Source organism: Anser cygnoides, chromosome 2 (assembly GCF_040182565.1).
Source record: "Anser cygnoides isolate HZ-2024a breed goose chromosome 2, Taihu_goose_T2T_genome, whole genome shotgun sequence".
Taxonomy (NCBI): Eukaryota; Metazoa; Chordata; class Aves; order Anseriformes; family Anatidae; genus Anser; species Anser cygnoides.
In genome coordinates, this window is record NC_089874.1 from 117,553,673 (window position 1) to 117,673,185 (window position 119,513).

The 119,513-nt window shown below is 38.7% G+C and overlaps 3 protein-coding genes and 1 long non-coding RNA gene across 11 annotated transcripts; 3 read left to right on the forward strand and 1 right to left on the reverse strand.

The window, feature by feature from the left end:
* The first annotated feature begins 15,073 nt into the window (after window positions 1-15,073).
* On the forward strand, window positions 15,074-18,006 carry LOC106038391 (cation channel sperm-associated auxiliary subunit delta). Its single transcript, XM_066991258.1, is given in 4 exon segments — window positions 15,074-15,944; window positions 17,008-17,252; window positions 17,255-17,462; window positions 17,501-18,006. Coding segments are annotated over 4 exon segments (1,041 nt in total). The 5' UTR covers window positions 15,074-15,686; the 3' UTR covers window positions 17,831-18,006.
* A 4,801-nt stretch (window positions 18,007-22,807) lies between these two features.
* On the reverse strand, window positions 22,808-73,061 carry TRAPPC8 (trafficking protein particle complex subunit 8). 5 transcript variants are annotated; one of them, XM_048049350.2, is made up of 31 exons: window positions 72,666-73,058; window positions 67,699-67,893; window positions 64,788-64,871; window positions 61,919-62,008; window positions 60,500-60,674; window positions 59,945-60,098; window positions 58,744-58,831; window positions 57,365-57,612; window positions 55,739-55,854; window positions 54,767-54,917; window positions 53,343-53,443; window positions 52,733-52,838; window positions 51,132-51,263; window positions 48,899-49,123; window positions 48,056-48,164; window positions 46,825-47,019; window positions 46,520-46,647; window positions 45,376-45,450; window positions 44,603-44,729; window positions 43,388-43,545; window positions 42,476-42,918; window positions 40,538-40,685; window positions 39,171-39,267; window positions 38,302-38,370; window positions 38,145-38,185; window positions 36,600-36,785; window positions 35,939-36,040; window positions 28,503-28,550; window positions 27,003-27,148; window positions 25,700-25,789; window positions 22,808-23,847 (listed from the first exon to the last, which is right to left on the reverse strand). In XM_048049350.2, exons 1-31 carry the CDS (start codon window positions 72,820-72,822, stop codon window positions 23,613-23,615), a joined length of 4,419 nt encoding a protein of 1,472 aa, XP_047905307.2. In that variant the 5' UTR covers window positions 72,823-73,058; the 3' UTR covers window positions 22,808-23,612. The 5 variants fall into 5 exon arrangements, with proteins under 5 accessions (XP_047905307.2, XP_047905308.2, XP_047905309.2 ...); XM_048049351.2 differs by lacking the exon at window positions 28,503-28,550; XM_048049352.2 differs by lacking the exon at window positions 64,788-64,871 and having other exon boundaries at window positions 72,666-73,057.
* Window positions 73,062-76,371: 3,310 nt separating this feature from the next.
* LOC106038389 (uncharacterized) lies at window positions 76,372-82,385 on the forward strand. Of its 2 annotated transcripts, XR_010829661.1 has the most exons (4): window positions 76,372-76,617; window positions 76,814-76,924; window positions 78,066-78,139; window positions 80,316-82,385. It is a non-coding gene; the product is annotated as an uncharacterized lncRNA (long non-coding RNA). The 2 variants fall into 2 exon arrangements; XR_010829660.1 differs by lacking the exon at window positions 80,316-82,385 and having other exon boundaries at window positions 78,066-78,830.
* A 20,179-nt stretch (window positions 82,386-102,564) lies between these two features.
* RNF138 (ring finger protein 138) lies at window positions 102,565-113,293 on the forward strand. 3 transcript variants are annotated; one of them, XM_048049362.2, is made up of 7 exons: window positions 102,565-103,154; window positions 104,102-104,267; window positions 105,798-105,913; window positions 107,419-107,484; window positions 107,976-108,081; window positions 108,925-109,032; window positions 110,010-110,419. In XM_048049362.2, exons 1-7 carry the CDS (start codon window positions 103,048-103,050, stop codon window positions 110,088-110,090), a joined length of 750 nt encoding a protein of 249 aa, XP_047905319.2. In that variant the 5' UTR covers window positions 102,565-103,047; the 3' UTR covers window positions 110,091-110,419. The 3 variants fall into 3 exon arrangements, with proteins under 3 accessions (XP_047905319.2, XP_066848999.1, XP_013040405.3); XM_066992898.1 differs by having other exon boundaries at window positions 102,574-103,154; window positions 107,416-107,484; window positions 110,010-110,414; XM_013184951.3 differs by lacking the exon at window positions 110,010-110,419 and adding an exon at window positions 110,436-113,293 and having other exon boundaries at window positions 102,583-103,154; window positions 107,416-107,484.
* Window positions 113,294-119,513: the final 6,220 nt, after the last annotated feature.

Consider the following 119,513-nt stretch of genomic DNA (forward strand, 5'->3'; position numbering starts at 1 on the left):
GAAGTGAGGAACCGCCTATGCGCTGCCATCACCTGGCTGCTAGCAACACCTACCCTAGCCTTTTTTGTTCTCTACATTAATCTGCATGCTGTTTTCAGACAGTTAAAGTGTACTAAGACCACAGTCCATAATGATGTCTCTCTAAATCAACCTTGAAAACTTATAACAAACACTCATTGGTTCAACCCTAACAAAGCCTTTATTTAAAACCATCCTTTCTTGCCCTGCTAAGTAAGTTTTCTCCAGAGAATATCTGCTTTATCCTTGTGATTTTTCTTCATTTCTTTGGAGCCTAAAGCTGTTTTCTTAGAAAAGGCTTTCTTCATGCACACTTTTACATTTGTCTGTGGCGAGGACATATCCTTCCTTATCGGTAGCTGAGTCACAGCTGCTCTCACACCTTTATTCCACCATCCCTTTAAAAGACTTTTGTTCACACCAAAGGCTTAAGATATTCAATTTTCTTCAATATTCAAAGTTCTTTACTTAAATAATTAAGGCTTTCTGTTGTCTCTCATTTACCTTGTGCAAATTCTTAATGGGACAGGCACAATTCTTTTATCTAACTACATCATTTCTGTGCCTGTCATTGTCCTCAACTGTTTCTCTTAGCTGTCTCTTATTCTTCTCTTGATATATTTTGATTTTTTTTTTCCCAATGACACCTTTTCATGTTTTAAAGCTACGTATGAAGATCACATATCTTTCCTGCCTTCTTCCTCTCTTTGCTTTGTTCAAACTTTTATTGGCTGTAGTACCTTGACACTACAAAACTCACATCAAGTCCCTGGAAAACAGTGTAAAGAACTCTCCTTCCATGAGCTTCCTCAGGGGCAGCTCTAAGAGAGCTCTCGGATTTCCTTCATGGCATCAGGCTTAGAGGCATTTGCTCTGAAGTATGGAGTAAGGAGTCTAATTGTGTGTGACTCAAAGGAGCAGTTCTTATGTCTCACGACATTTTTGTTAGTCCTGAGGTCTTGTGGGATGTTTGGAAAGCTGTCTCAAGGTTTTTCTCAGTTTCTGGAGCTTAGAGGCTCTTGAGACTTCAGTGATTCCTGGCCTGGTGCCATGGGGAGACACTACAGGGTGCTAAAGGGAACCTGCTGCAGTTATTGCAGGGTTTAATGTAGCAGGAAAGCTACAAGTAAACATACATTAAACCCTGCAATATGTTTTCAGCAAAATTAATCCCATCTGGGTATATCTCCTCCCAGGTATTTCCTCAGTTCTGGGGAACAGGAGGATGGTGAGACAAAGCGGGGAAAAACTTAACATTGGGTTTGGTCCTGTCAACAGATGTCTTTAGCCACCTCAGGTAATTCTCCTTTATGGAGAAGTTTCTTTCCACTCTCTGTCTTACAAACTGGTTTCTCTCCCAGAGTGAATCACTTGCAGTTCCCCACCCTAACAGAGAAAATATCTCACATGACATCGTTGCTGCAGCCTGAACCTGAGGCCATGTGCATCCTACTCGCAAAGGCATGCACCCCACTGCCTAGTGGCTACACACTTGGAAAGGATTCCCTCTCTACAAACCTTTTCTAGAGCTCCGGGAAAGTCTGCCCAAATGCTCAAAGCAGTTCTGCACAACTGCCTCATTTCTCACTATTAAACAACAGAGATCTTGCTTCTCTGCAGAAAAAGTTTAGAACAAATTGCTGCAAAAAAAAAAAAGTAGCATTACCCCTTTCCTGTATGACAAGTTGTAGCAAAAATTAGGGCAGGCACAGTTGCTAGCACTCACATTTTGCTGGACTTTAGCAGATAATTTGAAAATATATATTACTCTTCTATATTACTTTGCCCTACAGATCTTGCCTTGTTCCCAGGATGCAAACACCGTAACACCAACCTTAGTCAACAAAAATATTGGCCTTGCCAATAATTTCCACAGGATACGGTAATCAAACTAGCTCAGAAACACTTAGCAGCATCACTGTTAAATAGTCTTGGCGTAAAGTGCATATCTGAATCCTTCTGGTTGTTAACTGGGCTGCAAACACTTGCTCCAATGCAAAGACAACGGATACCTCTGTAAGCCACTAGGACCCACAAAGGCTGCATCGCACAGTGCTACACCGTGCCCTTCTTTAAAAGTCTTTCATTTCCTCACTACCAGTGAAAAAGTGAAGCTGACCCGCAGACAAATATCAAAACCAGTAATCTATTTCTGTAAGAAAATAAAACTACGCTTCCTGATATTCAACTTTCTTTTGATTGGAAGCCATCTGAACTGAATTTAGAGTTGCTGTTCACAAAAAACAAGTTGGAAATTCACAGCTGAGATTTGTTTCATATCTAAGAAAAATTTTTTGTTTCAGGTCCAGCTATAACCAGTATTTGAGGGGCTGCAGAAATGACAAACAAATCTGTGTCCCGTACCTTCACTAATAAGAGCTCGACTTTGCTAACAAGTGCTCGGAGACTCAGAGAAACAATTTTCTAAGCTGCCACAAGCAGCAATACGTTTGAAAACAAAATACTCAAAGCCACTACAAAATGAATAAATTAAATCAGCCGTCCTACCAACCTCAGGAGTATTCAATCCATGCAGTTCAGCCCTTAGCTATCAATTATTTTTTATAGATCATGGGATTTTTAGAGAGTAAGTTCCAGATTTGCATTCTTTGCCTAATGTTTTGAGAGACTAAGAAACAACGTGTTCAGGCTTTTGGCATAAGCTGAATGGATAGCAGCCCACTTGAAATCAATATAAGATTTTCCTGTAACTCCCCGAATCCTGGGACTGGTGGCACAAAGACATCGATATGGCAGGATGGAAAAAAGCAATCAAAGCTTGGAGAAGACACACAACGTGAAACAGCTGGGTTAAAAGTTCCTCCACTTCCACGCAACGTGCGGTGGAGGCGATGCCTCCCAGGGCTGGCACAGCTCCCCCGACACCTGCACGAGGGAGCACCACGGCGCTGCGCTCGGTAAGCGCTCCCCAGAGAAGAGTCCCTCCCGAAGTATTTATCAGTATTTATCACAAGTCCCTCCAAAAAGCCAAGCATCAGACAGGCTGCTTGAGCCCAAGGCCCGGCATTCGCGGGTTTGCAAAGCTCGAATACGCCAAGAGGAGGAGGATGAAGAGGAGGAGGAGGAGGAGGGGGATGTACTCACGCACAGCCGCTCCCCACACGATCACCTGAGAGCCTCGGGCGCCGGCTCCCCACACAAGTTCCCCACAGCCCCTGCAGGCTCCGGGCGCCCCCACAGCCCCCCGGCCCCAGCCCCGCTGCCGCCCCCCTGCCGCCGACCTCGGAGCCGGTCTGCGGCGCTGCTGCCGAGCCGGGGGCAGGCCCAGCCCTCCGGGGGGCTCCGCGGCGAGGGGGAGCCGAGCCCGGCCGCCGCACACCGGGCTGGGGCCGGCCAGGTGCCCCCGGGCCCTCCGGGGGATGCTTTGCCCCAAATCCGCCGGGCGCGACTCAGGCAGGAGGGAGCCGTGGCCGCGCCGATCTCGCTGGAAGAGCGGCGGGAATAAAGCTCGGCACCGGGGTGAAACAAAGCAAAATAAAACCAGCCCCCTTATCTTCGCCATAAAAACTGGTATGTTCCCAGCGCCTCGTGAAAGCCCGTCCCTCAACATCATCTTCCGCGCACCGAGGGGAAGAGGCAGCCCGTCTGCTGTGACAGCCGAGGCAGATCTGAAGAGCACTGGGTTCGGACTTCGATTCCCCGTGTTGAGGACGGGGGCCTGGGGCTCCCCACCCCGCAAGCCCAAATACTCCACGCTTGGCTGCAGTGGAACCAGGGGTGCTGCACAGCCTCAACACGGAGCTGGGTCTCCACAAGCACCTGAGCACAAGTACCCTGGGGTCTGGTGGAGACAACCTCTTCTACTTCGCCCGGGCTCTATAGGAAATCAAATATGGCAAAACTATGAAAGTAACTATTTTGTTTATAGTTCACATTTGTTCCTGTAAAACTCTGATACTGAAACAGAGGATGATGCCAGTCAAAACCTTATCTCTCCTCTTTATTTTCCCTCCATCAGGATATTAATATAAATTATATTGATTCATTTTCAAAGCAAGAAGTCACGTAGGCTGTTAATGTTACAAACACAACTATGGGATAGTATACAATTCCCAGATACAAGCACATCTCCCAGAACACTTAAATCTTTTTTAAAAACTAATACACACCTGGAAACTGCTCTGAGTTTGCCAACTCTATCAGCTGGCCACCAAAATATCACCACGCTCTGAACTTCGCCTTGCAGATATCCAAGCACTCTCTAGCAGCTGTTCACAGGACACCAGCATGCTAACCAGTTCCTTTCTATGCCTCCACGCCTGTTGTTACCAGAGCCTTTCCACATCCCCCAGTCTCCAAGACCACTGCTCCTTAGCTTAGAAACCCTTAGAACTTAAGAGAGCATCTTCCTCAGCCTCTGCAGCTGCAGTGGTCACTACTTGATCAACTTCCATCAACAACTAGATCATCTTCCTGAAACAGCTTGTTGAGAGCAGGGACGCATGAGCCTTGACTTGACTCTGCTTGGGCTGCTGTGCAACCCCGTGCTTTCTGGTGAAACTGGTTCGGGTGTACAACAGAAGAAGGTAGAGTCTTCTTAACCCTGCTTAATTAATGCTGTGATTTATCACACAGATCCCAAATGGTTATATTAGTACAACCAGCAAAGGAAGCCAAAGACAGGAGTGTATAGATGGTGTAAGTCAGCCATACGCTGTGGAAGAACATTTGTGGAATGACAGCAAGAAGGGCAGGCAGGCCTCTGACTTCGGATAGCCTTTGCCCTTCACACCCCTCCAAGAGCTGCTCAGAGCAATCTTAAATTTGGTACTTGAGATGTGCTGCGCATCTCAGTTTTGCTCTTTCAGGCACAAAGATTTGCTATTTCACAAACAGAGGCTGATGCTGTACCCATTGAAATAACATCTACCACTGGCTTCATTAAATGCAGAATCATGAGGTTACTACACTCTGGTTTGTATCAGGAGCAATTCAATCCAAGTAAATGGCAATTCATGAGAATAAAACAGATGTAAGGCTCAAATTAAATGTGTAGCATTCAATGGCTGTTTGCGACTTCTTAATCAGCTTGGCACAGTTTTACCTCTTCAAATGTAATTTGGAGGGACATATATGTTTTAGGTCATTTCCTTGACAGTAAAATACTTAACATTAGCCTATGTGAGAACAACTCTTTTTACTGCAATGTTGCCAAAATTCTGGGATTGAAATCTAGAGAAAAAGAAGTTAAATGTTGTTTTTTGTTTCCCACAAAAAAAAAAAAAATCCTTTGGGTAGGAGAAGAAGGAGACTATAACTGCTTAGTAAGTTTTAACCAGTTAACAAATCACTGTTATAGAACATAAAACAGATCTTATAATCCACTGCATTGCTTTGAGAGGCATAATAATATATATACTTCTTAAAGACTTTGTAATAGAATTGTCATCATATTTCTACTTTGCAGACCGTGAATTTATCACAGACCCAGCACAGTTAACTATCCAGGAGCTGTGTATCTTGTAGTTCCATTAAATTGAGTGTAACTTTGGCCTCATACTTATCAGTCCAGGTATATTTGTCAGTTTGTCTTTCCCCTTTTTAATTAAGATTTGTTAGCTTTTTCTGTGGGAGGATATCCACAAACAAAGCCATTGCTCATCTCTCAAGAGCACTTCACTTTTGGCTTTTAAAATCCATGAGAGTGAGGATCCTTTTATTCACTGGTGTTGTAGACACCTGATGAGCAAGCTGGCAAAAACTATTTAAAATATTTTACAGTCAAATCAGATTAATTTTTAATCTATTTATGTTTATGAAATTGGGATGCACTCCACAGTTTTTAAAATGTGGGAAGTGAAAGACAGGTAGTTTCTGTAGCCTCGAGATGTCTCAGTCACTACCTTCAGGGTGGCTGTGGTGGTTGCTGCTGCACTGATGGACAATGAAATTAGAGTTTGGGGATGCTTGCTCTGCACCTGACAAAAACTGGCTCAAGGCCAAAAGCTACTGTGAACTTCAGTCAGCTGAGAATAAAGTCTGCTGTACTCCTCACATTAAATCTCCTCTGGATCTAAAATAACTTCAAAAATAATTTGCTAGAAGTTCTGTAACCACATTCTAGACAGATGTGCACAGCTGGAGAGTTATTTTCTGCATAGGAGGAAAAAGAAAAATTGTGATGTGCTCCAAAGAGTCAGGCCATGAACCCACACTAGATCCCTCAGAGTGGCCCATGTCACCAGACAGCTACACCATATTCTGACGGACAGGAGCTGGGTATGTTTGAAGAACAAGGCTATATTTATTAATGGTCTTTAGGTAATATGGGACCAAAAATGCCACAGGCAGATCTAGGGGCAGGACTAACCTTGTTTTCCAGTTAGCCATGGATGACCTTAGTTCCTTGTAAAAAGAAAGGGTATTTTTCCTGTGTTTGTAGACAATTACTTATGTAACTGACTTTCCCATTGGCATAACTCGAGGTTTTGTTTTCTTGCTGATCTCCACTCATGCAATGTTAATAGGATCAAAGTCTCCCATCCATGTGTTCTGTAGCCTTCAAGAATAAGATGGTATACACCATGAAAAATTTTGTGGTTTAGAGTCTTGTATTATCTTTCTCATTTAGTACATTTGCATTTTTCTAATGCTAAAAAGAGCTTTTAAAGAGAAATCAAAACAACGAGAGATATCCACTTTGCTCCTACTGCTAAGCTGTACTGATGTAACTGTCACTTTATTCTCATCATCCACCTCCGTTGGATGCATCGATGTTCAGTGAGGACATTAATGGGACGGTCTTTCATTTACTTGAATGATTTTGCCATAGCTTTCGCCAGCTGAGGATCCGTGTCTGCCAAATGCAAAAAATGATGAGACATCTGGCATCTGAAGTAACGATTTTCAGATGTGAATAAGTAGACTGTAATAAATGACAACCCATTACTCAAGACAAAGAAAAAAACATACTGAATACTCTTTCCTTTAAGGCATTTCAATGATCTTAAAGACATGGATCTGAGCTATTAATTCTAGATTTCCCTCCCGTGCCCAAACGACACATATGAAATGAAAGATAGCAGCATCAGGCAAGGATGGGAACAATCCCCCAGGGAATAAATGCTGAATATATTGTTAAATATTTTAGCAACTGCCTAGGTAAATATTTTGAATTATTTAGGTGGCCAATTAAAGGTAGATGACATACAAGCAAACAGAAGCCTACATTGTTATAGAGAAATATACATTCCTTGTGCAGAATAGATATAGTAAAACCACTTTTCCAGATTAGTTGTCAGATTCTGCAAAATTCTGGAATAAAAACAATAGTTGCTGGTCTATTTTTTAGTAAATATAAGTAATTTTGTGGAGTTTTTTGATTTATTATGCGGACAAAATTAAAGCTTTCTCTTGATCTCTAACATTAGGTTCCATAACTTTCAAATTCTTTTTCTAGCAAACTCAAATGACTCAAATAGGTCCCTGACCATACAGTTCCCAGGCCTGAGAATCAGTTTTCTCTGATACCCTTATTGGGTTTGAAATCGGTATGTCATCAAATTTAAGGTACCACCTCCTCTCAGGAGACACTTCTGGGGTTTCAGAAATCACTACAATTATATGGTGCTACTAGCAACGGTGTATATTGATTATTTAAATATTCAGTGGTTATTTAAGTTACTAGGCCCTAGATTTCATCCTTCAGATTAAGATTTTTTTTTTTTGACTTGCACATAAGAACACAATATGAAATGAGCCCTATTGGTTCCTTGGACATAAGTGGTTATATGCATCCATATGCATGTGTTCTTCACACCCAGAAACAAAATCGGCATCATTGTTACAGGCAGACATTCAAAATGTGTTAATGCTAAGCTCAAAATTTATTTGTATACAGAGATGTTATTGTTTAGAGGATATAATACAGCGTTGTTAAAATGGTGGAATTGAAGGACCCATAAGTAATTACTGATCCACTCTGACTATTAAATATCTTTCCCAGTGGAACAAAATATCTTATCACAGAAGAGGTTTTTATGTATTACAATAAATTGTGCAGTGAGTCATTTACCATGAACCATTCAACAGTGCTCATTATTTTTTTCTTGATTGGACTAATATGAAAAGCTGCTGAAATATGCAGTTTAGAAACTGAAGATTTTGGGGTACTACAAATAAATTTAGAAAGATAGATTTTCAAAGCCCTGTTTAAGTATCTAAAGATGAAACAAGGATCCTGAAAGATTTTTATTTTTATTTTTATTAAAAAAAAAAAAAAAGTAAAGAAAGAAAGAAAGAAACTGAAGAGAAAGCACTAAGTGCTAGTCACATTGTTCACAAGAAATGGAATATGGGTGCCTACAAAAGGTACTTTTTAAAACAACTCTTCTCTATCAGCATGCAGCAACATCCTTTTGGAAATATGACCGCATTCAGCAATAACTTAAATAACATATCTGAGAAGGGCATTTGTGCAAAAATGGATTATGCCCTCAGAAACACTTTCTGTAGTGTTTTGTAAGGCCAAATATTTTGCCTATATAAAATATTGCAATAAATTTTCTTTGGGCTCTTAGTCAAAATTTTCCCCTGTTATAGCTTAATCTAATAATAAATAATAATAACATTAATAATAAACTAATAATAATAAAAATTATAGCTTAATCTAATAATGGATTTGTCTATTTTATAATTTATGCTCAAAATATGTTCTATTTTTTGTTTGTTATACTCTGCACTCTACAACAAATGACTTTTCCCCAACAATCTTCTGAGTACTATAGCTAATTCTTGAGAGACCCTCTTCTCTTTATGAAGCTGCGCCCCACACGCAACGTGAAGAAAAACAGCATATGTTAATGAAAGATTTAAAAAACGTTTTTATTCTTGGCTTCTTTCTTGTACCTTGACTAGAAAAAGTGTTGATAACATTGCTGTATCATTTAATGCATGGGTTGGAATCCATGAAAAAATAAGGAATTGTACCAAAAATGAAGAATTATAAGCATAAAATTTTGAAAATGTTAGAGAAAGAGAAATAAAATTGCTGGAAGGAGGCAAATGATCACATCTGTACGTTACTCCAAATCCTGAATACTTTGCTCACTTTTTATTTAGACAAATCTCACTTGAACTTTTAGAAAATTTGAACCAAAAAATGACTTTGGGATTTTCCACCTTGTTGCTTCAAGAAATACAGCAAATTTCAAATTCATTTTATAGACACAGAGATTCTATCAGTCAGTGGTATCCAGTGCCAAAGACTTATTTTTGCATGCTTCATGCCTAAAAGCAGTATCTTGAAATGAAGACTTTATTCTCCTGAGCCAGAAGTCAGTGTCCACTGTGTGGCTGCCAAGGTTGGATCTATTTCTCATTTCAGTGTCTTTGGAAATGCTACATTGGTCAATGCATCTATCATGCAGATACTGTATAAGTAACATTATGCTGAAATATTATCATCATTCCTAGGAAGCCATACCTGACTAAACCCTCGTGACAAGAATAATTACCTGTTTAACAAACTTAACTGTCTACTGCAGCATAGAAGACTTTTATTAAGAGTTGCTGCACAGCATTCATAATGAGCAGAGCAATATATTTTTTCAGGAGACAGTTCTACTTGGTAAACTGTTCAAACTAGTTAAGATTATTGAGAGTACAGCCATTTACCACCAGACAGTGCAGCAACATAAGCTCTTCTAGCAAGCATGGATTTCTGGACTGCTGTCCCATCTGCTCCTGAGGATGCTAATGCTGGTGCATTGGTTGGTACAGCTGGCTTGGTGGTAATTTCAATATATGATCAGTGTAAGAGCAGGAGCTTGAGCTCTTATTTCCATACTCTTCTTCCAAAGCTGCTTGGCACTGCAGTGCTTCTGCAAAGCTGGCACTTTCCCGTCACTCAGTGTCCTCACTTACACTGAGATACAGAGCACTGACAGCTCAGGCAGAACATTCACTCGGATAAAGTCTCTTAGTTTTAAACCTTTACACTTAAATTTATGGATTTTCATTGTAAAGATTCTGTTCAAGACAAAAGAAAACATGCAGCAGTGCTGCTTTTTCAAAGAAAACTTCCCATTTCTGTCAATAATTATCAGCCAAAGTAATGAGGAAGACAGCAGCATAGTGAAGAAAGTTTCCATTACATACCTGCCCTTCCACTGTCACCCTAACGCATACATTCTCATTCCTCTTGTGTAGCATAGGCATATAAGCATGCAAATCTTCAATGAAAGGAGTTTAAACAACCTGTTTTTAATGGTAAGTTATCAATACTGAGAAAATGAAAGATTTGTCATGGCAATCTTCATCAACATCAAGTTTCACACCCTCAGAAAGATATTATAGAATAGTAAAAATAGGTACAGAGTCTTCAGAAAAGTTACAGCCAGTAGCCAGCTTCATAAAATACTGAACAATACTATAGCAATATCTTGGGCAGAAGAATATATAATTTTTCTGAAGAGTAAGTTCAGCACCCATTTATTTTCTCTGAACCCTAGCATGTACAGAAGAAATTCTTTGCCTGGTACAAAAAAAAAAAAAGTGACAAACAATAAAATATTCCTTTTTTCCTTATAACCTTTTAAGGTCCTGTTATGTACAAGTTCTACATATTATTCTAAAAATACAAATATTTCTAAATGGGATTTCAGTAAGTTAAAGACAAGTTCTGCTGTAATATACAACTATAAAAATAATACAGGAATTTAATAGTATTTTTTGTGTAGCTGAGAATACAGTTCATTCAGAATGCTTAAGGCTCTTTTGACCTATAGATAACCAGAGAGGATCTGAAAAGCAGCCAGAAACAGAACATGAACCTCTAAGGCATCTCTCCTCTGCAGTCTGGAGAATAAAACTGTGATCTTTAAGGACAGACGTTAAGATGAAAAATGGTATTAGTTGTGATTCCTGAGCCACATCCCCTGAACTCAAGTGATGCATTCAATCAGTTCTGTCACAACAGGAAACCGTTCTGGAGTATTCTTTCCTCCTACTCTTTCTCCCGAGCAGCGCTACAAGTGCTTTGAGCCACCACTGCCCTTTCCCTCCTACAGCAGCTCCCTTTGGTAGCCCATGGCAGCACAATAGGGAGGGATGTAATGTTTTGCCTGTTTGTTTGTTTTTAATTTGTCTTGTGGCTGCAGAGCTTTTTGGTACACTCAGGTCATGTTTTCAAGTGTAAGTATTTATTTTCTTGGTCAGAAGTAATTGTTACTTTCTCTGCAACCTCCTCAACATACAAAAATATATTCTGCAGCCTAGGGCATCGAAGTACCCAGGGCTCAGGAGACACTTGTTTAAGGACTATCATTAAGTTATTTCCTTCAGTAAGTAAAAATCTAAAGTTATCATCTTTTTTTTTTGAGCAGGATTTCCATTTTCCTGGAGGAAATCGGGTAAGGAACTATGCCGCAGTCATCAGGAGGAGAACACCACATCTATTCTAACTTAAAAAGAGAAAAACCCAAGAGACTAACATTCACAAGCACCAGCTGAATTGATTTATACACTGCTATAGTCCATAAGCAACATTTTAAAAACATTAATTTTTCACTTTTTCAGCTACTACTAAGGCAATTAGCAGAACTCATTAGCCAAGTGACATTTTACAAATTGGTGATTTACTCTTGTAAACTGATAGAAATGCATAGTAAATAAATCTTGATTTAAATGGGATCAGGAAATCACTCAGTCCTGGAATACATTTAATCAGCATTCATGGTTTCAAAAACAGAAGTGTTGAGAAAATGATTATCCTCTGCACCAGCCTAGTTTTTACTCTCGCGATTTTTTTGTCTTTTCCATGAAATTATTCAGGGGTAATAAGTTTGAAAAGACAGCAAACATTAAGTGACTGAAATAATGGCAATATGCATACGAAGAAAGGTTGAAGTTCCTTCGGTGGATTTCCACTACTGCAAATATATTTTACAATACTCAGAAATAATCTCTTACCTCACTGGAGTGACAGTAGAATAAGCAAAAAAGATCCAGGAGTCATTGCTATATCCACTGCAATTCAGAGACCTGATTTCTGTTGTCTGTGCTAGATGACACTTCTGCGTAGACATCTGCATCACAGTAAACACTGAATTAGAAGAACTTTAACACTAAATCTTTTGAGTAAAGTTGGAAGCCTGGTTTCATATATTTCGTAAATATCTCTGGGAATAATTTTGAAGAGAAATTCCATCCCCATTAATCTGATCATAGCCATGATTTTACCGCATACGATTCCATCCTCCTTCGAGCAGTCTCACTGACGGGATGACTGCTGTCAGTAAAGCAGCCATACTTGCATTTTCCAAAAGAAGAATATTAGGAATCTTGATTTTACGGTTTCATCAGTGGAGTGAAAAGAAAATCAGTCAGGAGGCTTTGGTTTATTACTGAGCTTCCTCAAAATGTGCAGCTACTGTGACCTCAGGTTTAAACAATGAAAGCCATCCAAAACCAGTATTTTTTTATTATCATTTTCATCATACTACTTACAATACAACCTACCTCAGCAAAGTATAGGTATTTTCCCCTCAATCTACCACTTTTACAGAGTGTTCCTTACAACTTAAAACAATTTAATTGACTTGTCTTTTTATCTAAAGGAATTTGCTATACATAAATGGCAATGGAAAAGAGAATCCTTTTGGTAACAGCTCAAAACACAAACTGCACTGGGACCCACAAAGGTCGCAGGTATTGAGCATTATTTTCACTGCACAGGAATTCTGTCAATAAACAAGCACTAGATGTGAAAAATCTTCTGTTTTTATTTTGACACCTTTTGTGTTTGTTCTGGAGCAATACACAATATAAGCAAGTGTCAAAGAACAATTACTCTAAACCTCTATATTCTGCTGCTGACCTTAGCAAAAGCCAATTTCAAAAGTGAAATCAAAGTGTAGCTGAATATGTTTCAAGAAATGCAATCACTTCCAAATACTAAGAATTTTGCCCAAAGGTCAAGAAATTACACTAATAAACAGGGTTTAGGTATATTTTGATGTAGTTTATCCTGAGAGACATCTAATTTCAGGACTCCCAAGCTACTTAGTAAACAAAGCTAGAACAAAAGTTTTTAAACACGTGTGAATCAAGGAATACATAATCCTCATTATGGAAAAGATGATGTTTAAAGGCACAAGTCACTAGAAAATTTGTATCTTGGATTTGACTGACAAGGATTTACTCAAAGTAAATCAGTACTCATTCTCTGTTATCTTTAAGTCTTGAATCCTGACAGTAGGTAACATTTATCTATGACCTACGACACCATGAAGAATGTAGACTATTATTTTGCTCTCTACATAAGGTCTCAGTGGGAGAGAAATAATTCTTCAAAATCTCTCTCTTGATAAATTTCTAATTGCTGAATCAAGCATTTTATTTTTTTTTCCTTCTTTTAGCTGAAGCTCTGAACAATATCAAAGTGATGTCAGGAGTTGCAAATACATGCAGAATAGAGAATCCCCTCACCTAGGAAAATAGTTAGAAATTTATTTAAATAAGAATGCAGGACAGGCCGTGATAGTCAGGCACTGGGCATGGCTGGACATGCACCATGACCAGTAGCTTGCTTACACCAGACTGATCCCTTTTGTCCTTTTTTCCCCATGTTTGTCTCTCCACAAATCATTGTGATCTCTTTTCTTTTCCCACCTTGGGTTCCCCTCTCCAAATATACTGTCATGAGTTTTGTACAATCCCAAGAGGATCTTTCCCTGCATCCAACAGAGATTTCCACAGCTCTAGGCAGAAACCCCTCTCAGTCTGTCAGGGGATTTGGTGAACCTGCCCCATTATCTCAGTGGGCATCACACACAGACCATGGGGCTGTTGGCTCTCCTTGGACTGCTCTGGGAGAAGCCAAGTCACAGTACCTCATTTCTCTTAGTTAGTTTATTGGTTAGTTTAGTTAGATTATTGGTCCCCTCATTGGTCCTCTCTGCTCCTCTGTTTTTGTGGAGAAGAGTCTTTTATCACATAACCTAACAAATAATACTTTTTCTGAAAAGGAATAAAAGTCATGTCCACCTACTGAGACAGAACACGTTTAGAAGCAGAAAGCACTAGATGGCAGCAGTGCTTAACTCATATAATTTGGATACAAAAGTAAGAGAGCAGCCACCCATACTCAGCAATACAATGGTTTTTTTTTTATGTATTTCCCATGGCACCCGAGGCAGGAATTTAAAACTAAAGACAACATAGATAAATCTCACAAAGCAGTTGATAAAATGCCAGTGAATATAGTATGCAATAGCAGAATCAAGAGATTTTCCAACTTCCTGCCACTGTAAGACACATGTAGTAATATGACATGGCATAATAATTTAGTAGTAACTACTGAACGCATTTTTCAATGTCAGAGAAAAAAAAAATTGCAAAACTGGAAAGCTATACAGTGCTCCTAAAGTAAACCCTGTATACAGACAGGAAAAAATATAGAGTGCCTAGACTCAAAGAATCCCATGAAATACTGGTACTAGGGCTCCAATTCTTGGGACATGGCCCTCTCTACCCTCCTTCATACTTCGATAAATACACATTTCCACTCTCTTTACATGCCTGTTTCCACATTCATCATCCTTTTTTTCAACATTTTTGCTTCACCGTATTCTCCTGCGATCCCTTTCAAGGCCTTCTCACATTTCATGTTAACTTGGCCTCATCTGTCTCCAGTTCTTTGCATTTCCCTGTATTTTAGCTTGCCTTGCGCACCCCGCACTCCCTGACCTACCAGATGCTTCTTTGTGGTTACCCTCTGCTTCTCATGACACCTCCTTATTGTCTTCACCTTGCTTGCCTGGATAGACAGAAGCTTTATTTCAGAATGGTTGTCCTAGTTCTGACCTTGTTTGACAGAAGTACTGCTTGCCCTAAAAGTTGAAAGCTCCCAAGTTTCACTTCTTTTTTATTCCCTTCTGAGATTTATGTCACTTATAGCATCTGTATAATTCTGTCTCTGTATAATTCTACCTCCCACTTCCATTTGGTTGGGCAATGCCACCCCTCTCCCCTCTGCCTGCCTACCCTGGCAGTGCCAGCACTACCCTGAAGCTGCTGAAGAGAGGGAGGAAGAAACATGAGAAACCCCACCGTGCCAAGGACTGCCAACATCTCCTATGTAATTAATGGCAACATCTAGTGGTTAATTTGGATAAGTCTTAAACTCCAGATGGTTGGAGCAGAGTTGAAATCTCATATAAGACCCACTGAAAAAGTGTGAGGCTTGTGGAGCGTTTTACTCAGGCAATGATAAAGTCCATGAGGAAACCTTGCGGCTGATGAAAAAACTGATGAAAGCAGCTCCTCTTCATATCCCCACCCCAATCCAGCCAGGCTCTGTCCCTGCCCGGGGTCCCCTGGGAAGCACACCTCTCAGCAGCAGCCGCCTCTGCCACACGCGGCTACTGACAGAGGAACCTCACAGGGAGGGGAGGAGCCAGCTGCCGCCATGTTCTGTGCTCTGTCCCAGCTGCCGCCCCAGACCCCACTGCCACTTGTCCCAGCTCTTCAACGCGGCCCTCAGCCCTCCAGGAGCCAGGAAGATGGCATTTTGGCCTTGGTGGGCACTAGTGGCCAGGCCGTGGCTCTGCTCGTGGGGCAGCAGGGACGCCTTGGATTGCAGCCACTAGCAGCTGGTACACGCAATATTTTTTGGCCTCAAGGTGACATGGATGAGAGGAATCTACATGAGCTACTCCAGTGCTGGCCCCACCATCCTGCAGCACCCCTGTGAAGGGTTTGGCTCTAAAGGGCAGCCAAAGGTATCCACGTACCTAGGGAAGGATGTTTTCATCAGCATGGATGCTTCTGAGAGCAGCCTCTCCCCACTCCCCATCCCAGAAGAACTTAAGGCCAAAGAAGTTGTTGTCAGCACCATCACCTTTGTGCACAGTCATGACAGTGATCAATGGCCGGGTTTACCTGTACTTCGAGAGCCTTGGCAGGTGGGTCCCATCAGCAGGAGTCACCTCCCATGTGTTTGAACTCTCAAATGCCCATTGAGGCTACCTGGGGACAGACTCCCAGTGCAAGGAGCTCAGCTGGACCCTTTTTGCTTACAGCACCAGACGCTCAGTCTCCAACAGTCATATCTTTGTTTCAGAGGATGGGAGTTACACATTTACATCTATCAAGAGGAATATAAGAAAGCAAAGAGTGTTGTTTGAAGTCTGCAACTTCACCTCCCTTGCCATGACTGGCTTGCTTATCAGCAGAACTGGAGAGGATGAGGCAGGGAAGGTGGTGGCAGGGACCTATTTCAGATACAATGACACCACGAACAGCCACATGTCCAACCACAGTTCTACCATCTTTCACCTGCTGCCCAAAGGCACCAGTAAGCTTTGGAGCATACAGAATCTTGTCCTAAGGGGTTTAATCATTCTCTGGACAACAGATACTTTATCCTCTAACAACTACTTGATGATGGAAGAACTGACTGTCCTGCCTTAAAAGCGGTTTCAAGGCACTACTTTCCCTGACAGTGGTTTCCTCCTTGTGACTACAGGTGCCTCCCAGATTGTAGTCTTGACCCAGAATGGATGTCTCTTATGGCAGCATCAGGCTGGTCACTAGCATGGTGCCATGGATGAGAGCATAGATTTGAAGGAAAAAAAAAAAAAGAAAAAAAAGATCTTATTTGAAGAAGTGGGATGGTTGACCATACTCAGCCCTGTGACCAGCAATTTTTCTCAGCTGTGTGACCAAGAAATGCAAACTCAGCTTGCAGTTAGCAGTCCAGAAATCTCAGCAGTCCCGCACTGTGGAGATTCTCACAGGAAACTTCCAGAACAATATCTACTATATTAACATACATGAAAATGTCTTCGAAAACTATATTTGTGCCCAAGCCTGACAAAAATGTTCATTCACTTGATGACAGTCAGCAATCCCCATGTGCTGGCTTTCAGTGCAAATGTAATAGAAATGGGATTTACATATGATGGAAACATCCAATACTTCTTGCATATAATTCTGGAGCAGCAGAATGTCTCTTCATTTGCATAGGCTGACTTCTATGATGGTATATGTGATGGAGAGATGTCTACTGCCACTGTGGACATCCCTGACAATGTCATCAGCTGTATTGATGTGGCTCCCGTAACTGCACATATTGCAGTGTCCTGCCCACCTACAAAGCATATCAGAATTTTTAAAAATGTAGCAGCATGCAGAAAAAGCTTCATTCAGGAAAGGGCGCTGAGAAGTAAATTCAGTTATACAATCAGCCATAACATATATGACCCACAGTTTCTCGCTGGAGCAAATACACAGCGGACACTCTACGGATCAAAGCTAACTTTACAAATCTGGGATGTCCTTTCCGTCCTCTCCTGATATATTGCAAAAATCCTCAGGTGCCAGTTCTTGAGTTATGGGAAGATAATAAATATCAGAAGCGTGTCTCTGCTGACTTTATGTTTGAAATACATGGAATGCATAACTGTGATTATCTTTTGACTGCATATTATGCCAAGTGCTTCTCTCTACCTCAAATTAGATTTCTTTGCTGAAAGAACAGGAGTTGTCAGATCCACATACTGCATGGACCAAAAGTAACTATGTAAGAAGCTGTAAGAATAGGAGTGAATCTGAGTTAAAGTGGCCTTCCATCAAGCATCTGATTCTTCATAAAGATGGAAATAAGATCACTTTCCCTTCATATAACGGTCTATACATTTTTAAAGCTAGTGTAGTGGGTAAATTTTACAGTTATTGTGATTTATCTGTAACCTTCTCAGTATATATGCATGGTGCTTTTCCCATGAGCTATCTAAGCTTTTGGACAGCACTGTCAGGCATTCTGAATTTATTTTTGATTTTGACATGATGTTTCCTACCTTATTTATCGCTAAAAACTGAATGCCAAAAAAAATGCCAAGAGTCAAAGTGTTTTGACTGCAATTTTTGAAGGTCTCTGTGAGATCTAATTGCAGAAGTTCTCTTTTGTTTGGGAAAGTTTTCTTGTTATTACAAAGATCTGATAGGGAAACTAGCCCAACGTCCTTTTCCTAATTAGAAAGTTAAACTTTTTTGGAAGTTGCAAAAAAAGAGTTCATTTCACAATGGTTTTAACTTGTTAACCAGCTTTCCCCATTTTTTTCCCCTAATTTATCATTCTAAACTTGTCACTGACCCTGTGTGGTTACAGACAGCATATATATATTTTTTTTTTTTCCAATACAAGCATATGATTTCAGAAACATGACAGTATTTAAATTTAATTTTAGGAAATAACTTTTAAATCAAGTGGACTGGAGAGAATTTCTTATTAGTAAGAATGAAGGCTGTGTGACTAAGCCCTATTCTATCCAAATTTCCAAATTTGAAGTTGTAAACAACTCACACAAAGAGCGCAGCTTTTCACTCATGCTGAGTAGCAGAACATTATCTGTCTAATAACTGTACTGTGAAAGACCAACATTCTCCAGAATTTCTAAATCCATTATACAGATGGACTTGTGTATTTAAAGTAAATTGGTAGACAGTTTCCTAGTAATACACTAATAGTCTGCACTCAATACCATGATAGTAAAAAAAAAAAAAAAATTAGTTTGTATATAGATTAGACAACAATTATTACTGTGAATCCTGTGAATTTGCAGTATATGGCTTACTTTTTGGTATTTATTGGTAGTTAAAGCCTTACTCTATTATACTGAATGTTTAAACAAGATTAAAAAAATGCAATTTAAGACAGAGACATTATAGATGTGTTTCCATCACAAGTAATTTAGATTTTAATTTAAAGCTAAGATTATTTTTCTTGTTCTGACGTATACGAGTTTAGTTAAAAAGTTAAGATGAGGCAACCAGTTCTGAATCTCCATACCTATATACCCACAAATGCAGTACACAATTTCAGGGGAATACTATATTTTGTGCAATTTCTACCATTTCTGAGAAGGTAGACGGGAACTTATGGCTGACAGCAGAAAAGGCACAAGGCATTGCTATAACATCAGTCATCTCCTATAATAGTAAGAAGAATCAAGGAAATCTCCCATCAGTTAAATATTATAACCGAAGCACAGAACGGAGCCTTTTTGCAAAGTTCTATAGGAGATTCCGGACATTCCTTCCACTATACTAGCAGCCAACCTAGTTGCGTATGAGTCATTAAAGCAGTCTTTGCTTGCTCACAAAATAGCTGAAGGTTCCACCTTTCAGTAACCACCAACTGCAATGACTCCCGAATTTGTGGCTGACAGCCTGAACAACAAATTAAACAGAGCTTCAATATGAAATACAGACTTTTAAACTTTTTCTTTTTTTTTTTTTCTCTTTAAGAACAAGCATTGCATGTTTTCTCCTTCAGCTTGCCCTGTGCTGCTCAGTTTCTTCATTTTTATCTGGTTTTAAACTGTGATCCCATCCTTCTCCTTTCCAAAGTTTCTCTCAAAGCTGCCCCTTCCTTTTCAATCCTGCTGTGCTTGCACACTTTCACAAGTTTTGCCTGAGTGACAGCAGTCACCTTCTACTATCTCTTTGGTAATCACTCTGCCTACAGGCGCCATCTGAACAGCATTCTCATTTTTCATTACCATGAAGTCCTCAGTTTTCACTTTGCAACTGTCCTTTCTTCCTTCTTCCCCTCCCAGTAGCTGAGTTTCCTACCGCTTGTTCATGACTTTACCCATTCTGTTCTCTGCCTACCTTCCCCTCCCTCCCCATTCAAGGACTGCACACTCTCTACATTCCCTTTAACTCACGGCATGCAGTTTACCTGCTTTCTCTTCCAACATTCTTAAGCATCTTGACAAGCTATTCAGAGACGTGACAGTTCAATACAAGAGAACTAGATACTGCCTCAGTTAACCATACTAATGAATGTATGCAAGTTTTGTAAGCAAATTCTAGAATACACATCAGCCAGCTACAACTTGTACATTAAAACAAAACGATTATTTTCACTGCTTTACAGGAGAGTTAGGAACACGGATCAGGCTGCCTGAATTACTAGGAAAAGTGAAGAGCACAAATAATTTATCTGCGATACTATGAATGCCATTTATTCATATACACAATGGATTCAAATATTGGAATTCCTTCTCAAGCTTAAGGAAGTGATATAAAGCATAAAATCCACCAACTGCATGGTCTTGTTTTCCCTCCATTCTAAAATCATGCTTTCAGAAGTGTTATGTGCTTTCTATGTCATATTCAGGGCCTATTGAAGACATCAGCAAACTGTATTTTTACAGATATGCATTGCACAAAATTGTAACCTGCCAATGCAGCATTTCAACAAATCTTGGCAAAACTACCTGAATTCTCACATCACTTGCTTCCTCGTACCATAGGATGCAGAAGCACATGCTTGTAAATATGAAATAGATGCCACAACTCACCCACCTCATTCCAGGACCATGCTAGTTGGTGATGCAGCTCAAATAAAAATCCTAATTTTTAAGTACTCTAAGGTATGGAACTACTTCTGTGTTTTACTTGATGCAAATCTAATTTACTCGCAAATTCTCTATCATGCAAAATGAAACTGGACATTTTACTAAATTCAGAGATTTTGATCTCTACTGTGGCCAGCTTTACACATTAGAAGGGCAATGAAGCTGGTGAGGGGTCTGGAGAACAAGTCTTAGGAGGAGCAGCTGAGGGAGCTGGGGTTGTTTAGCCCAGAGAAGAGGCTCAAGGGCAACGTTATTTCTCTCTACAGGTACCTTAAAGGAGGCTGTAGCAAGGTGGGGTTGGTCTATTCTCCCACATGCCCAGTGATAGGACAAGGGGGAAGTTGTGCCAGGGGAGGTTTAAGTTGGATATTAGAAAGATCTTATTTATGGAAAGGGTTGTTAGATATTGGAATGGGCTGCCCAGGGAAGTGGTTGAGTCACCGTCCCTGGAGGTCTTGAAAAGACATTTAGATGTAGAGCTTAGTGATAGGGTTTAGTGGAGGACTTGGTAGTGTTTGGTAGTGTTAGGTCAGAGGTTGGACTTGGTGATCTTGGAGGTCTCTTCCAACCTAAACGATTTTGTGATCCTGTGATAATCTACACAACTGACAATGCAGCATGAAGGAACTGATGTTGATTTGGAAATAAAGCACTTTGGCTTATGGTTTAACATTTACAAGTCATTCCTCAGACATATCATAACAGCAGTCTTTTCTAACATTATACTAAGCTTTAAAAAGTTAAACTCAAATACTGCTCTTCCGTTGTTGTCTTAGAATATGACAAGTTGAAAATCTCAGTATTTTTTTTTAACGAGCATGCTGGGGAAGAGAACAAAAAGATTTCACTGAAGGGTGAAGAGAAAGTAAATACTTTGTTGTTTCTTTTTTTTTTTAAAGCTACATATTATATCTACAGTATAATCGAAGCCTGGTTTATTTATAGGGTTGAAACAGCTTAGACTGCTGAGCTTTGCTTAGTTGAGAACTTTGGGGAACAGTTGGTCCGCACAGAAAGAAATCTCATGTCTACATAAACAGACTTAGAAAAGCATCTCATATGTATATGCTGAAGAGGCTGCTAATTTTACCCATTACTCCAGCTCCTTTAGCCTCCTGCCACATCAGTAGCTCACCCTACTCCTATAAGCATTGAGACACATGAAGGGTTGATCTATATATGGTAGTTGCTTCAAGCCAAGCTACATAATCTTATCAGTGTTTTTGTTTTTTAAAAAAACTAGATATACACCAATAGAAACATCAAGGACTGGTTTACTTAATCTAAAAGTTAGGATCACTGACAAACACTACACAAGGCAGCAGTTAATTAAGCCAGCAGTAAGGCTACTCTTTACAACAGTGAAACTTCCAAATCACGAGGTATTTCTTAGCAGTTTCTTCTGACAGGCTGAAAGTTGGTTAAATTATGACTCATATGTCACAAAACTCATGTGGAAACATCCTCTGTCTGATTAATGTGATTTCTGCCACTCAAGTATTCAAAGAAGTGCTGAAAACACATCAGATATGACTTAGTACTTAGTGGCCTACAGCATGATAGCTGACTGGAATAAATAATGTTTTCTTTCCTAAAAAGAGTGCCAAGACAGAGCACTCATGACATAGTATAAGGCTACAATGCAGTGCCAAGAAAAATTTAGGAAGTGTAGCCTTCAAATCTGCCCGATAGCAGAAAAGAACTCCATCCCAGAAGCAGCACATTTGTTATGTAATATTCAACTATTCCGTTGATAAATCAGCACAGCTCACAGTCATTAAGTATGACTACGAAAGGCCACATGCTGTGAATGAATTCAAAGACTTTTCAGGAATTTAAGTCCTGGAAACAGTCATACAGTAGTGCTGATAAAAGGTGTCAAAAAAAGAAAAAAGCTTCTGAATGCAGATTGACTGTTTCATAAGTCAGTGCTGTCCTGTGATGGAATTTCCTTCAGCCACATGATACAGCAGACAGACAGAAGTCTTGGGTTTCCTTAGGTACGTCAGTTTTTCCTTGTTCACAGGTAATCCATCATAAACCACATCTCCTAACTCTACGCTGGTTTTGCTGCACTTGATTACTTCACAGCCTTCTCTATGTTCAGCAGCTACTACTCAAATTAAAAATCCTCATCACATATTAACTGATATTCCCCATATAGCTGAATTCTGAGACTTGCTCACAGAAATACCATGTGAGAACTCAAAAGACAACTACAGCAACCTCTGCAATTTTCCATGTATACCACCACTACCGCAACAAGATGGAAACTTCAGAGCAAAAAGGACTAGAATGAACATATTCTAGTGTACACAACCGAATTTATATACAAAATCAGCACTAGTAGGTTGCCAAAGCTGTATACAAAGGAAGGAAAAAATTTAAAGGCAGCAGTCCATACAGTGAATATGGTGTATGTTTTATTCTATTTACAGTACATTTGTTATAAATATAATACATTTCTTGAAAATCTTGAGTAGATTTTTTTTTTAAAACAGATCAATTGTTATAGTTACATAATAAAGCAAGTGACAATTTAAATGACAATCTCATGGTTGTGAAATAGTGCATTCTGTGCTGAGATGAATGAGAAAAAATACTCAAACTGGTTGAAGAAATTATTTTTGAAACACCATAGGTGGGGCTTGTATGTAAACCTTGGAAGGTCATCAGCTTTCATAAACATGGAAACTCAAAGTTTTATACTAAAGAACTGAGGAACAGATTGGAGATACCCTATTGAACTTCACAGTAAGGTTGGGATTTATCATGACTAATGGCTTTAGACAGGAAAAAGCCAGTGATGGCTTCTTCCTGAACCATATCCTAATACAGCCACAAATATTAAACACACCATGCTGGAAGTTGGAACAGCAGTCAAGCTGCGTTTTTGACAGGGCATAGGACATACAAATATGTTCAGATTTGGAGTTAAAGATTTTGTGTTATGAACATCTTAATTACCGGAGAAGAAATACATTATAAAAGGATAAACGAATTTTTCAGTCCAACGTGCGTTGCATCGAGAAACAAACTGACAAGTAGTCTGAATATTTTGCTATTCTCTTTCCTACACAATTTCTAGTAACAAGTTAGATGTTTGAGGTGCTATTTCAAAAAACTGCAGCAAAATGTCAACCAGCAATATAAGAAAAGAATCCCATTTATTTTTGTCTTTTAGTATGATTTTTCAGAAAGTGGTCAGATATTATTAATAATAATCAGTGCAGGCATGGAGTTCTGCTGACTCGTTTCAAACAAAGTAACTTGGTCCGCTAGCTTGGCAAATACTCTGGGGGTTCCAAGATTATAGACACCTGTATGAACAAAGCAAGCTTTTAGCTGCAAGCTATAGACTTCCTGGCTTTTCAGTTGAAGCTTGTACTGTGTTTGCCCAAGCCACGTAAAAGATCCATGGATTTCTAGTGCTTCTGGGCTGAAAAAGAAGGTAAGAGAAGTTATTCCTCTGTCTTTGAAATATTAGCAATTTATATGAACCCCTCAATTTGATGTTTTCCCAAAACTTCAGAATATACTGTGTGCTCATAATCAGCCCCTTACAAATATGCTTGTTCTGAATATGCTTTCTGAAAACCAACCAAAAGCCAGGAATTGGAAAACTAAGTTCCTACTCTGGCAGTCTTCAGATGCTAGAGTGCCAACTGTCAGTCTTCTTTGGAATCTTAGAAGTTGCTGGGTCTTTTTCATTGCTTGCCTATAATAATTAAATCACTGCCTTCCCCAAATACATTGTGCTTTGTTGTTTCATCCCCCCCACCTTATCATTAAGATATTACAATTTTCCTAGCAAGACAAACCTAGATTTTGAAAGATAACAGCAATCAAAGATATAGACAGAAGTGTGCTTAACATTTAACCAAGATGCTAAACATAGTTTCAACAAAGCAGCATGTTTATGTCCTCTTTCCCAGCATGCATACCATGAGGCAGGGAACCTAAGGTCACCTTAGGGATCTGTAAAGATACTCATTGTCCACTTATGAGGTCCATTTAACCGAGTCCTCTTTACTTCTTACCAAGTACTTTTTACTATTCTGCGACTCTCACAAACTTTTATAACTACTCTTCCTTTGGCTCAGATGGATCAGTACAGGCTTGAGTTCAGTACACACTTGATCAGTACAGACTTTAAAAGACTTGAATATATTTTTAATATATTCTGGATATATTCTTAATATATTACGTTCTTAATATATTGTACACCACACAAACTTTACACATTTATTTGCAACTATAAATTCCAGTGTACTCCCAGCTTTTATAGAACCATGACAAAACAATAGACTAGATACAGATTGTCAAGATTTAAAAATTACTGCATAAGGCATTCTTAAGGTCTGTCCCATGAACCAGAGACAGACCATGTCATGTCAACAGAAATAGTTGTGTATTAGGCTCTGGGTCTTTAATTTCTTGTTTACCACCTAGACAGCCTGTTGGCAACATGCAAGCATTCCCCATAAAGAAGTCCTTGATGTCTCTCAATCTGTCATGTCATCTCCCTCCCCTCCCGTCCCCCCAGATCATTCAAACCAGGAATCCCACAAGTTTATTTTGTGGTAAATCAGGTTGCATTGTATCTAGGATTAGGGTTCACATGAATTTTACATGAGTTAAACTGCCTTGTTTTAACAGAAATGAAAATTAGCAGTACCTCATGATACTGAATTCCATCTATCCCACAGAAATACCTGTAAAACTTTTAGAAACAATTCATAAAATGTTTTCCCAGTGGTAGTATTTTCACAGTACTCCAATTCTAGGTCAAAAGCCGGTCACAAGAATAAGCTGGTAAAATACTAGGGGAAAATCTTAGAACCTTAGGTATTTTTATGACCGTTTATACTAAATCACGTTACAGCAGGAAGTATTCAAGTTTATACTTCAAAAGTTGTTTTCTACAAATTACTTGATACTTTAAAAATGAAAAAAAGCAACACATGTTCAGTAATAGAAGTTTGCTAAAGCTGATATTCTGCAAGTTCAAAAATGTTTCCACTTTTTTTCAGAAAAAAAAGGTCTGCAAAGTTTAACTGTTTAACTGGAGTTCAAGGTCTTCTCTTAGATATAGCCAGAAGCAAAACAAAAATTGAGAAGTGACCGAAGACTCCCATTTGACTGTATGAGGCCTTGATCACCTTGCATTCTTTCATTGAAGCCACTATTATAAAGATCTTATTCTAGATATTCTGTGCAGTTAAACTGCAAAACTTCCTAAAACTAGGAAGCAGTCTCAGGATATGTTTTGATTAACATACATGCATTACCTTGTTGTTTTATGCCGCAAATCAATCATCACATCTACAACAGCCTGGGAACAATTGGAAAGTAGGAGAGTGACAGGTACCAGACAGAGGCTGCAAAGAGAAATAGTTCCACAGCAATGAAAAAAGTATAATTAAAGACTATCCAGAATAAGACTTAAGTAATCCAAAGAAATTTCAGGTCATGCAAAATTAACATGTAGTCATCTATTATACAACAGTGTGAGACACTGTACATAATACAATCGCTTAGTGTCAGTAACTCTAGTCCATGTAAAAAACTACTGAGCCAATTAAGCCAATGCTGAAGTTACTGCCTTCCTTTGTTCAGCTGAGGAAAATTAGCAGAAGCATAAACCTCCACCTTAGTTCACTAGAAATAGCCATTGAAATAGCTCTATTCACATGAGAAGTGATTTGTGTCACTGGAACTCCTTGCCATTGCTTAACAGTTTAAATATTCTAAGTTAGACAAACAAGAAAAGAACTACTAGAAACTATAATGAAGATATGAACTTGTTTCCGGAAACATGCACACTTCATAATTGTCATTAAAATATGACACCTTATAAAGTGTTAGATTTTGTAAGGAAAGGAATCCTTCTCTGTTGGCAAATTACATTACCTTAAAGTAAATGCAAGTATAACACAGCAAAGCTCTCGAGGAAAAAAAAACCCAGACCCAATAGCTATTTTAATGTTACATGTACAATTTATTTCATGTCTACAAATTAATTTGGGGACAGTTGTTCAGATCACTTTCATTCTGGAAGAGTCAAACATTTTTGCAGGCTCCAACTAATTCACCCTAGTAGTCTGCTTTCTGACAGGTTAATTTTGAGATTCTTCCAGGAGAGAAGCCCAAGCAATCTAAACCATTATCATCTTTATTTTTGATGTAAGTCAGAACCATGGCTGATCTTGACAAGTCATATACTGTAGACATAGCAGTTCTTTAATTTAAGAGTACTGTTTACTGTCTGCCTAGCTCCTCAGAGTAGTTATGCTGCTTCTTCCTTTGACACCCACCAAAATGCACACAAAGGCACCAGGGTATTTATTTTGTTTTCAGTAAGTTTGGTAACATTCCCAATTAACATTAAAACTGCAAACTGTGATATTACAGCCTGCTTTTCTACATTGAACTTCCATTTTACTTATGTATTACCTAAGCAGCAAGTTTAGGAATTCCGCAAGATTTCATGCTGTTTTGTCTTCTGTACTATAATCCACATTGGATCTCTCAACAGGATTTATGTCAAATTAACAATATTTCAAAAGGTTACGAAGAAAATATTCCACTAACCTTTTTTGATGAAAAGAGTGACTGAAAGATTCTGGGTAATGAAGACTCGTCTTGATAAGATTGGAAAGCTGCTCTGGTGTTGGTCTTGCAGGTCCTGGTGTACTTTCTGGTCGAAAAAACTTTAAGAGAGCCATTTCTGGTAACTCCTGAAACAAATTCAGAATGACATTTAAAACATTGGCATGAAGCACCGTGCAACACAATAAATCCAGTCACAGAAGTTACAAGTTTTTATTATGAGCTCTAATTCCAGGGACATGTCTACAGCTTAATTATTCCAATTTTTGTATTTAAGCATGCTAAGTAAGGAAATGATATGGCTATCAGTTACCTTCTTTTAAGAGAGATTTCACAGTTGATTGTGAAAACACTACCTGTGCAAGCTTCACAAAAGCAGGCTAGCGTTGTGGTAATTTGTTGCGTTTTGGTTTTGTTTTCTTTTTAAGAAAGAGGGACAGCATTTAGTTCCCTAATTAAGAAGCTGTTAACTAGAAAATACCCATCACCTACCCTGGGAAGTTCACAACAGAAAAGCCAATAACCAAGTTTCCCAGAACAGATCCAAAGTAAAGCGAACAAATTCATGGAAACATGCTAACAATGACAGAAGGATTTAAAAAGGCAGAGTATGTCAAGAATTGTATAGCAAGCTCTTGTAGACATTGAAGTTGCCTTTCCTTGTCCCCAGCTGAAAGCCCAAGTAAAGCACTGACGTTATGTGGGATTCATCCTAACCTTACAAGCAGAATCAATTTCTGAAGCAGAAGAAATCAGATGACAAAGATGCAACACCAAATGAGGCAACTGGGCTACATTTGGTCCAGCATTACAGTACTATTCTGTTGAACTCTGTTCAACATTTAAATCTGTTTTGCAAGCAGGATTTATTGAGGAAAGGGCTACCTTCTTTATTGCCTTATGAATCTATTCTACAAAAAGTCCACCTTTAGAAAAAAATAGAATTTGCAGCAATAAATGTGACTACTTCAAGTGAAGGAAGATTTAAACACACAAATAAGACAGTACACTGCACAAAGTAATCCTTTTCATTTAAGGATGGGGAGTTGTACCTTCTAAGTTGAACAGATATACTATAGGAACAAAACCTGACTCAAACACAGGGGGCCCAGTGAAATCTGCAAGCATTCTGCAATCTGTAAACATCTCTCTGCTGATATACCAGACAAGCCAAATGTGGTTTTTTTGGTGTTTTTTGTTTGTTTTTCTTTCTTCTTGAAAGGAAGAATAGCTTTCTTAAGATATATTTCATTGTTACTGTGTAGTATCTCTCCCCCCAAATTACTTTAAGCTCTGAATGAATTTGTTAGTTCCACCCTAACCTTATATGTACCTAATTTGATGGAACTTCAGAGCATGAAAAACACCAGCCTTCAAGAGTTCAAATTATAGTTTTTCATTTGAATTTATCTCAAATTATAACAACCTCTTTGATCATACACCAATATCCTACATACTGTAGTTTGCCCTAGAGTTAATTACCTGTTCCAAGTCCTCCCAATCAGAACTCCCGAGTATTTTTTTAAAACCCTACAAAAGACAAATACGAAGATTTATCTCTACAAATAGACAAAAACATCATGAAATGCAGCAGGAACATTTACTGGTGAAAGTGCAGTATACTAGTAATATTTCAAATCTCTATTTCTAATACTACACCATCACAGGGCTAAATTTTAATTCCAGTCACCCTCTAGGTGTCAGATTCAACAAAGATGTCCATTTCTTCAAGTTCAGCTGCTCAAAGTTTTTTTTTTGTTTGTTTGGTTTGTTTTGTTTTTTTTCTTCAATTTATCTAGAACAAAGGCTGTATAACATTTAGCACATGATTCTCTTACCTAATGCTTCAGGAGGGAATTAAACACTTCCAAATGGTAACCAAGAAGATCTGCATGCAGATCATGGAGCTACCTACAGATATCTAATAAGAAATGCTAAGTTTAAAGATGCATTAAACTCCTTCCCTACTCTGGAGCTTCAGAAATTGAATCAAAACTACTAAAAAAAAAAGATGCCCATACTCACTTGGGCACCTGTACCCTCCCATTCAAGAATATGCACCAAACAGATAATAGCCTCAAGTCACACTTAAAGTAAAACAAAACTAAAAATTAAATGAGTGGTATTTTGTTGCTCAAATCCTAGAACATCAGCCTAACTGGAGTTTTGCCTTTGTTTTTTGCCTTTTGATAGTTCTGAGACCTAAAGTCAGCTTGTTGACCCATTATAGTTCTTTGCAAAACCTCTGTGGGCCACAGTACACAGCAAGCACCATATGTCCCATACAAGAAGGCCACAATGACATTCAGGATACTCCCTTTAAATAATAGTTTAGGCGCAATTTAAAGATCTCAACCATATGTAACATTAGCGGTACAGATAAGCTTGATTGGAATGGATTTCATCATAGAGTTTGGAAGAACTGAATTTGACAGTTGCAGCAGAACCTTTTTTCCCTGTCAAGTTCTTTAGCTGCATTTAAGTTTGTCTTTTTTTTTTAAATGGAAACATTCAATAGAGAGCAGCAACAGAACTGCACCACCCCCACAGTTGCCTTCCAATAGCTACAAACTGTATGACTGGTACTAGAAAAGCTGTTTCTATTATTAGAAACCTTTTTGCTGTCCAAAGTCATATACAAAGCTCAGCTTCAAATGTACACCTATAAAAACACACAAGCTTACTGTTACAACTAGAATAATCTTCACAATTTCACTATTTATTCAGTATTTTTTAAAAAAGTAAGGACCATTAGAGTGAGGTTTTTTGCTTCTTTGAAAGAAAGAAGTGTATTACCCCTAGTTACGCTTCTGAAATCATGTACTATTCACAGCAGTTTTTGATTTCTCCTGAAACTGTACTAATTAACTAATTAAAGCTAGAAAAGTCAAAATTTACACCCTGATCAATATATCTTTTGCATTATATGATAGATGTAATAGATAGGTCTGCCCATAATAAGTCCTTTAACTTTAGAAGGCACTTTCAAAGTAAGAAGTCCTTCCTTTCCATCAGATGGGCAGAAATGATGTTATCTTTACATGCAACTATTTTTTTTTTCTTTTAAGGAGTATTGGACAACTTAAAGTTTTCAACTTCAGAGACAATCTTCTCAGTGATTGGGTCAATGTGCTCTTAAAGATATCAGGGAAAAAAACAAAACCAGAGTACCATTTTTAAATCTCAGTTTTAAACTCGTTTTCTTCACTACGTGATTTGTCTATATTCACTCTAACTCCCAAGTTACACCTACATTAAGAAGTAGTGTTACCAAAAGCAATCATCTCTGAAGTGAAACTCTGCTAATCTGCTAAAAAGTCAGCATCCATTCCATAAGGATTTCATGGATTTTCCTTTGGGCTCGCACCAGTCTGATCCACAGAACTGAAATAGCAGCCCAGAAGCACATCTTGTGCAGCCCTGGGGCATACACAGATTAATCCTGTCTGGAAGGAATCTCTAAGTTTGTGCAATACGGGACCCCTCCACAATGAAAGGAGAGAGCCATACATGGGAACAGAATCATTTAAAAAATATGCTCGAATTAATGCACTCATACTTACTTAACCTCATATAAACAAGTTAAAACTAAATCACGCTCATGTGCTAACATGTTTCACAAGTACGGGTGCTGGTAGTATAAGAACACGATGAAATTCCAAAGTGGTAAGTCCCTACCTGGTAAGTCCCTACCAGACTCCTCATCTTTGGTCAGTGTCAAGTCTTTGTCAATCAAAATTATGGCAAATGCCCCAGCCCACAATACTACTTCAACCCCACTATACAGAATACATGGTGCTTTTGCTTCAGAACCTTTCTGCTTGAATTGACTGGATTAGGAAAAAAAATGGGAGAAAAAGTAGAAAGAAACAGTACTGAAGAACAGCCCTAGGTGAGAATGGATGTTTGAAGAAATCTGAAGTTACTCTGTCCTTTAAGTTATGGTATGGAGGTAAATAACTCAAGTGACAGAATAGCTGTATTTTGGATGCAGTCATATTTTGACCTTCATTTAATACAGTTGAATTTCTGAAAACAAACTTCAGAAGAGAAACATTCTCCCTAGCAGTATTGTTGTCAAAAATATATATATATTAACTACAAGTACCAGTTAGGTTTTATTAGTGAGGTTTTTACTTTGACTAGGCCACACACCCCGGTGTGGCACCTTTGAGCTTCTGATTCAGCAAAAAGCTATATTTAGCAGGTTTTTTCCTACCTTTTACAAAAGAACGTTTTTTCCCAAAGTACATGTGAGGGAAAGGATAGACAGGTAGATGTTTTCTGTACTGTTCAGAGAGCTTTCTGTATGACATATAAAAATGGTTTAACAGAGTCAATATTTGTTAAATGTTCTGTCAGTATTCTGTGTTCCAATTCCAAAATTCTAGAATATTCAAGTAGCTCCTCACATCACCCGAGATATCTACTGTGTACAGCAACCTATGCTCGAAAACATTTAATTACCTACTTAATTTTGCAGATAAAAACCCTGTAGTGTAAAAAAAAAGCCTGTCTACAATGACAGAAAAGCAGTAAGCTTCAAAGACAGTTATCATAGCCTTGATTATAATGAAAAGTTTAACGTTTATGATTATATATTGATCACACATGGGAATAAAGTAAAGCATGTGCATTTGAGCTTTCAAATAAAGTTCATAGAGAATTTCTCTTTTTAATGCAGGTATAAAGAAATTTTAGCCAGAAACATTTTAAGCATTCCCTCAACCCCACTATCTTGTATTTTATGGAAACCGTACTTTTTTTTTTTTTTTAAAATCAAATGCTCTGCCAAGTTATGCTGCTGTGGTACAGGAATAATCACATCCTGTTGTCTGTTCCACAGTGAACCAAATGGAAGTAACCTGCCCTTGCATTTCAGTCAGACTTAACGTTTTAGCTGAGAAACCTTAAGATGACTATATATCAGCACACACAATTACCAATCTATCAGCAACTGCCTAAGGAACTTGAGAAACATGTCAGTGAATACAGATCTAGTGCTTCTCTAATGCAGGCCTTTACTGAAGCTTTGTTTCTCTGACAGGTTGTTTAAGTTTGAATAAATCCAAACAAAACCCTTAAAGGCTAGCAAAAAATTAAGAATCAATAACTGACAAAGCAGAGGTCAGCAAGCACACAGAGGTTAATTCCCCCTCCCCCCCAAAAAAGTAAGCTATCCAGATTTACTTAATGCAATTATTTGAAGAATTCCATTAAGATGGGAATCACTTGGAGTTTACTTTGACATAAATTAATAGAACAAAACAAAGGGGGGGGGGGGTACAGTTTTATTCATGTTTTCTCAAAGTCTACTGTGAAATTGTTCTTGGTTGGGAGTTGCTGTATTGCCAAAAGCAACAGTTCTGTCGGTGGTTACAACACCATGAAAAAGAAGCAGTTCAAGTAAAGAGGAAAAAAAGCCACCCAAAAAGCAGCAAGTAAAAACACAGCAAGAAACACAGGGAGTGAAGCAGGCTCTTGCATCCTCAGTGACCACTGTTCAGAATCTGCAAATACATTTATTTTCCGGAACCAAGCAGCTCTTCATAGCTTAACTGTATAAAGTTATGGTAAAAAGCATGCATCTCCATCTCCCTCTGCTGTCTAGTCCACAGAAAACAGCTAAATGCTATACTGCCAGACCAAGACACTCGGAAACAGTCTGGTTTCCAACCCTGTTGATGACTTAATCAAAATAAACACAGACTTAGAAAGAAACTATTTGACTGTTACAGTTCTGGAAAGTATGTACTGAAATTGTAATGGCAGAAGTACTGTTTGACTTTGGGATTTCCTCCACCCCATTTCACTGCTTGTGTAACTTTAACTAAAGAGCAAGATATTTTAAAGAGAATATGCAAGCCTTAACTAACAGATGAAGTATACTATTTTCCCTGCATAGCCTCTTTTAGTCCTATTTTGGCGATTCTTTAAACTCGTTACTTCATTCACTCCACATATTTAACTGCTGCAAAGTCTCTGATCATTTAACTTGTTACAGAGGACAATCAGCTGATCAGAAGCAGCCAGCACAGGTTTATAAAGGGCAGGTCCTGCGTGATTAACCTGATCTCCTTCTGTGACAAGATACCACGCTTAGCAGATAAGGACAAGACTGTGGCTGTTATCTGGATTTTAGTAAAGCATTTGACATTGTTTCCTACAGTTTCTCCAGGAGAACATGGTTGCTCATGGTTTGGACAGGTGTACAGTTCGCTAGGTGAAGAACTGGCTGAAGAGTCACAGTGCGCAGAATTCAGTGTGGTCGGTGGCCAGTCATCAGTAGTGTCCTTCAGGGCTCAGTCTCAGGGCCAGTTTTGTTTAACATTTTCATCAAAAATCTGGATGAGGGGATTGAAGGCACCCTCAGTAAGTTTTCAGATGATATCAAGTTAGGCAGGCCTGTTGATCTGCTTGAATGTAAGGAAGGCTTTGCAGAGGGTTCTCAATAGGCTAAATCGACATGCATTCCAGTCATGACATTCAACAAGGCTCAGTGCTGGGTCCTGCACTCGGGTCATAAGAACCCCAGGCACTGGTACAGGCTTGGGAAAGAGTGGCTGGAGTTGCCTGGCAAAAAAAGGACCTGAGGGGTGCTTGTCAAGCTGAACATGAGCCAGCAGCATCCCCGGCTGGCCAAGAAGGCCAAAGGCATCCTGACCCACATGAAAAATAGCATGGCCAGCAGGACTAGGGAAGTAATTGGACCCCTGCACAGGGCACTGATGAGACCACACCTCAAATACTGTGTTTGGTTTAGGGCCCCTCACTACAATAAGGGTGTTGACTTGCTCCAGCGTATGCAGAGAAGAGCACCAAAGCTGGTGAAGGGAGCGGAAAACAAGGCTTACGAGGAGCAACCAGGGGAACTGGGGTTGTTTAGTGGGGACAACAGCAGGCTGAGAGGAGACCTCATTCCTCTCTACAACTACCTTGAGAGAGGCTGTAATAAGGAGGGTGTCCATCTCTTTTCTCAGGTGACTGCACCAGAGGAAACAGTCTCAAGTTGCACAAGGGGAGGCTTATATTTCTTCATGAACAGGGTCGTCAAGCATTGGAACAGGCTGCCCAGAGTGGTGGTGGAGGTATTCAAGAGACATACAGACACCCAAGGACATGGTAGGGACTCCGTAGGTCAGGCTGATGGTTGGACTTGATCTTGAAGGTCTTTACAAACCTTTGAACTCAGAGGAGTTTGTCTTCTCATGATAAAAAATGCCAATTTAAAGTATGTGAGCATACAAAGTCTCTCCCTCTTCTGCCATCCTAAGATTACAGGCTCTCGAAGTCCAATTTCAACCTGAGCTTTGGTTACCACGAAGGCAGATGAGTTAAGCATTTATTAAAAACAACCACCCTACTCAAACTAGATTTCAACATCATTACAGTACAGATGGATTTCTGCTTCTAAAGATACAGAATGGTTCAAAACGAAGTTCTGAAAATTTGTTCATTAAGAAAGTGTATATAATCAGTGTAGCATCTATTTGTAGTTGTAATAACAATATTGATGAGAATGCAGCCTCTAATCTTTAAGACAGTAGCATGCATTCCTCAACAAGTTGTGATCATTTTTGTTTAGCTTAAAACAACTAAACTCAATGCAGACATCTAGTATTCTGATACAGTCAACAAAAAATGAAAATCCCTATACCTAGCATGTCTAATGTTTGGTGATATGTTTATTTTAGGATGCAGATGCAATTCATTCGTACTTCTCTCCCCATCCATTTGCTAGAACAAGACCTCAACAGGATCAAGGAGCAGAATTCAACAGCATTTTCTCTTGTAACTTCAGATGTTTACAGTATGATCTACTGTTCTACATACAACTTAAAATCCAGGAAAGAATATTAGAATGGGAAGTAATCATCAGACCAATACAGTATAATATTGTTAGCATAGCTTGAGTCCACACATGCAGAGGCTTCTGTTGTTTTTGCAAGAGAAACCTCTTCAGAAGTTAGGATTTAGATTTTCTGATTCTTCAGTGGGAATGAACAGCAGCCAGTTTAGATCAAACTAATGTCCCTTCTGATCTATTTCAATTTCATAGCACAAAAGGACTAAACAGAAAAGTCTTTGTGATGTAAATTACTTACAGGCTTATGAACCAAAGCTAAATGCATAGCTTCAGATATCTGAGTAATTCGTTATTTGTGTTATAACAATTTCTATAAGTCATATTTGTCTTAGTGTTTTCTTACCAGAAAAGAGTAAGAGGGCTCACTAAAAGCTGTATAGGTAATGCAATTCTGGTAAAAACAAAGAAACCAGGACCAAAACAAGAAGAAGGAGCAGCATTGTACTGGCCAACAGAAAACTAAATAAGTATGTTTTTATTTTACACATTAGCCACCTTCATACAAAACTGAATCTTTCATACACATGTTTTTATGCAAACCTATCTATAACTTTCATAGTTGTTACTGTTTCATGTACCAAGAGATACATACAAATTTCTTGCAGATGTTATTTTCTTTGTATAACCAAACAGGCTATAAAGTTTGAAAATGAAATTATGTATTACTAGTTTATATATTCTAATAAATCTTTCAATGTCTTACTAATTTCCCCAGAGTTTCTGCTTTTCTGTTTTTAAAAATTTTACAAAGGCCTTCACTTAGAAGTTGTATGTAGTAGAATTTACGAAATTTTTATCCTGTTAAAAACTTAAAAATAATTACATCATTTTAACTTTGACTTAATCTATTAATAAGCTTCTAGATGTAGTCTGAAATACCAAAAAACAGTTTACAAAAACAACGACATAGCTGTACCTTACTGATGTAAGTCTTACATCAGATTTTACAAAAGCACCCAGAATGATTCCACTTACTTCCATTTACAAGAAAATGCATCAAACGCATTTTGGGAAAGAAGCGATTGCAAAGGAAAGTTTCATAGTACATTACCTGCTTCTGAGGAAATGAAAAAGCCTCCTTCCCAACTGTGTTAAGGGCAATATGATGCTGGCCTTCCAAAATAAGCTGCTTATTGTCTTCCACAACATATGCCTACAAAATACAGAACAGAGACCACAGACATTAGCAGACCAAAACCAATAAGCTTTATAGTCAACATTCTCTCCTAAACTGGAAGATGTTTTGTCCAAAACCTAAATGCTAACTTGACTTACATATTTATGTTTATGCTTTAAACTTTGCAAGCACAAACAACTGTGGTTCAGACTGCTAATTGCCACTACTTAAGGTTTGCATTCTGGTAAATTGGGTCGTCTTCTTCAAAGCAGACGGGGTCACTCTTACAGATCTATGATAAAAGCAAGCATTATGAAAACTTAAAATGTATTTTTTTGTTAATTTTCTCTTTAAAAAAAAGAGCTTACAAGAACTGGATGCATCTAGGACAGCATAAAACCATTTAAGTGGTTTATTACAAGTATCAGGACTGTCTTGGCTTCTTACCACTTTTTTAGTTCATTAGTCTGGTTTTAAAAAGTTACATCTGTACGTTTTGTACAAGTATGCTTGAAAGTTCAGGATGCGACATTATAGTTGTAAGCTCTCTGAAATTTGGCTATGAGTTTTGACATGTAGAAAATAATATACTTACCTTCCACAGTACAACAACGTTCAAGTCCACTTCACTGCATCTTTGTATCAACCTGACTGCCTCATCAAATGATTGTTTCACAGCCCTCTGAGATCCATGAGTATGAGATTGCACATGTGTTTTTTTTAATTCAGAGGATAAGCTTTGAAAAAGAAAGTCTGCACAAGGACTAGCTGAACTTATTATCTGCAAGAAAAAGAAAGCGCTCTCAGGAAAAGATGCAAACTGGTACAACTTTCTCTAACAGAACTCATCATTGTAGTATTTCAGTTCCATTCTCAAACAATCTTTTGCAAATATGCCTAATTTTGGTTACAATGCTTGCTCTTTTTACAGCCATCAGCACTACATAGTGAAGCCTCCAAAGCAACATACGGGAACAGAACTACAGATCACTGATCTAAAATCACAAGTACTGAACTTAGAAATAAGGTATTTGATTATTACCAGACAGCCTACTGAGATATAATCAAGTGTGGTAGAGAGAGCTGGAGCGTCTCCTCTGAACTAATCTACATGCAAATCACTACTGTTTTATTAATAGTGGTTAGTATTTTAACTAATTATTAGGTTAATAATAAATTCTTCTAGTTAATTACCCTATAATTGCCAGTTCGGAATGTACACTTAACTAGCAAAGATTAGAGATCCCACCTGTTTTACAGGTACAGAAGTACTGTGCTGTTTGTCAAGTTTGGAAAAGCTTAGCATAAGCAGTGACAAACATCAAAAGCTTATTAAGGAAGTGGTGGTTAAGACCGACATCAGTGATGCCTGGACAAACATGATAAATAAGATTTTAGTTTCCTCCATTTAAAAGAATGTTAGACATTCCAGAATATGTTGTTGCAGAGGTGCTATTTTTTTCCCCATCAGCAGAATACTTGTATCCAAGGAGAATAACTGCTTTTTGAAGTAACTGTCTAGAAGGGAAGGAACCCTTCCCACAGCCCAAGTGGAGAATATTTCCTTACAAGGAAGCTGAAGTTCGTGAAGCCTATCCAGATTTTCAGTCCTAAACTCAATTTATATGTCTATAAAAGAAATGGCATTGAGTAGCTTTTCTTTGGCTTTAAAAAGCCAGATGCATACACGGAAAACATACCCTCAACATAAAACAAGCGATCTAGTACTGACATCCAACTAACCAAATTCATTATCTTAGTGTAGATTTCTGATCCAATAAAGTGTCTAGTTTTCTCAGGTTTTGGAAAAACATTCTATGTACCAAGATCATTTTCTAGACTGATTCTTCTTCAGACATTTGTACGCTTAAACAGATTAATAGGGTGTGGTAGCCTGTAATTTTAACCATCTTTCAAGAAATTAGAGAAACAGACTCCTTGAACTGATTGCAACCTAAATTAGTGACTTTGAAATTCTAGTACCTACATTCATTAGAGGTTTTCAATGTTTACAATAATCTGGAGTTAGAATTTTTAACTTATCTTAGTGAAGAGATAAAAAAAAGATAGAATAAGTAAAAAAGGATTTCACTAGGCTACTTGCACAAGACATAATATGCAGTTGTACCAGTTAACTTACCTGCTCATTTCCAAAGACAATATCTGCAAATGTGTAGTTTTCTAAGGGATAAAAAGAGAAGGCATCATTTCAGCATCACAAAAAGTCAACTGCAGTAGACAACATCCCAACTGTACTCCCCTTCAAAAAATGTTACCTCAATCAAAAGAGAACCTACCTTCTGAGTTTTTGCATCTTACTGCTTTAAAGCACAACTTTGCTTTCTCTCTGCTAGCAAGTTTAGTATCTGAAAGAAAAAAAATCACAAGATTTTTTCCCCCTTCAACATAATCACATAGCATTCCATACTAGCCAGAAGTCAGCCTTTGAACTTCACAAATAAAACCACACTAACACTTAAATAGCATGTCTGAACAAGCAGAACAACTGCATTATAGTAGAGATGACTTTCTGCTAACCCATTCCATCTACTTCTATAGCAGAAAACAAGCTGCACTATGTGAAGCAGATACAGGGAAAGAAAGAAGGAACAGAAGACAAAATCATATCCGACTGGTTCACCTTCAATACTAACGCAAGAGGAAAATTTGTCTAGATTCACTTTAAATATATAAAGCATCAGCATACATGTAAAGATAGCATGTTGGATACAATAATAGATGTCTGTTTTCTTGGGTTGCCTTTTCAAAAATTAGGAAGGTATATTAGCTAAGGCAGGATACACAGCACTAGCAATTCTGGTATATTTCTAATAACTGAATAGAGCATTTGTCAAATATTCTGTTGATCAGTCAAATGTTACACTGATATAAACAAACAAACAAAAGAATGCCATGAGACATTTTTCTTGCAAGGCGAGTTATCAGCCAACCCAGACATGGATTTCTCCACAACACTTAAATAATTTACCTGTAAATTAAGACCATTTTTTAATTTAATGAAAGTTGAAAGGCACTTTGCTTGAAAGGAACACAAAAACATCTTCAACTGAGTTATTCTGAAAGGCAAGTTCAACTTCTTACAATATTAACTTTCTCATCAGGCAGAAGCTGGACTTGCTATCCTTTTGGTATTAAGGATACACACCTTTGTCTTCAGAGATGTTAACAGATTTTTGAAGCTTCCAGTGTTTGCTATTACTTGAAACTTGAACTATATGAAACTCTTTAACACCAGCCTCACTCTAAGAAAGAAACAAAAATGATGTCAAATAAGACCAGTCATACTTGTAGTGTTCTTCATTGCACAGTACGTGTTCATCACAAAGTGGTACTGTTGGAATCTTCATTTAACTCTTCATTCACGCCACCTGCAATACAGTACTAAGGAGACAAGAACAGATTGAAGACCCACTGTAATATAAAACAGTCCCGGCTCCCAGCAACTTTGAATTCCAGTAAGCAAAGATATAAGAAAATGAAAAAGATCCTATGGAAAAACTCCCACAAGGTGGCATTTTAGATTAACATGACTATAATGAAACCTAGACTTTTTAAACTCCAATGCAGACCACTGTCCATAAGGGCACTTAGTTTCTAAGACTACTTCAGGATCCTTGCAAAAACATAAATCCCAGAAATTCAACAACTCTTAAAATTACGTATATATACGCAATGGAAAGTAGCTTTTGGGATGGTTTTCTTTATTGGAAAGAATGAGATGACAGTGGAAAAATAAGTTTTGCACAATGTCATCTGTAAACTCACTAACTGCTTTGTATACTCCCTCCTCCTCAAAGAAGACTGGCAATATTCACCTTAGTATCTGAAGAAAAAAGAACGTACACACCTAACTTGAAATGACAAATCAGCTCCAAGATTCTCCATGATTCCACTACCATTTAAGTGTCTAGGAATTCTAATAAGCAGAGGATTCGATTACCTGGCCTTGTTAAAGAAATGGGAGCAGCTTTAACCAGAAAAAGTAAATTTAAATTAACACAGTTAGAAAAACTGAAATATTGTCATCTGCTTTGCTAGGCCATCAGACCACAACAGACATATCTGCGTTTGGATTGTGTTTCCAAACATGTGAGAGCTTGTTAACGAATATGGACGCAGAAGTTTCCTTCAGGTTATTGCTAATTCTACTGGGGTCAGGGGTGCAGCACAGAGAGAAGGAACACAGGTTGCCTCATTCAGAAAGTTGCAAGTATTAGGAACATCCATTAATTCGGAATAAGTCTTCCAAAAGGAGGTTGAAGACAGATTCAAAATCACATACATTTAGTGTTGAGGTGGTTCTAGCAGACATCCATAGCTAGTTTTGAGGCATAACTTAATGTTAGTACTTTCTTTCCAACATTAATTTGAAAGTCTAAGTATGCAAGGCTTACTTAATATTTCCAGTCAGAATGTTAGTATAAAAGCTTTTAATTAAATATTGGTTCTACTGGAGACATTTACGTGTCTGCTGAGCTTAAGAACAGTATTGTCATTAAAGAAAGAACTTACAGTATTGATATTTTCTACATCCACAAACACCAACATGTTGTCCCCTCTGCCTTCATCATCTTCAAGTGCATTACTTCTGCAGACAGTAGCTCGAATATGTAGAGATCGACTAGTACAAATAACTGCAGTGTGCCTTAATACTCTATGACTAGAAATGGAAGAAAAAACAACATTCTAAAGAACCAGGACTGCTGTCCATAACTTCTCATCAAGTCTAGCTTTTACATTTCTCATCAATATCAAGCTGTTAAACAATTTATTCCCTTCAACGACCAAAAAGGCATTTTTCTTTTTAACATATCATTTTGATAGGATGCTAAACAACCATGCTGCAATGGATAAGAAACTGTTTGAACAGTGCCTACCCAGTTCAAGCTACCAGAAAAAAAGGTCAGATGTTACCGTGACAAAAAATACTTTGTTAATATTTCAGATATAAGACAAGTGGCATAACGAAAGCAAACAGACAGAGGGATGTAATTAAGCAATTTAACATCACCACATGCTTTGGAAATACAGTTTTTCAGCAAGTAAACCATAAAAGGCCCACTAGTGAGTCACAGCTCCTGCACAAACATTTACCAAAACACCAACACATTCAACAAATCCCCATGAACTGGGAGTTATCAAAGGGTACATTTACATGATTTGTAGTTTGATTTTCAGGAACATGCTGTTGATCTACTCTTGACAGTCTTCAACTTACTTTGCTTTGGTTTACATGATGAAAAAGTCTCAGAAGCCAAGCTCACTTGCTCTCTCTCAGAACTAGCCTAAAAAACAATGTCAGCTTGTGGCTGGAGCTTAAGTGCATGGGACTAGAGCTCACCTAAGGTACCATCACACCTAAGGCACCATCATCCTGAACGTCTACCATATGGAGGCAGCTCCTCAGCTCTGATGCTACAGAAGCATTGCTCCTAGCCTGCACTACTACTTAACGAAGGCTGAGATGCACTTCTCCAGACAAATGAATCTAGCACATACAGCTCCATAATGAAATTCTCCCCCAGAAAATTAAATAATTACATTTATTTAGTTCACAATCCGATTTCTTACTAGACTGAAAACTAGATCTAGATAAAGCCTATTAAAACTTTTTTTCTGCTCTAGCTTTGAACTCTAACAGCTGTAAGGTAATGTTGTATGCACAGTACTTATAGAATGGTGAAAGACAGCTTGTAGGGGCAGGAGGTGAGGAGAATCGACAGTCTTCATAGTGAAGCTTTAGTAAACAGATAAATTCAGAAATGCCTTCCTAAAGGCTGATACCTTCACTTTCTGAGCAAAGGCCTATTTACCCCAGATTCTTTGAAGAACGGGTTTCTCAAAATAAGTTCCTCTGAGCCACCTTAGCTTGGGAAACATGTGGGACTTGAGAATAAGCAGTAGTAAAGTTAAAGGAATGTACTATTTGTTAGCTTGTAGTATCAAACAACTGTTCATTGTCCCAGGAATGGTCCAAAGAAGAGCTATACAACAGCATGCAAGTCAAACTTGGTATTTAACCCCTACAAAGGGTAACTTCATCATAATACAATCACTAGCCACATTTTAATTAGGAAAAAATCTTTGGTTTAAAGCAGACTTTTTTTTTTTAAATATAAAGTACAGAAAGAAAAAGTCATGAAGTTTTTCTTCTGTCCCGCAGGGTGATGTGCTCCCAGAGACATAAACTATGAACAGAGTCTGTATCAAGCAGTTCCATTAACTCCCCCTTTGTTAAGTTATTAAATATTGGCACTCTGATGGAAGAAGTATAGGCTATATAGTTTCACATGAAAACTGGATCATACAGTAAAGTTATTGCTTAGAACAGCAGATAATAGGCCACATATCTTCACTGCAACTCAGAGAAATTCATTAGAGTTTAAATTTATGCTTATGGTGTTTATTATTAACAGCCTAATAAGTACGAGAAAAAGGCAGATAACTTACCACATTTTTGAGTGTCTTTTAACACTTTCATAGTAAAATAAAAAGTTTATTTCATGAACACCTTCTTCATCCGGTCCTCGTAACCACATTGGCAGCTGCACTGATGCCCCAGGAAGAAGAACTGAGTCAGGAAGTGGGACTTGTATTACCTCAGGTTGACCTCCTGTGCCAACCCCAAAGTCTACAGAAGAAGCTGAAGATAGCAGTGCAGTACGCACAGAGGTAGGATCTGTCACAACAGTCTTGTAAGCACTACAGTTTTCAGAAGCTGAAGGACTTAGTGGTGTTAGAACTGCAGTATTTGCACCAAAAGTAAAAAACTCTGGATGCTTGGACACAACCTTCAGCGCAGTAAGAGGACACTTGCTTACATTCACAAATTCCACATATGCTTTTCTGATTTCTCCACAGAGAAGCCCTGTAGGAAAGTTTATAAAGAACACCTGTATTGGAGAGAACAGGAGGAGAAAAAACTGAACATTGAGCAAAGTTATGAATGAGCTTAAAAAAAATCTAGCATTTAAACTATTGAGTGCTGTCATTAGCCAGATAGACCACTTCAATAACCCTAGGAAGAAAAACCACCACTTTTATTAACCAACTTGAAGTATTCTAGATGAAAAATGGCAAACAAAAACACCTATTTGACTCTTCCCTACCCACAGTTATAATTTGGCTACAAAAGCTGTTGCAAACTAAAAAATCGAAAGGGAGCGTAACAATTTCAGAATTACATTAATTTGGAGGCTTCAAGTCTCCTTTGGAAAACAAAACATAAATGATGACCTGTCAGTGCCAAATTTAACTGGAAAGACAGATACAAATGAAGTTTAAGACTTCATTGTTTGAACTACCTTTATAGCTCTAGATTCAGCAATTTGCTCAAAATTACCAGTAGAAAAAGCTACATACCTCCAACAAAGGCATTTCTTCTGTAATAATGGGATCTAAACGTCGATCAGGTCCATACTTAATTGATGTTTTTTCTTCTTTTGTGTTATTAAGTCGAGGCCCCTGGATTTCTAAGTCTTGTCGTCCTCGTACAGATAACCCATTGGAGACAAACTTTCCTGAAACAGTTTTAAAAGCTTTTTTTAAAGCAACTCTTTCTGAAAAGTGATCTGAGCTTCCCTTCCCAATCTTACAAATCATTTTGATTCTGGTTAAGGTGAACAGTGTTCACTGATTAAGCAGCATCACTGACAAAATCACTGACATTCACAGTTTACTGTGACAGAATGCATTGCAATTGCAAGTTCAGACAGCCAGATAAATTTTGCCCTTTAAATTTTACTTCAATTCTTTAAAGTTCTGGCAGTAAAGAGAATAAGGATACCAGACTGGCTGGGAGAAGGGGAAGGGGTATTGAGTAAAGGTGATCCATTTAACTTCCTAATTTCTGCCAAGCTACGGAAAAGTTGCTCAAAACATTTTCTTCCTTCAAAAACAGGCCACCACTCTTCAGATGATTTTTATTCCAAAGACTTAGCCACAAATTTCCAGTTCACAGATAGTTAACCAAGCTTATTTCTTTTAGACATCTCCAAGTATGTACTTTAATCCCCATTTACTTCAAGAATAAATTTTCCCTGTGGGAGACAGTTCCAGATGAATGACTCAACAAAACATATTAAGTAACATGCAATTAAGGCATTTATATGTTAATATAAAGGAAAGACAACCAAAAAAGTCAAGATAAGTAAAGCTGTATCAGCTAAATTTATATTTGGGAATCTATGTCAAAAAGGTTAGTGCAACACAGAGAAAAGTTAAAAGAAAGTAAAAAAAAAAAGGAACAAAAATAAATGGTAAAGGAGTCAAGAAATTTGTTATAGACACCATAGATGGAATATATGAATTTAAGGGTTTCAGAATTTCTAAGATTTAAAAGGAACATAGGAACAGGTTTTGCAGAAGTTACTTCCTTTCTTACGGTAATCATATGGCTGCCAATTCATTATTTCCCCATTCCAGTTATTTCCAGTTTCTATCTCTCTACTTGATTCTATATCTTCACTTAAAGAAAGGCCATGCATTGTCAAAACACTGAATGCAATTCAGTTTTACTCAGCAGAATCCACAACTCCCCTTTCCAGACACACACACTTGAAGGAATAATACACTTACCTTCCTGTAATCCAACAGAAGGATCTATCCCATCTAATGTCACAGTACCCTGAACAGTGCCAAGATTATAAACGACTCCCAGAATATGTAGCTCCCCTGTTTGATGGGGAAAGAGCTTTAGTCTTGCCTGTGGAGATATGTTAAATTTTTGGTGTTGTTGCTACTAAATAAGTAATGTTACATTTAAATGTCCAATTACTAAAGACTCTTATAGCTACACTTACTTTACAGTTGCATAAGACATAACCATATATAGTAAATACAGGTCATCTACAGGAAAGTAAACGTTACATGAGAAAAGAATCCTAAATTGTAATAAAATTTAACTTGAACAGAGTTCGAATTTCTAAGGAATTTTTCAGAATTTTTAAGGTGTGAAGGGACCATTGGAGGTCTTGTCTGACAACCCTGCACAAGCAGGGCCACCTAGAGCTGCTTTGCTCAAGGACCTCTCCCAGTTAGGTTTGGAATATCTCTGAGGGAGACTCCATAACCTCTCTGGGTTGCCTGTGCTCCATCAGCCACGCAGTAAGCTCTGCTTCCTGATGTTCAGACAGAACATTCCATGTTTCAGTACGTGCCCATTGCATCTTGTCCTATCTCACTCTCCCTTCAGTTACTTATACGCATTGATGAGATCTAAAAGATCCAGTTCTTCACACATAGTAACATTTCCTCTAAGTTTGAATTCAGGTTGTAACATGACTGAACTCCATCCTATCCCAAAGTTTTAAGAATAGTCTTATCAATGTTATATAAAGTCTGGTACTTACCACTTTTGTCTCCTCACTATTAATTAGAAATTCTGCTATTGCTTCAGTTCCTATCATATCATCATCACATTTTCCCTGAAAAAGAAGACAGACCTTCTCAGATATTACTCCTGGACAGAAAGATTGCCATATATACTATTTCTTGCAGCTTTCCTAGAGTGTTCAAGGACAAAAAGCACACAAATTCCAGTTTACAGACTTAAAAATTGGCAATGTCGTATGCCCATCCTCTTGGACTTTCTGAACTGTAGCAGCTGCTGAGAGTTCAAACATGTACTTGAGAGAAATTTAAGACTTATCACTGATTAAGAACAGTTCCAGTTTATAATTTCACTGATACTCACAGAAGTATTGATTGTACCATTAAAGTAGCAGTTTAGACAAGAATAAAATTGCAAGTGTACGGTAACCGTTGAGACTTATTTATATAAAACCCCATAACTAGCAGAAACTTGCAGCACCTTTATAGATCACTATGTTCCAAAACATTTTTTTGTCTAAGAAACCAAATTACCAACAAATTTCCTGTAATATTCAGTATCAGAACATATAACAGCATTAAAAATAAGGGAGTTAGAGTCCTTAAGAAGGAAGTTCCAGCAGTATTAGTTTAAGCGTCAAATTAAACAGTAGTGAGTAGTTCACTGAAAATACTCAAAATATTTTTCATTTTACTTCTAGATACATAGAGGTTCATATATCATACCAGCACCACTTTTCAGAACACATACTTCACTACATACAAAGTAGTGAGTAAGATATAGGCATTACATAAAATACTTATTAACATGGCAAATCATTTCTATTGGTCAAGGTGCCTATTGTGACTCAGATATGCTACACATGCAATAAAATGTTGAAGTATTTTGCTTTGCATTACTGTAATGAGTATTGTGAAGCCTAAGTTTGTTAACTTGGTTGCTTTGTGCCTGTAAGTGTGTGAAAATCTAGAGCAATTCATAAAAAATCAAATACAGTAGCTGCCTTCCATTTTCCCACACCCCCCACCTTTTAAATTTACACTTAAACCAGCTGTTTTCATACTCTGAAACTTTGAAAATTTAAGTTTTCAACCTTTTTGTATACTGTCCATAACTGTAACTGCCTGTTTTTTTTGTTTGGAAAAAGATAACGCTTTCCTTACCGGCTCTTTTGCTTCATCATGTTTAGCACTGAAGTCTTTGTGTTGAAATTTCCACAGCAATGAAAGGTCAGTCAACAGAAGTGGAACTTTCAGTGGGTTTCGGAAAGAGACTTCTACAGTTATTGGTTCTATTAAAGAAGCACAAGAAAATAATGACAACAGGCTACCCCCATCATTCTGAAGGCTCACTTAATTCAGAAGGTCAGTAACATAAAAAATTGGTTTAAGTCTACAACAGCGCAGGAAATACTGTACAAATTCATTTCAGAAATAAAGTGAGCTAATTGTATAAATCTCAGCTTTACCTTCTACCACTGCAAGGGGAAATCTGGAGTTATCTGAATAGCGATTTAAGCAGAACTGTGTTGGTTGAAAGTTTGCAGGTATTACTCCTTTGTTGATCACAGAAACAACTTGCTCCTCAAGTTCCTTCCACTGTTGTGATGACTCCGAGTCATACTCCTGATCCAGACTTACATGTGTTGCTGCCTGCTTTTCACCTAATAAGAGTAAGACAATCTTAGAAAATGACAACAGTGGCACACAACAAACGCAGAGGGCTGCACTGGCAGTTTAGCAAGTATTGTTAAAAAGATTCAGTTCTCAGTCAGCATCACTTCTGAGATTACAATTAATCAACTAGCCAGTGGACTGCCAGACACTTTGTTGTGGGGAGCTGGGGGTCGGCCTCTTCTCACAGATAACTAGTGAGAGGGCTAAAGGGAATAGCTTCAAATTGCACCAGGGGAGGTTCAGGTTGGAAATTAGGAGACATTTCTTCTCAGAAAGAGCAGTCAGGCATTGGAATGGGTTGCCCAGGGAAGTGGTGGCATCAATGTTCCTGAGAGTGTTTAAGGAAAGGTTGGACATGGTGCTTAGGGACGTGGTTTAGTGGGTGATATTGGTAGTAGGGGTATGGTTGGACCAGATGATCTTGGAGGTCTTTTCCAACCTTAATGATTCTATGACTCTGAAATGCACATGTAGAAGAAGATACCAAGGATGATCTGCAAACACTTTTACACGCAAATATTGGAATTCTATGATTTTAGCATGCTATGTAGTATACTTAGCAGTATATACAGTTTATTTTTATTTTATGCCAGAGTACAGACCCAGTTTACACAAGAATTTCTACTCAACATGCTTTCTGTTCAGGAATCGATGTTTCAAACACTTCATCCTAGAGAAAGTTAACTGGAAAGCTAGTTTCTAGCTCTGACACTAGCATCTAGCATTTACTAAAGCATTTAAATCCCTTTCATGAAGTTCATGACAGACTTGCATTTAATCATCAAGCTATTAAAAATAATGAAAGTTAGTACAATTGCCTATGAGGATTTCATATCTACACAAGGAGCCTGAGTACATTTAGGGAGTAGGTGCTAAGCTGAAGCTTTTCTTTTTGAGATCCAACTTCAGAAGTTACCTTGCCACATTAATTTTTATGTAACAATGATTTTTAAGAAGAGAAATTGCATAGGTTTTGGTTCCATAAGAAATGAATTTTAAGCTGTTTACATTAAGTTTTCTAACCTTCTGCTGGTCTTCGATCATGCCCAAAGAAAATACGGGTTGCTGAACTGTTAATATATGGTAAAGGAAGCTGTGGTAAGGGACCATCAGGTGACAGCTGGGTTACATTCTAGAGTAAAGGAGGAAAAGAGTGTCATGTCATTATCAAAGTGCATAACATACACGCTGCACATTACCAATGTTTGAATGATAAGGAGACCAAGTTTTAAGCATTCAACACTTGAACAAGTATTTTTAAATATGAAATGAATCATTTCAGTTAACTGTTCTGAGAGTTCATTCTGCCTCAGTCTTCGGTAGTATTTTCACTCTCAAAAAGACCTTAAAGTCCATGAAGTCTTTACAGAAAAAAAAAAGTCTCCATTGTGTACTCTAACCACTGTTGTGGCTGCATGGCTGTTGCAAGCTTCATTATGGTGCAAGGCCTAACTCGGAATTTGATAAGCTACATTCACTATACCACCACCATTCAATAGACTCTCACCACACTGTGGATTCAAACACCAGCCTCAAAAAAGGTCTAACATAAAATAGCAAATACTACAAACATTCTGTTTATAAGCTTTAAAAGACACTAAGCAACTGGAAGACTGCAAGTTGTGTGGAGATAATCAGCACTAAACTCCCTGTAACGTACACTCATCAGTGGAAATAAACTTAACACACACATTAGATGCTGCAAATTTGCTTTTTGAAACCTGAAGTAAAAAATAAGCACATCAACTACAGAAAAACCAACCCTGGAACAATGCAGGTGTGACAGAAAGTCAATCAGTAACGTAATACAAAATTACCATTAATGAAATTGCTGATCACTTCAGGAATTAAAAGAAAATCATTTACCTTATAAACATAAAGATACTCTCTTAAAAAAGCTCCTTGCTGAGCTGGAGGTTGTTTGCTATCATTGATCAAAATATGCCTGAATGCAGACACAGCATTATCAAGCTGACGAAGCGTAAAGGACTGGCGACCAATAGTGAAGTTAATATGATCTTCTGCAAGAGACCAGCCTTTCCCCTTGTAAACCTGCATGGCTTGACAGTAGCAACGTAAGGCATGTTTTTTCTGAAAGAAAAAAAAAAAAGATTATTTCTCAGACAGTCCCACTAACCAAGCACTGCAATTGTAATACCAGGAAGATTGAACAGCAAGTCAGAAAGTTATTTACCACAATCCCCACTATATTAAGCATAACAACATTTGCAGAACTGTACCTCATAGAACCTGGTCAACATTAATCTGAACACAGAAATAGTATTGGCTCCTACAGTGCAGTGCCTAGCTTGCAGATAAAGTTCACGTTCTCCAGTATCAGTAACAGGCAGTAAGTTAGAAAACAAGAGAAGACTAGTTTTAAAAATACTGTTCTGCATTGCTTTAGAACTGACTGCAAGAGCTTGTAGAGGTCTATTAGCAAGCCTTAGAACAAGCTACATTTATTACATTTCACTCCAGTAACTGAATCTTCATGTCACATCTCCACTCAATTGTTCAGTAAAAAAAAAAAAAGGATGCTTAGGACAAAATTCACACCAAGTAAAGCAACAGACAGCCCCTAGAGTACATACAGGACAAAATTACCAATTGCATCAGCCAACGTGAAATGGATGCTTTACTCCCAATGGCCTCTACAGTTCCTTAACTGTGGACACATCAGGACCTGGGTATTCAATCCCCGGTCTACACACTGAACATCTGCATAGGTAGTCACTGTACAGGCAAGTCTCAGCTTCTCAAAAACATTCCCTTATTTAAAGCATTAATGGGAATTAATCCAAGATATGTTCAAGTAAGTATGGCAACAACAGCAGAGGACAAGCAGTAATCCCTTAACATCAGGATGTTTTAATATGATAATATTTAATATTGCAGTATGTAGCTGAGCAGCCTGGCTGGCTCTTCAGTAGTTTTTAATATTTCGCTGTTTAAAATACAGAAAAAAAAAATAGCCTATGTTTACTTTGACACTGAAAAGCATTTACTGGAAAACAGAATCCTTACAAGAATTAAACAAGCAACAATAAAGCTGATACCTGAATATTACGTCAAAGCATTACAAAATGTATGCAGTTTTCCAGGCAGAAGAATGAGATTTAAAAAAATAAAATGGAAAAAACTTATTAGCAGATACCTATCAGTAGCACTGACAGAACTACAGATAAAGAACATACTGCAAGAATAGAACCAAGTGGGAGAATAATCTTACTATTTTTGCTGGAGGGGAGGAAGGGGGAGGTCTTAAAACACCACCCCTATACACACACAGTTTTGTTTCAAATGTAGATCTGATGCCTAGGATCTTCTGTATTATTGACTTGAAATACAAGTTGTATTGATACCTTGTATCACAAGTTTGCAGCTTTTAAGTAAAAAGAAATTGACTATTTGTGGACAGCCCCATAACTGAATTCCAGTGGCTAACCTCAACAGAAATCAAAAAAGCTGCCCATAGAGTCTACTGCACAACTGAGACACAAAGCACATGATTCATGTCCAAACTGAGTTTATCACAGAGCTGCCTACCCAGGAATGTAAGTGGAAGTAGAACTAATTTGTATTGGTTTAATTGGTAGAACTGATCCACAGCCAAATAACTACAGTTTGTCTTGTACTATTCATACACTTAAAACTCCACTGAAAAGTATCCTGTCTTCCTTGTGCTTTAGCTATATCTCTAAATTTAGTTATTATTTTAATAGAATTTAACAAAACTAAGTCCTGCAACTCATTCACCTCAAGAGTAAAAATACTCCCTTACACAATGAAATACGACAATGAATACACAATGAAATACGACTTTCTATTTGGGAATAAAACTAAGACCCAGAAATTAAAAAAAAAAAAAAAAGAAAGGCATTACTGAATTTCAAGCCAGTGATCTTCAGTATTACTTCCAATACAAATATAAAAGACCAAGGCAGGAATCAGAAGATCACTGAGCTCAATAGTTCTAACTAACACAAAACTATCAGAAGCTACATGTCTTTTACCAAACTAATAATCTGAATGGCATGTTAAATGTGTTAAGTATCAAATGCTGATCATATTTGCCATCTAGAAAGATAATACTTACCTGTCCTGCTTTACTAAACCTGTGGCCTGCTAATATCATATGAAATGCAAACTTTCTAACCATGGGACTTTTCATGTTTATAAAGCAGTGTGCTGCCTGCTCCAACAGAAGCGCACTACGAAGATCTGAATCCTATTTAAAAGAGAAAAGGAGAATTAGCCTCAAAATCAAATATAAATGTAACTGTAACAGTAGCTTATTTTAATGCTAACAGGAAAAGGATGTAACATTGCTGTAAAGCTAAAAAGTCTTAAATACAAACATATGTACGCACACAAAAATAAATGAAAACTAGAAGTATTTTTCACTTTGTCACATGCACGGTGATAAAGAAATAGTGATAACCAAAAGTGCTGTTAACAATCACCTCCCTCCATCCCCATTTATAACCCAGCTCCAGTGTGAGTTACAATAAATATGTTCTGCCTCTTCATTTACTCAGGCTATGAAGGACTCTGCTACTCTTTCTCCTCCCTCTCCCCCTTGATTTCAGATACTGTCTTATTTCAAGGCTTAATAAAATTAAGGGAAAATAGAGGAAATGTAGCTTAGTGAATTTAGATCATAAGAACCAGAACGTTTTCTTCACAGTATACAATTCCTTACTATTATCCCCTTCTCTTCTCATGCCAAGACACAGCTATATTACTCCAACCAATAAGAATAGAATCTATTTGATTTTACCAGTACTCACACAGTATCCTATATTTTCCTTGCAACTGCCAAAAGGCAACAAAAGTATACTACACATAATTTAAAGAAATAAAATGATTGCACACAGCCACTAGTATTTATATTTAAGTAACTTATACTGCTCACACAGAATTTTGGTTCCAAGTTTAAGTTGAAGGGGCAAGAATGAAGCTATAAAGACACTTGAGAGAATAACTTACAAAACTAAGTAAATTTATTCCGTGCTTAATAAATTCCAGGAATTCTTAGAAGCATCAAATTCGGTACAGCTGGCTACAAAGCCAGAACTAACTGCTAGATAGACTTTCCTCCAAGCTATACAGAAGATCCCTGAAAGAGCGTGGAACAAATGTAATACCAGTAATAGTTTAGCAAGACCCTTTCTGGGCTGCTGAGAGCTAGTTCCATGCTTAATTTAAACCAATTAGTATTACAGAAGTGTTCGGGCTAGCTTTCACTTACACAGTAAGCTTCTAATGATTCATAGCAGCTAAGCTGCAGTTATGGCTTCATTGCTTAAACTATTTAGAACTTCTGATTATATGTGATATAGTATTCATCACAACTCTGGCAAGCCATGCTAATATTTTTAACCCACAAGTTCTTAAATTCAAAGTATAACACACAGAAGCTAAGCAGATGTCAAAGAAAATTAATTCCAAAGAAGACAACAAATGTACATTTAGCAGCTGTTTAAAGACATCAAATAAGTCACTTGACTTGAAAGAAAAAAAAGTACTTGTTTCTTCACTTGCAGCATAAACAGCTTTCTTCACTTCAAGCTTTAATTGGCCATTTGCCATCAGTGGATAGCAAGTACCCCAGGATAAGAATCAGTGTCACCTAAAAGCACTTCAGTAAGTACACAAGCAGAGGGAGGACATGAGTGGAATAAACTAGTGTTTTACCTCACTGGTTAAACGAATCAGAAGAGCAGCTGCCTCTGAATATTTGCTTTGACTTTTTAAGATTTCAGCACTGAGAAGTACACAGCGTTCCGCTAGAACCATGTTCCTAAAGCAAAAACAAATATATTAAATATTTATTGAAAAGAAACATTGGAAAACTTTTTACCTCAAGTCTGACAAGTTTCCTCCACATTACAGACTGGTGTTGTTTATCCTTTTTGAATTTAAAAAGGATAAGTGTCAGCCTGTGTTTTGTAGGGGATGAGCTTGTACCATTAAGTTTCTCGTCCTCCTGTAACAGCACCTTTTTTTTTTTTTTAAGTCAAAGCTAGAAAACCTTTGAGCATATCATATTTATAAAACACCAGCTAAAATAATGCAACTGACAACTAAATGATCTGACAAACAAGCCCAACTACCAGAAACAAATTTACTAAGTACTCTGTTAAGAACAGCATGAGTCTCATTCCTAGATGAGCTAACATAACTTATTCTTTAAAGAGGTTATCAGCTTCTGATCTTTTAGTTACTTGCTGCTGTCTGCAGAAAGAAAGTTAAGCTACCAACTAGTTCATCTTTCATAGGATCAGCATGAAAGTAAACAACGTACTTGCAGATATCTCGGTAAGTCTGAATTGCTGTTTCCATATAATGAGCAGGATAAGGTCTAGGAGCTCCAGGCTGAAGAAAAGCTGATACTGCTGCCATTTCCTACAAGGAAGAGTCAGAACTGTCAGTGTAGATGTTTTCAACACATTGTAAATCTCAAAACACTGATGAACACATCTCAACAGCTACTGTCTCAAAATATTTATCTAATGTATTACTGGCATGTAAGAGTGCACCCTACATACTGTAACTGATAGAAGGTTTAATAAAATAGTCTACTTAACAGCTCTGCTTGTAATCAACTAAACAGCAGGAAAAGTTACACACATTTACAGAAGTGTTTTCAGTTGATAGCACACCTCAGCAGTATGCAGCAACAATGATTCAGTACTGCTTTATAAGTCTGAGAGGCAAATTTCCTACTGCAGGAATAATATTTCTGATCAAGTTGCATTTATTTTTAAAATGAGGACTGCTTTCTAAGTCTTGCTTAAAGGAAATTTTTCACTCTTCAATTTCCAAGGAAATCAAGTGTTATTCTACTCTATTAAACACATCCTCTAAAATTATAGTTCTTTCCTTACAGGGTGAAGGCAGGATAGCAAACTGTTCTTCCACAGTAACTAGAGACTGTAGGTTTCAAAAATTAAGAGCTCTATACACCATTCATTAAGGAATTATTAAGGAATTAAGGTATCTTTTGAGATTAGCAAAATGCAGTGCAGCTGTCATACTGCAAAAAAAAATACACATCTATTTAAAGGCTTTAATTCAAGAGGGAACTGTGTACAAAAACACTTCCATAGGTCTACAAAGCAAAGTTTCAAACTTGAGTTAGACTAAAGTCTACGAATCAGCTCCTCAACGTTGTTAAAAATTGTTTGTCTTCCCCAGTGCTCTTACTCATCTTATTGAGAATTACTTCAGTCCCACATCTCCATTCTTAAGAATTAATGATTGAGAATGTTATTACTGATGAACTACACTGTGAAGATATACCCAAAGTACACCCCTCAAAAATCTTAATAAAAAATTGTACAGCACCATATTTATAGTGATACATTTGCCAGGAAGTCAAGACTAATTATTAAAGGATATACTATAGAGTTATTTCCGACCCACTTAAGTTATTAGACAAGTTTAAAGATCCATTTTGCTAGAGGTTACACTATAAGTATGCTCCTTTCTGTATTTTACATTTTAAAAATTAAGTCTCCAATTTTTATTCACGCTTTTATTCCCTTCATAAAACAACAGCCAACAGCTTTGAGAATACTTTAGGACTTGCTGAAGATATGCAGCAAGTTTGGCAAGACCATTATAAATTTGGATGTGGAAGGAAGAGATCGTGTTTTGTTACTTCCAGACATATATCAGAAATTACAGCAAAAAGGTCATAGAATATTTAGACTGTGAAGTACTAACCAGTGCTCCAGCTGCATACAACATTGCCTGATCATTTAAGAAATCTTTCTTTGCTGTATGGTAACAACTATATGCAAGTTCATAGTGTTGCACCAAAAAGCACAAGTCTGCCATTTTCCGGATTTGAAGTTCTGGTGCTTCTGGTGGATACCTATAAATACAAACACTTCAATTTAAAGCCATAATTTCAATATATAGAGCAAGACATACTTTATTCTCATCTTAATTTCTATTCAGATAGAAGAAATAAAAACTGCATTACTTTCAACGTTACCAAAAAACAACTTACTAAGAAAAGTGAAGCTGCTTCCTTTCTGCCATGGGAAACTTGGTTTCGCAGCCTACTTTCTGATTAACAAGATTCACTATCCCACTAATATTCAAAGAAAGCATTCCTCTGAATGAAACACTGAAACAAGTATGCAGCTATCACTGAAGCTGCTCACTATGATTAACTGCTAGAGCTAAAGAAACCTGTAGGAGAAGGAAAAATAAGACTTTACAGACTGTTCACCTAGCTGTAGTTATTTATCCCCACTTCTCTTCAACAAAGAAAAATCTTAGAAAAAACTATGCCTCACACCAAAATACAAAGCAATTTTATGTCCTCTGTTAGTATAGTAACTTTTGGTCAGTCAAGTATATACAAATCTTTAGTGCAAATTCAATGTGTTTTCACCTACATTTGTTTGTAAGACTTTGTAGGAAGCAAGCCATACTTACGAACTCAAAATAGAAAGTTGAAATGAAGAACAGTTTGATTATGAGCCTTAAGACAATTAAGACAAACCACACAGATATAAAGCTGTAAACAAGGCAGAGTACTTCATGTGATTGCTCCACTAATCTAAGTCTTACAGTACTGCTGATTCAATCCACTTTGAGGAATACCATTAATAAACATGGACTTCCCCTCCTAAGAAAGAGGTACGTTTTTATTTTCATTCAAAGGTAATGACTGAAATAACTTACAGCAAACCAGAAGTATTCTTCAGTTCATTTATACTTTTCTCTGGAACTTTACTGCCACTAAACCATTTTTTAGTAGCAGAAAACAATGATCGACTCAAGCCTTTCCTGGATATTAACTGCAAGAAAACAACAAATTAGAATACTAGACTGCAAACGATATAATTAAGTTACACCCAACTACAAATCCAAGCTCCATTAATACTTCCCAAATTCTATTTTTTTCAAGAAAACAGAGGGAAGAAAAAAGTGAAAAGAACATGTCATTGGAGTGAATCACTGATTGACAGACATCGTAATCCACATTTAATGAACCTCAGCTGTCTAGAACTGTTTACTGCTGCTCTAAAACTTCAGATATCTCAATCCAGAAAAAAAAAAATCTGATGCATTTGCTTGAATGCAGAGTACCTACTTTCTGGTATATTTCAAGAGAGAGCATTCTCCCCATCACCATGGGGAGCATCACCACATTGTAACACTGTTCTGCAGTGTCAAGTGTGCTAGTTATACCTGCAAGCAAGGTTACACAGTGTTGTTCTTTCAGAGAAGTCCCACAAATGACGAATTTTCCACAGGGAATTACCATTCCTCCAGATCTAAGAAAAGCTACATCTCTTTTTAAAGGCAATTAAAAAACATAACTTTTTCTTTTACATGCATTAGGAATATATTACTAACATTCCTAGCCATAAGGCTACACTTTTTATTTAACCATAAAACTTTCCCAATGTAAACACAGCATTTATTAAATTCCAGAAGTCCAATCAGGGAGATTGTGATCCTCACAGCATACTGTATTACTCTCAACAACCCTTTACTAAAAACTATAGCCTAATTGGACAATTCAGTCAAAAGACAGTTCAGATAACAAGCTGATATTTGGGTCCAGGTCAACTGCTAAATCCAGTAATTTGATTACACTTAAGTAATTCGACCCATCTCTTCAGCTCTTTAAGATACATAGAAGTGAAATACTTTTAAGAGAAAAGATCTTACTGTGACAGAAAAAACTTTAAGGCATGCCCATGCCTTGAAATAGGCACGAAATTAAATAGCATACTTCCAAAGAATCCTTTTGAGACACAAATATTTGGCTGCAAAAACTGCTGATATCAGAACAGAATTACATGATTTAGGATGTCCATGCATTTCTTTCATTGCCAAGAAGTAGCAATTGAAGCGTCCAGCTTTTTTGGAGACATATTGACAAAGATACATTTCTTAGCTTTAGTGGTGCATTCAAGTATTGAGAAAGAAAGTACATTTTGTTCTCCATGCTAGAATTCTAGAATTGTCCAGTACAAGCATAACAAAGATTTTAGGAGCAAAGGGTTATCTCTGATAACAGTTCAGACAGGCTTTCACCAACAAGCCACCTTTGTACTGAAGTTTTGTTGACACAGGTGTTGGGTTTTGGTGTGTTTTTTTGTTTTTTTTTTTTTTTTTTTTTTTTAAGGACAAATGGAGCCAAAAGGATAACTGTTTCTCTTAAATTTGCTTACAGCTTTCAGTAAGATTATTGAATCACTAGATGCACAAGGAAGTACTAATTTCAGAACAGACTGTTGGATAACTGGATTTATACCACAATTGTTTTTGACTAAGAGTACGTAAAAGTGAACTGACCTGATCATTGAGTTGCCTTATTGTCTTCTCTATATGTGGCAAAAGTCCCCTAAATGTAAATTCCTGTATGAACTGCCTAATTCGATCATGATCTGTGAGTGTTAAACAAGCACCATGAGGCATTCCGGAGTTCAGTTTCTTTGACTCCTGCAGTGATGTAGTAGCCTTCAAGTAATCAGTGCTATCCAAACTGCCGCTGGGATGATCCAGTTGTAAGGGATGAGTCTTGAAGTTGTTTGACAGGCCATCTATTAAGAGATTGAAACACCAAAATCCTCGTATGAAGTTACTGAAGTATTTATGGTTTTAAATGTCATTTTTATTAACCTTAATGTTTTCCTTATTTATAACTCTGTTAAGCAGAGTTACTCAACCATTCTGCACTACAGATCAGAATCAGCAGAGAACTACGTGAATATTATGTCACTCCTGAAATTAAGAAAGCTCAGGAAGTCTCAGGAAATGCAACATGCTTCAGAAAGTATGTTTTCAGTTCTAGTCTAGAGTGCAAAGAATTCCCAAATATGCTGATTAGTATCAACAGCACAGAAGGAAAACAATGAAACAGTATATTTCAAGTCAAATATTCACGAAAAGATGGACACGCATCAATTGCTACAGTGGATATCATGGATCAAATTATTCTTTTCTATTTCTAAGGTTAAAAACTCTAGTTTTCTGTGCCTTTCTGAGCAATCATGGTGATAAAGAACTTCAGAGGAAGTCCCCTTACTTCAATAAGAAGGGTGACTGCTTTTGCATCTAGCTAGCCAAACGAGATCAAGACACCTACTCACTCAGATTTTAATAGTGCTCAAATTTATAATCTCCTTCCAATATATCAGTTTGCTTTATCTGGGCCTTGCCAGCACTAAGCAAAGCTGAGCTGTGAAAGCAAATTATTAATTGTCAGAGTTCAGAGACAATATGCTTAGTCTTCAAAAAAGCCTAATACATCAATACCCGTCTCATTAAAGATACACCCCCCAGTTAACATCAGTCTATTAAATCAACATCATGTTTTCATTTGTTGACATACAGTTACTACCTTTGAGCATCGAGGAAATTATAAGTAATAATCTCCTAACAAAACACAAAGTTTATAATTACAAACTTTTTTCCAATCTCAGTTTGTGGGCTACCTTACATTTATCCTATATCTTGATTAAGTTTGTAGATTTATGGAACTTTGTCTCAATGTATTAAAATTAGTTTTCAAAATATTCATGAAGTTTTAAACCAATATAGTTAACACTTAACATAGCAGTATATATAATCGCATGACAGAACCTGCCCAGCACTCAAAGAATTACTACCACAGACAAGGCAGCTCTATAAAAGTTATCACATCAAAAGTTTGATGGAAGTTATATAAATACCTTTAATTTCATTATCTAAGCCATCTGATATCAAGTGATCAGTACTCTTGTTTGAAATGACAGCATAAGAACAATCTTCATAGCAATCCTACCGGAAGGGAAAAGAAGTTAGGACTTTAAGAATAACAGAATACACACAAAAGCCAGTCAACAGTAATTGTTAACTTTATAGCAGTTAACTAGATTAAGAAAGTGCATTCAATTAATGTTCGTATATATCCACTGAAACATTTTTTAAGCCTTTAAGGTCCCAACCTATTGTAAAGATGAAAGTTATAATAACCAACAGATGAAGCAAGCTTCTTCTGGTTTGCTCAAAAAATAGCTTCACTGTCAACTAAAGCAAGCAGCTCCAGCAGCTAATTGGAACTCTTACAGAGCAATGTCTATAGCAGTAAAAATATGCTCCCTAAAGCAACTCCTGAACAAACTCAAAAAAACAACATACAATGTGGAATAGTTGACATGGAAAAAAAAAAATAAAGATTAACTAGTTTATGGTGGAACATTACTCACTGCTCCTCTTAACAGTTTACAGAATACGATTAGCTTTGGTTTTCCAGTGCCAGCTAGGTTTGGTAAAAAAAACTGATTCCACAGACATCTCCTAACCAGATACCGTTAGAACTGCAGTACAGTCAAAAAATAAATTCAAAAAGGCACATTTTTTTGGTCTTGAAGTCAAAAATAGACATTTATGGCAAACAGAACTCAGAACTCTGAACATACACTATCATTTGTTGTCTTAGCAGATGACAGGCTATACTTGACTGCAAGACCACAAAAAAACAGCCATATTTTTTATGGAACTACATGAACCTGTAAATTGAAACATTCTGGAAATGATGAAAATGAAGGTAAAAGGTTACTACAAATAAGACTTCTGCTTTATGCATTGCAGGCAATCTCAGGAGTCCCCTATTTCCACGTTCCTTTCAGTCTAGCACTTCTGTGCTTCTAAGAGTCACTAAGCAGCATAGATGACAGCTCTCTGAAAAAGGACTCACCTAATGTCCTCACAAATGAGTCAGGTTAAAAAAAAAAGCTAAATCTTACATAACTGCCTTAGTCTCTTCTACCTATTAGCTTATTCTGTAAAACCATATACATAAAACTAGGAAAATTTTAACGCAACTAAAATGAGCATTAATATGCACCTTAGGTGGTTGTTTTATTTATTTTTTTTTAAACGCCACAATACCTGGTTTTGGATAGTGTTTTTCTGAAGGTACTGACTCCAAGGATCTGGTATCTGTTCATCCGTTCCTCTGTTAGACACCCGTGAATTTATTTTCAGCAAATAGCAACCCTGAGTTCCATACCTCTGCTTCATCTCTTCATAAATGGTGTCAGCTCTGAAAAAAAATACAGCAACATCTATTCATTTTGATATTAAACCAATTCTAAGTGTCTACCCCAACAATTTATTCTAGACTATTACATGTAAGGTTTAAGAAGCATAAAACACCAGTTAATTTTTTTTTCAAGAGTTAAACCAACTATCTCTGAGAATTTACTCAGTAAGCTAGCAAAGAAAGCTTCTACTTCAAGAACCTGGGACTGATTCTTTTTATATTTTTTTGTTTTATGTGAACACAATAATTAGACCTAAAAATACTATTTAATGAAGTCTGCCTTGATAATTGCATACTGGTTAATAGATTCTGTTGTATGCCTAATCTCAACAGCAATTTATAGATGCAAGCATTCCAGTCAAAACGTTTATCTGTAAATTCACTGAAAGCAGAAGACCCACCTTTGCTCTTCTCCCGTGCTTACATCGTGCAGTAACACGTAGTATTTGAGCGTGTTTGGTATAAACCATTTTGGATACATATATTCACTACTGTGCTGAATTCTATGTTGCTCTTGAGACAGCTTCAGAAATTGCTCCACAGGCTCCGGTTCACTAGAAGAAACTACAAGCATACCTAAATTCACGTTAAGGACATTTACCAAAAGAGCCCAGGAACAGCCACTCATGATAAAATAGGCAGCATATAAACACTGCATTCATTCTGTTCTAAACCTATAAAATACACTGCCATAAAAGCAAGTGCAACTAGAACTTCGCCTAAGTCTCAATAAAAAACACTATTTAAACAGTCAACTAACTGTTAACATCTGTAACTAAAATGAAACAGGAACTAGCTCTAGTTCTGAAACTAAATCCAAGTTTAACCTGACATATAACAGCTAACAGTTCATCATATTTCAAATCCAGGTCCCATGTGAAACTTTTCTGTAGAAATATAACTGAAGTTCACTTCAATGTTCACTTTGCAATGTTCAAAGAGTTGGGACTTTCTTTTTTGGGCATCACCTGAGCAACAATAACAGCCAGTATTCATAAACACAGCAACACCTACTAAGTAAAAAACGGACGTGTTCTAACTTTTACTTCGATGCAACTCCATTATCATTAATAAGGAACAACTTGCTCTGCCACAGGTATTCACCAAATTAAAGGCATTAAATCAGAGAGGCCAGAAAGCAAACTGTACTTTACATTACTGCAAAGGCCAGATTCAATATTTTGCCAAATTAATTCTGTACAAGATTCTGTCAAAACTTGTACAGAGGTATACCATGCTGAAATTGTTAATTAGTTAAGAGTTAGAAACAACGTATTATGAAACCTTCAGCATTATCTTTACTGTTCAGCTTAACACCAGCTACACCATGAAACAACGTATATTTTTATTTTTCCTGCAGGCAAACAAGTCAGGATTAAGTCACAGCAACAAAAACACTGAAAGCGTTTAGGCATTTTTCCAGACTACTTTTTGTCCAATACAGCTAAAAGTCCACTGTTTTTTCAACACACCCTTCCTAGCCTCCCCCATCCATCTGCTAGAAAAGCTATAAAAGGCTGCAGGTGCATCCCATGCACACAAGTCTCTGTCGTGCTTGAGGACCTAAAGAGTTATAGCAGAAGCTCACTCATCTTAAAGTGTTACACGTATTAGCTCAGAGTTCAAAGTGTGGCTTTTACTACAGAGAAAACCTGGACCCCTTACAAAATTAGTCTGTATAGTTGGACATATTGAAAAGGGTACATTTCAAAGCACTGTGGCAAGAAGTTGTTCCAAAGTTTCAAAGTCTCCTGCATTACATTTCTGCAGCCATCTGTAACAGTCTCCACCAAAAGATGTCTGTAATGCTCAAAGGATACATGCAACATAGTGGTTTAAGAACTCATGATCTGATGCAGGCATGGACTGAAGAAAGCACTCTCTGTAAGACTCAAACCAAGGGGTAGTAGCTGAAACACAAAATAAGACCAAATTTAATTATTTAGCCAAATTAGCGTTTAGTCATTTATAAAAAGGAAATACGAAATACTACACCTAAAAGTAAAACTTGCAAACTCTGACAAGGTTTGCATGGGAGGGAAAGGAAGAAGAAAACAGTGTAAAATGAAAACATCAAAATATACACAAGTAGGAGAAACACTTTGAATTAAATCCTGTGAAACTGAATTGCATCTTAAGCACTAACTTCTTCAGCATTTCAGGCTCACACATTCAGTCCTTGTTAAAGAACCTTACCACCCCTCTAAAACCACAGAGGCTTGGGAAAGAAAAAAAAAATCAAGTTCTTCTAATGATCATTGTATTTGCCTTGGCTGGGAATATAACAATTGACTGAGAAGAAAAAATTAATTTTTGACTATGCAAAGGAACTAAGGATTACCAAAACCCTATCCTGCCAGCTTTTTCGCAAGGCGTTGTAATTTGGCTTGACAGTAGTCCCCTTCCTCCTCTCTGCTAAAATAAATACAAACAGCAACAGTTCCTTGTTAGCTGGTCAAGCAGAGATCCAAAAAGCTGAAAGCTCAGATCTAAGTTGTGCCATCAATGCCTTATAATGTTAACCTGTCATGTTCAAATGGTCTTTTACCACAGGGACTTAAGTTTAAGAGCGTCAAGTCAAAGAAAGCCAAGCATGCCTGGGATATACAAAGAACGTGTGAACTTAATCTTGTCTCTTTCCACAACAACAATCTAGCCATGAAACAATCGTTCTCCTTTCAAGCCTGTTTTATGCCATCTCAATTCTGCAACTCCTTCACCTAAATTGAAAAAAAAGACCAGAGAAAAGTTAGTCCATTTTTAATAACCAGGCTTCACACTGAGCAATAAGAACCTTGAGTAAACTCACCTGCAACTAGAAAACAGTAACTGGTACAGAAAATGCATTACGTTCTGAATGTATTTGTTTTCCACATACAGCCCCAGGTACATTCCTTGATTTAATTCACATCAGTAGTTCTAAAGCTTTGTTCTCCTCCCCCTGCCACCTCCCAAACACTTGATTTCTTAGCCAACTTCAACAAACTGAGTTTAATTTATACATTGGAATTCTCTTGTAGTGCATTAAGTTAATGCTTTTTGTTTAATCTTACATTGTCTGGCCATCTTATATCAGCTTCATCCACACAAGGGTCAGATACACTACACATCTGAACTCAGTCTAGTAGTCAGTACATCTAACTTTTTATAAAGATCAATAGGAGGCAAATTGCTAGCTGTTGACTACAGTCTTTCTAACCAACTGCTCTTTGAACACTCATTTATGGTGTGAAAAATCATTTGGCTTTACTAAGACTAACGTATATATATTCCAGCTATTTAAATAAAGGAAAACAGATTGTTATTAAAAACAAACCATGAGAAAGTGATTAATACATATTTTTCACACACATAAAGCCTCGTAGTAAATCAGATTCAAATTCTACAATGTTACACTATTAGCGTAAAAACACTAAGTACATTTTAGTTTCAAGCTCTATTCAGTTTTCTATTTCTGTTGAACCCAAGCAAATAAGTTTAAGTCTGACAGATCCACAAACAGGAATGCATTACATCTATTTTTCACCCTCTCACTCAGTCTAGTAAGAACCTTGGAAGTGGCTATAAAGGCAACTGAGTTTCCTCAACACAGCCACGACAAACTTTACAGTCCTAAAATGTTTGAATACTGTTAGTAATTCACACTTGATATTTAAATAAACATGCACAGCATTCAAAACAAAAACAGTGCCTAAGAAAAATTTCAAATGTGACATATATAAGTTTCATATATAACACAAATTTCAGCAGTGCATAGCAACACTGTCATTTAGGAACACAGACCTGTATGCTCCACATTTTTCCAATACGTGCTTATAGGATACTAAACGAGAAGAACTGAAGTTTAAGTAACTTGCTACCATGTTCAGAAATTGGTACTTTCTGTTTATACATAACAGCTTAAGAATAAAGAGTCCACTTCATTAGGTTTCATATTTTTTACTTAGCTCACTAAGCAAGATGAATTCCACAAATAAGTATGCTAGCACCTTCAGAAAGGAAAGTATTTAGAAGCACCTGAATGGACACTACTAAAGGATAGCTACTATTAACTGAAGGCATAAGTTTTGCTGACGTTTAAAACTAAAGAACATCAAAATTTGGCTACTTTACAGTGAATCTCTATGTTGTGCTCTACAAACTGAGAGGTCAATAGCCAATACATTTCAGTAGAAACAGATCTTAAAGACATGCTAAAAAGTGTTTTGTTTTTAAGTCATATACCAGAAAAAGTATCAACATAGCAGAAGCACGTGCTCTAGTACAGTTAACTCTTCAGTTTCAATTTAAGGAGTGCCACTATCCCGTGAGAAGGAAATTCTAGGGAGAAGCAGGAAAATATTTCCATTTGGAATACAGAACAGTGATAGCAGGCATTCCCATAGGATCAAACAAGACAGTGCTTTCACAGCATCAGATCATTCCCCTGCCCCAGCTAGGCACTTACTGGACTGGAAAAGACCAAACAATTTATGTTAACAGCAGTAGAAATGCGACCAAAAGAAAAATTAAACAACCACCACCATTTTTTTTTTTATTATTTTAGGGGAAAAAATGGAGGAACACACATCTACACCAAGAAAGGTGCTAAACAGTTGTAGCAGATGGTAAGGAAAGGTGGATGGAGCATATGGAAAAAGGAATAAAGGGCAATTTGGCAAGTTGGCACCAACCACAAAAAAAAAATACCTGAATAAAACGTGGATGTGTTCAGTTCCATCAGTGTCTCTTTCCAATTACTGTACCAAGGAACACTAGCCTTAACTGAGCGATCTGATAGAAAAAACATGTTATTATTACTCTAATAAGGGTCAGGTGCAAACACACTATTGGCTTTTACGCTCTGGTAGCATGAAGTAGAAAATCTATACCATGCATGCCCATCAGGGACTAAAGGCATATGACTCCAGATAACCTCAGTCATGAACATTTCAGGTTCCTCCACATTTCACAAGGCACTTTAATAGGATCCAGTATATATTTCTGGTTCCACCCAAATTCTAGGCCTGAATAACAGAAGTCTATGAAGCTGTAGAGATTAGAATTATAATATAGATATATTTCTATTTTTCTACTTGGAGTAAGCCACTAATTCGTGAGTTTTCTCAGCCTGTAGTAATGAACTACAGCTGAACTGAAGAGGTTCACTGCTAAAAGTGATTGCCCCAACATTATCCCTTATATCTGTCATATTCCTCTATTGCTGTACACCAGAGTTAGCATCATGCCCTAAACAGTCACAGAAGTGATCCAGCTGAACGCTATTTGGAAGAAAGATACAAGTCCTTTAGTAGGATCATTTCTGCCCCCCCCCCCCCCCCCCCCCCCCAACACACGCTAGTACATTGGAGAGGCACGCAGGGCTGAAGGCAAGCGCCCTTCCAGTAGTCAACCAGGTCCATCAGTACAAGATTATGGAATTATGAATGCAACTATTAACAAGTGCAACAAAGAACAACTGTAACCAGTTAGAACAGTTCACTACAGCAGTCCCAAAACTTTTCTGAAAAACTGCAGTATCATGACCCCAGTGCAGCTAATACCCATAACATGGTTTTCTTAAGCTATCTCTTTATATATTCCTTCTGAATATATTGCATCATTAAAGATCAAGGAAATATGTTTCAATATTGCTACCCTAGAATAATAATTTACCAAAAAAAACAGCAAATTTAAAGAGATCAGTGTATTTCACATTTCCAAGCAAAAACATACACACACACGTGCATTTTACGGCCAGGAATGAATGCTTCCATCATTTTTTAATAAAATCCTTTAACAATGTAGAAAAAACTTTTAGGATATATTTAAAGTTTTTCTAAGAAGAAGACTCCACCTGACAAGATAGAGACTTCCATACATCCTCCCACAGCGCAATGGGATTCAAATTTCATCATCAAGGACGCTGTGCTAGTGTTTCGTGCTAAAGCCTTAAGAAGGTGTACCACAGAACTACGAAATCATTACATGCTTCTGTCCTTGTGCACAATATTAAATAGATTACACTCCCTCCTCTCTCAACCAAGCATACAGCCAGTTTGAACAGAAATAAGAACCTAACCATTGAGACAGAATACAATAATGCGTGAGAATTATCGCATCTGAGGCTTCAGAAGCAAATAAGGAAAACAAAAGGAGAGCTATTTGCTTCCAAAACTACAAAATAACCATAAAAACACAGAATAGTTTGGGTCAGAAGGGACCTTAAAGATCCCCTAGTTCCAATCCCCCTGCCATGGGCAGGAACACCTCCCACTAAACCGGGTTGCCCAAAGCCCCATCCAACCTGGACTTGAACACTACACCAAGACATCCACAGCTTGCCTGGCTTGATAAAGTCACTACTACCAATTCTCTCCCTCCCGCCACTTCTGTAATATTTCTAACAGCCTCAGTTTAGAACATTCTTCATTAGATGACCTCAAGAAAGTAGAATGGCTTTAATCCCTAGAATTCAAACAGACTTTCCAACCGAAAAAAAGTTTTCATATTAAAACGGCAAGCAAATAAACCAGTTTCTTAGATGAGAATGGGCACAGAAACTGAAAGAGGCTACAGTCTGCAGAAGAAACTCAAGAATCAGAATTTCCAGGGTCAAGTCTTTTCCTTTACTATTAATATTTCGCATCAAGTTGAGGATGCGGCTTGCAAGCTAGAAATCGAAGATGTAGAATTACACATTTTTCAACATCAACATTAAAAAAAACATTATGACAACATCAGCTACTAATCCTCATGAATTTTTCATATAAAGTATATGGAAACCCTTTCTTTTCCTGTAACAGACCCAAATTCCCTACTGCACGCCAAACTACGTAAAATAAATTACTCATGTTTAAATAGGGCAATGCATACATGGTTTGAATTAAGTATGTACTCAAAGGCTTTAATAGATTAGGGTCTTAATTGGGAGGAGTTTAATCTTCTCAGCTCTCAAGATCAGTTCTCAATTAGCATTATTCACAATGTCTTTCCCCTAGAGATTGGAAAGAAGTCATTGTTAGAAGGTTCTAGTCGTTGTGACAGTGAAATATGAAGCACTGAGTTTCACAGCAAAAAAAATTAGGCAGAGACTTGCACGCTGTTCCTCAAAATCTTCTTATCTTTCAAGTGTTTATATAGTGACTTTATGAACTCTATGCATTAAGCAATAAGAGACGAACAGAAGAAGACAGGAGGACTAACTTTAAAGTAAACCCATACATTAGTACCAACAGTGTTCATATTTATCCAGCCAAGGGTAACAGGTTAGCGTCTCAATTTTGACAAAAGGAAAACCTCTAGTCTGGTAAGGTAATCATAAAACCAAAGAAAGAATATTTTCAATTTTAAAATATTATGATGCTTTAACAGAATTTCACAAGAACCACAACACTGGGAAACAAATTTAACTTATGAGCTATTAATTGCATTCAATTAGTTTTGTTTTTTATAAAATGCTAGAAGAATATTTGCTAATTTAAGCTTCAGTACAACAATGACTCAAAATCGATCAACCCTCAGAGCAACCTTAATATATGCCACAAACTTGGTATCGAGGTTAGGAACCTTACAGTAAATTCCAGCTTAAATTACAGAAAAATACAATATAATTACATACCACTGATGTTGAGATCATAATCTCCAGCTGTGATCACGTTAGCTACCAGTCCTTCAGCAGGCTGACTGACGGACACCACTTCATTCAAAAGCTTCCGAATGGCACTGGGCTGAGGTGGGTGAGTAATAATGTTGTTGACAGCAATCTTCAGATTTTTAATTATATGAAGCTGATTATTGGGATCTCTCATGTGAACTAAAAAAAAAACAGGCTTTGGTGAAATAGTTACCATAATTATTATTTCTCCAGACTTAAAATAGTTACCGTAACTATTATTTCTCCAGACTTCCTTCTTTATAGCTTACTTACTTCATTAAACCTCTCCATCAATTTTATAATTCAGTCCATAATATTTGAGTATCAAAAAAGTGAGAAGGGGGAAGAGTTAGGGATAAAGGAGAAATTATTTCATGTTCAACATTAAGCTCACCTAGGTAGACCGATGAAAATATAAGCAGGATCTTAGTTTAGAAAGATATCTACTCCAAATAGGAAGTACCCATAAGATCTGTAGCCTACACTGCTGCACACCCTCTTCCTTGAGAAATATACTCAACTTCCACTGAAAGCCTATAGGAGCTCCACATGGAAAGCACATTACCTCTCACATTCCTAAGAGTCTGACAGAAAAATCTAACACGCAATAATAGCATTTAGGAAACTCGCCAGGGACAGCATAGCATTAGTTCATCCTAATGAACATACCCTTTCATTTGTAATATTAAAAGTGTGATCACCTTAACTTGAAGGAATGGTTTTAGAATGCAGCTGTTCTCCAAAAGACACCACACAACTGATTTAACAGAACACTACTGAAAGTTACATTTCTCATGTGATAAACTATTTTTAGCTGATTAACCAAAAAAGTCAATGTTAGTAACACCTGCATGTCTGATTTACTTTTAAATCCTTAGGAACAGAAAAAAAAAAGTCTTATGACCACAAAATATTGATTTCAGAATTATGCAGAAGTATACCTGTATTACTGCAGGCAGCCTCAAAAACAAAATCCTGACAATGCGGTTTATACCATATGGACATCATGTTTATGACAGAACTACAAATAGCTGACAAGTGTTTAAGTTGGCACAAAGGTTGCTTATTTAGAGAAAGTAGACACCAATACATACAATACTCAAAAAAAAAAAGCAGCAGATGCAATATTAAGATGAGCATTTAAAATAGTGATACCAACCTTATGTTATTAGCACACAGTGGTTTATACTGTCTGACTTGTGATATTTATCCCCCAAAATGATTTCCCTCTCTACCAACTCCTCCAAGAAAGCCATCAAAAAGAAAACACTGAGAAAAACAGTCCCAAGACCACAGCCTAAGAGCTTGGGTGGGGAAAGAAGGGAGGGACTTGACAGGGGGACAGGGTAGGAGGAGGTTCAGCAGACTTCTCAGTCTCCTGAAAATCAAGAAGTTATTCATCATAAGTAAATAAATAGAAGGATGGTGTTTTTTACACAGATAAGTATAAAAATTAAAGGTCTAGCTCTTTGATTCTTTTCCTAAAAGTTATTGGGCTACAATCTCTTTTGTATCTTACAGATAATTTTACCAGAAGCAATAATTTGAGCTTCATATGACTCGTAAAGACAGAGCTCCAGTTGTAGAACTGTAGGGTTCCTCCCCCCATCTCATCAGATGGGATGAATTTTCAACCCTTAAATTACTAACCCTACAGCCACATGATTACTGAAAAGATCAAATGCAAGAGGAAGTAGCAGGGAGAAACAACTAAGACAATGATTTGTTTTCCCAGTGCAGCTACAACAAAACTCATCCTTGTTGTCTCTCCTAAAATATAATAGCCATCATAATAAAAACATGCACATTTCCATCCAGGATGTAGATGACATTTTTGGCATACATGCAATCCTAAGGACTGACACAAAGGACATATTTGGAACCACAAAACTTCGGCCTTAATCCCTAGTAAAAAAAAAAAATAGTCTTATACCATTATTTATTTCCTTCAAAATTCCATAGTATTATTTCAGAAAGTATTTTTCCCAAAGCAGAAGTAATGTGTACCAGAACATCTTCCCAGTAAGAAGCTGAGCAGAGAATTCCTAACATCAAACTAAACTCAGATACATGAAGCGTAATAAAAGCTACCTAAAATTGACACTTGCCAGTTGAAGTATACACACATTCTCTCACCAAGACAGCACTAGTTCAGGTAGTATTTAAGGTATCTCAATCAAATAGGATGCTACGTTAAAGAAAACAAATATATATTGTATAGGTAGGTTAAATTAGCCAGCGACTGTTAGTAACAAAACTTAGTACTTAAAAAGGACCGTCGCTTTTCTTTTCATAAAGAAAAAAATTTGGGGGCTTTGTTTTTGTTTTCCTCTAAATTCAAAACTAAACTGGGACAGTAAAGTTGTCTTCATTCCTCCTTCAATAACAGGAAGTGACTTAATTATCAAAGTCAAAATTCTAAAAACTACACTGGAGAACTCTGAACATGGGGTCAGGACTTCCTCACATCACAACTTGTTAGACTGCAAAGGTATTTTTGGCTACACCAACATTAGCAAGTCATTCAGAGGCAGAAGTCGATCAGTAGATTAGCACTGATTAGTACCTAGTGCAGAGGCCCCTTGCACCTACATCATGTTTGTGGGGTTCTGTCTGAAGTCAGATGTCATCTCATCTCCAGTTTTCTTCTCCATTAAGAAAACTGGTGTTAAGACTAAAGAATCATGAACAGTAAGACACACGGTTTTGGAGAAAGGTGTACGTAGACATTCTGCTGTACAACGATCAGATCATTAATAACGCCTCTCTCCCTCTTAATTGGGCATAAAAGCGACCACAGAAAAAAATTTAATGCCAAGTCTGGCCAAACCTATTATTGCACAACAAATACACAGTTTCCAGAGTCTGGTGCATGGGATACAGTTAACAGTGCCACTATGCTGCGACTGTCAATGCAACACTGTTTGTGCAGACTGCCACAAGCAGGTTTCCCTGTCATACAGCTCCTGGTATTCCAGAGAAACTGTTCACTACTACACACACTTTACAATAACTTCATTGCACTTAACCTGTGATCTGCCTCAAGAAAATGCCTAGTACCACTTTTCTTCCCCTCACGCACACTGGCTTTCATTGCAAGAAGCTACTCACGGCGTGCAGCAATGCATTTTCCATGAATCTAGCAGAGGAAGTCACGCTTGGAGTGAAGAACTGCAGTCACGCTCACAGTGTGCTGAATCAGAACACACCGAGCAGGGTAGCCACAAACCCACCGTGCCAAGCTTCAGCTTCTCAGTTCTCCAAGCCTGGGTCAGGCTTTGAAAAGGGCATGTCAGTTAGGCAACCTGGAAAGACCAGCAAGGATGCCCCTTCTCAGGAATTCCTCATGACAGCCACAGGTGTGAAACTAGGAAATGAAATCTGTATCATGGGGATTTGGATGCAGTTCACAAGCATGCTTATTTATACAGTTACACTACAGAACTTACAGAAGACCAATCACTGAAACATCAAAAGTCATGATGAGATCATTAAGTGGCAGAGCTTTCCTCCTCAAGTTTTCAGAATACTAAAATCCAGTCAGTATCAGTCTCACAGGTAACAAAATCAAAGTCCTTGGGTGTACTGAGGGACAGAGTCTAAATGTTAGCTATAACCAACTCCTTCATAGAGTAAAACTTTCAGAACAGGATGAAGGACTAGCTTGATTTATAAACATTGATACACTATGGCACAGAGTTCTGCATTTACACAAGAAACAGGGAGAAAGATTCAGGTTTGACAGCTCCTTAATTGTTACAATAGTCAGAACACAAAATGTTACTATTAAGGAACAAAAACACTCAGTATTCTTCATCAGAATTGGTGCTTCATTTTGAATAGCCTGCCTGGTTAGTTTTCTAGATGCACTGCCTCTTGCCAAAGAACCTAAAATGATGTTTAAGTAATTTCAGCAGCTTCAGAACTCCAAGGATTGAAACTTCTGCATTTATTATTTTTATCTGTTCTGCAGTCTCACATGATCCGCGAGAGTTACTAGACACGGAAAAATAGTTATAGAGAAGTTACTGCTAAACGCATTTTTATACGTTTTCAAGGCTTGCCACAAATTAAGGTAGATTTTCACACACACTAGCTTTCAAGTTGTCGCCACTCACTTAACAATGCAGAATATTTAGCTCAAGTGACAGTACAAGTTTCAGTTTCTTACACTGCTTTCTCAACACAAGACTGAAGTCTCTCTTGAGCCAAGTGTCTGCCAGAAACCAAATCTGCCAAATACCACTGCATCGCTATGCTAATAAGCAGTTCTGCAGGTCTGTTCTGATACGCAGTGAATTGAAAAGCTCAGCTTAAAGTTATCACATGGAACATTTTAGCGATTACAGTAAAAGAGCCCGATCATTTTTCCAGTGGTCAATTCCCAGTTTTACTGTTTTCCACAGTTATTTTTTATCTATGCTATGTAATCAGTTCAGTCCTCCCCCTTGTTTGGGCAGGTCTTGCTCACAGAAACACTGCCAAAAAAGAGATGTACATCCAAGAGAAGGGCGGGTGAAAGAAGGCAGACTTCTGTGATGTTAGCTGTCATTTCAGCTGTAAGACTTTCACTATCTAGATAGCTTACTAAGAGCCCTACCCCAAGAGAAACTACAGCAGGAGCTCCAGATACAAGCACCAGGCAAACAGGGCAGCTTAAAAGAAACCAGCCTGGCAGAGCTGGCTTTACAGACACCCTTCCCTTCGACCTTCTGCTTCGTGGTGCTTCGGGGAGAAGCCCAACTTCTCAAACGCCACGGAGCAGAAGGGAACAACCGCAAGCAGCCGGGGCAAACCCGTGCCTCGGCGCCGACCCCGGGGAAGGGGAAAGGGAAGGGGAAGAAAAAGGGGCAGGGGCCGGGGTCCTCGCCTCCCCCCGGCCTGCAGGGAGCGGCCCCGCCTTCCCCGCCCCCCCCCCCGGCGGTACCGACCTTCGGAGGTGAGGCGGCAGAAGGGCTTGAGCAGCTCGGCGAAGCTCAGGTTGTTCCTGCGGGCCAGGCGCTCCGCCTCCTCGCTGCACAGCGCGGCCACCAAGGGCACGAACGAGTCCTGGAGGAACTCCTGCACCGACTGCACGCACTGGGCCATCGCCGCCGACGACGACGACGGAGAGACCGAGCCCCGCCACCTTCCTCCCCGGTGCCCCGCTCCTCCTCGTCCTCGTCCTCCCCCTCCCCCTCCCGCTCCTCGTTGTCGCTGTCGTTGTCGCTGTCGCCCCGCCGCGGCCCGCCGGGCGCTCAGCAGCGGGCGCCCCGCGCCGCCGCCATGTCGCGCCTCCGCCGAGCCCCTCGGGTAGCGCCCGCTCCCGGCGGCCCCCGCGCCCGCTCATGTGATTGGCCCGGAGGGGCGGCGCCGGGGCGGGGTAAGGAAGGGAGGAAGCGGGGAGTGCTGCGCATGCGCGGGTGTCCGCACACCTCCCCCCCCCCCCCCCGCCGTCCGTGGTTGTTGGTTCGCTCCGGGGGGGCGGGGCGCGGGGAGCCGGCACCAACCGTCACCGCCAACCGTCGGCCGCGGCCGGGTGGTGCTGGCGGCCTGACTGGCGCCTCCCCCCACCTTAATAAATAAACAAACAAACACGCCCCTCACGCAAAATAAATGCATAAATAAATTAAAAGGGCCCGTCCCTCACGCAAAATAAATAATTAAATAAAAAAATAAATAAATAAATAAAACCAGATTGGTTAAGGTTTAAAGAATTGGTTTTGGGGTTTCGCTAGCTGACCTCTCGTTGCTCAGTTGAACGCGTGAAGTGAAAATCAGGCGTTTTGCCCATGGTGGTATACAACGTTCTGCTGCTTTCGGCAGGAATGGCTATCAACTGTGACAGGGGAGGGTCAGGCTGGGTGTTAGGGAAAGGTTCTGCACCCGGTGGCTGGGCACTGGGACAGGCTCCCCAGGGACATGGTCACGGCACTGAGCCTGACAGAGTTCAAAAAGTGTTTGGACAAGGTCTGATTTTTGGGTGGTCCTGTGTGGAGCCAGGAGTTGGACTTGATAATCCTTGCAGGTCTCTTCCGACTCAGGATATTCCATAATTCTGTGATTTTGCGTTTGTAACCTGCATAAGGAAATGACGTGGAAGGCAGGCAACAGTGCTGAGCAGTGATAATTAAGAATGAGTAATTGTAATAGGAGGGTTAGGTTTTAACATGCCGTCAGGGACTTGTCAAGATCACAGAAAAAGCCCTGTGGTGCTTGGAAAGCAATGCTGAGCAGACTATAATAGATTACGATTTCAGTTTTGGAACTGAAGGTTTGGAAATCACTAGCCGGTTTCTGTGCACTTGACAGGCCTGTCAAGAGGTAGAAAGTTGCTACAAAGTGAGGCAGGTAGGTACAGGAGAGAGAGACAGTCCTGATGGAAGATTTATAGCACAAGATTGCTCCTTCCTGATCACAAACGTCACAGAGATCTTGTATCCCTTAGGTTCAATGGGAGATTGCACGTTGTGTTTTCATACGCATGATTTACAAAGTCGTAAGAAGCCAAGACTCATTAAAGTGTAAGATCCTTTAAAAAAATAAAAAGAGGATGAGGTTATTTCTGTAGTTGATACTACAGAATGAATGCATCCTGATTGAAAACCAAATAAAACTTGGAAAAAGAATATCTAACTCTATTCCCTAACAGATTCAGTAATTTGGAAATTTGTGTTAACTCATCTATCTACACCAGTTGGGTCAGCTACTTCCTCTGTGAATGAAAAACTAGTTTTTAATTCAATGATTCAACGTAGGCAGTAAAAAATGAAAATATATATATATAATAGGCCAGATTACTCACTGTTTTCCAGGTTTGAATCCTGGGAATGTTACCCAAAAGCTACTCAATATTGCAGAAAAAATATTTTGGCTTTGACAGATACTAGAACATGTCGAAGGCCAACATTCTCCAAATATTTATGGCTTGTCCACATCTGCAAATTCCACAGTGATATTCAAAAGTAATGTTTCCAGAGATAAAATATGATCTCCAGACGGACACTTTGAAACACCGGTGCTTTTCCCCCATTCCACTTAATCTGTTACTGCAGAACAGTACATGGATTACATCTGGTAGATTGAAGTGGATCAGAAGAAGTCCCAATCCTGATCACAAATGATTTAACACTAAAAGCTATTTTAAAATTTTGGACACCTTAATGTCTTTCTAGCAAAGACTCAACATTCATTTATTTGTTGCTCTTTAGTGGAGTGTGTGACTATCAGTGATCTTTGGTAGCCATTACACCGTGAGAAATCAACATTAATTTTTGTTTTGTTTACAGTGAGCAAAGTTTCTAAGTGCTTTTTATTGTTACTAGAACACCCGTACATCCTGAACCTAGATTTATGTGCTCAAAAATTATTCTTTGTCTATAAAAACTTTGTGTACACGTTTTCTTTTTGCCCAGCATTAGGAATACTAGTCCTAAGATTTTCTCCCTTTTGTGATAGTTCTCTTCCAGTACAACATTGTCCAAAGGACTGATTCTGTCATACTGGTTTGATATAGCTCTTCAGTCTCATGGTCTGTGTGATAGTAAGACAAGCTTGTGTTTTCCCATGGCTTAGAACCTTTGATTCAGCCTCTGACTTGTCTGCTCTGCTACCAAGGGATAAACAACCCCATCCTCAACGGACACAGTAGCTCAGGGTGTTGTATCCCAGATCTGGTGCTAAAAATAGTCTAGTCAAAGGGGATTCAAATAACATTATCTTTATTTACAAGGCAGAAGGTACATTAGAAAGAATATAATATATCATCTCTAATTATGTGTGTCATTCCAAAGCCTGGCAATAACAAAATAATCACTGAGACAGAAAAAAAATGTCCACTGTTTCAACTGAAAAACAAACAAACAAACAAACAAAAAAAGTAAAAATAAATTTGGACCTAGAAGTGCATAGCCTCTACTCTTCTGTGCTGCTTTGCTGCTGACGGGAGTGTGTTTTGACTTCCTCAGGCTAGAAGCCTTCTGAACTTGGAATTTCTTTGATTCCTTTGTTCGGATGACATAGCCAGAGATTAGGAGCTTTTTGCTGCACTGAGTTGCTGCTGAGGAAGATTTTTTAAAAGGTTTAAAAGGTTTTTTTGTTGTTGTTTGTTTGGTTTGGGATTGGGTTTGGTGTTGTTTTTTGTTTGTTTGTTGCCTGTAAATAAAATGATACTTGTGTTATCCTGTAGATTTAACATAGAGAGCAAAGACTACAGAATTGCAAATGCTGCGATCTGAAGTTGAGTCCAATGCTCTCATTTACCATTTTTCAAATAAGGAACAGGTCTATGTCCCTACAAGTTAGCTACAGGTTAAACTATTGCATGTTTACATCATGGGCTCCCAACTCCCTGCAAACTTAAAGGCCAAATTTGAGTTTTTGCCCAGTTCAGACTTCTGCAGAGTTATAGAAGTGGTATTTCACACGTTTTATTTCTTCTTTTTTTTTTTTTTTTCAATTCAGAAGGAAGATTTTACACAGTAAGAACAGTGCCACAGCCTCAAGTATGTACCAGCCCCATAGTGTCTGTAACACTGCTCCCAGCTTGCACTCAGGCAACCTTCTGACGTGCAGATGTGCAGGCTGAAGATGGTCAGATCTGCAGTTGCAGTGGTTAATCAAAAAGGTTTACCCTGCCTTGCCTGAGGGAGAGTTATAAAGAAGAGCAGGTGATGGTAAACAGCCAATCTCCAGTGCTTCTGAATCAATTGGGCACTCCCCTGCCCCATCTCAGGGATCACAACACCTTTGCTGGGCCCATATGGGATGGGAACATGTGATAATGCAATTCTCCTTCCAGGCATGATGATACCAGATCTTTCTGTGAACAACTCCCATCACCTAGAGAGATAAAGGAAGAGCTGGTAGCACTTGATAGTCCTGATCTGGGGTTGGATTTCCAAGGTAATAGCTCTCTAGAACCTCCCTTTTGTTCCCAGGGGAAGACATCTACCACTCCCTGCCTCAGCCAGGATTAACATCAAACTCTGTGGTATTGCCCCAAACAGAGATTTTAGGTTAAGAGCCCCTTTTTGTTAACAGATGTAAGTCTAAAAAAGACTACATAAGGATTAATGTAACTTTTTTTTATAAACATAAGGTTTGCACATTACCAAAGGAGAGGCAGATTAAAAGAAGACAGGAAGGAAAGCGAGCAGGTCCAAATCCAGCACTGAGGACTGTGGCTCCACTCACCACAACAGAGGGACAGGTATAATGCTCCTTGCTTTGCTCTTACAAGCTAGTGAAGAGGATGCTCTCCCCAGACACACACGCTCTTCACACTCTTTCCTTCTCTTTGAAGGAAAGCTCTCAGAGCTTCCTTTGAAGGAATGCTCTTAGACACTTTTATCTTTAGTCAGTCCCTCTTGCTATAAGATTCTTTGAATTGTAATTGAATAATGTTCCAGATTTTGAAGGGCCCTTAGCCAGGGGAATTCCTGGGGATATAGCTCCTATTTGATGAAACTGAGAGTTACTGATGTTAACAAGGATGAACTAAAGAATAGATTCTTAATGTTTAGGTGCTATTTGAACTAATTTCCACAAATCATTTCCCTTTTTGCACTCTAAGTGTCCCTGTGGCACTTGGTCATGTGCAAAAGCCCTACATTTAATATGGCCCCATATCAACATGTATACTGGTGAATATGGGTAGTACACAGCATGGAAATGGAGGTGGTGAGAGGCAAGTAGGTATGTGCCATGTGGGCATGAGGCAAGTGGTGGTTGTGCCTCTTATCTTATGCCTAAGATAAACTCACATCAAAATCTTCTAAAATTAAAGGGAAAAAAAATCATTTTCCATGGAAATAAACAGTATTTTTTGTGTAACATAAAGATCTCGTTTGTGTATTACACTATATAGCAAAATACTAAATAACCTGACCAGAAAATTTTAGTGTAGTTTGCAGGAAAATTACAGTAAACTAGACCCTAGCATGCCAAATGTGAAAAATGATACACTTAAACATACTTCATATAAGTCATTAGAAGGCGATTTCGCAAGCAAGTCCCCATCAGGCAACTGGGATGGGAGCTGAGGCTCACACAGCTGAGGGTTTGCTCCCTGCAAAAGCTGGGGCTGAGGCCAGCACCCCAGCACCTGCAGTTCTTGCGTGCACACACAAAGGCCCACGAACTGTCATGCAAAATCATGTCTTCACATCAAAGAGTCTATAGATTAAAGGATGAGACAAGATGGGAGATGGATATAAGACATGGACACAGATGATGCAAGTATAGAGGTGAGACAGGGAGGAAGCAGTAAAGTTTGTTGTTTTATTGTTTGGTTGGTTGGTTGGTTGGCTTGGTTTTGTATATGTTTTTGTTTGTTTGTTTGGTGCTTCAAGACGAAGTAGAAGTACAACCTTTAGCCAGTCTGCAGCAATCACCGTCATTAAGCCAGCTGCCCACTGTGTGAGAGGTAACAGCTTTATGGATGCGTCTTCGTGAGGGTGGATTTTAAAAACGATACTCCAGCCTCACTTTCGCTTCAGGAAGGAGGCAACATGCGTGTACTCAGTCCTGGATTTGTGCCAGCTCCACAGGACAAAAATTAAGTTTGACACACTGTGTCAAACAGCAGAAGGGCAGAATTTAGAAGCAGTAATTTCCCTGAGTTATACTGTAGCTTTTAATGTAGTCAGTTTTGACTGTGATTTAAGACTAGATACTGTATTTCTAGCAAACGAACTGTTGCTACTCAAGTCCACAGAAAAGCTGATTTTTTTCTGTTACTTGTGCAAGCTATGTTGTTAAAAGATTTGAGATGCTGGGTTTATAAATGTTTGCCATTTAGTTAAATTTTAATATTTTGAATAAAATATTTTAATATTTTGAGTCTGCTTAATGCAGAGGAGCTTGCAAAGATATCTTAATAGTAAATTTTCTCAGCCATTCTCTGACAAGAGAATGGAGTCACATTTTTGTCAAACTATTTTTTTATTCAAATAGATTTTATAATTTTGCTTTTTTCTATATTTGAGTAATTACTTCTGCAGACATAAGGAGAAAATGAGAATAATCCGAACAGTAGATTGTCACTTAGCAGTCAACATTTTTCTGGATAACAGAGAGTATTTTTCCTAGGTATTTAGTTACATAAATAAAGTGCTACATAGTGCAAAATCATACAATAATAATAAATGCCTTGGGACATTAATAGCAGAGTTTTCTATTGTTTGCCAGATGTTGCTCCTGGGGATAAACAATTTGAGATTTCCTCTCTTTTGTACAATTAGAATCGCCTGTCTTTCCAGAAACAGATTTCTTTTCACCATGTTACAAAAAAAGGAGTATAAATAAAATAGACCAAACAAACCAAAAGGGCTAAATAAACTTTCCCTTATCATAAAAAAAAAAAAAAAAAATGCAGTCTTTGAAGTTGTGGTGCAGATTTTGACTTTAAAACATATTTTAATACACTGTAAATAGTCACAGAAAGGTCATTTGAAGATTACAAGAATTTAATAGTCATAACAGTCAGGTAGATGCAATTCATCTATCACACCACAGGAGGACTGAGGAGAAAGAAATACAAAATAAAAAAACTGCCCTTATTGTACACACAAATGCATGACAAATAATATTTTCAAATCAACATTTTGGTATTCAGGTTCTAATTAACAGTATTTCAAGAAAGTACCCTGCTTAGACACTGTGACTGTAAAATGTCACTGCTGGGAAAAAGAATTGAAGAGCAGGAGAACAGGGAAAGAGAAATACTTGGGAGAAGTTTTTCATACTGAGGGCACGATGCAAAATTATATTGGAAAGATTCCTTAAGGTTCCATGTTCCTTTTATTTTCTGTGTCTGGAGAGTTCAGGGAAAGATAGAAACAGTCCAAATAGCATGTAAAACATTTGATTTTTACCCAGTTTAATAATTTTTTCAACCCTAGTTCCTGCTGAACAACATCAACAATAAAAATAACTACAGGGTGTTTCTGTTTATCTTAGGAGCCACCATGTGGATATCTACTTAAGGAGTAGATTCACAAAGTAATTCAAGCCAACTTAGGCATGACCACAAAAAAAAAAAAAAAAAAAAAAAGGAAGAAAGAAGGAGAATCCGCCCTCCCCAGCTGCCTAGCTGTATACCTCTTTGTATCTTTGTACCTCCATAAATCTGGCACTGCTTGTCAAATGGACATTTAATCAGCAGGAGTAATGAACTAAGAGGTCTACAAATTAATCCTGTTTTTAAAAAGCCGTCCAGCTTAGCACTTGACCGAAGAATCTGCACCAAGAGAAGAAAGGGGCGCTGGCTCCGGGCAGGAGCTGGGACCAGCCCTTTCAAAGGATGTTTGGGCTATGAGTGATCTAAGCAATCTGCAAAGCCACCCTGGAGTTGATGAAATATTCCTTAGACAGCATAAAGTGGATATGCAGAGACAACACATAGGATATAACTTGTTGTTATATTAATAATATAATAATAATACAATAATAATAATAATACAATATATCAATAATATAAATGCTGTTCAAATTCCATCGATGCACTATTATCTGAAGCATAAAAGAATTAATTCTGATTTGAATTATACCAAGAATCTCTGAATTTAGTACAGATGTGATTTTGTCTCCATGTTTTGCAGGGATGTAATCCTTAGTTTGGGAATAAATGGAAGGCAAGGAAACAGTCAAAATCCCACTTCAGCAGCTTCTGGATAGCACAATGCCTATAAGAGAGCCATCCTCACTGGTAGGAACTGGGACTGAATGGATAATTATAATTTTGCTCTTCGGAAAAAAAGGGAAGCAGAGGAAGGAAATGAAGTGTATTAGATTGAGTCTGACAGTGCTGGCTCCCAATTGGACAGCCATGACCATGGACTATAATCCCTATTTCTTCCACTTCTTGTGTCCTGTACCAAGGTAAAGTCCAAACATTCCCAACATTTCTAAACAGCATGCTTCAGTTTCTACATTTAGTAATGCCATTTAATTAAGAAAGCTGTTTCCCATTACAGCATAAATTATACACTGAAAGCATGACATTTACAAGTCAAAACAGAAGCTTTTTAAAAATTGAACGTTTCATCTGACCTGAAACAAAGTGATTTCCTCCCTGCAAAGATGCCAGTTAGTAGGATATTTCAAAATTTCAACTTTTGTTCCAGTTTAAAATGAAAAAAACTAATAAATTCAGGAACAGAAATTCCAGTAACCTGTTAGATCTGCACCTACTCTATTTCACGAAATTCACCATATACTCCTGACCTAAGACTGTCCTTTTCTTTGAAATGGGGCATTCTGTAAAACAAGTTAAGAAGTTTCTTTTTTAAGAAGTCCAAGAAGTTTTCCATGGTCAAAACTGAGAAGCTCATGAACACACCTCTTGCAATTACAGGCAGGTCCAAGATGACTGTGGAACCCAACTGCAAAGAGGTGTGGTGTCTCTAATTTGAGTGTGGTCTATGTGGCTTCACACTTTTAAAATGATGTAAAAGGCTTTGCAATAGCTTGCTTCCCATTTGCCTCCTGCTCATATTGTCTCTGAGGCCTCCTTTCTCTCAAGCTTGTTTTCCAAAAGCACGGCTTGATGCAGCATGCTGTCTGGGCTCTTCAGCTAACCCTGGCTCAGACCTGTTGTTCCCCTGCTTCTCAGAGGAATTTTCTTCAGGGCAAAATGTGGTGTAAGTACTGAAAATTGAATGTTCACTCAAGCATACATTCTATCATGGAAAAAAAATAATAAAATAATAATAATAATAAAGATGACTTCTTCAAATCGATTGGGAAAGCAGTGAGTGTTACAGATCAGGGAGCAACCTTGGAAGATAAGCCAGCATAGATTACTAGTTTACAATGAAACAACAGGGAAGAAAAAAAAATCACTGTACGAAGTTGGATCTTGAAGTGCAATACTGCCCGGAAAAAGTATTGGACCCAAATCTCAGTTAGGTTAAATGAACAGGGCAGAGCAACAGTTTCAGGCTAAAGAAAGACTAAACTTGAAGGAAAGTTCATGTGGCTGAAGTGGGAAGTTTGGTGATTCTATGTAGAAGCCACAGCTACAGAGAAGATCAGATAAAAGGAACTGAGAGAAATCAAAATACTAAAGGAGGCTTTTAAAGTTATTTGGCTTTCAATAGGTATTTTTTTTATATGTTGATAACCAGAAATAAATTTCAGATACTTTTGTTTGGTTTTTGTTTATTTGGTTGTTGTTTTTTGTTGTTGTTGTTGTTGTTTTTCGTTACCACTTTTCCATGAAAGAAGCATGGAAACTAAGTAATTTCATAAATTAACAAAATATTTTAGTCTTTCTCTTAAAATGCTAGCAATTAAAAATATCTGTACAAGGGTTTTCCCTGGGGAAACTGTATAGTCCTTCAAGATACCTGCACATATTAGAGATTACACGATTATTTTATAAAAGCAGATTCATGGCAACACATGCTGTCATCTGGCAGTATGTGTCTACTCTAATTGATCTCACTCAATTACTTAATTTTATGACTCACTCCAGGAAAGGTTAAGACATTAATGTTTTTGAAAGCTATGATGAATAATATCACTGTTGGAGATTACTTTCTCATATAATAGCTTCATTAAAAGCAGGTAAATAGATGAAGAGTCGTCTGTAAGAAAGCTCACTGAAACTGAAATTCGTATTTCAAGGCAACAGCACTGCTGTCTTACATACATGGATTTTCTATTGTCTCCCTTTGGGGAGATGTGGAATATACTTGTGTCATTTTGACTTGCACAAATGACAGGAAACTCAAGTGAGGAAATCCTCTACAATTCTAGCGTTTTTTATTATGGCAGGAAATGAGGAGGAAAGGCAGTTCATTGGGCTCCTTCTAGGCCAGTCAACAAACATCCATTGTTGTACCTGAACACGTATTTTCAATTGTAAGACCATGATTTATGTGTGGGTGGGAAAATGTGCTGCGGTTCAGGAGCAATGTTCACTACATGCATGTCCACGTTACACAATGGGAAATTTATTCCAGAGCCGGTGTTCTGGAACAGCCTCCATGTATCCAGTCCCCATGTCCTTAGTGCAATTTTGTGTAGATGATCCATGGGCATGTCCTATCTGAGGTATGATTCTTGACTGAAGGGACTGTGAAGCTACATTAAAGGCCCGAGAAAGAAAAATGTGTATTGTTTTATCATGCAGTCCTATGTTATGATGTTTCCAGTTCTTCTCTGTCAAAGTTCTGCTTATATACCTTCAATGGAGACTACCTGTTGCAAATATCATGGCTTTGGTAGACATTGTTGTTGTCAGCCTAGCAGGCAGAGCTCAGCATCTTCAAGCTATTTTCTACTAGAGCATCCTCATCCTAAGCTGTGGCCATTTCTGGGGGAGATACAGGATCATGTCTCATCAGAGCAGCTTTGTGGTCGTGCGGAGGTGCTAGAAAGGGCAGGCACTCCTTGACCTTCATGTTCTCCCCCTACTCTCCCTTGGCAGGCCTTTTTCTGGGGGTAAGGATCATTTTCCATTTTTCATGGAAGTTTTACTGTACACATCCTCCCTGCCTGCAGGAGGGGTGAACTGATGTAGGGTTTGCCGCAGTCCACCTCTCCTCCTGCTCAGGACTTTGTAGAGTGTCTCCTCTGCAGTCTACCCTCTATAAGACAGACTATTTTAGGTTATGTTTGGGTTTTTCCACTGTTTTCTGAATCATCCCTTTCAATGCCTGCTCTGAGATTTTCTAAAAACAAGCCATCAGGCCTGAGGGAATGAGGGAGAACAGACAGATTTATCTACACACAGAGAAGATGATATTGTTTAACATCCTTAGGGAACCAGCCTAAAATCTCATGAATGAACATCATTGTCCCTCCGCAGCTAACACTCTCTTCTCCAGAATATTTACTTTAATGATGCTCAAAGACCTCAAAAACAGAAAGAAAAAACTTACAAATATTGGATTTTTATGTCTGAGTACAAAAAGCTGTCTGATATGAATCAATAAATGTCCAACTTTGCCCTACTTGAACAGTGATGTAATGTAATTTATTTCAAATTGTGTGAGAAGTGCACAGCATTCAGATAAACATCAGCTATGCCGAAAGGTTTAGTTCCATCTCTATATTAAGAAAAAAAAAAGGGAGTTGCACTAAGCAGAGGTTCATTCACTTGTCCTTCACTTAGAGCAGTGAATCTAATGCAATAAATATAATTTTCTGTTTTTGCTGTCTGCTATCCCCATTAGAACTTATCAGTCTTCGTTGATAGTACTGCTACCAGGGAAGTGCATGCTGCTTTTCCACACTGCTGCTCCATTGTGTTTGGCCCTGACTTACTCTTCTAGAAATAGAGTATACGAGTATGCACTTGACTATTTTAGAATGCAATTTCTTCAAATGGGTCCAATTTAGCCTGGAAACCAAATCATACTCTGCAATGTCCATTGTCATCTGTGTTTTTGACTCTGCAAACAGTCGCTTGATGATTTTATAATTATCTCCAGATTATTCATAAAAATATTATCCAAAATCAGGTATGTATGTTTTTGACACTACTTTGTAAGACCTATCATATAGTATTTCTTATTTCCTATGTACCTTATTAATATTATACAACACTAATTCATTTTAGTTTGAAGGGCATGAAATACCAAGTTAAATAGCCTACAGAAGTATATTATACCTGCATAGTTACCAAAATCAATTATTTGATAAGTTCAGCAAAAAACAACCTCAGTTCAGCTGACAAGACCAATTTCTAAAACTGTGGTAGAGGGCATATATTTTTAATGACTGAACTTCGTCTTTTACATTTTATAACCAATGAGGTCAACCACATCAGGTTGGGGACAGGCTCCCCAGTGCAGTGGTCACGGCATCGAGCCTGACGGAGTTCAAGAAGTGTTTGGACAACGCTCTCAGGCACATGGTTTGATTTTGGGGTGGTCCTGTGTGGAGACAGGAGCTGGACTCAATGATCCTTGTGGGTCCCTTCCGACGCAGGATGTTCTATGATTCTATAATTCTGTGTGGTTTGAGTTCAACTTTGGAGGATTTCCATTGTATGCTCAGAATTCTTAACAATAATTATCAGCAAGACAGAAAACTCCTCAGCCAAGTCTTCTAGGATTATTGGCTGAAAGGTATCTGTGCCTTCTTTTTACCGTATTTATTCCTAATGTGGTTTAACGCTTACCTTGTCATTATGGACTGGCAAATTACACAATATTCTGATCAGATATAAATACATCATTCTGCTCCTTACCAAATACCATAGCTAACCATTGAACACTTTCTGTATCATTATCACTATCCTGTCAATCTAACACCAAGCCCTAACTGCTGTATTACATTATTTTGTTCATATTTTTAGATTTGCTTTGTTTTCCCTACTTTTACTAGGCTTGAATTTTCTTTGGCTTCAGTTGGTAATTTTTATTGCCATATTTATGATTGCTATCTACTTCTAATTATTGTCTTTACTTCCTTTTCCAGAAAGATCTTTTAATAAAATAGTGCTATTTAATATTTAAAATATTGACGTACACTTACCACACAATAAAGTCTTCTGATACACACCCTGACTTTTGTTCATATCATTAAGTTTCTCCTCATACATTCTTGGATTTTCATACTTCTTAACTAATATTTTTTTCTAGGTGACTAATTAGGCAGACGTAGACATTTATCTGTGCGCAGTATCTAAACAAATACATACACATAGGTAATGCCTACTCAGCTGTAATCATGTGCACATGTAAAAGAGCTTGGCTGAGCCTGCACTCTGTCTGCCCTTGTTTGATGTAATTGGTTGTGACCACTGATCTTCAGGCAAGAACAAGCTTCCAGCCTTGCGATTCCCTCCTTACCCACCACACTCAGGTCTATGTGCACGGCACCTATTTTGTGCTGGAAAATTATTGTCAGTAATTCCTGAAAACTCTAATGCAGTCTTACCACTGTCTTCATGAGATTTCCATTCCAAATAAATCAATGATGACAATGCTGTTTTTATTTTCACTTAATAGTGACAGGCACTTAAGGGCTTATTTTTTTTTTTATGCCTTTTTAAAAAGCATTTTGCTTTTATCCTTCATGATTTAATGTTTTCCATACATTATTCATATTTATATTGTCAGACTGTAAATTTGTGTGTGATTTACCAGAAAAACTACAGTTTTAGTCCCTGATTGATTTTCTTTCATAGCTTTTGTACTTAATAATCTTACAGCAGTTAATGACATTTTATCACATTATATTATTCATGCAGTGTTAGAAATTAAACTTAGGTATAACTGAGATCTAAACCTTAACCAAGTAACACCAAAAATAGCACAGCAACAGACAAGATTAGAGTTTAGCTAAGGCAAGGTGTTACAATTTTCCTCATGTTTTATTTGATGCTAAAGATAAACACTAACTGACAAAGGAAAGTCATTGACTCGATTCTGGCTGACAAGATTTCATGTATGCTGGAACATATTTTGTTGCAGTTTCTGTAAAAATGCATAGTGTTGTTCGATTTTTGTTGTTGTTGGTTTTGTTCTTTTACCTAAGACAAAATATAATTCTACTTACATTTGCTTTTATTACTCATCAGTAGGTAGCATATGAGTAAATAGTAAGTGCACAGGAAATATTGCTATCCTTCTGCTGTCGTTACATATTTGGTTTGGCAAGTTAATAACATGACTGTCAAAGCTGTTTATATTTAAATGTTCAGTGGAGATAATCATCACTGTAGATTCTGGGCCCAGAAAAGGGTGATATCTTCCTTCAGAAGCAAATCTGTGATGGAAATTTCCATGAAAATCACTTGACAGGAGATTACGAGTTTTACTGCAGGCCAGACACAAGCCGAAAGATACTGAACATGCAGATGCTTTCATCTTGGAGTTGCCAAATCTACTGCCTTTCCTTTTTTTTATTTCTTACTCAAAAGTGGGTCATACTTGATTTTGCTTCAGTAAAAAATATTTAAGTTACATAAAATGCATTGGATAGTGGAAAATATACAATATACAAAATACACAATTATCCTGAGACATATCAGTCTTTGTGACAGTAATATTCAAATTTCCTCAATATTCAAATTTCCTTAATATTAAAACCAATAATTTTTCACAATAAACAACATTGCCCCAAATATATTGTTTCAATAACTGTACCTAGTATAGCATGTACAAATTTTATCCAAATGAGAAAAACCTAGACAGATTCCAATTAATTTTTGTGCATTACCAAATGTATTATAAAGTTTCCAGTACCTGTAGAAATAACTGGGAATACTACTTCTGTTCTTCAGGTGTTCACATAACTGGGGATGCCTAAAAGAAATCTAGTTTGATTTTGCTCATCACAGGCAAAAACAACCTAAGTTATACGCTGCTTTGACAGTTGTATTAAGGCCGCTGTGTGATGATCGTAGGTGTTCAGCTCCTACCAGGATTCTCCCCTGGGTCTTTCAAAGTCATCCAGCAGTCATCTCCACCAGGAGCAGAAAAGCTCCATGCATGGGGACACATCTGTGAGAGAACATGGCAAGAATAGTCACAGCTTTGTTTCTACAGCTTGGCACTCCTTGGCCACCTTAGCTTCCACTGAAATTAACACACTGATGGGGAACGTGGGTTTATGTCCACTGACTAGCAATTGCTAACACAAGGATATGCCTCGTGGCTTCCATTGCCCTATGTTATTTGCCACAGACATCCTCAGTGTGGCTATCACCAGAGTACCTGGTGAAGAAATAGGATGCAACCAGGTAAAACAGAAAACCAAGGCCTTTCATAACCTTTACTAAGAGAGACAGCAAAAAGACTTTTCTCTGAAATATCTAGTGTAATTGTCTATATCTTTTTTAGCCATTCTGTCGTTTTATTTTATTTATTTTTTTTAACAGTGGTACTTGAGGGTCCATTATGCTAGCAACAGTCGATTTGGAGATTTGGACCATTGTTGTTCACATCTGAGACAATGCCATCTCCAGTGCTAATGCAAATTTGTTTCAGAAAGTAACAATTGTCCGATTTATCAGCCTTGAGATAGATTACCGCTGCCTACCACTATTTCAAGAAAATTGTGGATTACACTTGTGCTTAATTAGTAGTTAATATAGCATCACTGCAAGCTCTCTAATTCAGAAAAAGTCACAGCATCACAGAATGGCTGAGGTTGGAGGAGATCTCTGGAGGTCACCTGCTCCACTGCCCTGCTCAAGCAAGGCCACCCAGAGCAGGTGGCCCAGGACCATGTCCAGGCAGTTTTGGAAGATCTCCAAAGAGATCTTCAAAAAGATCTGGAAGATCCACAACATCTCTGGGCAACCTGTGCCAGTGCTCCATCACTCACACATAAAGTGCTTCCTGGTGTTCAGAGGGAGCCTCCTGTGGGCCAGTTTGTGCCCACGGCCTCTTGTCCTGGCACTGGGCACCACTGAACAGAGCCTGTCTCCATCCTCTTGGCACCTCCCTTCAGGTATTCACAAACATTGATGAGATCCGCCCCCGCTCCCACCCCCCAACCCAAGCCTCCTCTTCTCCAGGCTGAGCAGTCCCAGCTCTCTCAGCCTCTCCTCATAGGAGAGGTGCTCCAGGCCCTTACAATATTACCATTTTGTAAATATGCATTGCAAGGAGTTACAACAAACACACTGGGCCTATTTCATTTTGACACTTGCTATGCTCTAAAAAAAAAACAAGACCTAAGACCTTCAGTGACTTCAAGAGACATGAGAACTTTAAGACATCTCCTGCCTGGCTTGAGTGAGGCAGATTTTCTCTGAGATAGCCAGGACTTTTGGGGTCAGTGGTGGGGAAATGGTTTGGAGTGCAGACACCCAGACAGCAGAGAGAGGCCTGAGAAAAACAAAATGGAGGGAGATGGGGAAAAGCCCAATTTGATTTGACTAAGAATAAGGTAACTGTTGTCATAGGCAATTTCCAAATGTGTAAGGGTAAGGCAATAACACTGCATGCTCACCTGTGATGATGGTGAGCACAGGTAAGCAGCTCTGGATTCATTTAACATTGAATTACCCTGAGAAAGTTACGTTTGCTTCTCTGCTGACTGCAGAGAGAAGGTAAGACACTCATGCACGTTTCCTGTTAAATACCAAGAAATAAGTCTAGATTCATCCAGCTAAGGGTTATTTGCTTAAGGCCTTCCCTCCACTCAGCATTGGTGAGGCCACACCTGGAGCGTGTGGAGGTCCAGTTCTGGGCTCCCCAGTACAAGAGAAACATAGAGCCACTGGGGTGAGCCCAGTGAAGGGCCACGAAGATGACGAAGGCACTGGAGCACCTCTCCAATGAGGACAAGCTGAGAACTGAGACTGTCCAGCCTGGAGAAATGTTGGGCTGGGGATCTCATCAATGTCTATAAATACCTGAAGGGAGGCTGCAAAGAGGAGAGAGTCAGGCTCTTGTCAGCAGAATCATCTGCTACTGACTCCTTTTACAGCCATGGCCTCTGGCACAGACATCCTTCTGGTGGTAACAGCAGTCAGAAGTTAGGCTTAAGCCAGTGTTTAGGAATAACTTTCAAAAATTATAAAGGGCATCCTAGTACATTCCTGTGCCCCTTCTCAGTTTCTAGGGCCACTTGTTTGTGCCAGAAATTACAGGCAACTTTGCAGAGTTCCTTCTATATGGAAATGCAGCTTAAGAAACTGCACCTTTTCCACTGTTCGCTTGGGAAGGCTTGCTTTTATTATTTATTCCAGCCACAGTTCATGGAAAGTTATCTGCTTCTGGGCTGCAACATGCACACATCCGTACGACTAAAAATGCAGCTATTTACAACACCCTCAGTATCTTCAAGAAGTAGTGTATTAGCTTTTGCGGGATTTGAGAAGTGTCCATGCAGCCTCTAACTGGAGCCTTGAGTCAGTTATTTGGAGGCCATACAGAAGGGGAAAATGTAGGGATTTAGCATAGTTCAGGGAAGATATCCTGAGAGGCTCAGTTTTTATTTTTTCTTCCTGAACTGTTTTAAGGTTTTTCTTCCTGAACTGTTTGTTGGCTTGTTTTTTTTATATCTAGGTATGCAATGAGCAAAGCAAGCAGAGAAATACACTGGGTTAAGGGTGGAGGATTTTTTGTTGTTGGACCCGAAATTCATTCGAGTTGTTTTTACAGTCAATAGAACAAATCACTGACTAATAACAAAAGACTATTTGTATATAGCACATGGATGTAAGTGTTCTTTATCCTTCCTTGGATCCCCTTGGATCCTTTACATTACTTTTTTTTTTTTTTTCCTGCTACTGACCATTTTAGGGGGAAGGTGAACAAAGTGACAAGGGTAATTTGATTTCATGTTTTGTGACATTAAAAGGGGAAAGCTCTCAGACAGCACGAGTGAACCTTGTACAGGGTTTTTAGAGAAGACTATTTCATTTGGTGGAAAACAAAGAAACCTTTTCAACCCCATCTAAAGTACAGGACTAATCCAAGTTAAAACCCGCCCATGGGCAAACCATGTATCACAATTCAGTTTATCCTTGGACAAAGAGCATGTTGGGTCTTGGCTGTACTCTCTTTGCACTTTGTGTAATCATGTATACTCCTGTCAGGTAACTGCAAAATACCACCTTCCGTCTGACTTGGGATTTGACAGGGCTCCATGGAGCTATTTGAAGAAGGCTTCCAAAGAAGAGGTCACATCTGGAATCCTATTGGAGGTGGATCACAGGCTGTTAGACATGTTAGAAATGCTGTCGTAGACTGCACTGGCAGACGAGCTTTGGAAAGCTGTTTTAGAGTGGCTCTAGAATGTTTTGCCTCAGCTTCCAGCTCCACTTCTCTGCTGGAGTGTCTGTCTACACAGCAGAGCTGGCAGGAGGAATGCAGACTTGCGACTGAGCAGCTCTAGTGCAAAGGTGAGCATTTAGCTTTAACTGCGAAAGCAAGTGGACTTGCACAAAAACACCAAATTGAGTAGGAGCATCTGAGAGAGAAGCACTTGAAACCTCTTGCTGCTCTGGAAGAATGGGAGAGGTGACAGAAGAAAAGGTAGATGACCTTCAACAGAGGGGCAGCACAGGCAGGTGAGAGTGGCAGCAACTTAAATTGACTCAACATGACCACTGGTACTGGCTAGTTTGAGTAACTGGCAAACGGGCACAGTGATTTATGGCTTTAGGTGTCTCCCTTCTGGAAGCTATTGCATTTAAATCATCATGTAGAACTACCTCTCCTGTAGAAACAGGAGATGTTCCTGCTTTTTACCTGTTTCTGTACAATGCCAGCATCTTACTTAAGTGAAATTTTACATCCGTGTGGCTGGAGTTGTGGACACAAGTTTTGCCCCTGGTGCTTTTGCTGTAGGGCTGTGATATTTGGCGGAGGGGCACACATGAAGAATTATCACAGAGGTATAAGGACTTTTGCCACCTCTCTGCTCGTCTGTGCTTGTCTGCTCACTGATCCCACACTTATCCATTTTGAACAACGTGCTTGCTGCTGGTTGCAGTCTGACATAGTAGCTTCTTCCAGCTCCACCAAAGCCAGAGCTGCTGGCAGTCAGTGTGCATCCTTGCCTCTGTCCTTCCTTGCAGCCCCAGGCAGTGACAGTGCCTGAGACCCCTCTGATGCCTATCTTGACTTGATACAAATCACCTTGACAATTACTGCAAGAATCGTCTCCTGTCCCATTAGCACTGGGGCTCTGCAATGGTGCTCAGATAGAGAAAAAGCAGTCATGTCTTAAACCTCTACAGGAAGACACACCAGAGCTCATCTGTCATGTCCATAGCTAACTAAAAGCTTTAGAAAAAAAGCTTTTAGAAAAAGCAGCTGCAGTAACCACTAATCCAATCTGCTTTTACTACCAAAACCAGAGAACTGAAGTGGCTGAGACATTCCCAGAGGTAGGTGTGCCTTGAGCCAGTCCAAAGCCTGTGATGGCGAAGTCAGCATGCTGCTTATCAGCCACGTCCACACAGCCACCTACCAGTTCCACAGCCCCTGCAGGAACAATACCTGGAGTCCTCCTAACAGTGTATCATATGAAGAACAAATATCCTGCAATGTTACACTGGGGTTGTCATTATGTGGTGCAAAATTTTGATTTATTTTTATATATACTCCCTTATTTGAAGTGTGTTTTGGGGTGACTACAACATTTGTTTTTGTTTCTTTCTGTATAGATTCTGTCACTCCTTTATTTCTGTAGGTTTAAAGAATAATGCATGGGCATGCCCTTACTGCCATGCTTAACATCCTTCTGAAAGAATTCCAGCTACTGATATTGCCAAGAAAATAAAGAAGATATACCAAAATTGCACCCAATGTGAAACACAGGTTTGCGACCTTGAACACTAATTACTAAATAATTCCAGAGATTTACCTATGCACAAGAACTGACACTGTTATGATCCCTTTTAAGGCAAGTCTAAACATAGAATCTCCACCATAATGATGATGGAAGAATAAATGTTGTGATTTTTGCTAGGCTTACCAAGATCCTTATCTAAAAGTGCTCTAAAACGTACTGCCAACGCCACTGCAAATATTAAGCTCAAGCCTAAACTTACAGGAAATGAATCTTTTTGACCCTTCACATTGGCTTGGATGGAGAAAGGGCAAATGGCTTTTTTTTTTTTTTACTCTAATTGCCCAGTTGTAAAAATCCTGATCACACGTGGATCTGCTAAAATATGGAATAATGATATAAAATGTTGTGATTTTTTTTTGATTTTTTTTTTATTATTCCCACCTTTTTGTAAATCTACCTACACTGAGCCTTTTCTCTTAAGGCCTTTGAAACTTCATTTACTCATGCAAACAAAGTTTAAAATGCTGCTGTTTGAACTGGAACATATATGTTCATCAAAATGATGTGCAGACCAGAAGGTAAGGATGACCTTGTGGTGGAGGACATGGCATATATCAATAGGAAGAACAGTTAACTGAGGTTTAATTCACACTCATATTTTTATGCCTGGGCTCTTTCGTGGGAGGAGACTGTGCAGCTTACATTTTACTTCCTCTTTTTTTTTTTTTTCTCTGACTGGATTCATGTCTGGCTTTTATCATTTCCTTTGTCTTGCTAAATGCAAAACAATAGCCGTCAATCTTTCTTGTCTGTCAGCAGCAGTGTGAAAATAATACAAAATGTAAACCATCAGGTAAACATGAGAACTTCAGGAAGACTGCTATTTCTAGGGCTGTGGGGAATAACAGAGAGCATAAGAAGAGCAGCAAAAATGTGGGGTTTGTTTGTTTGTTTGTTTTGTTATTAACACTGTTGGTTCTTTACTTTTATTACCATGGATTTTGTAACTGGGAAAGGTTTGTTTAAAACTAACAATGAAATGCATGAACTCCAATACCTTGATATCAACAGTAGTTAAATATTGACTTTGCTTTCAATGCTTTAAAAATCAGGTTTGGCGGAAGCACACAAATGTAACGGGGAGGTTAGGAAGTGCTGAGCCCCCTATGGCTTAGCTGAGCTTCTCTGTACTTGGTAGAGTTTGAGCACTGCTGTTCACTGGTCAGTGGCAGAGTGTAACAAGCGACCTGAGTAGGGATATTTGCAGTGGTTCATAATCTTTATTATGGCTGCAGGAAGTGTTGGCTGTATTTATTGTGTAAAGCCAACAATAAGCGTAAAGGCTACTAAGACACGTTGAAATGGAGAGTGCATTTAATAGCACCGAGGTACCTCTGCCTGCTGTTTCTGACATTTAGCAGACTACCCTTGGCAAATGCTCATGTGTTGTCTCAGACATATCAACGCACAGACTGCTGTTTTGGTATAAATCTAATTTCGTTTACAGTTTCTGCGTGGAGAATGGAAACTGCAATTAAGTGACTGAGGCAAGAGCATGTTTCATTCTGCTGCATCTGGAGTCAGGATGACCATTTGTAGTGAGGTGATGGTACAAGCATGTGGGTCAGGGTTATTTGAAATTTCTTCACTGAGACTCAGCAAGGCCATTCATTAATGTTTAAAAGTTATGAATATAGAATAACAATATTATACTTAGCATTTATTATCTCAGCAAGATTAGTACATATAATTTCATATTGTTTCTCTTCATGGGAAATACTTCATGACTGTGCTTCAAAGATTTGTTGTATAGAGGTTCTGAGTTAAAGAAAATGGGAGAGCTTGTTGCAGCAGCAATAAAAAAAAAAATCTTATCCTCCATGAATCTGTAAAAAGTTTGCTGTTGACTTCACTGAGGTCAGAACTGGGCCCTTGAGTTGGAAAACTTTTGTTTTTAATGGAGTTGGTCTAGATTTTCACCATTAAAAACAGAGGAAGATGTGAAATGGGAGCTCTCGAAAACTAGAAATGTGTCCCCACTGCCTCCCAAATTTCATTCCAAAATATTAAAGGCCAATGTAAGGAACAAATAAAATCACCACAAACTAATAATTATTTCAGTCTAACTCCCTTTAGACGCTTAAGCTGAATGCTATTATTAGAAAATATATTTGAATAACGCTGAACCAATAGCATAATGCTTGAGGAATTGCAGTAGTAGAAGGAAATGAATACTCTTCCCTAGGTACAGCCACAATGTTGTAATAAGGCTTTGAACCAAAAAAACATTCAGAGCAATGTGTGAACATTTCATGGAATAAAACTTAACATGCTGCTGCTTCTCATCTCTTTGGTATGTCTGAGTAAAATGAGAGCTCATTGGAGAATTGTGAAGAATGTATAGAAAAATATGGACCTGTACAGGAGCTTGGAGGTGCTGTAACAAGATGATGACATTGCAAAAGTGCTTTTGAGTTTATTATCCCAGCATAGTAAAGTCAAACTGGCAGAAGAATTCTCTGATTTTTTATTTTTTATTTTTTTATTAGAACCTATTTGTGTTTCATAGAATTCGAGATGAATTACTATTTTAAAATCATAGTACTCAAATAGTACTTAAAATGGATGCTGTTTCTAGCATATGATTACAATACAATACATTTTGTTTGCAGTTGTTACATTTTTTTTCGTAGAACTTAGCTCCGTGTGACCTGTTTTGTAGAAACAACTGTGTTTTGGCAAGTCAGTAGCTTTTTGCTATTTTTCTTGGGGAGAAGTAGGTTTGCTTTCAAAATGTCCTTGAAAATGTTAATTATTTCCAGAATGAATAAGACATTAATAATCTAAATACAATTGGTTCACTTCTAATAATCTGTTCCTCAGAAGTAGTTTTCAAGTATAACCACTGTTAGTAAGCAAATAGTGAGAGACTGGTGGAATTCCCTAAAGAAGACTGACAGCTTTTCTTATTTACATATTTATAGCATATATTTTTTACAAAACATATGTATATATATTTATATATACACATTTATGTTGAAAGTTTAGATTTTTTGTCCCATTCATTCTCTTTCAGGGTAAGACCTGTTAGAGCAGGTCAGACATGTAACAATCCTAGAGTGATTGAGGTCTTGAAGTTCAAAGGGCTTTAGTTTTGTCTATTAAACAGCAATTTTGACATCACTATTAAAATGTTTCTCTGATTTATAGAATTTAAAGTCCTTATATTTTTTGTTATTTGAATTCTTAAATGACACTTTATTTGGGTTGCTAGCTAAGAAAACATATCTGCTTTTCAGTTACTGCACTTTTGATACTCAGAAAATCTTGAAGTTTCATCCACACACATTTTGCAATTTCAGTAAGCTGAAATCAGTGCCTCCACCAAGAAATAAGACCATATTCTGTACAGAAAACTAAGTAGGACTCCTCTACTAAGGAAGTGCTGATGCTTAATATGGGCTCCTGAGAATTGGTAGTTTGGTCACACATGCTCTGAGTCTATCACAGCAATTAAATGACGCTTTTATCAAATGTCTATAGTTGTAGTGTTCAGTATTTTCATCCATTCTCTCCTAATGTCATGGTTATGTTAAGAATGCTTTTCTAGATCAATATCCTGACATGCTGGCACAGTGTACATTAGCAAGGCTGACCTTTTGCTAACACAGCATACGTCACACCTAGCTACCTGTCATAGACCCATGCTACATTTTTAACAATGGCAATAGAAGTGTATAATGATATCTTGCCAAAGAAGTCTAAATACATTTGTTATTACTTGTACTACTAAAAATGTATCTTATATCTGCTGCCACTAACACTATACTACCTCCTATTCCCAGATATTCTTGTCCTTTATGCCAGCGTGACATAGATGAGGATGATCTAATGGATCATTGTCTCGCTGCAGACCAGAAAGGAGAGCAGTGGCAATGTGCTTAAGTAGATATTTTACTGTATTCACATGCTAAACCGATTGATTCTAGCAAACATTACTGATAGCAGAAAACAGACAAGCATAAAATATATGAATTGCTTAATTCTTTTATACAGTGCAGGAAAAACACACCTATATCACACCTAAGGGTATATATATATACCCTTTCCCCTGCTGTCACAGACAACTGTGGATGCACATAATATTTAAAATATTTACTCACAGCCAATACAATGAACATTATTAGTTTCAGTGACTTGTCTGCTTTAAAATCACGTGTGTGCTATTTCTCTCTAGTGACCTAACTCAGTTTCCTGTGCAGCATTTGCTGTGTATTCTAATCTGGATTTTGGGGTCATAATTTGAGAACTGCTTATGTATGCAGTCTTTCATATGGTGGTTTTTTTTTTTTTTTAGGTTAAGATAACTTCACATAAATAGCTTAATTCTGAATGTTTACGAAGGTTGAAAGGTCTTATTGTGACTGTCTTTGTAGGATCAAGGCCCATTGAGTGTACAGGCTCAGATCTCTACAAGTATGTGGGTTATTTGTTACTAATTTATATATTATTGGGATGATAAACAAATGGATGATAAACAAATGGATAAACAAATGGTTTGGGTAACAAACAAATGTTGTTTTGTATAAAACAAAAGCATTTGCATGTCTAATCTCTTGTTAGCTTGAGGAAGTGAATACATTAACCGTAAGATGTACGGTGACCAACAACCCCTGGGATGTCTGCAGGCACAAATTACACATCTGAGATTAGCATAATTGATGTTGACCTGTAAGTGCATTGTCCCTAGCAGTATTCACGTTGCTCAGAGAATGCCATTTGGCCATAACAGACCCACTTATTTTACATTTATGTTTTTTAAACACTGACGTGTTCTTCTGTAAGAACTCCAAGACGGAAATTGAATACTTCCTTCCTTCCATTTATTTAGAGTGTTGTCCAATTTATTGTTTGACGCCTGGGACAGATCCAACTTATTTCATCAGAAATTTTATAAGGCATCTTCAACCAAAACATACATTCCATTATGAAGACTACATAGCGAGTCTTCGTATTTTGAAGCTACTGGGCTTAATTTTCTTATGTATATCTTGCCTTTTGCAAACAAGATGTCATGAAAAGAACTGAGCAGATAACTGCACCACGAAGTGAAAAAGTGTGGCAGATGCTAACAGAGATAGCATAGTCAGGTACTCACAGGTGCCAAGATATGGTTTCTGTCCTCTGTTCTGTTGTTGTCTAATGACGCGGCAAGACAAAGGTTCTTGATTATCTCATTTCTTAAACAAGTATACATATTACTTGTGTTTATAAAGTACTTGGAGATCCTCAAAAGAAGCCCTACATACTTGAAATGAAACTTGTTTAAACAATCCATTTGTATTCTGTAAGAACCAAAGATGACACAGTTGTACTTGAATTAAGAAAGGTGTTACAGCTGTTTGCTGAGAGGGCTGTAAGGTAGAAAATGCATCACAAACATTAACATGCTTTTAGAATTTCTCAAGAATGTTAGTTAATGCTTTCCTATATTTATCTTTGATACTCATGCAAACAAAGTGCCAAAGGAAGATATAAATCATTATTATTATTATTATTATTATTTTTAAATGAGGCAAAAGCACTAAAGAAAATGATGTCCAAGTGGAGGGCAGAGGTGAAGAACTGTTTTAATAATTTGAATCTATAATTAAAGCACATAACAGAAGCAGAACTATGTATGATAGCATTTAATGATAGCTCGCATGACTTGAGTATTTATTTATATACACAATAATATAACATGCATCACCAAATTGGACTCTAACAAATAGCATTAGCATTGTTTGCTTTTGCAGAATCACTTAATTCATCTGTTTCTGCACTTGACATTCTCATTTATTTCAAGTTGCATAATGATTTCTCTTGCTCTGTGTTGCAGTGCTTATGCCTACAGAGTAGAAAGTTAGACAGTAAACTTTGAACATGAATGTAAACCCATTGACACCAGTATTTTGTTGACTGGTAACCCAAACGGTCAAAATGAAATCTGTTAACACATTAATTAATAGTATCTTGATTTTCAATATAATATCCCTTTATTCTTTATGTCTAAACAATGTCGGAGAAGTTCTTTTTGAAAGTGTGCTGGATGGGTCATTCTCAGAATATGTGCATGCACTCTAAGCAGCACAGAAAGACTACTGAGTAGCAGTGGAAGAACATGTCCTGTAGATAAAAACAGAAAACAACATTTAGCCTTTTGCAATTAATGGTGTGTTAGCAATTTGCTTAGACCTAAAAATGTTGGTTTTCTTTTTCCTTAAACATTGTTTTGTCTCTGAATCAATTTCTTGAATTAAATTTCAATTTTGTAAAAAATAAAAAATAAATAAATAAATCTGTAAGGATAAAAAGAAATATTGTCAGTTTCTCTACAGAAAACAGATGGCCATGAACTCATTGATAGTCCAATATACAGATACATCGGCTTGTACAGTGACCTCTATCTGTTTGCAGCTCCATTCCAGGAGCAGACTGGTCTTTTGGATATTGATGGTGACAATGCAATGCTGGAGGTAGATGACAAACAATTTTTCAGATGCTATAGCACTAAACAAATCAGAACAACAACAACAACAACAAAAAAGCAAAACAGTATCAGGCATACTATCTACTGTCAAGGACAGTATTACTGACCATGTTAGAATGCACACGAGTTTCCATTTCCAGCTTATGCAAGATGAGGCTCAAAATTAGCAATGTAGGTAAGTGAAAGACATCTTGAAAGAATAACAAGAAGTGAATATTATGTTTATGATAAGAACATAGAAACCTGTTCAAGATATTGACAGGGTAATAAGACTATAAAATTAGTAACACTGTTTTTATATGTGCACTTTAACACAGTATCTTTCACAGATGCTGTTGATCTGTAAGAAATTAAAATTCATGTTCATGCACAGAAGCATGTATAGTGATTAAAGTAGCTCAGTGGTAATATGTTAACAAGGAAAAGCCTGGCAGGCGTTAGGTCCTTGCTAGTTCTTTTGAAATCAGAAAGGGACTCCTTCTGGGGAGAGAAAGATTCAACATTTCATGAGTTTGGAAATTTATTTCCCTTTCCCTTTGAGAACTGTCCTTGGGTGTGAAAACTTCCCAGTCAGAAAGATGGACAGTGCTGCTCCAAAGCATGAAATTTGTGGGAACATTTGAGTAGTTACTCAAAAAATAAAAAAGTCTGTTCTGCTAGAAGCAAAGTAGTCAGATTGATTGGTATATAAATTATTGGACTTATGGCTTCCTGCACATCTAAAAAACAATGTATGGAGAATTCTTTGTATGTAGGAATTAAGTTCCCTCTGGAGGAATGTTCTTTTTAATGTTGTCAGAGGCTGCAAGCATTCTTTTTAGGTAGTGATACAGAGACAGCTGGCAAACGCAAAGGATTTTCACATGGCACCTCCTGATCACTGTGCAGCTACACAGTTTTCTCTTTCCCCTCCTGCTTACATGTCTTGTCTCTGACAGCTCCCAAGGAACTCCAGATAGCTGCCCTTTTCATACTGACAAGGAGATGCACTGTTGCAGCAGCAGCATTGCCAGGAAAGCAAACAAAATAATAGCTACTCAAAGCAACAACTGTACAAAAAGTAGTTGTACAAAGTTGTAAAATAGCTGTGCAAACGTGGTCTAAAATGTACCTTTCCAGTGACAGTTGCCCCCAGCAAACTGCAAAATTTTATGAGCAATTCTATAAGTTTTCACTGTCGAAATTTCATTTCACAAACACTCTTTATCTTGAGGAATAAAAAGTTGGCAGGGCCATTGATTTCATTTAATCTAAAAATTCTGATTTAAAATGCTTTCCTTCAAATAAATGTGTTTCATAAACTTCAGCTGCCTGATTTCTTTTTACATGTTGTCTACGTCAATGGCAAAAAGTACATAAGATTTACAAGGCTGGTGCCATGCTATATATCGCTCCATGGCATACTAGTTGTCTACTCCAAGGTCACAGCTTTATTAAAGGATCAAGATTTACAATAATGTTAGCAGCAGCATGAATGCCTTCGGACACGTCTTCCTGTAGTTTACTTCTCTGAGGTCACCGGCACAATTTCTCCCCCTGCCAAAAGCTACTAATCAATCAATGCTGTGGTCTCCTGAACAAAGTTCAAATGGACCTATCATGTTCCTTTAGTAATAAATCTTTGCTTTTGTTTAACACCTGCCTTCAGAGAACGTAACCCTCTTTACCTGCGGTAATTAATTTACCTTTACGGCAGCCTTATTTGGTGATTAAAAACTGTTCTCCTTTCACAGATTGAGGAATTGAGGCCTGATGACACGCTTACCTGAAGTCCTACAGGGAGACTGAAAAGGCTGGGAGGCCCATGGCTGTGTGGAAGCCTCACCTGCTGAGGCTGAAGGCCATGCTGTCTCCCTCTCAGCTAATAATGCATGGCAGCTCTGTAGTGCCTAAACTGGGCCTTCTGTAATTCTTCCTGTTTAATGTAGCTTCATGGCATGAGCAGGGCATATCTGAATTTGGCTATACAGGTATGTACAGTCCAAACAGGTGCACAGAGACATACAAAAAGCTTTCTGCAGGCTCTTTACCACTCAAGGTGTAGTTGGGTGTTTTCTTCCGGCTGTACTTACACTACCGAAGAGGTCACTGCCACCAACTGCTGTTTCCTCTGGTTCCCTCTTTCCTCTCCAAGCCATGGTCCCAGATGGCAACAGGGGCATTGCCTCTTACTTCTGATCACTGGCAGATACAACATACATAGCTCTGATGGATGTCTGAAGCCTAAATAGTTTTGAAGAGCTGGAGACATACGTGAACCACAAGGCTTAGTGTTTTGTACTCTCTCTGCCCTAAAAATTTAATCACAGGCTAGAGAGAGCTCCCTACCTAGCGATCTCTTCTAGACGTCTACTTGTGGTAGAGACAGCTGCAGTCCCAAGGAGAAAAGGAACATGAAGGTGAAGGAAACATTTATCTTCAGCCCAGAGAGACCAGGCCCAACCTGAATCTTACTTTTATTACAAACTAATATATCTACAAATTAATATATTCCGAAACAAATACAATCTCTATGAATCTGTTTCTTTTTAAAGTATTGCCAGAATTGTGTTTGTTGTTTATCTGCCAAGAGTTATGTTCAGAGGAGGTCAGTGCTAGACGGGCTTAGCAAGTCCAAGGTCTTCTCAATAGAGAGAAATTTGTTGGCATAGCTGTACCACTATAACTATATTCTTACAACTCATTATTGTGGAATAAAAGCGTGCAGTCATACTGCTGGCTTACTGTTAGAAGTTTCTATCAGTATGATTCAGGAGGTAGAAATTGTGACCCAGATATTACTAATACCAGTAAAACTACACATAGAAATACTGCTAGTGTTAGTAAATCTATAAATGATTTTTTGTACGTACAACTTATTTTTTTCCTATCACAAGCAATTAATTCTTTGACATAACATATTTGTTTATTTATTTATTTATTTATTGATGATGGATATGTGTATATGGAAAGCACTCCATACACGAGGCAAAGTATCACAGAAAGTAAGTAACTAATTTTGGTTATCCTGATGGTCTTTCTTGCTCAAAACTGAAGAGCTGATGTGTTTCTCGTGCTGGATGATATCCAGATGGCCACAGTGAGAGGTCAGGTGCATTCCTGAATAGCCTATGCGAGGCCGCATGGGGTCATCTTTCCACAAGCCATCTTCTGAGCCTTGTTCTGCAGCTGATGCAGCTGGCGCAGTCACCTCACCGCTAGGCAGTGTGTTCCACTGGCAATGCCTTACAGCAGAGCAAAGGGCACACACATACTTTTTGTTTTGCGTAGGCTTTAGACTTTCTTTAGGCAGAGGTATTAGTGAAAGCCAGCTTTGTCAATATACCATGCTGAACCAGCTGCAGAACATTCAATACCTCAAGAGTTTCCTAACACAAAGTCCTAAATTTATTAGTGCTAGTCAGCATAACTGGAAATGTTCAGCTAGTTAATAATTGAAGCTCCTGAATGTTATGACATAGATGAAATGTCTGCCCTTCAGCTGAGTTGGCGGCGCATTTTTATTATCTCCCGGAGAGTCAGGGTGCCCTTACAAGACCTGCTTGCTACCCTGTAGCGCTTCCCCTAGCTACTTCAGGGGCCAGCATTTATTTTATACTTTTTCACATCGGTGTTTGCAGTCGCATCATACTCAAAATGGGGGTGACGACAGGGACGTGGGGTTGCAGCAGCTGGACATCTGGGCGGCACCACCTTCCCAGGAGTTGGATTTTTCCTAACTCCATGAACTTTTGTGTGCCGAGAAGCGTCAGGAGCACAGCACAGGTACCGGCCCTGCGGCCGCACCGTGCCGGGGTGCGAGCACAGGCCCAAACCCACGGCCACGGGGGGCCCGGCGGAGCCCCCTGGCGGCGGGCACAGCCCTGCCTCCCGGCTCGCCCCTGCGGCCGGGGCCAGCGGCGACAAGCCGCCCTTCGCCAACGCAACCCGGGCACCCCTGGGGGCCGGACGACCCGGCGACATGGGCGCCCTCCCCGCCGTCCCTAAGCCCGGGGCCGTGACCGGGGTGGCGGCCTGCGGGAAGGGGCCGGCACCGGCGGCGGGGCTGGCACCGGCGGTAAGCACGGGGCGAGAGGTGAAGGGTGAAGGGGCGCCGTGCCGTGCCGAGCCGCGCCGGGCGGAGCGGGGCGAGGCCGCCCCGCCGTGTCACAAGAGTCCCGCCGGGCCGGGAGGCGATCGCCATGGAAACTCAGGCCCGCCCCAGGCCCCGGTCCCGCCCCTGTCCCCCGGGCGAAGCGGTGGCGGCGGCGGCGGGGCCTGGGCGCAGCATGGAGCCGGGCCGGGCGAGCCGCGGCTGAGCCGCTCGCAGGCTCCGCGGCGGGGGCGGCAGCGCTCCGCGGGCAGCGGCAGGTAGCAGCGAGGCCGGGGGGCGGGGAGGGAGCGCCGAGGGGCGGCGGCGGCGCTTCCCGAGCCGGGCCCGGGCCGTGCCGAGCCGAGCCGTGCCGGGCCCCTTCGGTTCCCCCGCCGCCCACCTGGCGCCAGGTGCCCGCCCGCCATCTTCTGGCGGCCCCGCGGGGGGCGCCCGTGGGGGGGGGGGGGCTGGCGCCTGGCCCCCGCTCCGCGCTGAGAGGCCCCGGCGCCTGGCCATGGCCGGGGAAGCCGCCGCGCAGCGTTTCGACGAGGATGATTTCTACTGTCCCGTGTGCCAGGAGGTGTTCAAAACGCCCGTGAGGACCGCGAACTGCCAGCATGTGTGGGTATCCCTCCCTCCTTCCCTTCCCCTCCGTCCTGCGGAGGCGGTCGCCTCGCCTCCCCCGGGTCTCTGCCTTTATTTCTCTGCCTTCCTTCTCCCCCCCCCGCCCGGTTTTCAGGTTTTCGGGCAGCGCCCCGAGGTAAAGCAGCGGCAGGGCTCGGTGTAAGGCCGGCCCCGGAGGTGTCACCCGCACCCGGCTCTTTTGTGGCGGCCCGGTTAGAAAAGGCACGTCTTGAAGCAGGTCCCCCCCCTGGCCTCTGGGTGCCTGCCGAGCTGAGCTGCAAGCGAAGGCAACTTAGAAACCTAACTGAAATTGCACTTTTAGGCTTCGTTTGTGCTTTCCCGTTCGCTTTCCGAACGGGGTCGTAGGTTAGTTGTTCCCTCTTTCCCTTCGTCCATTCCTAGTGGAAATCCGTGCGTTTTTGGAGGAATATTTGATCACAAAGTACTCTTCTACTAACCACACAGTGCGGTTAGTAGAAAGGCAAAATACCTTTGATAGTTGGTATACGAGGCTTCAAGAAGAAGCCGGGGAGAAACGCAAAAGTGAATGGACTGGAATCTTTGGGAAAACTACAGAAATGAGGCTTTGCAGTATTTTTGGCTCCACTTAAGGACAATAAACAGGAATTACTCTGATAAGATTTTCCAGTGTCACGTGGTTGCTGCACCATTTAATATCATTAATGATCAATCCAGTGCACAGCTCTGGAGCACTAGACAGAAAATAGTAAGATTTTTACCTAAAATTCATTGCCGGGGTCCCCTAATTTCCGTATACTTCTTTGTAAGCACTGTTTGTTTTTCTTATGTCTATCTTCTAAAGATTTTTGTTCAGTAGTCTGACGTATTGCTTTTTGCTAGTAATCACTCATCTCTCCTGAAGGACAAAGTATCTAACTTTTTTCACTTTGCTAATCTGTGTTTGTGGTAACTTTTCAATTTAGATTTTGCAGGAAGTGCTTCTTGACAGCTATCAGAGAAAGTGGAACACATTGTCCTCTCTGCCGGGGGAGTGTGACTAAAAAAGAAAGATCTTATCCCAAAAGGGCTCTAGATGTTGAAAACAATATGAAGAAAGCTTCTGGGGGCTGTAGATGCTGTGAGAAGCAGGTAGAGTAAAACTTTACAAAAAGTTGAATAATCTTGTTCTTATTTTTAAACAGGCACACTTGTTTGCCATTCATGTCTGGGAGCTAAAAAAAAAAAAAAAAAAGCCTGTAGTAGTTTGGACTTAGTTTTGTTTGGCTTGTGTATGTATGAGGCATGTGACGCCTACCATTAGGTACCTGTTAGGTATGCTTAACATGTAAACTGAGAGAAGATCTTCTATTGTCTACAGTGACTTTCTGAGTGGGGTGCCAGTTTTTCCCCCAAAACAATGAGAAATCTGGATATAGCTATAAAACTGGCAAAATAAAAGTTAGGTGACTGAAAATGGAAGTTAGAGGTATATGGAAAACCTCAGACACTTTCAGGAGGGAAATGAAAGTGCTTAGAGTTACTTCAAAACTTAAATTACAAACAACAAACACTACTTGATTAACTCTGTACATAACATACAATCATGTGGAGTTTCTCCCTGCCCCACAGAACATCAGTCTGTTTACTTTGTGGTGGGGGCATTATTATCAGAGCATCGGGTGAAATCCTGACACCACTGAAATCTAGAGTAATCTGCCTTCTGCTATAACTGGATCCAGGATTTTAGCAACCCATTTTATTTACATCAAAGTTCATCCGATCCATGTAATTGTTATGTTAATTAGATTTCAGTTGAGTCTTGGGTCTGCCAGTGTGCAAAGATCAGCTTTTTGCTTTGTTCCACTGATACATTCATATGACACAAATGGGAGAAAGAAACAATAACAAGTTGGTAAATCAAAAGGAAGAATGAAGCAGATCTTCAGAACTTTAATGAAATTTAGGCACAGGCTCATGAGATGTGGTCTTGTTCAGCTTCTAAACCTGTAAGCACTTCTGAGAGTGCTGCTGGACCTGAGATTCTGATTTAGGCCATGTCCAGCACAGCTTTGTTCAGACAAAATCTGGGCGACTCATTACTGTCTTACTTGCATCTAAAATGGATAGGCATCTATAAGCTGCTGTTCATTCATGTCCTCTTACTTTTTTTTTTTTCTCAAGGAGGAAAGTTGTATGTTGTCATAACACTCCTACTGCAAAAAGATTTCACTCTGAACAGAGAAACAGTGGGCCAGAGAATATAAGGAGAAGTGGTGCCTCCATCCTCAGGTCCCCTCCCCACAGTAGCTCATCAGTAATTGATCTTGGATGTGAGAGGTGTAGTTCCCATGGTTTTGTTTCAGTCAAGTGGAGTTTACTCACATCTTGTACCCCTGAGAGAGCTTTCTCAGTCGTCTGGCTGTAGAGGGTTTGGGGTGTGGAAACATTCTCCTTTCTCACAGTGATAGAAGCTCTACAGGGGGGAAAAAAAAGGAGTTGAAGATCTTATGCTAGGAAGGAAAATGTTCATCCCGAGAGGGGAGGCACAAGTTAAAGAGTTTCTGCTGCATATGATGTCTAAATAATCCCTGCATGCATTGCTTTCTGTTGGCAGAATTCTCTTCCTTCTGTCCCTGGATTATTCAGTACGATTTGAATAATTTGGCATTTCATTTACAGGTTAGATTTTCATGGATGAGACAGCATTATAAAACGTGTAAGAAGTATCAGGATGAATATGGTGTTTCTTCTATTATTCCAAACTTACAGATTTCCCAAGATTCAACAGGGAGCAGGTAATCAGGGTGTTTTATGTATAACCATGCATCTTTTTTCCCCCCAAAGGATTTTTTTTTTTTTTACCAGGACATGTTTTCTTTTAGTAATAATTATTTTCTGTTATATTACACTTCAAAAAATGACAGTTTTTCCAGATCTTTTTCTTTACTCAGCATACAGAAGAAAACCTTTCTACATGTTGGCTTGGAATGTCTTCTAGGGGCTCTTTTAAAAAAACATACAGTATTTCCAACTTACTTTCCTTGCTTTGACAGAATTTGAGCAGCTTGCTTTGTAACAGATTTCATAATATCTAGCCCCAAGGAAGTTCCCTTCATTTATTCCCCCCTCCCTTTTCATAAGTCTGTTTTAGTGGTTATCCTGTTTCAAAACATTACTGTGCAAGCTTTTGTTTTCAGGTTGAATTTGTTTTGAACTGATCTTTTATGAAATGTATGAGGAATGCCAGCATGTTACACACCATAAAATCAAATGCCATTTACCAGTTTGCTTTCAGACAGTAAAGCTGAAGAGCTTTCTTCCTCATACCTTCTGACTGATGTGTTTTGTTTTGGTTGTGGAGTTTTTTGAGGGGTTAGGGGGAGAGAAGAGATGGCGGGAGGGAGGTTTTTTGAAGACCATTTTTACATACTAGTTTCATGGAGATTTTTATTACATATAGCTTGTGCTTTATTTACTGTGTGTTGACATCCTATTTTTAGCACACTGAACTTCTGTGTGTTTGGTTTTCAGTCCATCTGTATACTGAAAGCAGAAGTTCAACTAGTTCTGGTAACAGCTTGTAGCAATGTTTAACTGAAGTTTCTGGATACTGTTATACAATTATTGATTATGCCACAGTAGAATACCTGTGCCTGTAACATTATAGAAGTATAAGAAACGTACTGTGACCAGATTTGTGATAATAAATATTCATGGCCTTAGGGTTGTCAGTGTATCTGAGCTGCCTCTTCTGGCATAACTTGAGGTGCATATATGGTTAAATGTACTTTCTAAAATGTTGCTGTTTGTCACTCTTATTTTAGGAAAATGATATTGTGCACAGCATGAGGAAATAGTTCTTGCTGTAGTTGAAAGTTGTAAATAACTCAGGCAACCACGTGGTAGTTAAATGACTATTTACATAGCCATAAGTAAAAAAAAAAATATAAAATACTACCTGTCTTATGCTCTCATACTTCAAAATGCCTTCTGAGTTGCGTGGTTGTAAACTCCATTACCATTACTGTTGACTAAATGCCTATTTTATTGTATACCAATTTCCTATAAAGTTGTGTGGTATTCCACTGAGGGTCACCATGGTAACTAGATACTGAGACATGCTTTGATCCAAAAGAAAAGTTGTGAAAGTTAAAATGTGTGCCATTTTATGTTTTGCCTTGAAATTCATGGGACTTAATGGATATATACGTATATTTTTGTTATTAATAAATTTTAAGAAATCTTGATAGTGGAGGACAATAATAACCTTTTAACTTTTTTTTTATTTCATATAAAGTAGCAGGAATGATACAATATCTGATAATGGAGGGATGGCTAATAATCAAATACTGCAAGGAGATACAAGGTAGGCTGCTTATTTTCTGATACTTACTATTACAACAGATCCATACAATCATAGTGTAAGCTTCTACTAACTAAAGAACAAAAAACAAGCTACAGAAAAAATATTTTTTAAAAAACTTTTGTTTCTTCTTCATTTGCATCCATATATTGGAATTTTTCAGTAGTTTCCTGAAGGATTTGAACTAAAAGGTATTACCAAGTAAGTAAGAACAGGATGTAGTTGCAATTGGATAAAAAGAAGTGTTTTCTGCAGTCCAAGCTTCAAAAGAATGCATTTAGATGTACAAATAATAAATTTGTTTTAAAATTGCAGTTTGGAAGTATCAGTGGAGCTCTGTTAGGTTCACTGTTATGTCATTAACGGTGTTTTATTTGTTGTTAATTTGTCATTATTTTCCTAAGTTCTGATAACAGATGAATTAAACTTTTCATAACACTACTTCCAAAACTTTTTTTTTTTTGCTGTTTAATGCTGTGTATTTCTGTTTACAGTGGACATCCAACTTTCAAATGCCCCCTGTGTCAAGAAGCCAATTTTACCAGACAGCGCTTGTTGGATCACTGTAATAATAGACATCTTTATCAGATAGTTCCTGTAGTAAGTAGTCACCCCCTTCCCCCTTTTTTTTTTAAATACATTTTTACTGATGTATGCCTTTTAAGCTACTTTCATTTTAATTATGTGAAAATTAATTTAAGTGTGCAGTAACTAGTCAATATCTACACAGGTTGCTATAGACTTCTGAAAAGCACTATACTTAATGCAGTGCATTTGAATTGAAAACACTTAACCATCTTCTGTTTGTTTTTAAGACAGTTCTCACATAACTGCCTCATTTATCTCAAGCTGAAACAAACTCAGCTTCTAAGCTTGACATTAGCTCCTTTTCATTTAGTAATCCAGACCTGTTTTTACAGAATCTCATTTGTAACATAACTGTTGTTTCATGTGAAACCTACAGTTACCTGGGAAGTAACCTAAGGTTACTTAGGTTATTAAAAGGAGTGGAGGAGAAAAATCTGTTTGGTTTTCAAATATAGGAATTTTTAGGAATGTTTAGGAGTTGTTATTTTTTCTTTTCACTTACTTGATCATCTCATTTCTATGAAAATCCTTCCAAACAGTAAGTAGGATTCAGTGATTACTTTCTTTTCTAAATTTTAAGCAATGGAAATTGGTGAAGGGAGTGCCAGACAGAAGTGATAATCCTCCACTTCTTAGAGAAACACTAACAAATTTGGCAAGCTGAAATTTAATTTTTGAATGTTACACCACTGAGGAAAAGAATACCTAAAACTATATTTTCTGTAAACATTTTTTACTGTATTTTGATAGTGGATAAGTAGTAGTCTAGTTATTCCTGTAGAACATGTTTTTAATGCGTTCTGAATTACCAGTAACTTTTTTTTTTTTAATTCTCTCTTTTTCTCCCAAATTCAGATCTGCCCTATTTGTGTATCTCTTCCTTGGGCAGATTCTAACCAGGTTACCAGAAATCTTGTTAGCCATCTAAATCTGAGACACCAGTTTGACTATGGAGAATTTGTGGTAAGCTTTCTTGTCTTTGATATGTATGGGAACAAATAGTAACTTTTTTTTCTAGAAGTACAACTGCCAAATAAAAAATTTGTGCTTCACACTATGTTGCCGCTCTGGACAGAAGTCAGAAGTAGGCCTGTCTGTTCTTAACTTTGTGTTATCTGTATGGAATGCTACTGGGAATAGATGTTGTCAACACTTAAGCTATGCTCCAAACTGGTAGCTTAAGTCTTTAGCTTAGTGTTCTCAGTCTAAACTATTTGTTCTTTTATAACAGTCTATTACTTCTGCTTCTGAGGAAAATATGCTACTCTGTTTTTATTGCCATTTTGCAGCTATCACGGCAGAAGTGGCTAAACCATAGTTCTCAGGACTCAAAAGTGCAGCTTTACAAGCTGGTGTTCTGCTACAGCCTCTCTTTCAGTATGTTGTGAGAGGGTCTGCAATGTGAAAAAGAGATGTGACATTGAATCATTGGTCTGGTTGCCTTCTTTCAGGCTCACTTTGAGTAAGTGGCCCTGGAGTAGATGCAAAACTACATAAGCAGATTGTTAGTCACTGGGTGGATCGTAAGTCAAGCCAGACAGATGAGGCCTACATGCGGGATCAGGTCTCTGGAGAGTTCAAGCTGTAGTTTCTAGAGTATTTAACAGACTTTGGGGTGCACTGCTTTAGCCTTGGGTGGGACAAACATAGTATTTGAGGCATAGGCAGCCTCACATGGTAATGAACACAATGATAAGGTATGTTCTTTGTGTTGAGTGATCTGTGACAAAGATAAGAAGAGCCTGGAGATTGACTCAGGACTGGGCTCTTCAACATGAGTGCATCTTGCGTGTTTGAGGATGTAGAACTGGTGGTTGGAATTACGATTTGAGGAAGCTGCCAGAATTGCACTAAAAAGGTGTATTACTCTGGCATGTTAACATCTTGGAATATAGCTTTCCAAAAGTAGCAGGGTTAACCACCCATCTTTTGTGATACAGGTTTGCTTTCTCAATTTAAGCAGTATATTCTCCACAATCTATGATTACTGTTGCCTGGGGATCACGTCTAGTATTTATTAATGGAGAAGGTTATGGCTTGTTGGAAACCCTGGTGTAAGAATTGTGTGACACAGTCAGCTTTCCTGAGCTGACTATTCTGCAATGTAATTGAGCCAGGAAGAGAAGATGGACCCTTCTGTTTAATGAGCCTTGTCCCACTCATCTCATTCTTCTCCTGTCTCGTGGATCTTGTACTTACTTGGTTAAATAAAAGATACTGTGCAACATAAACAGTCAAGTACCACCAAGTACCACATGCCAATTCCTATGTAAAAATGTGGAAAATGAATGATTAAAGTAAAGACTCTGGTGCATCTCGAGTATTTGAATATTTGAGTATTTTGATGATGTTTTCATTTTGTTTAGAATCTTCAGCTTGATGAAGAAGCCCAATACCAAAACGCAGTTCAAGAATCCTGTCATGTGAACTTTTAAAGTATAGGCTCCCTTCATCTTGCTGGCTGAGAGAAAAAAATGTATTAATTCTGTTGGTAATCTGGAGCGTATATTAATAAAAATGGTACCCAGTAACTAGTTTTCAGGCTTAATTTTTTCCACGCCGATAAGGACTTTTCATAAGTGATTTTACTAAAACTCAAACTAGATATTTTTACTGAGATCTGTCCCGGTGGAATTAGGGACCTTTTCGGAACATCTCACAGTTGTCTTGATTGTCTTTAACTTTTACTACTCTGTTAATTACAAAGTTTCTTATGTTAATGACAGATATTTTAACTGACCAGTAACAATTTGAAAACAGCATGTTGGAAAGCGATGCAAAGATGCTCTGTTGCACTGTCGATTTTTTTTTTTAAGTTCATTTTTCATCTACTAAGATAGCTGTGAGATAATCATTTTTTCTTCTTCCTGCCCAAGGACAAAGTTTTATTTGATGTTGTGATTTGTTTTTTACCATTGCTATGTAAATGAAAATAATGCCAATGTAAGAAATCAGAATACTTGTTTTGTATAGATCAGCAATGCAGAGGAGGTTTCTTTCATTTTCACTGAGAAAGAATGATACCATTGCCTGGGAATAGTTACATCTATGTTTTCCCTCTTTGAGCATAACTGAAGTAGGACACTTGCTTAGTAAACTGGATGAAGAGTTTTCCCTGTACTCCCAACTATTAATGAAGACAGTGCTCCCAATATATTTTCTGAGCAATCCAAGATGGCATGCAAAAGGTATGCTTTCTTAATATATGACTGTAGCCAGCTAGTTTTTCATATTTCTGGAGCTTTTTTAAAAACTTCTACAGTTGTTTTAAGAATTTAAGTTTGGTTCTGTCCTGTCTTTCTTGGGAGACTGCGTAAGTAGAGAACTAATTGGCTTCAGACCTACCAGTGCTCAGAAATGAACTTGTTTATTTTGGTAAAACTGTTTAAAACTTCAACACCTACTGCATCTGAACGCTTGAAAAAACAGTTGAGAATAAAAGCTTCTTTTAAAATAATTAACAACATACTCCTATTTTAGATAACCATACCCCCAGCAAGACAGCTATTAAAATCAGAGAAGAAAATCACCTAGGCAATTTTGAATTCAAATGGAAAATAAATTTTTTTAAATAACGTTCAGATATTTAATACTAATGGGAGGAATGGGAAATAAAGCTGCACAGATAACTTTTTTGGAGGTTCAGACAGAGTTCTGAATATATACCTTTTAGGACTGACTCTTCATGTTGCGTTACTATCATCCATTGGCAAACTGTTGTTCGTAACGTGTACTGTATATGTGGTGAAGAGCATACTCAGTAGTTTTTCTAGTCTAGTTAATGAGTTATATGTAATAATATCAGTTGTGCAGCAGAAGTACAATCTGCTTCTTGTACCCTCTCTCCCATTTGCTCTCCAGGGTTTTGATTATTCTTTAAATACTAGAGCATTTCTTATTCTAAAACTGTTAAGGTTGAAATGCCTCATTCTACAATGTAATGGGTTTCAAAACTGAACCCTAGTTATAATATGTTGAATGTTGGAACTAAAATGCTATACATTGTAACTTGAAATGTCTATCTTCTATTTTTAAAAAGTCTAAAACATCACTGAAGGAATCATAGCTGGCTAAAATACAGCTAAAATCAGCTATTTCAGAGGCGTCTAAAAGTTAACATCCCTTTTATAAAACATGCATAGTATTTTTTTTACTGGCTTGATACAGTATTTTGACAAAAAGCCAGAATTTGATCTGGTGCTCCACCTTCCTTGTTTGCCTCCGTATTCCTATCTGAGTATTCTCACTCTAAGCTCTAGTGCTTGTTTTGACCACATACTGTTTTGGTGTGGTTCACTCCAAATGTGATCTAACTGAAAAGTTTTCGATTTTTTTTCTCTGCTCCTCTGTAAAGCTAGCTATGAAATACTGTCCTTAAAGAGAAAGAAATTTCAAGGTAGCCTGATACTAAAGGTGTAACTTCTTAAAATAAAATGACCATGGTGTTTGGTTTTTATTGCTGCGTAAATTTTCTAAGGAATTTAATAGTTATATGAAACTTTTTTTAAATTCAGTGAAATATTTGTCTGATCTGGCAAAAAATGCCTATAGCCAATACAGATTCAGAACACCTCTTGGACACTGGAACTAGTTATTTCTGTTACTTGAACATACCTTGAGAATTGCAAATAAATTTACATCTACTTTAAAACTCTGGGAAATATGTTTTTTATATAGCAATAATTAGTTGTCACTTGGTGCATAGTTGCTGAAGTAGCATTTTGGTCATGTTTAAACGTTGAAAGACTCAAATGCACGTTTTAAAGCAACAAATGGCTATAAATGCAATATAAAAAAACCTTGCAAAATGTTTATCCTCTTTATTTGCATATACTAAGATCTGTATTGGTAGGCGCTGCCTTGGTTAATGTTTTATACTTCTAATATGAAGATACTGCATCCAGTACACTCACTAGGTAAGCATTTAATGAAAATGAACGATCTGATCAAATATGCTGCTGCTGGTCATGATCTTTCTCACTGAAACTTAAAACGTTCACAAAAAGCTGTATATTTGTAATAGGTCATGCTTACACGCAGAACATAAAACCTTTACTGGGACATTGCTGTTGAAAAATGTTTTCATGTTCAGGTTGCATTGTGTATGGTTTCAATATGCTACATTATGTTTGAATTTTACCTTCTGTTTTGTTTTTTTTTGATTAAAATATTTTATTTTCTATTTGTCTCTTTGTTGCATAATAAAGATGATCAATTCCTTTGACACTACTTCTTCCTTTCCACATGCTTTGTAAACTTCAGTTAATTGTCATTCATATGCCTTCATAGGATGTTGCTGGAACTAATGAGTTTGATCTTGGCTCATGATCCTCTCATGAGCTGACAAGCTACCTGAAATCACATCATAAGATCTTTCCATGAAGCAAAAACGGTGATAGGTTGGACAAAACTGTTACTCATGCAGCCTTTCCTCCCTCACACATTAGTACGTTGCTGTCCCATGTGATGTTAACAGAAAAATAACCTCCTAAAAGAAGGAAAGATGTATGTAACACTTGGCACTGATAGCAAACCTTGTTATTTGAAAGTAGACTTACTGAAAAGAGTTAATGTTCTTCTGAGGAAAGACTAGTTGATAGGTTTGGGCTGGCTGAATTTTTGGACCAGCTTGGTGGCATGCAGGTGATTTACCCTTCTGCCCCTGTATTTTTGAGCAGAAAAACTCTTGGTTATTTTTTGTGGTTTTGCATTCAAGGATCATAAACATGATAATATGGTTAAGACATTTGAGTTAATATCTTATTTTGAATGATAGAATATGGCAAAATATATACATTTAGTTTTTATTAGTTTATTGTTCTTTCTCCTTAGAATGTAGTTTTGTGAGCTCTAAACAGATTATTGTACCACCTAAATCTGGTTATAAGCCCTTTGTTAGAGATTCCATTTAATTTTCTTTTACTGTAGCAAAGTATATTTCATTATGTAGAGAGAATGTACTCAGTGTGTTTAATTCTCATTGTCAGTGCGTTCATAATAGGATAAGTGAGCTCCGTAGAACTCCTCTTCGTCCTGCTCTAGTCCTAAGCCAGGACTTCATTCCCAAGGACACAAGGAGTCACTTGTTTTGTCTTCTGACAGGTAGTCAGGGCTAGAATGTATTCTGTGTTTGGGAAGCATTTTTCGGTCCCCTCTTTAGATGTTACTTCTGAGACCAATGGGATTTGAACACGAGAGTGCTATATATAAGTGTTTCTAGAGTATTTTTTTAGTATCCTGTGTTTTATGCTGAAACACACGTGAATTCATGGATTCTCAAAGCATGTACTCTTTGCTGGGTCTTGTAAATACTATGCACTTTGTGAAATGACACTAGAACCCGCAGCCAAAGTTGTTTTATTACAGACAAGGAGAGCTACAAGGATATCGTGCAAGAGGAACCTCATAATGTTCAACAAGGAGAGGTGTAAAGTCCTGCACCTGTAGGGGGAACCACCCCATGCACATATACAGGCTGGGGGCCACGAAACTGGAAAACACTTTGCAGAAAAGGATCAGGGATTTCTGGTGGACACCAAGTTGAACATGAGCCAGCAATGCGCCCTTGCGGCAAAGAAGGCTAATGGTATCCTGAGCTGCGTCAGGCAACGCATTGCCAGCAGGTCGAAGGAGGTGATCCTTCCCTTCTTAGCACTGGTAAGGCCACACCAGGAGCACTTTCTCCAGTTCTGGGCTCCCTAGTACAAGGCACGGACATACTGAAATGTCCAACAAAGGGCTGTGAAGGTTATAAGTGCTCCAGGCCCTTCCTCCTGTGTGGAAAGGCTGAGAGAGCTGGGTGGGCCTGCTCAGCCTGGAGAAGAGGAGGCTCAGGGGGAGCTCATCAATGTCTGTAAATACCTGAAGGGAGGTGCCAAGAGGACAGAGCCAGGCTCTGTTCAGTGGTGCCCAGTGCCAGGACAAGAGGCCGTGGGCACAAACTGGAACGTAGGAGGCTCCCTCTGAGCACCAGGCAGCACTGCTTCATGTGCGGGTGGCAAAGCACTGGCCCAAGTTGCCCAGAGGGGCTGTGGATCTCCTCCTTGGAGATCTTCAAAAGTCACCTGGACATGGGCCTGGGCACCCTGTTCTGGGTGGCCCTGCCCGGACCAGGTGATTTACAGAGGTCCCCTCCAGCCTTTGCCAATTCTGTGAAAAGCATCTTCAAGGTTCTTTTAGAATTGTAGGAAACTAGTGATGAAAGGACAGAAATGCTATATAGTTTTTTCTCAGTATGGAACACAAACTCACTTTTAAAAATCTCTTCTATGTCCTGTTATATGTATAAATGAATATATGTAGAAGACAAAATTCAGAGCCTCTACTATAAAAAGGCTTTGCAATAGTGTTAAAATTGCCACTTCCCAGTGAATTACCAGCCTCTGGTTGACATTTTTTTCCTCTCATGCAAGAAGTAAGCTTGGACTGTTACTGTGCTTAAGTTGTAAGTCTGCTTTGGAAAGGGCCAGTCTTCGCTTCTTAATTTTCCTTCCCCAAGCAGCATTGTTCTGACTGTAACACTCCCCTCCCCCCACTCCCCTTTCCCAGTCCTATAGCTTTGTTTCTATGGACAGGAAAGAGCTTCTAAAAAAAAAAAAAAAAAAGTAAATTTTCATTTGTTTACTCTCCACCCCCCAAGCTGTTAAGAAATTGAAAGAAAAAAAATCATCACTGTCAAATGCATCCCATAGAAATCATCTAATTCCGTTTTAAATCTTTGTAGGAAATTGTATACGTTTAAGATGCGTTCCTCAGCTCCATGAAGCTGCAGGTCATTTCCTAGGGTTTAGTGACAAAATACTGTTCTTATGAATTTGCTTAAGCTTGTGAGAACACTTAGTCACTGGGAAAAGTATTCCTCACTATTACTTTATATTCTCTTTCTGTATTCTTGGATGTCTCTCTCTCTGTTTTCCTCCCTCCGTATGTCTTTCCCTGCAGCAACTCTCAGAAGTCTTCCCCATGTACGCATTCCTTCCACTCTCCTTTCTGTCTTTTAAAGTAATCAACAATTAAATAGCTAAGATTATATTACTTAGCTACTAAGTATTGTCTCATATTCTGTATACTTTATAAGTACCTGTGGCTCCACCCTCAGTATCTTGGGGCTGATGTCTGCCTCAGGGGTAAATAGAGTATCTAAGAAACTCGACATCGATACCTTTCAGAGTTATCCTGCTACGTTTACTGCTATGGCTGGAGTTTTTCTTTCTCAAAATGGGTTTGCAGTTTGAAAGACTCTGAAAGTCTTACTGGTCAGATTTGTTAATCAAAGTTGTTGGTCCTGTCTCCTCATCAAGCTAAAAGTATTTATTTTGTTGTTCTCCTTGTGGGGGTGGTAGGTGGTGGTATCTTTTTAGATTAGGATTAAGTTTAAAATCAAAGTATCTCATGCAGACCAGCTCATTCCCCATAACAGGCGCTTGTTTTTCAAAAAAACTTGAGCTGGGTTTTGTGGTTTTGCAGGTATGTACCAAAGACAATAAGAAGACAGTGGCTTTTTTTCTCATAATACCAGAGTGTTTAAGGCTGGAAGGGACCCCTGGAGGCCATCTGATCCACCCCCCTGCTCAGGCAGGGCCACCCAGAGCAGGGTGCTCAGGCCCATGTCCAGGTGGCTTTGGAAGATCTCCAAGGAGGGAGCTCCACAGCCTCTCTGGGCAACCTGTGCCATGCTCTGTCACCAGCACATGAAGCAGTGCTGCCTGGTGCTCAGGGGGAGCCTCCTGTGGGCCAGTTTGTGCCCATGGCCTCTTGTCCTGGCACTGGGCACCACTGAACAGAGCCTGGCTCTGTCCTCTTGGCACCTCCCTTCAGGTATTTACAGACATTGAAGAGATCCCCCTGAGCCTCCTCTTCTCCAGGCTGAGCAGTCCCAGCTCTCCCAGCCTCTCCTCATAGGAGAAGTGCTCCAGGCCCTTCGTCAGGCCATTCTCCAGAGTAGCTGTTGCAGCAGCAGTCCTAGAGAAAGTGCAATGTATGTGCCATCTCAGCTGTGAGACTGTTCAAAACTTCAGTAGTTTCTTTTATGAATTTTTCTTCGTTCATAATTCAAGCCACAAGAGGGCACTGAATATTTTTGGGTTGTCTCTGAGTAAGTGTAGGATTTAATGATGCTAATTCACTAAGTAGCTATACTCCTAGACACTTTTAGATATATTTCTATCCAGACATTTCATAAAACATAATAAATCTTTTACATGTTTTAGGGGTTGAGAGGCTTTCTGTAGATTGGAATGATCCCAGTAAGGATATTTCTAATTCACTTTAAAACCTGCAACTCATAAAGTGTGTTTCATCACCTGGGCAAGTAAGCTGTGCTCACCCAGGACGGTGCCCTGGGAAGGGCTGAGTGCTCCCCAGGTGACGAGTGGACACAGAAAGTAGCATGGTCATGAAAGCTTTTCCCTTGCAAGTTCCCTCCTTCCCCAAATGCCTTCTTTAGAGGTCTTTGCAACGAAAGCGTTGTAGTAGTGCAGCCAGGAATCACAAGGGGGCATCTGAGGACTGTTGCTTTCTGTGCTAATGAGCAATATCGCTGATTTTTGACTCCTTGCTTTATGAAACTGCACCCATGCCATCGACCTCGCTCATCACACCTGGGTTGAGCTGCTCACACACTGCTGTGGTGGTGAAGTGGCGAGGTGTGCCTGCTGCCAGGTGCAGGGAGGCTTCAGTACCCCCCGCATTACTTAGGCCTGGTGAACTGCTCTCTGCCTGCACGCTCAATAGTTTGGGGTTGCTGCCGGCCTCCGGAGTGAAGAGAGAAATTCTCCCAGCCACGTCTCTCGCTCTGCCATCTGAAAGAGAGCGAAGTGTGCCTGGAGCGGGCTCTTGGAGTGGTGTGATGCTTTGTGGCCAGCTCCAGACACTGTAGGGCTGCACCCTGCTCACTGTTTACTTTGTGCGTTACCCTCATTTGTGCTTGCCTTAAAACGCGCTTGTGTGAAAACATGTCAGATGTGGTTCGGGTTCCAGCGGAGGGGGAGAGGTGTAATCCTGTGTGAGTAATTACCTATTTTCTGAAAGACACTTTTCTCACACAAAGGAAAAGAGAACGGTTAAAGTACATCTGAAGTGGCAGGGGGCAGTAAAGGGTAAAATGGTGTACGCCCAGGCTTCATCTGGATGCTTATTAATGTTGCTTTTTAATTCCCCTGTAGTGGGGGGAAGCTGAAGGTTTGTTTCATATTCTTGGTAACTATTAATGAAAGCAAACATTGTATTTCATAGAATCATAGGAAGGTTTGGGTCAGAAGGGACCTTAAAGACCACCACCCAGTTCCAACCCCCTGCCATGGGCAGGGACACCTCCCACCAGACCAGGCTGCCCAAAGCCCCATCCAGCCTGGCCTTGAACACCTCCAGGGATGGGGCATCCACAGCTTCTCTGGGCAGCCTGTGCCAGGTTTGCTCCTCTGCAAGAAGACAGAACACCTGTATTTGGTATCTGTTGTAATTTTCACTTTCTTACATGATTTCCATTAGACGCCTGCTGGGTTTGTAAACACTGGAGTTTCTTAACTTGAAATACTTACATGTTCAACTTGAAATGTTTTGGATTTGGATGAAGGTCTCTTATCTTGCAGGTTTATCTGACAGCCCTTATCTTTATTGGTGCTTGTGCCTCATCAGCCAAGGAGACAGCTTTTCAGTGTTATCCCCTTTCATGAGTTTAACTGAAAAAGTGAAGCTAATTTGTGCAAGATAACACAGGAAGTTTGAGATGGGCAAGGAACAATCTGCTATCTGAGAGTAACAGACCATTTGAGTATCCTCCTGCTCTTTAACAATAGCTCTACAAGCACTGCTAAATGGGGTACACAATGCACTACAAGCCAGCTATTTTCAAGATTACTTAATTAATTCATATCACTTAAGTTCACATTGAAACTCACAATCAGTCAGGTTTCACCCAAATGTCAACAAGCAGCCATGAATCACAGTTGTTCACTGAGCAGTATACTGATGGCAAAATTATCAAAGCGTCTGTGCTGAAACACAGATCAACAAAACTAACCAAGTATAAAACTACCTATCAAAAATGCTAGAAAATCTCCGTCCATCTAGAGCTATTTTTTATTGTTTTTATGGTTCTTTGTAGCTAGCCGAGATTGCATTTTGAAATTAAGTTCCTTTGGCTTTATAAAGAGCACCTGCAAGCAAAGTAGGACATTTTATAGCTCTTCTGTACTTCACTTCACTTTTTTTTTTTTTTTTATTTTCCCAGTATGTCTTTACTGCATTACTGTCTGTTCCTGGGTTCTTACCCCCAGATCTAGCTTTACTAAGCAGTCTAAAGCAGGTGTAGCTTTCCGTCTGCATTGGGCAATGCCTGGTGAATGTTTCTTATTCTGCAACAAAGCAGCAGGATAAGGACTGCAGGATTATCATTACTACCTGTGGTGCAGTAGTGCCCACCTGCGATGGTGCTGCCCTGCAGA

What these genes read in the sequence shown, in the direction of transcription:
- RNF138 (XM_066992898.1), top strand. Translation starts at nt 103,048, where the DNA reads ATGGCCGGGGAAGCCGCCGCGCAGCGTTTCGACGAGGATGATTTCTAC. An exon ending in ACCGCGAACTGCCAGCATGT is followed by an intron (nt 103,155 to 104,101) that starts GTGGGTATCCCT and finishes TTTTCAATTTAG; the next exon opens with ATTTTGCAGGAAGTGCTTCT. An exon ending in TTGACTATGGAGAATTTGTG is followed by an intron (nt 109,033 to 110,009) that starts GTAAGCTTTCTT and finishes TTTGTGATACAG; the next exon opens with GTTTGCTTTCTCAATTTAAG.
- TRAPPC8 (XM_048049350.2), bottom strand. Translation starts at nt 72,822, where the DNA reads ATGGCCCAGTGCGTGCAGTCGGTGCAGGAGTTCCTCCAGGACTCGTTC. An exon ending in GGTTTAGTAAAGCAGGACAG is followed by an intron (nt 49,124 to 51,131) that starts GTAAGTATTATC and finishes TTTTTCTTTCAG; the next exon opens with AAAAAACATGCCTTACGTTG. An exon ending in AAAAGACACTCAAAAATGTG is followed by an intron (nt 40,686 to 42,475) that starts GTAAGTTATCTG and finishes TTCCATTTCTAG; the next exon opens with TCATAGAGTATTAAGGCACA.